Raw genomic sequence first — 144179 nt, forward strand, 5'->3', positions numbered from 1 at the left:
CTAGGCATGTGTCTCCAAAGAAGATAGTCATAAAACCTGTATCTGTAGATAAAACTACACTACTCTCTGTGGAGCCTGGATATGATTTAGCTCCAAAGGAAGACAAACTGAAGCCATTTCTTCAACTCTTTGCATAATCCTTTTGAGCTTTGTGAGCTCAACTAAAAGCACTAAATCTAAGCCATTATTGGTTTGGATTTTAGAACCCAAACCTCACTTAATGAGGTATATTAAGCCTAGTTCTGCTTCTCATATCTCCTGTTACAGGGGTATAATTAATGCTGAGGGGAAACCTGGTTTCTTGCCCTGCAAAAGATTTTCCACTGTCAAAAATGTTAAGACAAATCCAATATCTTTCAGAGAAAGAGTTTCAACTTCACTCCTTTTGTTATATTGGTATCATTTCATCTAAGTAGTTACTCATTAAGAAGAAGAGTGAGGAAGGTGTTCACTGAGCTTATAATATTCTCATGGGATATGGAGGAACCATATCCCTGTCTCCATTAATATGATTTGTTTGAAGGAAATTGAGTGTTTTCAGTGGAGGAGCCCAAAGGACTCTCCCTGCATATAGGCAATAGACAGGTAAGGTTCTTGTCTCAAATGTGGGAATTACAAGGACTTGAATCCAAGCTTTCCATACCTTGCAGCAATGAACTGTAAAGATTTCATTCATTCACTGAGGACTGAATGCTCTCTTAAATTTGACCAACAGTCCCCTCTGGGGTTTAAAAATATTTCCTGCTGGAAATGGTACACACGTTTTCCACTACCTTAGAAAATTTGTTTCATTTAATTGGTGTTTTCCAAGAAGAAACATACTAACCATACAGTGCCCTGTCACCTCTAGATTTACCTGAATCTCACTGATTTTACTGGTTATGAAAGTGAGACAGTACTTTCTCTCTCCTTCCCCCAGTATGGCTACTGTTACCTGTAAGCACTTTTCTTGTTTTAGCCACAGGTGACGTAAAAGAAACAGAGTCAGTCTGGCCTCCATGGCAGTTTTTGCTAATGAGTGCAACAGAACGAGCTGGGAACAGTAATGGTTTAAGCCCCACTGAATTAAAGTAACTTAGCAATGGGGAATTGTTCAGCTCACAGATAGGATCTAGGTTTCAGTGGAGCCAGTACCATTAGTTCGCTGGAGGTTTGGTGCAAGTCGAGCATTAATTAGACTGTTCTCTTGGTCTCTTGGCACTTGATATCACAGCCCAGGATGCAAGGAGCAGCTGATACAACCCCTGATGAATGACAAGTCCAGCCATCAGAGAGGTAAGGTTGCTGCAGTGCCATAGATTCTGTACCACTGGGCTTCACAGGCATGAAAGACAACTTCTCTCCCTGAGGGAGCTACTCTAAGCAGTGCGTTGTCTCCCTCCATATGATTACACACAGACAGGCGTGTATGACTATATGTATAATTCTTCAAGGGAAAAAAAGGGGGTGAGAATTTGCTGTTTTTTCCATTACATTTGCTTTCAGGCTTTTGTGCCAAGCTGAGGAAGGAAGAAAGTGAGAGCAACTTCAGAGAGGAACCAGCACACACCCTTCTCAGCACCAAAAAAGGTATCTGGTTGTGTTGTCGCCCCTGCACCACACCATACACAACAAAGAAATCTTGGCAGATAATAAGAACACTATCCTATTAATTTGGGTGGTTTGTGGGTGCTAGGCACAGCAGAAGCAGCCTGTTCTGGAAGAAATCAGGGAAATGTATCAGGCAGCAGCAGTAAAAGCCCAATTTCCCCCAAGGCAATATGTCTGACACAATTGGCAGCTCATTTCTCCTGCCCTTGGATGTGAGCTGCTTCTGAATGCCTCCCTTGTGCTAGGGCTGGTACTGAGCTAAATGTGGGCCTGATGCCAACGATTACAATTCCCATTAGCTGGAATATACATTAACTTCAGACGTTGTGGACCTCTCCAGCAAGGGAATTGCCTGCTGTATGCATCCATTATTTATCTGGAAGAGAAGGAACTCTGTTTCATGTCCATTATTCACTCACACAATCTGTTTGTTTTGGTTTATTTGGGGTATTTTTAGGAAGCCGGCACTGTTGAAAACAGTTTTATAAAGGCCCCATGACAGTTTTGTCACCACACTGTAGCATTTTATGTTGTCACGCTACGTGGCACTGGGCAGCTGCAGCCTGCTGGGGATGAGGACAAGCCCCAGCAACAGACAGCTCCTGGAGCCCAGCAGGATGGCTGGGAGCTTTGAATCTCCCTCTGCCCCACCACCTATGTACACACAAGGCAATGGGATGCTCTGGGAGCCTGAGCAGAGAGAGAGGGAAGAAAGAGAGAGCTGGGAAGAAAGTCTTTTGAAAGCTGCAGTGATTTAAAGCAGTTGTGAGAGCTCTTTTAAACCCAAGGTATTACCTGTGCTTTACACTCACCTTTGCTCCTTTATCCTTGATCAAATCTCCCATCCAGGACAGATTTTAGCTATAAGCCTGAGTTGTTAGATCAATGAGCTGTCCCTTCTCCTGAAGCCTAAGATACAGTCTAGGTTTTTAACATGCTATTCACTTTACAGCTCTTTATCAAGAAAAATCCTGGTTCACAGGTCTGAAAAAATGTGTTTTGAACGACCATCCAACATTTAATGTGTTCAGATTATTGATTGTTACTTTAGTCTGTGCAGCCTAGGAGATTTAATTGGCTCTGACCTCCTTTTCCTTTTCAACCTCTGTGTTATTTTCTGTACTGTGAGTTAAAACTCTGGGTCTCAGCTCTTATCATTATGATCAAGTTGCTGTTTCACTAAATGGAGCCAAACGAAGTCCTGCAGAAGTGAGTAGCTAATATCTGCTGTCGATCTTGTGTGTCCTCACACCTCCCTACAACTGAAGCAGGTGTCTTGATTTTTAATTTAGAGGAGCTGTTCACTTTTTTCATCTCCTAAGGCTGCTAAACAAAGCCTGTAGTGTGCTAAATATCCCAGTTGGCTATGTCAGTCAGGAATGATTCAGGATGTGACCTGTTTGAATGAAATTCTTTCCTCTCTTCCTTCATCTCTGTGGCTCACTACAATCATAGGCACAGTATGGTGGGTTGATGGGTTACCTAAAGCACCCCAGGGCTTCAGCAGAGGTGAAGGCTCCTGTGTGCTTAGTATGGCAGAGACAGTCTCTGGCCAAAAGATTTTAGAGTCTAAAGAGATAAACAGATGAAGAACAAGGGCAACATTGTCCTTCCTTTCCTGCACACAGCAAAACAAGGCAAGAAAAAAGTCAATGTTTTACTCAAAGTTTGCCTTTTTCCTGAAGCCAGTGTTTGCCAGCATCACATAAAGAAAGAAATGGAAGGCTCCCTGAATTACTCTTGAAGACTTTTGCCACAAAGTTTTTCTCATATTTCAAAAGTTTGCTGCTTCAGAAAATGATGTATTGGTTCTCTCGAGGTCTGACAGCCAAGTATACTGGTAGCATGGAAAACTAACTCTTACATTTCTGAAAATCTACACATTCTCAGCTTATCTGAGGTGTCAGGCACACATCAGACCTCCATTTTTTTAAGGATGTTTTGACTCCCTGCATCCTATGTACCTGCAAAGTGGTTAAAGTGGCTTATTTAGGCAACCAGGAACTATCAAGATTTAATTTTGCAGGAGAAATGCAATTGGTTTGTGAATCCTCAGTGTAAAAAAGCTTGATGGGGCAGGGAATGCTCATTTCTCCCAAGGGCAATGTTTAGTATCTGAAGGTTCAGGCTTTGTTTTGCAAGCCAGCAGCTGCACATCTGGTTGTTTTGCTCTCATGGCTGCCCAAGAGGAAAAGAAAAGCTGGACCACCCTTCTTCTGACTGGAGGGAATGGGTTGATTTGTCCTCTCATAACACTCCTATGTTAAGTCACTCACACTCCCCTGAAGAGTCACCAGTGCTACACTGGAGGAAACAAGTGGGAATGTCAGTGTGTTAACTGGCAGAAGCAGTAGATGGAAGTTTTCAAATCAGGAATCTGACTTTCAACATTGCACTTCCCATTGACTCAGGTTTTATCTCAGGTCTTTTACAAAAGAGTTTGGCTCAGTTCAGCTGCTGTGTCTGTACGCTGATGTCACAACCTCACCTGCATCTGGTGCTCATTCTTAACCTCACCCCTCCTCTGTAATCCTCTTTGCATGATCCAATCTCATCCCACTCCCATTTGAGTCTTCACATAATGCCACTGCATCACCCCACACCTCTAATACTATCACCAAAAAAAATCCATCTTTACTGTGTTTCTACTATCTTAGTTTTATAATTATTAGCCAAATATTTTGTCTCTCTGTTTACCCCAGAACAATTTCATCCACAATTTCAACAAGCTGATGAATCTCTGGTTATACTCTAACAAAACTTAAAATCTGAAGAAAGATCTGGTCTGGCTATTCTTGATAATGACTTCTGGTAATGAGCTTATGTTTAGCGTTTGGTGTTTCTCTCTGCTTCAGAGGTGGTATCAGTTTTTCTTGATTTTGTAGTGTTAAGCTCTGGTTTTGTTTTGGTTTGGATTTAACATTTCATAATATTTATTGAAGAGACTTTTTTCTTTTCTGCAGTTCTGAGGGTTTAATCATAAAACTCCCTCTGTGAATGTTCAATGCTGTCACTACTGGCTTTGCAGACTGAAAAGCAGGAAATGCTCTGCATAGCTGACCTTCCTTTATGATATTAGCAGTGATTTGTGACAGATATTTCTTGTCTGCTGCATTCCAGACTTCATTTTACAGTAGCACTGCTAACAGCAATTTCTGTTGCTTAACTGCAAGTCATGGCCTCGGTGTTTACATTGGCTTTGTGCCACTGGAGCTTACACTGGCGGCCAACAGGTTGTAACAAAGCAGAACCAAGGGAGTCTTTGGAAAGTTAAATTATCCAAAAGGGTTGTGCTGCATTACCCAGCAGGGTCTACATGCTTATAAGCTGGTATAAATCAGCAGAGATTCTCTAAGGGAGGTGAAGCTGTAGTGATTTACATCAGCAAGTGCCCTAGCAGCCACAAGGAAAATTAACAGTCTGTATTTTATAAGGTGCAGCGAGAGAAAGGAATCAGGCTCCCATCACTGACTTTCCTTGTGGTAGCTCCTGCTGCCTACTGACTGTATCTCCATGCTCCTTCCTCTGTGGATTGTTGTAAGCAGCAGCACCTTGACTGAACAAACAACAACAACAACAAAGTCCTTGCACATTTTCTTGAAAATTTTTTGGGAAAAAAGTGGCATCCTTAATTTCTGTGTAGTCCAACACACATTTGACCAAAGCAGCCTTACTAACACATCATTTTTATGAAGTCTTGGTGTAGGAAAGACCCTGGCTTGGCACTGCTGGGCTTAAACTGTGAGCATTCTTAACTTCATTCTGAGCTGTATTCACAGCCTCTGTTTCAGTAATCTGGGCTCTCTGTACAGTACCTGGGGAGAAAGCCTGATTTCTGAGAATAATTCACATAATCCGAGCTGAAACACAGAGACTATCTAAGCTAGTCAAGAGGAAATATCAAGGAGAAAGGGGGTCTATTAGATTTTGTGTCTCTTTAAAGCTTAAAGCTAGTGGGACTTAATTTGTCTGTGCTCAGGTTTTCATTGTAAACATGAATCCTCTCCTGATTTTTTATGTCTAAAGCAGGAGAGTGAGTCTTCTTAGATAGTTATCATACTCAACTAGGAACCAAGAACCTGGATTCAAATATGTCTTCTACTTGGGGCAACTTGAGCTTTCGCCTTTTATATGATCTTGGTGATTAATGAAACGTGAATGGAATGTATACTGCTTCCAAATAAAAAAAAGATGGGTAGGTAGTAAGACCTGCATCTTATGTATGAGTGCTGTGATCATGGCAAGAGTCATCCTCATATTCCTTCTCTCTGCCACAATGAATATTTAATTACCTCCCATAGATAGTAACAGATTCAGAAACAGAGTTGAAAAGCTCCATCCCAGAAGATCCTGTAATTCAGGTCTTAGACTATCTCTTATGGTATGTATTCTCATCTCCTTGGGCAGAGAAAGGGTCTGAGCAGGATACATTATAAAGCAGACAACTTCTCAAGCAAACAAGTCACATAGTAAAATATATGTCCCATCTGCTTCCTGAATATGTGGAAAAAACCTGAAGTGTGCAACACAGGGACTTGAGCAGGGGCCTTTCGAGTCATATGTTTTTGTAAGTGTTAAGGCAAGTCTTGATATTTTGTTTGAAATATGAAATAGGACGTGAGAAGCTCAATATTTTAAACGTAGATACAGTGATACAAGCATTTAAGGAGCCTCACAGGGGAAGCTTAGGCACACAAGGAATTCAGATATCTGCAAAGCTGCATGTGCAGAATTTAAATTTCAGTTATTTAAATGTAAATCTGTTAAGTATCAGCTCAGCATCTAAGCGCTCTTGTGAATGTGAGCTCAGGCAGCTCGGTGAAGGCATCAAGGGAACCCTGGGGCACAAGGACAACTAAAAGTTGCCTCAAAGTCTCTTCCAGCTTCCAAATCCATTGCACATATGGCTATGTAAGGTTATTCATGGTTGTGGCTGCTCCGAGGCCTTGGTGAGATTCTGGCATTCAAATAGTTGCTGCAGGAAATTGCAACCTCATCTGAGGGGCTGGCAATAGTAATTATGGACTATACAGCAGAAATGCCAGGAGTCTAGTTTCAAAAAAACTTCTTTTCTTCTAGGAGCTTGTGCACAGTTGTTTCTTTTCCATTCTGTGCTCCTTGGTATGAGGGTATTTCTTGGCCTCTTGTGGAAGCTACTTTCTCTTTTTGCTGGAAGGCACTGATGCTGTATGAGCTCTTGCAGTGTCACAGCAGGTTCTGGGCAGAGGAATGGATCAGCTTTTGGTGTCTACCCTCAGCCCTGCCATCAGTTCATTCAGTGAGTGAGTCACTTTGTGTGTATGTCTCCATTTATCCTTCTCTGTGGTGGGAAGGAGATCAGTGTCTGTGTCAGGCAGATTGTTCCCCTGTGCTGGCACTAGCGGGCAGATACTGCAATGCCTATGGTGCACGACAGGGCTCTGGCTGCAGAGCAGAGTTTCTTGTTCAGAGGAGCTTCCTGCACACACTCTATTTTCCAACTGAAACAGGGTAAGTCTTAAAAAATAAAAAAAGGCTGTCTGTTTGATAGAAGATTTGCAAGGGACTCTCACAGTGACTGAGGTGTCAGTGCAGACTGAGACTTTGCCTTGGGTTTGGCAGAAGATTCTCAAGGCCAGAGCTGAACTGGCATCATGAGCTGGTATTCCGCAGATTATTTTCCTTGAAAGTTCCACAGTCTTCTGATCTTGGATCACGCTTTGCCTTGTTTCCCCTACCATTCTCTTTTTAGATTATGTTATTTCACACAATGAGATACTGAAAAAGAACACAAGGGGCACCTCACCTGGTGCACTGATCACTGCAGAGCATCCCCTGGGAAATACAGAATTTCTACATATCCAGCCTGCTGAAGTTGTCCTTTCACCATGACAACATCTGTGATGAGAAGGAAGACAGTTTTGGTCCTGCTCTCACTCTGTCTGGGCTGCAAAAAACACAACTGGCAGCTTCCCTGTTTGGTCTTCATGCACTTCTTTCCACTCTGCCCTATTTCCAGGTTCCTTAAAAAGACTTTGTGGGAGTAGCAGCATAAAGACACTCACTGACAGCATCAGGATGAGAATCAAATGGAAAAGCTGCTCCATTGGTATCTAGTCATTGAGAGTTGCATAAATGTCCATTTTCACCTCAAACAGCCTGCCAGAGGCAGCAGTCACACCTTTCCTGTGCCTGAGAGGTCTCTCAGGTACTGGGAGCACTGGAGGACTTGCAGCTCCAACACCTAAATTTATGAGACCTGGTAAAACATAAACACTCACCTTAACATAGCTGTGACAGTTAAGTCTAGCACCACACTGATTTTAAGTCCTGAATATCAACCAGCTGGCAGAGCAGCCCTCAGCCTCCTCGCTTCAGCAGCATGGTGCCCTCTCCCTCTGGGTGCATCTTCAGGATGAGTTCTTCACTGTAAAGCTCCTTTGCTTGATGCTTCCAAAGCAATGTAGGGAATGTTTAATATTTATAAATAGTGAGGATTTCTACCCTGCTTCAACAGTCATTACAGTTGCAGTGATTCAAACCTCCAGCACAGACAGAAAGTGCCTTGAGCTGAAACTGAGAAACTATCTAATAAAATAAAGTCACGAGATGAATAGAAGCTATACACTTGAAGTGGCTTGAGCATGCTTGAAAGATTTATTTCCTGGCTTCCTCTGGAGGGCTTTTTAATAGGGAGGATTTGACTCTCATATGTATGTATATACATCCATATGAGAGAGAAAAAGATTTCACAGTTTTAAGGGGGGAAGGGGATATTTACGCTTTCTGAGGAGGTGCTACAGCAAAAGCATTCTCTGTTTTACATGGGCCTGTTATATTTACAGCTGCATTTCCTGTAAGAAAACAGATGTGAGTATATCATTCACAGTCTTAAAGGCAAATCTACCACACGTTTGGGGTACATGCAGAGAGACAGTCAAAGCTGGAATGCTTGAAGACTGCACTGTGGACTGGGACACTGAAGCATAGATGGGGAGAGTTTGTATTTGAGCTCAGATGAGGAGAAGGCTGCATAGAGAGGATTCTGTAGCCATACTCAGATTAGGTAGAAATAAATAGTAATTCAAAAAAATGTCATGTATTATGTAACTCCAGGGCAACACTTCTAGGATCTGAAAAAATAGAGCTCAGTAATCATTTCATACTCTCATTCCTTTTGATTTGTATGCCTGTCCTATGACACATCACTTCTGTCTGAGCTGCAACTCTTCCCTTGCTCTTAGGGTGCTTGCTCCAGAGCCTAGAGGGGAGATTAGGCAGGAAAATTCCTAGGATTTTGCTCCTCAACCTGTCTGGGCTGGATATATAAAGTAGTAACAATTAACGAGCAAAGGAAGTGTCCCATTGTTGCCAGCCAGGAGACAGAGTCATTCTGCAGGGCTCTTTCTGCAAAATGGTTCTGATTCTGGCTTAGAGGGGCATAGAGCCCACCTGGCCTCCTTAATCCTCTCTTGTCAGCTGTTATTTCCTTAGATGTGAGCAAAGACATGATAGGGCACCTCAGAAGTTTCCACTCATCCTCCCCAAATACCACTGTAAAGATGTTCCTTTGTTACTGCACAGGATTTGAAGTTTTCTCATAATTTTCTTTTGTTTCTCAGGCCTGCAATGTGCGTCCCAAGTGCTACTTCTCCCATGTTTACCTGACTTTGAAAAATCTAGATCACAGACCCTGCTGACACTAAGATCACCATGTCAGGGTACTTAGTCTGATGCAGTTAAGATAATGAAGCCATCTTTACCCATGCTGTTTAGCTTGCTAGAGGACTTTCACTAGGGTGATTTACTAAATTAAAGTGTATTTCCTCAAGCCCTCCCTACTGGCTGAAACCTTTCCAGTAGGAATTATACCACAAGGTTTTCTCCTCAATAGTTGACTGTCCCCGTGCCACGGTGTAGCTTGCACCTTCACGATGCAAATCATCTTGATGAACAACATCCCAGAATTAGCCCAGCTGATGACTGGATCTACCTCCTTCAAGAGCAACTCACCCTGTCCTAAGTGACCTGAGCAAAGTAGGAATAATCATCCTCTTGTGGCATCTTTCTCTCTCCCCCTCTCTAGGGAGCACAGAATTCAGTTTACTACAGCTCCGTCATTTCTGGGCAGATACACATTAGTGAGCCCATGCCTCACTATGGCTTTAACCCCGCATTCAGACCCATCCCTAAAATGTTATGGCAACAAGAATATATATAGACAGAGCTGGTTAGCCACCCTCTACTTGAATTGCACCTTTTGTCATCTCCTTGGCACATAAAATACTGTCTCACATTCATGTGCTATTCATGCGGGAGTAACCTGAGGCAGTCTGAGCATAGGAAAATCTGTACATGTAGGAAAAGAAGTGAAGTTGCCTTCAGCAAGACAACCTTATTTGACCCTCCTCCTTCCTTTACAGCTGGTGTTTCAGCTGGGACAGGGAAGAATGAGGGAACTGAGGCTAAGGCCAGATGTTGGCATGAGGCATACAGAAGCTGAACAGATTTTCTCCATGCTGTCCTGCCAGTGCACATTAATCCTGAGCCACAGTGCCCTCTGTCTTTCCAGCTCCTGATCCTTTCCCTTAATCCTTCTATTTATACCTCCTGAGCTGGAGCCTCCTTCCTTATGTGCCAGTTTTACACCAGTATAGATTCATGGCTGTCTGTGGATTTCTTCCTGGCTTACTCTCACCTACAAAAGAAAATAACTAGATTTATCACTTTTAGGTACCAAATGCAGTATCCCCTATCCCTTTGTTCTGTAAATAGTCCCTATATTCCTACTTTTCATCGGTTTGTTCCAACACACAGCAACCTCTTGTTATCCTGGTTCTATATTCCCACAGAGCACTCCTTGATGCTGCTGCTGAAACTGTGCCAGGTAAAGCAGCTTCCTCCATACTGAGTCAGTCTGGGATAAACTCTTCCAATGTTGTCTTCCTTGGCACCAGCATTAGCAAGGAGATGTCTACCAGTAGCCTTTTTTTTTTTCAGTATCACCCCTCCACATTCAGCCTGGCTGTTGGAGATTGTCCTTAGGATAGTTAAGTGTTCCTCTTAGTGCCATTGAAGAGAGCCAGTTAAGGATTTGGATCTTCCTGTTATCTGCACTGGCCAAATGGAGGAAAAGGCCAGAGCTTCTCTTGCAGAACTGAAGTCCAAGAGCGGCATGATATGTTCTTAATAAAGGAGTGATTATATGAATCACAGTAGCAAAATGTTCTTGCAGAGCACATGCCCCACTCCCTGACTGATGCATCCAAAGGCGGCTGTACATCATTCCAGAGGAGGGATTTGCCTCAGACAGGGGTTAGCATATAGCCCCCTGTGTTACAGAGGAGTAGCTACAGAGCTAGACTTCAGGAGTGTCTTTTAATGAAGGTACTTGTGGCTGTTTATTGGACAAAAATTAATTCCAACTGGCCCATATAACAAATGAAACTCAACTACAAAAATGTAATGATATTTATTCACCCAGCTGCCAGCAAACTCACATGCACTATGAGTCATTCCAGATGTGGATAAAAACAAAGTCTGTCTGTGAAAGTAAGTTTCCTGATCCCGAGGAGACTTGGTTTGGGAAAGGAGCTGCACACTGACTTCAGCTGTACTCAGAAGTACAGACAGGTTCTTCTTCAAAGGGGGAGGGGGAGAGGAAAAGCCATTATTTATTCCTGAAAAGAAAGGAGGTGGGAAATTAAAAAGCTACTATACAGCTAGACACACGTATTTTAAAGAGAAGGATGCTTTGGAAGACTTTGCTGCTGCTGCTGTTCTATTACAGTGCTCATGCCACTGTGACCCACAGATGGAGCAGAGGTAAGATTTAAACATGTAAAACTATTTAAGACAAAAATTTGGCTTTGTAGATTTGGTCTGAAATTATGCTGCATTATGCATGTGTATATATATATTTATGCACATACATATATATATGTGTATATATATATATATATATATGCACATACATATATATGTCCCTCCCAGCTCTGGAATTCTTTTTCTCCATTAAACAGGTCAGCTAAAAATTATATACATAAATAGAAAAATACACATGATTAAGAGCAAAAAGGTAAAATGATATATGTATTCTATTATAATAAAATATCCCAAGAACCAAAATTACATTTTTCACTTTTTCCTTTCTCTCTTCCTTCTCATTTTTCTCCTGCATTTACAAAAATAAATTATGAAACCTTAAAATAAAAGCTTTTGCAGTCACAGGTGGCATAATCTTCTGCTCTAGCAGGCAGATACCTGGTAATAGTAAAGACATGAATGTCTAGATTGTGTAAAGTACCTGGAATGCCTGCTACCCTACCCTGACAGACTAGCACACACAACACAAGGAAAGCCACCTCATGTGCTATCAGGCTTCAGCTGACAATATTTAGTTGTGACATATTTGTATTCAACTGTGTGACAGTAACATATGGAATGTTTTGGGACTATTAGATTGCATAGAAGATGCTCGCTTAAAAGCTAGTGATGATGTCCTTTCCCTTTTTTGGTTTTATTCTCTCCTCTGGTATTTGGCATGGGCTCAGTAGCTGCTGGAATTGGAGAAAGGAAACACCTCCCAGAAGATTTCTTTGGTTCTGATGTTGAGACTCACTGATATTTAAAGGAACCAGAGTCTGCTAAAAAAAAAATAGAGCATTCAGATGCTTCCCTCCCCACTTTGATCTCCCCTCTCTTCCTCATTGCAGCTGTTACCTTTCTAATCTGCTATTTGGGTTTGATTTTGATTATGTAAGAGAGAGAATGGCTGAGTGAATTCATGAAGAGCTGCACAATTCTGCTCAGGCTGTATGAATTAATTAATTGTTCCTTGCAGTTAGGGGGAGCTCACTGACAGGGCATTGACCTGGGACTCACAATGGCAGGTTCTTTCCCCAACTTTTCCACCAGTTTCTTGGATGATATGAGCCATCATACCTTCATGCACCTAACTTTTGCATTCCTGTGTAATAGAGAAAATAACCCAAATTGTCATCATAAGATTCCTTAATTCTGTAGGTAAGAATTTGATGTTCCAGGGATGACATATAAAAAGGTGAGGAAATCTGAACTAGATCCCCACACCCCGACCTTTTAGTCAAATGATGTCACCTTACTTAAGGAAAAAAAAAGAAGGGTTCATTTTCATGAAATAATCCCTGTGCAATTTAAGGATGTCCTTCACTTTTGCTAACACATTTATTTTAATTAAACAACAACATCACAACCCTAAAAGAAATCCATACAACTATTAAAGCCCGATTTTAATCACCAGTGAATATTTAAAGAAAAACATCCGAACTCTATTGTGCCTTTTGAGAAAGAAGATTATTTTCAAGCTGGAAGCTCTGGAGCTTGTTTTTGGAGACTTCACAGAGCAGAGAAAATTCATTCTCCGTTGTGATAAGGAGTTCAGTTGTCACAAATATTGTATGCAGATATTTGCTGGGGAGGAAACCAAATTTCTTTTCCCCAGCTACTGGGACTGTTCAGCTCCAAATATGTTTTAGAGGCATGACTCCTTCAGCAATAACTACTTCAGAGAACCTCCACTCCCCTGAACTATCTACGTGTCAGCCCAACCAATCCCAGCCTAATCTGCAGTATCTAGAGAGGGCCAAAGCACTGTCCTAATTTTTGAACTGCTTAGGAACCTAAGATAAAATCTGAGTACTGAGATATAACATACCCTTTCACACACTCAGAGCTCTTCCCTCCCTCCACAAATGGCAACTGAGTCTTGTTTAGGTTAAACCTCAGTAGTTTAAGTCTTATCCAACTCCCAATCTGAGTTTTGCAATGAAAAAGCAAAGACAGATCAACATCTGGACTGATGAAAATTAAAGACAAATCTGTGTATCATCTTCATATTGAATAGTAGTCCTAATTGTTTACAAAACAATAGGCAAAGGGTCTTGCTGTAATTGCCAACAGTTGTTGTTTGCAATAGAAATGAACAGTCAACACTGGATATAACAAGATCCAGCTTTTACCATTTTTTCACTCAGAGGTACTGGGGAAGCCTTAGATCCTCTGCCCAATCATTTAAGCTTTGGCTCAAGAAAATGTCAAACATGAGAAAAGATGGACATACTTGTGCTGACTAGTGACTGGGAACTCCAGACTGCCACCTCCCTTTTTCCCTTTGCTTAGAAGCATCAATGAATGGAAAAAAAACCCCACCAACATTTTTGGCAGGAAAACAGAGAATGCTTTATTCTTTTCTTTTTCTTTTCTTTTTTTTTCCCCCTTTTATTCCTTCAGCCATTTGCATTAAAAATCTCACACACTCCTCAGCCTGCCTAGATTGAGCTATGGACATTGGTCCGGAAGTCACAGGCAAAGCCTGGCCTTTAGGATGGACATGTTCAGAATAAAAAAGAAAAGGTCCTGAACGATGATGAAACAATTTTCTTGTCATCATCTCAAGTTTCCTTGAGCCCCTTGTAGGCTTAGCTGTATGGAAGTACCCACTCGTGTTTTGTGAAGCCCCTGCTGAGGGAGAACAGGTAGCGTTAAGTTTCTACTGTGTTATTCCCTATGCAGTGGCAGAGGCGAGGTCATATTAATTTCTTAAGGTTCCAAATAAGAATTCCAGATCTTAAGAGATGTTTTTGCTGGAGAAAAAAAGAAATAAATCTTGGTTTTTGACTACAAAAATGAACAAATTAAAAAAAAATTCCACACATGCAGTTGTGGTAACCAGAGACAGTGTCACTGCTTTCCACCAAGTTGCTTTCATTAAACTTCTTTGACAAGTACCAGTCCATTGGAGAGCAGAACTTAGCTTTATGAGCATTATAAGAATTGTCTGTTCCCTGAGGAGAAACCCTAAGGCAATCCCTATTAACACATTTCATCTCAGCTGGCTGTAGTTTATTTGCTTTAAGGGCTGCCTGATTGTAATAAATGGCACACGAACAGTAGTATGCTTGCTATGTGATTACTCAGGGAGTGAAGATGCAGATTTATTATGGTTGTGGCTTTTAGACAGTGGAGAAACAGCTGCAAGGGTGAACCCTTCAGTGGAGGCTGGAAAAACAGATGTTGAAAAACACAAAAAAAGCAGGTAAAACACTTTTCACCCGTCAGTGAGAAAAGGATGCATTAGCACCACTGAGGTTTCATGCTTTTGGGGAGTATCTGTGTTGTTCCTTCCAGACCTCAAAAGTGGCATTACAGTCCTATCAAGATCTTTATGGTCTGCATGCATTATTTTTTAGCCAGTCTGTAGTGGCTGGCGAATGTCAAATGGCTGTTCCACAGCACCAGGGGGAATAGTTTGTTCTCCTTAAAGTATTTCTGCAGAAGGAGTTACTTGGAAGAACAGAAGGTCCATCCTCCTTAATTTTCCCACAACAGTGCAAACTTTTAGTACTTGGTCTAGGTTTGTGGTAACTTAGCTTGAGAGTTTGATGGAGCAGTTACTACTACATGAGCACCTTTTGCCCATTGCTTCTGCCTGTGGGCTTTGCTACCGCAGGCTGGCAGCTCTCCGGTGCCAGGAGAGGGAAGAATGTTTAGAACAGAAAGAGAATGGCTGTTTCTGAAAAGTCAGACAGTATTTTTATAAGGAAGCAGTGTGTAGTATATTCTAATCTCTGTGATCATCTGCTGTGTACCAGGTTGCTGATCTTTGCTGTGTGTGCAAAGATTGAGTGCCTTGGAGTTTAGGGTATGCACTTCATCCCCACAGCTTTTCATCTTATTTGCCTCTCTTCCCACTACATCCCATATTGCATCCTTACAGCCAGGCACTCCCTGCTCAAGCAACTTCTGGGATTCCACCACTGACAGTAACACATTTTTGGCTTGGCTTGGACAGCACGAGCAAAGGGAATGTGGGCTGAACTCAGCATGTAATTGCAACACAAATGATCAAACACATATACATGTGTGCCCAGCAGTCCCTAAGTATACCAGATTATGATCTGGGCTTATTTAGGACATGACAAGGTTTCCAGAATTCTGATCCAAGTGTAAAACAAAATTACACCAGAACTTTTTAAAATGCAACAACTATTCAACTTCCTTTCGTTTCTATAAAGTCATTGTTATTCAATTCTTAAAATATTCAGTGCAAATGAAAGATGTGACATGCTATGAAACAGAGCCAATTCTATCTAAGCCTGGCTGTGTAAAGAATGTTACTTCTTATAGAGAAAATGCAATATTTCCCCTTTCTCTGGCTGTCACGTGATCACTTGGAAAATTGCCTTAACTGCCCCAACTTCCCTGCTTGTTGTGTCCATTCCAATGACCTCACTGAAGCTGCAAAATGATTGATCGATCTGCCACAGAGATTTTTCCCACCTACCCCGAATCTGTTCCATTTAGGTCATCCAGTTCCTGGGAATGAGTGTTTGTAGCCTGGAGTCCCTTGATGCAAATTCTTACTGCACTAAGTATCTCAACTCTACCTGTAAAGAAAGGAAGGTACTTCCTGAAGGGCTGCCTGGGATTGAAATTCAGAGGAATCAGCTTTGCATCTGGATGACTTGAAGAAGACAAATTATATACCCATGCTTTTACTTCCTAAATTCTTTTACAAAGAGTTGTGTAAGAGATGAGCATAATTTTAAGTCACAGACCTAAAATTAGATCCATAAAAACCAAACCTTCCTACGCTGTAAGTAGTAGGAAGGAGGCATTAGGAGAATATTTTCTGCCTTTTAAGAAATTAGAAGAAAAGAAAGACAAAAATATGTTTTCAAGAAGGTCTGGAAAATATTTTGGAATTAATGAGCTAAGGAAGCAGCTAAGTTATCTGCTTGGCACAATGGTGTGTGGAGCAGAGAGCACAGACCCAGAAATGAGGTGAGCTGCCTGCCATGCACATCACAGGACAGTGCAGGGACTCCAGCTGGTGTCACAGCAGGATGATAGCCATGTGCATGGCATATGCCCAAGGGAATGAGCTCTTCCTTTCAATGGGGATCACCTGGCTGGACCCAGTGCCACACTGATATGATCATAATGCGTCTGGCTCTGACATCTCTGCCCTGTGCTTTGTTGTGCAGCACAGACAGAGACTTTCCAGTCCCTGTGGCAGGTCCCTTGGGCATCAGCTGTGGTTACAGTCTGGAACTATCAAACAAAGTGATATTGGAGGAGGAGCAGGGAAAAGACTGAAGAAAGGCCTGCAAATGGATTAGTTATTAGTGCCTAGTAAAGCTGCTTGGTGTTGCAAAAGGTAGCTGGAATATAACAGTCACTGAATGGATTTAACCTCTGTAGGATAAATGTCCTATAGGATAGGGCTGTGACTGTAATTGCAGTCCTTTCTAGCATGTCCTGATTCCTCAAATACTCCTTTAGGGGCAGGATTAATTTAACCTGCATGGAGGATGATCCCTGAATCAGAATTCACAGTGGATACCTGAAAGACATACAAAGGATACCTAAAAAAAAATAAAAGTTTCTAATCTCTTATAGGGCAATGATGCTAAACTGTGATGAGATTAGAGGGAGGATAGATTATTTCCACACTTTAGTTTAGATCATAGATGGATATTGTACTCTATAAAAGCAGTCATGCTGTTAGGAAGGAAGGATCTAAGTGATTCTGAGGCTTTATTCACCACAGGAAGCAGCGAAAAAATGGCTAAAGCTTGCAGCTCATACAGTCATAAACTGGTTGGCAGAAGCAAAATTTAAAAAGAGAGAGGAACTAGACAATTTTGAGGAAATCTGGGTAAGCAACAGGAGGAAAACACATGAGGTAAGGCTGTTTTCTCTTTGATATGTACTAGGCTAAATGAGAATTATTTACTGAAAGAGATGCCATTAGAAACTTCTAATTGATCCCAGTTCCATCCCAGTACTGAGCACTGGCAAGTCAGTAAAACATGTGCTGCTACTTTGGTAAATTTTTTTTAGGATTCCTGTATGCTGTAATGTCACATCTATTTACCTCAGTTCCAGGTATTGAACTGTCATGGAATCTGGGTTAGTTCGCACAAAGGTCCTCACGTCCCATCTAAAGTCCAGCTCAGAAGAACCTCCTGCCATTCAAATCCCTCCTTACACTTCCACATGGAAATAGCTTCCTTCACCTTTCCTTTAACAACTACCTCACTGCTGTTAATGCATGCTAAGCAGCCAGTGTTTTCTTCCAAAGGCAAATCAGCTCTGTGATGAATGAAATAACCCATGTACTCATTCACAGACTGTGAGTCCCCTCCTGATTATCTTATACTCAACTGCTGGGCCCAGAGACCTCACTAGTACCTGGCATTATGCAAACACACAGAACAAAAAATAATCTTTCCTTCTCCAAAGAACTTTCAGTGTAATTTCAGTGTAATTAAGGAGAGGAAATGTTACCATCCCTTTTCAATTGTGAGGCATGGAGTAATTAAATCACTTGCCCCAGATCTCTTCAGGATGACTGTGTGCATGTAGTCCTGTGTATTGTTAATACTTGTGATTTTTATTTTTTTTTTAATTCTGTTTCTGAAGCATAAAGTGCTTTTCTCGGAGTAGATTGTGCCAAATTCAGCAGGAGTGTAATGACTTCTCAGGCAGAAAGAAATCCTGTCAGAAGCACTGAATAGTACAATCTAATTGAAAGGAAAGTCAGCAGGTCTTAATGAACATCATCAAGCTGCAGAGGCTCTGATTACCCAAATAGTGACAGGCAAGATGTAAATTGCTGAGGTAAAGCACTGAGTGTTGCAGCAATTAACTTTGCACGCAGTGCCTCTGCTCAGGTTCAAGGCAGGGCAGGATCCACAGGGCCAGCCTGGGGTGCTGGAGGCAAACACTGGTGCTTGTCCTCAGGCACAGCCTGCACCCAATTTGAACTGAGGCTCTGTGAAACTCTCCCTCTGCACCCTGGTGGCTCTGCTGAGGGGAACTGACTCCTTCCAAACTGAAGAGAAGGCAACTGGGTTCATGGACCTGCCTGCAGCAAAACAGGGAGCTGTGAGAGTGTCTTGGTTTGAAATGGGCAAACCAGCCTGTTCCTTCCTTTAACTTTAGAAGCACTTAAGTGTTCAAACCAGCGTGGCAAAAGTCAATAGAAGCTTTTATGCCCTCAGGAGTGAGGCCACAATCTCATTCATTATCTGAATTTTGGTTTCCTGTGGTAACCCCAATTGTTAAAAACTTTCAGCCCAAACAAGTTATTTGTTGGCTACAGGGCTTTTCATTAAAATGGCACTGTCATGGGTGAAGCTCATACTGGTTGCCTATACAGATAGCTGATGCAGCAAAGCAGAGGGGAAAATATATCAAGGCATCATGAAAAGAAAAAGTAGCTTGAGGATATGCTGCAAATAACGCTTGTTATTTAACACAAACAAAAATCCCCAATGGCACCATCATCTGTGAGATTTTTTTCTCCCACAGAGAAGAAAGCTAAGGAAGGGATCTTGTATGTCTCTATTGTCCCTGTGTCTCTCATGATACCAAAATCCTGTTCAATTTGGCTGTTGCTATGGCAGCTCTGTGATATATCCCCCACAGCATATTTGCTCATTCAGAGACACTAAACTAGCCCAACTCTGCACCACAAGTTGTGGGGCTACCTTGCCTACTTAGTGACCAACCCTCAGCCAGTAATTCTTTTTATCCTTTCAGAGGTGCTCTAGGCTGTTTATGGCAGCATGAGCTCGGTGCTGGGCTTGAGACTAAGAAGAATGTAAGGAGAGAAGCAGAGTTAAATAAGCTCCACTACTCCCAGTTTCCACAAACATTCCTTTCCTGTGGTGAAAGCGTATGTGGGGCCTTTCCTGGCCCAGTTTGCTGGTTAGGTTTGGCAGTCTCCCAGTTCCCCTGAGAGCGGCACGCATACCGCTCGTCCTCTGGAAATTCCTCCCAAGCCACAGGGAAACAGGTCACCAGCCAGGAGCCGGGCTCCAAACCACTGAGTCTCTCTCTGCTCGGGAGGAGCCAGGTGGGTAGCTGAAAAAAAGTTGCTGAGAAAGGGAAAAACAAGTTGTTCAAAGGTCAGAGGTTATTTGGGAAGAAATGGGACAAGTGAAGGGTGATGTTACTCTGCAGTCTCATGTTGGAGACCCAAAAGCCTCCTGTGACGTCTGCAGACCCATCCAACACCTGGCATGGCACTAGGGAAGCAGAACATTTCAGTTAGGTTTTGCCTAATTGCAAAGAGAGTAAACTGCACTGGACTGGATGTGGATATCTGCTCCAAGCCAGAACATCAGGATTTGATCTCTGTCTGTTTGGCAGGCAATGGCATGCCACAAAAGGAGTGGATGCTTCTAATCTCTTCTCTGTCTTGGGAAGAATACAGACTTTCTTATCTGGCAGGGCTAATTTAAGCAGCAAAGAGAGAGACGGAGGCAAAGGCGAAAGACAGAGATGCCAAGAAAGGGTAGAGAAAAAGCTGGAGGTAAAAATGGCAAATGGAAGAAAGTAGTATGAATGACAGGAAAAAGGAAGAGAAAGGAAGTGTGGAGAGAGAGAAAATGTGATAAATGTGGATGGGAACTATTAAACCACACATACCTTCTAAATTAGTGTTGTCAGAACAGTATGCATCCCCATTTGAACCCACCCTTCAGCAGATGCCCATCTGTCACAGCTGGTCTTCATCTGCCTCTCAGGCTCATGGAATGGTTGCTTTTCTTTGGAGCTGCCGCTGCCTTTTTCTCACGTAAGCAGGACTTGAGTTTGCTTCTGGTCCCCACCAGCCTCACAGCCCACCAGGACAGTGAGGGACAGTAATCTGGGCAATTCACCTCCAGTCATGTTATAAAGTTCAAGCTTCTACTACATACATCAGTATGTCAAGACCTCTTCTTTTCCCCCCTTCCCTTTGATCTTCTAAACTCTGTGGGTATGCAAAACGACTCTTGCCAATGCCCAAGAAATAGCCTGTTTTATTCCACAGAAGCTGCAAGAATCTTGCTGTTTTACAGGATTAGGGGGCTGCAGCATTTCCCATTTACATCAATCATAGTAAACAGTGCCACAGCTGCACAAGTCCATGTTTCTCCCTATCAGTCCCTGGAGGAATGGAACAAGTTCTGAAAGCCCTCAGTTTCCTCCCTGGTTTTCATAATGCTCACAACCATGATATTACATTTTTGTTTATGCCTGGCTCTGAAGAAACACAAAGTTAAGTGTTTATTGAATTTATTTATTAAACACAGATTTTATGTCTGAGGGAACCGTTCGTGTTCTTAAGCCCCCTTTTAAAATAAATGACACTTAAGGCATGCTTCATTTTTTATTTGCTGCAATTATTCATGGCTTGGCACTGAACAAACTCCATTTCCAGTCAAACACTACTTGTGTTTAATATAGTACAGCATGTGTTGAGTGAAACCATTCATTTGTCATAGTTGCAGCAACTTCTGGTTTTCTGGATTGCTGTGCCAATTTGGCAGAAAGTTTTGGAAGGTAATCAGTCTATTGATATAAATGTATACACTGCTTGTTCTGTTGCTTTCTACCACCAGGGTTTTCAATAAATAGAGCTCAAAGGGGCTGACCTACCTTTCCACGTACTTAGCAAATGTAAAACTCAGTTGTGTCCTAACAAAGATACAAGGATAGAAATGCATCCAAAGATTTTTCCACACTGGGCTTTCCCATAACAGGAATCAGATAAAATCAACAAAAATCAGATACGGTCAGACCCAGTTAGGCCCAGGTGGCAGAGGGTGTTGTGTGACTGCTATGTTGGGCTCTCCAGCAGAAGGAGGATGATGAGGTGGCTCTGTTTACACAGGGGATGCCTGGGAGAAGCCAGGGTGGAATGAATGGGCAGGAAGGTGTCCAAGCTCAGCTCAGAGGATCCCAGTTTGGATGAACAGACTGCAGATATCAGGTGTCCTCTGTCAGCCATCAAAACCTACCTGCTTTCAGACTCAGGTTTGGAGTTTTTAGCTGTTATCTAACCTTCCTGCCTTACTATACCAGGTCACCGTTCCTCACTGTGCCCCTTCTCTCCCTAAAACCAGTCCTATGGCTCAGAGGGAAGGCAGCAGACACTTGGCTGAGGCCTGGGCAATGCTGCATGCTGAGGATGGAGGAAATCCTTCAGGAGTGCAGAGAGCAGGATTCACATGTTTAGCAATGGGACTGAGAAAGACGGGGCAGTCACAAGCTGGCAGCCACACAGACTGGGGACTACTCTTGCCATGGTGCTCTAGTTCCCACGTTCACAGTAGGGAAATGCTGTGGGCTCCAGCTGATGAAGTTTGTCTTCAAACGGTCTGCCTGGTACATAGTTCAGTGTAAGGGATACCGTAAGAAATTGTATTTCCCTAGAAAGACACTCCTTTACTAACCATAAATTGCATTTAGAGAGCAGGCTGCTTGGTCATTTGCTGTGAATTTCTGGATGCTCTTCAAACCCTAAATGACTAACTGCATGTGCCATAGATCATCCATCCAGCACACACCCAGTTATGTCAACCCTAATCTCTGTGCATGCTACTCACAGTCAGTGTGGTCCAGCCAAAGTGAACACCAAAGCTGAACAACGTGCACTTATATTCTCCAAAGGAACATATGGGGACTCTTAAGTAAAATATCACCATCGAGGCAAAGCGCTCAGTTTCTCCATGCACAAATTTGGCAGTGAGGGAAATGGAACCAACTTGTCACATGCCTTAAATACTCCATACACCTCCCTTTCTATTTACATGTTCAAGGATGGAAATGTATATCGTGTCCAGCTGGATTTTCACACCTATCTATGATGTCTCCCAGGAGCTTTTCCCTCCTGGTTGAATTCATGCTGCCAACAAAGATGCAAGCTGTCAGAGAAGCAAATGTATCACCCCTGATGCCTCTGAATGCTGCTGAACCCCAGATTGGACCAGAGCACCCCCTTATCATTGAGTCCTTCTCATTGCAATTCAGCTGGAAGCAACTGCTTGAACCTATTGTGAGTTTGCTTGTTTTCAAAGCCCAGTGCATTTCCCCTTGGGTGCTTTTGCTGACAAAGTAGTGCATGCATTATTTAGCAAAGTTATAAATCACCTTCTGAGTGTCCCTCTCGCAGCAAATTAGAGCACTCACACCAGCCTGTCTCTGTAAGCCAATGCAATGGTTAGCAGCTACTAATCCAAGGAACTCAGCCATGACAAGCTAGTTTGCATTCTGCTACATCCTTAATCCTCAGCACTCAGAGGTCAAAACAGAACTTAAAGATTACTTAGCATTTAGAAGTATAAATTGGGAGATAATTAGTCCCTTGCCTTATTTTGTGGTGGTGCTAAACATCAATCTACCCCTAAAAATGATTGTTTGTTATATTATTGTGTTCCAGTATCTCAGACAATGGTTACCCTAATATGACAAAAGGAAGTCATATGAGGATGATGTAAGATGAAAATCAACAACATTCATAACCAGGTGATTTCTATAAGCTTACCCAGGATGCCATCATCACCAACAAGCTGAGGAAGATCTGTCATGCAGAATTTTCCCATGATGAAGTCCAGTTTTTGCAAGGAGTGCTTCTGTAGGCACAACACAACAGACATCAGACTGACCAAAAAAATTTTCTCTAGCAGCCTATACTGACAACCCATGGAGTGTACATGGGCTGGCAAAAACTTTCTAAATAAGCCCTTTTCAGTACTCAAACTTCAGAGTGTTTGGATTAGTAAGAAAAAAGCCCAAATCTATAAAAAACCAGGATAAAATTTACAATGACTACCACAGCTTCTTATCTGAAGTGCTTTTCCACAGTAATAACATGTTCTTTACCAATCGTCACGCAAAGAGGAGTTAAATCAAAGAATGAACTCCTCAGCTGGTTTCAGTCAATAGCATGCTAGAGGATTTCACTGGAAATCAAGCCTTCCTCCCCTTCTCCAAATTTATTCTTCCTAAGTTTAGAGCATGAGGTCGCTAACATTTTTTCCTTAAACATTTACTTATTTTCCTATAAGCCAAATTCTGTTTCACAAATTCATCTCAAATGGCTCCAGAAGAAGAGAAAGTATGCTAAGGAAGAAAAGCACAGAATCAAGTACATGGGACAAATTGGCAGGGCCCTCTTGGGCTGGGAGCCACTGAGAGATGGCACCTGTAGACGCAGGAACTGCAGCAGTGAAAGAGGTTGAGTTTTAAATTTCCATCAGTTTCAGGAAAAGTTGTCAGCATTTTGTGCCCTTCGGATCCCAGAAAACCAGGATATTTCAGTTATTTTGTTAGCTGGAAGATTTCTGTCACCCTGAATCTAACTTTCTTTTCATCCTGTGATCCCAAGCGTGCTGCTTTCACAGCACAGGGCTCTCTGTGACCTGGCTGCCTGCAGAGCAGCATCACAGGGCTGCTGGTGCCAGCTCAGGTCATCTGAGGACCTCATCTGCAGTGTCCAGCAGCCTTTAGCAATTTGTGACGTTCAAAGTTTTGGCAAGACTCTCTGCGTTTAATGGTGAATCCAGTTGTACATCAGTTTCAGCTTTATTTCAGCAGATTGTGAAACCTGGAAGATCTAGGAATAGTCAGGTTTTAGAAGAGTATGAAATAACAATGAACAGTGGAAAAATGTGGGCTTGGTAAAATGGAAATCCCATACGTGTTTGTGTGGAGCAGGGAAGGAGCTATAAATAGAATCCATTTTACCATTCACCATTCATATTTCTTTGCTATGTTTATGGCAATATCACAAAGACTGTCTTGGCCCACCATTGCATCTGCACACATTGAAATCCACTGATTGGATTCTGAGGATGGTTATATTTGAGTTCCATTAATATTTTAGCATTATTTTCTTAGAGATGTAGAAAAATTACCATAATAGGGCCCAACCATTCATGCAAGTATTTTCCTGACAGAATACATGCCTTCTCATGCTGATCTTCACTCACCTCTCCAGGAGAACCATGTGGTTCCCCTGATTCTCACCCAGGGATGGAAATGTTTCCACCCTTTATGTTCTGCTTAGGTGGTAAAGCAGCTGTACCAGCCCAGTTCAGAGACATATCTGAATCCACCTTCAGCTCTCAGTCACTTTCTCAGGCTTCTTGTCTTTATCATGACTACTAGAAATCATACAATGTTTTGAAAAGGTATTGCTTCCAAAAGTAACACACTTCCTTACAAAAAGGACCAAGTATCCTTATACTTTTTGTTTACTGGGTAAGGCTGATTTATATACTTCCTCATTTAACACATATTCATGTTATTAAGAAAACCAGCTGCAGGTGCACTGACATTTGGAACTCAGTGAACAGCTGGAAATGCAGCTGGGGTTTCCCTGCTTTTGAAGAACAAGTAAAATCCCAGAAGAGAGGAAGCACAAAACTGGGATTTATTTCACCTTGGATGGGGATTTGAAGAAAAAGAGAAGACATTTCTGGTTGTTTCTAGATGGGAAGGAAAATTAAATGGTCAATATAATGTTTATTCCTCCTCAGTTTTGAGCTGTGATATTCATATTTAGTGAGTATGAGGGATAGCTTGCTGTTTTGTGTATGTGCTACTCTATGTGGGTGAGCACTTTATACATGAGTAAAATAATAATAGTCAGCTCTCAGTTCAATGGCTGCTCCTAGATGCACCATCAGACACTTGCTAATTGAAACCATTCATAGATGGCTTAACTGAATGAGTCCCCATCATTTCTGAGCTGTCATGTGGTAATGAAATAAATTTCCTACTGCTCTCAGATAAGTGTGTTCAAACTTGATCTTTGATTTCCTTTCTCACCACCCAGTCTGGGAATAAATCTTGCATGTTCCTTGTGCCAGTTGAATGTATTCTGGTAAAAGTTTGGTGGGATGTAATGACAGAAGGGAAAGAAGTGTTTGGCTGCTGGTGTCCTGCAGCTGACCCTCGCTGCTGGCAGAAGCAATGACTACCCTAGTTGAGGTGGCCATTCACAGAAAGGAGCTTTTGAGCCTGGTGGTTAGACAAAGGACGTGTAGGTATGAGGAAGGTCTTCTGCTTTTCCTAACCATGGCTGATTTTTATCCTTATGTCATCCGAGAACTGGAATCATCACCAGATATGCTAAGAACAGTCAGACCACACTTGCACTGTGAGTTTCTCACATGTAAAAGTGCTGCTGGCATCACAGATGTGATGTGAAGTGAGGCTGATAAAATCTACCACTCTTTTTTTGATTTGCTTTTTTCCCGAGTTAATGACCAGACAGATTCCTGGCTTAGCTTACTGTATGGCCACACAAAGCAAGTCAGCACAAAGGGAAGGAGGGAAAACCTCCCTGCAGGCAGGCGTGCTGGACTGCCCCTTGCAGCTACAGCTGCGATTAGGTCAGAGTCAGCAAAACCCTAGCTACGCAGTCATCTCTCTCTGCCAGGAAACACAACCCTTCTTAACTACTGGACACCTCTGCTCTGTGCTCAGTGACTCTGCTCTGAGGAAATATGTACCTTGAAGGTGATTCAAGGCACAAGCCTGCTCCTTTGGGATCTGTGTTGCTAATATAAAAAGGGCAGAGTACTGGAGAGAGTGATTTGGTTTTGAAGGGCTTTCCTGTCAGAGCAGCAATAGCACAATGTAGAAACCTCTTGGAGCTGCTGTAGCTCTGTCTTTTCCCATGAAGCAGAGCTCTGTTTTTCATTGCTCTTGCTCCATTGTTCAACAGTAGAGTCATCCACTTCACTCTGCTCCTAGGGCCCTTTCCCACAGCTTAGAACCAAAACACAAGCACACCACTGTAATTCCTTCCTTCACTCCCTCCCTCCCTTCTCTGCTGCTTCCTGGGAGAAATGGAAGTAGATTGAATCATTGTTATATCCCTTCACTTGTTCATTTGTACAAAAAAAATTCAAATGTATCTAATTAAGACTGCTTTGTGCCTTCCCCTTGTGTGAGGGCTGTTGTGAGCAACACAGGTAGGAAAGGAGAGGTGGCTCTGCAATGAAGACAGGGATATAAAGCACTGGTCCATTTCCCAACTCTGCCTGAAATGTACTGTGTTACCGAAATTATTTATAGCCTATGTGTTAAACCTGTGGAACAGAGTTGATATTTCCTTTCTTTATTGCTGCCTTTCACTCATACAGTTTGCGTCACAGTCTATCCCCAGTTTGTGGTAATGTGGCAGCAGACTGAAGGGCAACAATATATTTCACTTACTCCTTCTTTCCCTCAGTTTCTCTGTGTGCATTTTTATTTTCCACACCTTCTGCAGCAACTTTACTCCAGCATGTTAAAGGCCTGTCCTGGCTAACTGGAACATTTTTTTATATTTTATAAATAATTCTAAGTAGAGACTTCTTCTTATGACCAAGGGAAGAATAAATAACACAATATACATTGCTCCAGGATGGGAACAGGTGAAAATGCTGCATAATGGAAATTCTATATGAGGGAATAAATTCTAAGACCATTTTAGTTAGTTGATGCTAGTAATATCTTTGAAACCATTTTACTTAAATCATAAATGAAAATACCCTCTGCCTCTCATAAACACAGGCTCAAGTACACCATTTTCATCTCTAATAATATCCATTTCTGTAAACATAAGGGCTTTTTGGTCTTTCTAATACACCTTTTAAATTTCTACTTGTGCCAAGTAACTAGAAAAGTTATTACCACTCTAGTTTTTTATATGGAAATTCTGTAATCTAATCTCACACATCTCAGGACATTTATGAAGTCAGAAGTGTATGTTGGAGTGGATTCTGTCTTATGCAACTGAGACACTCTTTCAGAATATGTGTATGTCTTAAAAAGGAGATAAATTAGTAAAAACTAACTTACTTTGAAAAAATGGATTATATCTTGCACAGTGGAATTGAATACAATATGCTATTGGTTCTAAATGTTTAAAACTGATTTTTTTTTCCAAGAACAGTATTACTTGCTGCCAAGTTTTTAGGGAGATCTACTTCCTACATCCTTATTGACAAAGCTTAGGTTTTCAAGACATAGCTTTACTTTTCTTTTAAACATTTTTTTTTAATAACTAAAGAAGACACTAATGTCTATTTGCACTTTTAGCCAGCAGTGAGGAATAAAAAGAGGCCATTGTCACTGTAAGTTTAGTCTTAGGAGCTAAGATAGCAAGGATATGAAGCTGAAAGTAAAAAGGGGCAAATTCTCTTGGTAACTACTTTTAAACGTGTGCTAGTTCATGTTGGTTTGTAATTAAAACGTTTTCTCCACCTCGCTGCTGTGTTCTCCTAAGGGGCATTGGGATTTAATCTCCCAATAATGGAGATTTAAATGTATTAAAGTTGGAATGCACAAGTCTTCGCATTGCACTTGTTGTCATGGGAGTGATTTATGTGAGTAACCGCAATTCCAGATACAAGTTTCAGATGCCGGGCTATTGCACTGCAGTACTTTTCCTTGCCTTTCTAGGCTTTTGTGTGTGTTTGTCCTATTTATTCCTCTTATTCTTCCTCCAGCTTCCCACTCTTCCAATTTCCCCTGTGATAGGGCAAGGTTTGTTCAATCATTTCTAAATATAGTGGTTTTGATACAGAAAAGCAAAAACTTGTTCTGCCCTGGCAATTGCAGGTCCAGGACAGCATAAACACATTGCAGATGGTGAAGATGCACCCTCCTGGGGAGGAGACAAGTGCAGGGCAAGGAAAATGCATAAAACACATTATCATTTCATAATAGGGTCCTTTTGTGGTCTGCATTACTACTTTCACTGCCCACCACACACCTTTCATAGGTCAACATCCCTTCACTCTGGCAGAAAGTGATGCTTCTGGTACCACTGCAGAATGGTAAGGACAGGTATTTCCCAGTTAGCCTGAGGCAGTAGATAGGGAATAGTGAGTTGCTCTAGCAATGAAGCAACTCAGCACAGACCCACCAAAGAGTCATCTGACAGAAATGTATAAAATGTATAAAATACACTTCTGGTCTGTACGTAAGCCCTCGTAAGCAAGATTATCAAAGAAGAACATGAAACGAAAGATTTTTTCAGGCGTATGCAAACTTTAACACTCATGTCCTCTTCTCTTCTGTGGTGTGAGGTCAAGGAGAGTTCCAAACAACACTTTCTGTACAGTGTTATAGAATCACAGAATCACAGAGTGGGCCAGGTTGGAAGGGACCACAGCGGGTCACCTGATCCAACCTCCCTGCTTAAGAAGGGTCATCTGAGAACACATTGCACAGACTTGCATCCAGAAGGTTCTTAAATATCTCCAGTGAGGCAGATTCCACAACCTCTCTAATCAATATGTTCCAGTGCACAGTCACTCACACAGTAAAGAATCCCTTTGAGCATTTCAGGCATTTGCCATAAGATCCAGACCAACGATGACTCCTAGGAACTGCCCAGCAGTTTCTGCAGCAAAATAGCTTCAGCCAGCCTAGATCACTCATAATTTTTGCATGGCATTAATTATAGTGGCTGCTGTGTCTGCCTATACAATCACTTCGTGGACAGTGCTGATTTTGTTTTCTTTGGTAAAAATTTGGATTCACCTTGAATCATCTTCATCTTTCAAAGAAGTCAGTGCTAGTGAGAAAATCTGTCGCCAAGTTATCAACAAATGTTTTTTCTTGACAAGAGCCTCTGTGTGTGCTGAGATCAGTTTAGTGCAAACTCCAGGCAGATTAGAGAAAAATGTTGTGACACAAGGAAAATCTTCAGCTCATTAGTAGAACCAGGATATGCTCTAGGCTGACCAGTATCAAGCTTAAAATGGTTGTGCATATGGCCCAGGAGGTGGATTTTTTGACTCTTGTAGAAGCTGGCACAAAAAAAGAAAATAAAAAAAGGCTAAGCATTGTCACGGATGTTTTGTGTTTTGTATTTGCTTTTCTAGGCATGTGATGTTCAGGCTAAGGAAAAAGAAAAATCACACCACTGGAGTATAATTCAAATGCTCTGTTTTTCTGGGCTTGTTATGGGACAGAACAAAACAACAATAGACAATGAATTTATACTAAAATGTTTTGCATATCTTACCATGCCTTCATGAACAATAACCTGTAAAGTTTATGTTTTCCTTTCATTTAGGGTGAGGATGCATATTTATTTCCATGCATAAATGCACTCACAGCACTGAAAGTAAACAGTTTTGTTCCCTGCTTTACCAGTAAGATAAAAACAAATAGGGAGAAATTGCTGCTATTATAATTTGGGATGCACTAGCTTCTTTCTATTGAGGTCAAGGACTCCTGTCTTCAGAAGCTTTGAGCGGGAAAGGAAGCCCTTTGCTGTGTTGGACCAAGCTGGATGTACTGCTAAGCTTGTAGCAGTTTCTCACTTCTAAGAGGTGGTTGGGAGCTTGTAGTAAAAAAGTCAGTTGTGGTGGTCTATGAGGACATCGTTTTGCAGACCCCTCTTAATTCCTGTAACAACTGCTGGAGAACACATAAAGGAGTTTCAGAGATCACTGATCCTTTTTAGGTCCATCACTGAACAGGAACTGCTGCTGCTTGTGCGGCCACTCCCTTCTTGCACTCCCAGAAAAAGGGGGCTGGTCCAGAAAAGCCAGTGATGACAAAAGAAATTTTTTTCATAAGTTTCTTTAGAATCAAGCCTTAGTAATCTAAGACATGAGCTGCAACTACAGCCTGCTGACAGAATTTGGCTTATAGGACAACTCCAGCTCGACCACTGCCCTTCCCTATGCCAATAAGGGACTCTCATTTTTTTGCTTGCAATCAGAAGTTTTGGTCCACAAGTCCTTCTTGTTCCTCTCCTCTTTCTGTCCTTCATGAAAGGGGTCCCTCTGAAGCAATGAGATAGCCCTTTTCCATGCCCCTCATGGCAATCAAAAAGTTCTTTCTGAGTCATAACCCCAATTAAACTGTGTTCATGTCCGAGAGCCCCAGGGAGCTATATGAGCTTTGGAGCAAGGGTCTGCAGAGGGCCCAGTTCACATTTCATACTTTTTCAGAGGCTTCATACCTTTTCACAGGGGAAGAAAAGGGCATTGATGATGCACAAATAACTGAGCACTCCTACAGCTATGCTCTGTACTTATTGAGCAAACACATCACAGGCAGGAACTGGGAAATCATGAGCAGGTGCACGAACTGGAAAGCAAAACTAAACATCTGTACCCTCACCAATGAAACTGCGTGGGAATCTTGGGAGAGGATCATAAATATTTACCACATGGCTAATGACATCCAGAAAATTCTGTCAGAGTTCTTAAGAAAGATGAAAATATCTCTCAAGTAAAGCTACTGTCAGCCTCAAAGGTGATGTTGTATTTAAACCATATAGATGCTTTATCTTAATAGTTAGAAGCAAGTCAATGAGTTGGGAAACGTGGCTGGAGCTTTTGTTTAAAAACATGGGTAGTCTTGAAGGAGACTGGAATTGAGTCAACAGAGCTGTAGGAGGCTGGACGGGCTCCTGCAATAAGCGGTTCAGAAAACAGGAACTTCTGAGCCATATTTTGACAGGTACTTTTAACTACCCTTAGGACTAGACTTGTGGGCTGCCCACCATCCTCAGGCAGAGGCAGTGCTGCACTCCAAGGCACAGGATGAGGCCATTCCAGGTCAGGCAGGTAGGCTTGGAGTGGGTGGTTGCCCCCAGGCACACTGCTCTCTCTCATCCACCTCCAGCCCTGAGGCCTCAGTGGGCAGCAAGCAAGGTCAGATCAGGGAAAACTCTCAAGGTCCCAGTGAAGAAGAGATTTGGAAGAGGACGAGCCTGGCAGTACACAGATATAGAATAGAAAAGATTTTCAGTGAGGATAGTCAAAGCCTTACTTTTTCTACTTCATCTGTGTGAATCATAAGCTTTTTGTTACGTAACTGATCAGCCCTGACAGAAGCATTTACATTGGAGATGTCTTGACATATTTGTAAGAGAAGTATAAACAATAAATCAGTAGGAGACGCTCCACTGACTTCAGAGATCACTGGGTTGGGCTTTCTCTATCAATATTAATTAGGGATCTCCACTGCTTAGATATTCATGGCTACTGCCATTGAAACAAATTGGCTGCAACATCAACATAAAATGATACACATTGCTCTGCATCTTCCTACAAAATAATTGTTTGATAGATTCACAGGGAACTCCCTTGGGGAAGAATATAGTAAAGATTTGGTAAATGCAGTAATACTCCCCTGCTGTTCTTTGATGCTGCCCAGACAACTCATGTCAGAGATGGAAATAAATGCAAGAAAGTGTAAAAGTCAGCAGAGATGTCTCAAATGGAATTTGTAATCACTAAAAGGAGAAACTGGCTGCAAAGCTTTCTATTTCTCAGCTTTTGTGCTTAACTTACATGTGTGTTAAGTCAGTGAGTGCTTGCTTTAAATGCTCATACAGTTTTTAAAGTACTCATGAATTCATGGAGATTGTTATGGAGAGGGTGACGGTGGAAGGATTTGACTACTGTGCAGGAAGAGAGAGAAAGGGTAGGTCTGAAATAAAATGCAGATCAGGAAAATCAGATTACCATGACAAACATAAATGAGCTCTGAAAGACTTTCTGAGTGGTGTCTCTAAGAACTGTAACAAAGTTTAATATGTTTTGGGAACAAGATAATGAGATGAGGGAGCCAGTGCTAGCCTGGTCCCTACAGAGGATGGCATGATTCTGATGCACATACAGTCCTTTCTCACAATAGAGAAGCTCAAACTCTTATCCCTTTGAATCTCTTAACCTAACCCATGTTATCCTGGGAACAATGGGGTAGAAAACCCCTGCTGCTTTCTAAGGCACTACCTGTGATTCAGCAAGTGAGTCAGTACTAAATCAATAATATGGCATTCATTTTTGTTAGAGTCCTTCACTGAGGCTTTTCTGGGTGAATGATGATGTACTGAATCTGGTAAATCCCAGCTCAGCTCCATGGTGGGAATCTGTGCTTGGACTGAAATTTAAAAGCAATCAGTGTGATGACAATAATCACAACAGCACTGAAGGAGGATGCCACAGACACTTTTTTTCATGGCTCAGAGGATATTTGAGATGTAAACCATCTGCATATGTAGAGGTACTCTGTACTCTGAGTCTGTTTTCACTGAAAGGGCATCTAAAAGAGATAAAAATGAATAGTCATCATTATGGACTGGATATCTTCCAGATGCTTAGTAATTAGAGTTTTAATTGCCCAGTAATACAAGTTTTAATTACTCAGCAATTAGTGCTTGAAGTTTCAAGTGCTTCACATGCACTCAATTGCTTTCATGAGTTGTCAAGATGGAGCAGCTCCAGCGTGTCTCAGCAAAGCTCTGAGCAAGAGGGGTAAACATCAGATGTGGAGCAGCAGGAGCAGCAGGTGGGCATAGCCCCAGTGACCAGTCAGGCAAACACTCTCACGGAGCAGAGCCTGCAGGCAGCTTGTGACCTTTCCCAAACCCACCCCTGCCTCGGCTGGGCCAGACGAGAGGATGGTAAAGGCATCCTGCTGGCTGGGGAAAGGCTACTGCAGAGACCAAGTCCTTTCTGTCTCTGTTCGTTCTTTTGATGCATTCATTCCTTCAGGCTTTTAGTCACATACCCTGCATGTACTATTCACTTACTGTAAATAAGTTTTAAACTAAACTCGCATGGATCAAATAGGAAGCAACCAGCTCTGTAGGGGTCCTATCAAAATGCAGAATCTAGAAGGAACTGCATATTTGTGATCTGCTTGGGTAACCAAAGAGGAAAATTGTCTGACAAGCCATGTAGTCACGGAACAGGGACAACTTTTCCACAAAATAATTACAGTTGCTCCAGCTTTCCTTTTCATGCCCAGCAGAGAGAGTTTTAAATGATGTTCAGGTTTTCTACAGGCAGCATGCAAAATCCATCACAAGAACTTTGGCAAAATGGTACTAAATTGATCCAGTAAAAATATTTCATAAAAAAAAAAATCTGGTAGAGGAAGGGCTGCATGAAACTTTTCAGAAATTCAAGGGAAACTGCATATTCTATTAGATGTTACTCATAATTGTAGAAATCTAATTTTTGAGGAGGAAATCATAATGCATTTCAAAAGGTGGAGGGGTTGTTTCCTTTTTTCTTGGACTAGCTTCCAAATTTATCTATTGGTAAACAAGAGTTAAAGTGGAGACATGAAGTTTATGGGGAAACGTACTAATAGTTAACATAGGCACAAATTTGAAAAAGCCTTTCCTATTCCTAAGTATTAGAAAAAAATCGAACAAATTCAAATTATGATTGCCTAAACATCAACATCTAAATAATATACACATAGCATTAAACAAAACAGAGTTTTCCCCCTCTTCTCTGAAAGGAAAGAGCTTAGATCTTTTAATAGCACTTGGTTACATGGTTCAGCAACCTGGTTAGTAACTCAAAGCATTTAGGTCATCCCTAATGTAGCATCAGATGTTTTCTATACTCCAGGCTGTACAGGTCATTGATTCCACAAATGCTGTACTTCACTGGGGTGCTGATTTCAGGGACTACACATATGTTTTCTGTCTCATTTCCCTGAGACAATACCTGTAGTACACTTCACAATGGTGAATAAATAAATACCTGATCATAGCAGACTCTGTTGTTTCTAGCAACAGAACACTGTGAAGTATTAAAGTCATAATAAGCTGGGATTCACCTTATTGAATGCAGCTGTCTTGTCTAAGCTGGTAACAGGTTCAGTAAATAGACACAGACATCTGGGTGAATCATTCCTTCCAAATTTAAATGCCCAGGACAGACGAGGTGATTATTCTCTGATTATTCTCTGGTGGCGCTTTCAGTATTAAATAAGGAAGGACAATTCTTAGACAACTGAAACCAGAGAAATGTAGAGTCTCAGAAGGAGAATGGGCTGAAGAAAATAGGCTTTTTTGAGTGTCAGTATTGATTTCCCCTTGCACATCCAGGAAAAGGACATGTATTTCAGATAACGTTTATGTTGTAGTTACCATTATTCCTTTCAACTCTGAGGCTGCAACTCAGAGTCCCAAGCTTGGATAGTAAACCATCTTATGTTGGACACTGTATAGATATAGGACAAACAACTAACCTCCATCCCTAGTAGATTAGAGTCAAAGCAGTCCATGCCACACATTTTATTTACAGTGAGAAATCATACTGTACAGTAAGTCTTTGCAACAGGCAATTCTTTAGTTGACTCCTCTATTGAAAAGTGCTTCCTCTTTTCAGTGTTTGGCACCTGATGAAACATCTCTTTTCTATTATTATTTTCCAGCTATGCTTTTTCCAGCTGCTCAGCGATTCAAGAGGTCCTCAGCTGCCTTCCTTAACCCAGTGTTACAAAACTCCCTGGAAGATGTGGTCCTGCTTTACGAGGTTCAGTATACGGGAGCAGATGGTACCTTAAGCCTTAACCAAGACTGGGGTTACTTTCCACACTGGGGTTACTTTCCATGCTGAGGTTATCCATTATCTTGTTTTCATGTCACTTTTACTCATCTCAGAAGTAAACCCATTACTGACTGTGTGATAGATCACCAGAGGGAGAGAATAGACATATATATGTATATATATGTCACAATCTCAGTTCTTTGAGCACTTAAGCAGGCAGCAGTTGTCTGCTGCACCTCAAATGTGGGTTCTAGCTCACCAACAGGCAAAGTGAAAACCAGAGCAAAAGGCTTTTCACTGAAATGTACATATTAACAACACATTTAAATTCTTTGGTCTAGGTCTCAGTCCCAAATTATTAAGGCTGCAAGTATCAGTCATTGCAAAGTTATCCCAAGGGCATGACTGTATTCACTTCAAAACAATTCAGGTCCCCCCCACTGACAGCAGTGGAGACTGCAATCTGTAAATCATAGTCTGGTCATACAGTTACCTAAGGGAAGTGGCCCACCTGAAGAAGGTGCATGGGTCAAATCTTTCTATTCCACAGCCTGAGAAACTGGGGTTGGATGTCCAAAGAGGGGAGATGGGCTGGAAAGCTACAGATGTGCTTTCTCACACAGAACTAGGCTATCCCCAGCAGGGTGCCAGCAGCAGCCCATGCCTGTTTTGGTCTGCAGAAGAGAATCTGCTTTTTCCTTTTCCTTTCTTCTTTTCCCCATAGCCTATCTCTAATTTTCCCAGGTAGGTAACACAGGAGTCCAATTTTCACATAGAAACTTTCCGGTCTGCCCCACCTCCAACCAGTGCAGTTGTCTCCATTTGGCATAAACTAAAGACCTGAGGACATGTTGTTAATGCACATTTACTGTGCCTAGAGTCTCTTGGAGGAAATAAATAGCTTTCTGTGTTCTGATTTTGTACCAGTTTCTTTTAGCTGAGCTTGACATTGACAAAGGTCAGAGGATCTCCATCAAAGATGAGGAGCTCGCTTCACTGAGGAAGGCTGCTGAGTTTGACACCATCTGCAATGAGATTATCCCCAAGAGCATCACAGAGATCCGCAGGCTGAGTAGCAGGCTCTCTTCCTACCCAAGGGTTCTCAAGAAAGAAGACTTTGAAAGGACAGTGCTGACCATGGTCTACACAGCCTACAGAGCTGCTCAGTCCCAGGGGCACCAGAAGGACATTTGGGCTCAATCCTTTGTCAACCTTTACAAAGCCCTGAAGCACGACTTGATGTTCCCATACAACAAACAGCCATCATAGTGGGAGACTAAATGCAACAGCAACTCAGCCACCTCTTTTGGTTGATAATGGACACATGTAGCACGTCCACCACTTTTTTCTGTAACGAGTTTAATAGCCCACTTTGTGAAAGATTATTTGTTTTCTAGCTCCCTCTTGTGGAATCCACTTTATAGTTCCATTTTAAATGGTGCAAAATGTCCAGTCCTGAGAATCAAATTTTTGTGCTGGCTTGGAGGCACACAAGCAAAGTAGTGAGTCTAGGGTACACCCAGACAAACCCTGGATTTGTCTTCTGGGTTTCCTATAAACAATAAATAAGTATACTATGCTTATACTCACATCCTTATGTGTAACTGCTGGAGAGTGTTACTTTCATAGATAGGGAAACAAGTTCGTGTTTTAACTGGCCAGTAAAAGAATATTATAAATAGATGCAAAGGCCCTCTGTAAAAGGAAGAAGTTTCATAACTGTCAGCCTTCAGAAATTATGCCATATATTATTCATTCCAAATGTTCTTGTGAAAAAGCACTCTCTGATTCACTTCGTTTGGCTGAGCCAGTTTTCAATTGCAATAACATTTGCAGAAAACAAAGGGCATTGTGAACACCAGCAAGAAACAATGCCTGTGAACATATTCCCTGCTTCCTAGATCTGCCCTCCCAAACAATCTGCAATGATTCTTTCATTATTTGCACACGGCTTTGCTTCTGCTGTTTTTAATTTTTTTTGAAAGGAACATATATTTGTTCGCAGTGGAATCAAAGGCAAGACAAAGGCCCTATTTAATTTAATAATGACACAGTTTTCCTGGTTCTGTCACTTGAACATAGGTCATCTAAACCCATGCTTCAGAATCCCCCTGAGGCAAGGGAGGAAAGTGCATTAAAATATACCTGGTGCTGAATCTAGCACTGGAGCTCGTGGGAGTTTTTTGTTTGTTTGTTTTGTTTGTTTGTTTGTTTTTAAATAGAAAATTGTATATTCATTTGAGTATACATGTTTGTGTATGTCTGTGTATGTTCATGCATGTGTGTGCACGTAAGTGCTGAGTACAGAGAAGAATCCTAAATTGTTCAGTCAGGGAAAAATTGCATCTGACCACTTAGCAGAAATGCTATTTATCAATCCAGGGGTGCGAATTATGAATTTGGGAGCAGCAAAAGCAAAAATTGTAGAAATAGTGCAACTAATTTTAATAAACTCCCAAATGAATCATGGACAGAAAACAGACATAAAAAGAAGATATATGTTGTCAGACAGATGGCGAGCTATCAAAAATCCAAATTCTTCTAAATCAAATCCCCTAATTTTTGTGCAGAAGTGATACAAACTCTGTTTTTCTATTGAAATTAGTGGGGCTTCTACTTCCAGAACCATGGGAAAAGAGTTAAACTTTTATTTCATCCTTTAATACCATCCTTCTTTATCTCTCAGCTGGCATCATATTTTAAGGATACAGGCCCAAACCACAAATCCCGGAGACTGTAGAGGAGACCTGTGGATTTCAGCCCAAGTTCTGAATCACGTTTAACTGCTTTTGCATCACTTGAGCAAACAGAATTAATTCCAGCATGTCCCTTTACAGGGATACTTCCAGGACTGGAGCCGAAAAATGTCTATCCAGCACCACCTTGTTGCAGCAAACAGCAAATAGCACAAGCAGTCAGAGTGCACTGGGTTTGACAGTCACATGTGGGAATGTGGAACCACGGGAGCCTTAGGGGCAGTCTGACCGTGGCATTAGCAGCTGGACAAAGGGCTTATGAAAGACAGTCTTTCATAAGTCTTGTTTCTCCCAGGAGTTTCTGTATTTGTCTGTATGGGTGTACATGTCCACATTTAGCCTCACATAGGTGTGGGTGCACTTTTATACCTGAAGAATTTTGTTGGTCATCTTCAAAGTCTGCCTGGCACATGGCAAGGGAAACCAAAAACCTCAGCCACAAAGCTATGGGCCACAAATATCTCCATCTCCTCTACTTGCACACAGCTCTCACAAAGCAGCCTTGCACTACAGCCCTCATGCCCTTTAAGCCCCGAGCTGTAACACTGATGATCTCTTGGTGTTTTCTTCCCCCACCATGCTTTATAAACACATGGAGGGGAAATGGCACGGAGTGTGCTACTGCTTTTCCAGCTCTGCTTGGCTCCCTGAAGCACCACTTGCCAGAAACAGTTCCACCTGCCTGGAACTAGGGCAATTCATAAATCCCTTACAGCCAGTTACTCCAAGTCTGCAAAATTAATAAGAAAGAAAACTAAAGGAAATATTAATTGCTAGCAGTCACCATTCAGAGAAATGAATGGTGACCATACCCAGCCATGCTCCTCAGCCCACAACAGGACTGTCCAGCAGTCAGTTTACTCATCATACAATATCACATACAAAAAAATTACAGGTAATTTTTACTATCTTATAATTCCCTATGGCATACATAGTAAGGTTCCTGTACCTTACACATTGGTAACTGAAACCTTTATCCCTCAATAGAGAATAAAGGTTTTATGAATTTATTTCCCTCCTCCCTTTCCTGTGTGTAATGTAAGAAAAAGATTTATTCCTTGGGAATGTGCTTGGACTGCCCAGGTTAATTTAACAGAGACTCTCAATGTAATAATAAAAACATTCTACATAAAATACTTGTCTTTGCATTGTATTGATTTAGCAGCAGATTTACTATTTAGCAACTTCAGCTTGAGTAATTGCTCACCTTGAAATGCAAAACTCTTCATGGGAGCAACAGCACAGTAGAGAAAAGGGAACAACCCTTCCCTCTGTGCAGCAGGAGTTGGTAATAAATAGGAACAAGAGTGCCTCCTTTTCCGGAGTTCTGGCAGGAATGAGCATTCTGCCTTCAGGGCAGTTCTTTGGGTTTAGGGCAGTTCCCTCCCTCAATACTCCTTAAGGTGTAGGAGTAGGTTGCCTGCTCCCAGCCTGAGTTTGCATCTTATCACTTCAGACTGAGCCTTCTTTATAGGCCATTCTTCCCTCAGAGGTTGAAAAATCATTGCCCCTAAATGGCACCTTTTATCCACCCTTTGACCTTACAGATCATAAAAATGTGAACTAAAGGTTAGATCTTTTTTCATTTAAAATAAAACTATTTTTAATTTTTTTAGGTATTTTAGACTTTTTTTTTTTTTTGTCTCTCTGAAACAACCGATAGAATGGGTATTAATTCCCTGGCTGCACTGGCCAACCCAAAATCTTAACATTAAATATATTTTTACTTCCAGAACTAGTTGCTAAATTTGCCAGAAGGGTCTCAAAGTTTTTTTTGCTTGATAGAAGTTCCAAGGCATGTAGAAGCATTTCACAGTCTGAGATACAATTACAAATTTCAGGAAGAATTCAACCTGCACATCAAACCCCTCTGCAGGTCTGCCTTTGCTGGCTCCCCAGGAGTCATGGTCACAGAGGCATTACAATCCAGTCCTGGGGAGCTCAGTTTGTTGTTGATCAGTAGAGGGTGGGGAGAGGAAAGGGAAGCACCTTTTGGGGGCGTGGAAATTCCTAAATGTGTGGCTTCCTATGAATGGATGTCCACAGATTGTGCCTGTAACCAGCCAGTGGATTCAGCCCTAAATCTATGGTACTTTTGGCCCCACAAAAAGCATTAATTACAGGAGTGTTGGAGAAATGTTTTTCCACTGGAAGAGTAGAGGGGAAAGTCTAAAAATTTCCAGTTTGATTTTGAATGCTAAGGTTACTTAGGGCTCTTTAATCAGTGGAGAGATTGTGACATTCAAGGATCTCAATGGAAGAAACATGAAGACAAAAGATACTGTTTAGAAAACAATGATTATTTATTTATCATCAGTACTGGGACCTTGAAACAATAACAAACTGTTCAGCAACTTAGAAAAGGTCTTTTTGTATATTTGTGTAAATGTCAGAATGAGGAGGCTGTTGATGTTCTCAAATGTTCTCACTGGGTTTTGGACAATGGGTGGAGCAACTTTTACCTTCTGCAGTCCTCATTGGTGAATTAGAGCTGCACGTAGCTTTTTAACAAATGTTTGTCTTGAGATCAAGTATAATCTGTACTGGAATTGCTGCCCTTTGAATTCCAGGCTCAGGGCAAAAGTAGGGTAAAGGTAGATACAAAGTAGAAGCAAAGAAATAAAGTCTGAAGGAGTTGCAGATGGGTTTTTTTGTGTTTTGTTTTTTTTAAAGAAGGAGTACCTGAACATTTACTTCTATGCATTGAACCATAAATTGTTTGGTTTAATAATTTTGCAGCAGAAAAGAAACTGTATTTGAGGCATTCAGACTATCAAACAGAAGGAAAAGCAGCAGCTCAAAACATATCCCGCCTGGTTTATGAAAACAGGAGTCACATTTCTAGATGATGGAAGGAAAAAAATTTATAAAACATGAGAATAAGGATACAACACAGCTACAACTGTGAGTCTGAATTAAAAATAAGAATTGTAAAAAGATCACTATGTTCCAGCTTGCAAACCTCTGCATGCTATGGTGTGATAATAATTTGGATGTGCTGGTGAGCCCTACATAAACTGAATGTCTTTTTAACTGAAAAACCTTACCAAAACAAAAGATTGAAGAACAAATAAATTAAGGAAGATATTTTAGGTGACTGTAAGGAAATGAGGTGGTGAGAGACCTTTTGGGGAAATCCAGGCACAGGTGAAGGAAAGTTGAAGTCGATTGGAAGTTGGAGTATCTGAGGCGTCAAAGTTGGAAAAAGTGAAGGCGTGGAAGTTGGAGAATCTGAGGAACTGGAAAAGTATCTGAAGGAGAAGAAAGCCACCAGAAAGTAGAAGAGTATGGCAGTGATGAAGGAGATTCTCCGATCCAGAAACCTCCTGCTTGTTGTTCTCATTCCACTTCTGCTGCTTCCTCTGCCACTCGTATACCCCAGCAGCGTAAGTACATTTTAATTTTCTTTTTAACAAAACCCTCTGAGTGCAGTAGGTAGTACTGCTGGATAAGTTTGCAGTGTGCAAAAACAGAAGCCAAAGACCTAAAAAAGCATAGATCTTAGAAAAATCAGAGACTCAAATCTGAAGGACTGTGAGGTTCACTTAAAAGTCATCACAGTAAGAACTGGAGCTACCTTGAGTCATGTCACAAGCAAAGCTGAAGAGTGAGGTGAAGCTAGCAAAGCAATACTTTAAAGCAAAATATTGAATCTCCTCATTTTCTAAAATAATGTCTACGTAGAAGAGGGAACAGAAGAAACATATACATGAAATTTTCTTTAATGAGAGGTCTTTAAAAGGAATACTTATAGTATTCCTTTATTAAAAAACTCTTTAGTTTTTAAGTAATGAATATGCGTGGAGGGACTTCCAATTTAACGTGGCTTTGTAAGATGGCAATTCAGGTGAGGCAAGGGCTAGGACACAGTGACAGACATGTAGGACCCTATGTGGCATTGGCTACTCCAGAGCAGGTGTAGGTATCTCTGCAGCTCTGATAGTGGTTAATAAATGCTGGCTCAGAGACAAAAACAGCAATTCAAAGGAGGGAATAGTCTGTGCCTAACACACAGACCAGAGAATGGGAATGAATTCAGCTGTGTTCCTCACACTGCTTTGGACCTACTGAATACCTCTGGCCACACGGTGAACTCCTCTCTGTGCACATCTCTGCCGTTGTAACCCATAAAATAGCAATGATTTCCTACCTTGTGGAGATGGTGATATGTAACTTATCAAAATTTGCAATGTATTTAAAATTCTGCAGCTTGTCCTTCCACATAGTCCTAGAAATAAATCTGGCCAAATGGTGCAGCAATTTCCATTCCATCTTCTACGCTGCTAAAGTTTAATTCTTCCTTACAGTATCGGAGGATTTTGGAATACAACTACTTTACTGAAATCAAAATGCACAAGATTAGAAATTGTATAGCTGTTTTCAAAAATAAAACAGCAATATGTTTTTTGAAAGAAAGCTAGGATTCATAAAAAGGAGATGTTCCTACACCACTGAACTGTATGTTGCACTTCAAGTATTCCTGCTCTGAACTTCAATGTATATCTCGTCTGTTCTCTTGTAGTAGTTTTTCATCTCTTCTATCTGGAGAGAGGCAGTGACTGACAGACAATTGTGGTCTTCTTCAGAGAACAGAAAGGCTCACCCTTTCACAGAGGCTTGTTTTGCAAAATGGTTTAATCTCCCCCATGTCACTGGAAGGGCAACATAAAAAGATACAGTCCCTGACATGCCCATATGGTCCTGTAACTGCAGCGTGCTCTGTGTCCCTTGAGACCCTTCCCTAGGAAACATGAGACTCATTGCATTAAAATTTGTCCCTCTTCTTTGCTCCTTACTGGGTTCAGAAGCATAGGATGCAATAAGGAGACTTTAATAACCAAGGGAATTGTAACAGAACCATATTGGTGCTGAAGCAGAAGTTCGTCGAAAGTGTTACTGCAAGAATTACTATTACACAGTACAAGTCCTTGTGATGTTGCTTTACTATGAAGTGACATGAAAATCCATCAGGTGATGTTGTACATCCACTTTGTATATATGTGAAGGATCACAGATGGTAAAGTACTGCTGAGAATCTGACCAGGTTGGACAGATGTTTATAGCACTATTAAGAAAACATCTTCACCAGATAAACTCAGCTGACAGTACTCTATTCAAGTGCTTTTGTGTAGGATTTACTTTGCTACAACCCATTGATTATGATTTCTTCTTAAACCTGAAAATTAATTTTATGCCTGCTCACTTATTTATGTTTTTATTTATCAGACAAGTATGCTAGTTTCCTGTCTTTCTTATAGAGATCAGAATTACGAGGTCACTTATATTTGCATTTCTACACGGAGCCGGGGTGCAGTTTCTTTGGTGATATCAGCACATCTCTGGAAACGTCAAAGGAGCATTATATATGTAGTGACAAGACTCATCAAAGGGAGCACAAGGATTCAGAACTGTTAGTAGATATGGCTAGTGGGAATAAAGTCCACAGTTTGTTTTCTATTATTTTGTGACAAAAAATTATTGGGTAAAAAATAAATTTGAGAAAACTTACTTGAATTCTTTTTCCCTTTTCAGAGTTATAGCTGAACTTGTTCCCCAGGTTTGGATGCACAAAAGTGCCTTTCAGGCACATTTAGGAAAAAAAACATGCCTGCATGCAAAATATGCAATGCACACTTTCAAGTGGACAAATTTCCAACACAGAGTTTATTCTTCCTTTTAGTCACTCTGAGATCCTTGTATATTTTAGTTACAAAAGCTTTATGCATGAGCCTTAGTACAGAAGTTTTAGCCATGGTTTCCTTATAGGTCCTCTTTTCTTTTCACCTAAGGGACTGACTGAAGCCAGATAATTAGATCATAGTCCCTTCAACCATCGCATTCTTTCCTATTACCTGTTTCAAGCCCTGAGGTGGGCTTGAAAGTAATTTTCAGCTGTAAAACAACAAGTGAGAGGGGTGAAACAGTTAAAATTACGCTGCCACTACTTCAGTCTAGTACTTAGTAGCTCTGGTAACCATTAATTAAATATATAAATTCAGTTCAATTAAATAGAAGAGAATTATATGGTTTCTCTGGAAACAAGCTGGTTTAAAGCACTCAGAAAATAAAGAAAGAAAGTTGCTAGACAAGCTGATTAAGTTTTTAGTAAAGATTATCAAGCTTGGCTTTCCTAGTACATGTAAAACAGTTTTATACCATTTAAAAATGAGCTTTATTTTAGGCTGGTTTATTTTTGTAAAATGATTACAGCCTCGTGTATGAGAAACACAGAGACTCAGTGCCCTTCCCAGTTAGGTTTTGACAGAGATGCAATTTCCCTTTGTCCTATTCCATCTTCACTATCAGCCTACTTTTTTGCCACATAGAGAAGGGTAATAGAAAATAACAACAATCAATGCTCAGAGAAATTAAACAGAAGTAAATTTTTGGAGTGAGAAAATGGTTGTATTTCAGCTTAGGATGAAATTAATTTTATTAATTTTGGCAAAACATATTCTTTGTAGCTTACATCTTCACTTCTTTAAAACAAAAATCAATGCTTTTTCATAAGAAGTTATTTTTCTCCTTAGATAACTGCTGGATGTCATACAGAGCCCACACAAACGTTGTAGTTTGTTAGCAGAAATTTTAAAAATTAAAAATGTATCAAATAGTCAGTAGGTCACAAAAATGGTCCTATGCTGTGCTCTCTGTGGAATATTAATCATGACGTATAACGTAGTTAAAGGTGACTAAGCAGTAAATTGGCTAATGTTTATGAGCCATTTCATCAGTTCCGTGACTCATCTAAACCAGTTTTGTCTTCCTAGTAGAGATTACCAAAAATCTCTAATGCCTATCATCTCACTTGTTAAATGTCCATTTTTAAGTCAAAATTATTTGTTTGGGTTTTTTTTCCAAGTGGCCACTTGAAATTGCTACAAACTGAACACCAGACTTTGGAGTTTCAAACAGCATAGCAATTACATTTTATAAAATAATCATAATCCATGAATATTAACAAAAGTCCTCTGACCTTATCCATTCCAATCCAACCTCCTCTCACCTCTCTTAGAATTTTTTTCTTGGAAGCAATGAAGATACAACTGCAAGATACTCTTTTCTTGTAATATATTGCTGAAGGATCTTACCATAGAGGACTAGTGAAACCTCTACTGCAGAGCTTAAAGCCCAAACCACTCTCCTAAGTTAAGGAAGAGAAACAAATACGCATCCTTCTGTGTAGTTCAGAGTACCAATCCATCCACAAAGGAAGAATTCAGAGCTAAATTTCTCAAATAGCCTTTCAGATGCCCTTTATAATCTCTAAAGTAATTGTAATTTATCTGCTTCAAGGAGGTTAAGTTTTCTTATAAATTTATTTCAGTTATTTTGGTGGCCCTACTTAATAGAATCACGGAATCATTAAGGCTGGAAATTCCTCTAAGGCCATTGAGTCAAACCATTAACTCAGCACTACCATGCTCACCATTAAACCATATTCCCAACTGTCATAGCCACACACTCTTTAAAAAGTTCCAGGGATGGTGGATCTACCACTTCTCTAAGCAGCCTGATCCAATGCCCTGCCACCCAATCAGTAAAGAAATTTGCCCTGATATCCAATAGAAACTTACCCTGGCTTAGATGAATTACACCTCTTCAATGTCACACTTCTCTGAAATAAGAATCAGAGCAAGACCTGGCAGATAATTTAAACACAATCTTCTGAGTAACCTTGGCTGAAATCCTTATGCAAATAAAGGAAATAGTACATATCAATATATCTTCTTCACTGGGATGCATTCTGCCTGTTATTAATGTAAGCTATACTTTAAAAAAAAGAGACAGTTGGTTGTGGCTCTTTGTAAATATGACATGTATAAACGTGAATTTAGATATAAGCTATTGATTCATTCCACTGAACACACATCCCTATATAATTTCACTAGACTTTCCCACTTTATTCACAAAAGAGACTGAAAAAAATGAAATGTGTGCTAACTGATTGAAAAAAAATGAATGCTCATTGATTTACACAAGGATCTGTGAGACTTGCTTGTATGACTTCTTGAAAGCTGCTTTATTTAGAAGTCATCCAGTAAGGAAACAAAAGTAATGGAATTATGTTTTAAGACACTCAAATAGCATCTGTGAACTGTGAATTTTCTAAACAATAACCATTTGTGAGCTGTGAATCCACATGACTCAATAAGTTCATATGGAACACCCAGTGCGTAATGAGGAATAGATAGACTCACAGATGCTGTAAATCAGTGCAGACCTACCAGCTTCTATAGAACAGCAGGTTAGCCCCAGTACAGAAGTTGGCTTCAAATTTGAGAAAACAAAAGGAAAAACCTTTTCCTGAGAACAGTTTCTGTAATTATTACCAGGAGATATCCCTGGGTTTCTAAGTATAACAAACTGAACCTAAGGAGAACTCCAAAGAGTGACATAAATAAAGATATATCTACTTAAGAAATGGACCAGAAGGATTTCATGGATTAGCTGTGTTTTCCTATGGAAACATGCAGCAGATATCTCCATCACATCCCAGCTCTCTGTGAGTGCTCAGCATGATATTGTCATTACTTTTTCTACCGGAACCTTGGACAGCAGCAAATTTATTTGAATAACTCCATTAAGCCATTGCCTCTAAGCCTGCAGGTCTATGATCTTCTTCCAAGGACCTATGTAAATTATGTGAGCAAATAAAACCAGCTAACAAAAATCTTTGCACCTTGTTTAAAAAAAACCAACAAAACATTCCTGAACATTTCCCAAAATAAATACTAGGCAGTTTTATCCATGCTATGGCAAATGTGAATGCTCCCATCTGGTCCTGAACACTACCAGTTCCTGTTCTTGTCCAGCATTGGAGAGAAAAACATGCAGAAATAACATATTCACGGGCCCAATCTGAGTAGTCATGGTTGAATGCATGGCAAATATTGGATTATGGAAATCAAACAAATTTGTAAATGCACTTGAAACCATTATTTTGCTGATAAATAGGCTTATTACAATGTTTTGCCCTGGCTTATGTGTGAAAACTTTCATTAGCATCATCTTCTGAGACTGATCTTTCAGACGGTAACCGAGATTTCACACCCAAAGAGCTGCACTTCAGGAGGTCGTAATACAGTCCTTTTTGATATTTTTATTAAATCCATGCACCTGTAGTCTGATGAATCCTACGAACAAGTTCACAAAAGCTTTGTTCACAAAATCTCCACAGCTGCTGGTGGGGCAGTAACACGTAACTTCTGTGTTTTGTCCCTGCAGGAAGCCTCATGTGCCTACGTGCTGATCGTGACGGCCGTGTACTGGGTCTCCGAAGCTGTACCTCTTGGTGCAGCAGCCTTAGTTCCTGCTTTTCTGTACCCACTTTTTGGAGTCATGAAGTCCAGTGAGGTCAGACCATTGTGAACTTTTTGTTATCTGGTGTTCTTACTCTCAGATAATTATTTGAATAAGACTTATCTTAGTGCAGTGGCAAGACTTAGAGGTATGGGAGGAAGAAGTGTACATCTTGTAATGTGAAACTTGGTCTGAACAGCTCTTTCTTCTGCTGAAGATAGATATAAGATATAATATAGACTATATTAACCAGGAAGGATGTCCATCCTTTCAGCTACTGCAGCACCAACAATTTGCAAAACACACTGCATCAAAGGACCCCACCTTTCTCCTCCTTCAAAAACCTGTAAAGAGCAGTATGGAATACACTCTGAAGTTTCTTTCCAGTTATGTTTGTTATAGAAGACACTTAAGACAAAAGGAGGCTACATATGCTAAAAATAATTACCATTTAGTGTAAAAGACTAGATAATTTTGTTGTCTCTGTGTTGTCTGGGTGAACGTTTAATCCTTTATCGAAGCTGTGACCTAATGCTGCATTGTAGCCACGAATTCTCAGGCAAAAAAGGAGCTGCACAAAAAAGTCTACATGATCAGTTCTGAACGTGGTTACCTGAGGGTTTTCTTGAATGTTACCTTTTTCATGATATGCCAAGATTTTATTTTATTTCATCTACAATTTTTTTCCCTGCTTTTTTCTCTCTCTTTTTTTTTGGGGGGGGAGGGAAAGGGAGCCTCACACTTGATTAAAGGACTAGAAATACAGATAAGAACACAGAATAATATATAGCAACCATAAATTTTTGAATTTCTATCACAATATAGCACTGGGGATCCCAATAAATGGATAGAGAAAAGCACAAACCAAAAATTTTATGACCTGCCTTATTTCTCCCAGTGATGTAATATAATCATTTCCATGCCAACACAATTCAGTATTTTCAAAATATTTTTTCCTATCATAAAGGTAAAGTAGTTAGGAATTTACATTAAATTTAATGGCAGCCTGACAGGAATTCAATATAACATCAAATAAAATGACAGTGGGACTACTGCAGAGATTGTATTATTTGCTTTAGGAAGAGAAATAACCCCCCTCCTATTTAAAAAATAAACAAGTCTGATGATGCTGCAGTATTTCCAGTCTGCTGTTCTAGAGTGACCCAGGGCTCTCTTGCCTAGCACTTTAAGCTACAAATAACTCACAGGGGCTTAAGAACATGGGTGCATATATATGTATGTGGGTATTAAAAACACTATTAACATTCATTGGTTTCTCTAAAATGACTGTGAAAGGAATAAAGGAGAACAAGAGAGTCTTTGTTCTGCTGGCTTGATGGATTTCTTTCATTCACCTCAAGACCTTTTTATAACAGCGTAGCAGGAAAAAAAAAAAAAGAAAGTTAATGAGAAAAAAAACAGTGGAAGAAAGCCAAAAAAGCGATATTTAAAAGTTCTGGCACACAGCTATGTTGACCAAGTCTGTTTAGATCACTATGGGTATTTATTAAATAAAAGTAATTCAACACATAACTTGTTGTAGATTTCACAGAATAACATCAGTGTCATTCTTGCACTCTTATGGAGGAGTGTCAGTCTTGCTGAGGACAATGTTTCCTCTGATCTTAATTGTTTTAAAATGCTGGCACCTACATTTGGTTAGAGGAGTAGTTTTAAACTGAAGAAATTATGGTTTTGGAAAATTATTCCAGCAACAGCTTAAGAAGGATTGCATCAGAATGAAATTAAAAGTTTAGTTAGGTTTCAAGCACTTGTTTTTAACTTTTCTCCCATTTTGATGGTTTTTGCTCACCCTCTTTAAACTGAAGTTCTGTTTCTTGAAACTTTTCCCTATTTTCCTGATAAAACAGAGATAGATTTCCAATGTGAAAAGTTTTGGCACAGGATTTGTGAATCACTGCAGCAGTATAAAAACCTTTCTTAATTGCATTCAAAGAGCATGTCCCACAGGATTCTTTTTCTGAAGCTGTAAGTTCTAGGGATGCCACATTTCACCCAGAAGTTGAACAAGACAGAATAAATATAAACAAGATAGACAACTATCTCTCTAGAATGAAAAAACAGTTGAAACACATGAATAAGCTGCCTTCAGTGCAGAGTTTTGTCTGTGGCTGTTTCCGTGTGAGCCTAGCTGAGTATGACAGATTAACTGCAGGCACTGAACATCCTGCCCAAAAAAGTAACATTTCTCTTGACCCCTTCAAAACCAAGAAGCCTAAAAACAATTGGGTATAGAGCCTTGTTATTCATAAACACAACACGAAATAGATTAAAGAGGATATTTTGACTTATGAATTCCTCATGTTCTCCAGCTCCCTGTCATTCTTACTCTCTGGGGAGCAAAAGCATGCGATACCACATTACTTCTCATTCAGCGTGCTTTCTGTGTAGCGCAGTTACTGCTTTTTTAACTGACTGCTTCCCCTTGGCCCTTAATGCAGGTGGCTGCTGAATATTTCAAGAACACAACTTTGCTCCTCGTGGGTGTGATTTGTGTGGCAGCTTCTGTAGAAAAGTGGAATCTCCACAAGCGAATTGCCCTGCGCATGGTCATGATGGCTGGAGCCAAGCCAGGCATGTGAGTGAACCTCCGACTTCGGGGTAATCTGAGCATGACAGCAGCAGCTCTAAACTACTCTGATTTTCCCATCCATAGGCACAAACTAGCTTGGTTTGAGGTTCTTTTTCCATATCCATCTTTCCTTTCAAAGTTTGAAAACTTACAGATTTTTTCATCCTCTTTCTGCTACCTCTAACTCCTCGGATTTCCCTGTGTTGCACTCCAGGTTGCTTCTTTGCTTTATGTGTTGCACTACGATGCTCTCCATGTGGCTTTCTAACACATCCACCACAGCCATGGTGATGCCAATTGTGGAGGCAGTGCTCCAGGAGCTGGTGAATGCTGAGGAGGAGTGTGAGGTCATCAGTACTGCAGGCAGCACCGTTACTGAAGAAAGGAAGCCAATAGGTATTTGTCAATGCTGGTCATTCTTCACTCATTTGTGTAGTAGTAACCAAACTTGTTGATACATATTATTCAAATTCTATCAAGGTCAGATCTGTCTGACTTATACTGTCAAAGACACTGATCTGTACTCTTTGCTTTTGTACTCTGACATTCCTTTCAAAAAATGAAAGAAAGTTTTAAGATGTGATGGAAGAATTGGATTTGGGAAACTATTTATACTGAATTAAGGCATCTATTGGAGTTTGTGTGTCATAAACTCTTAGGTCTTGTGATTTTACAGAGTTGGAAGGAAACCCCTGAGGACAAAGTTCAGGAAATTTAGAAGAGGTCAAAAAGTGTTCCTTTGACAATCCCAAAGTAAAAAATTGATAAGGGCTCTTAAGTTCATTTTGTTCATTCCTTCCCAGAAAGAAAGAATTTATAAAGAAAAAAAAATATCTCCTTTCTTTCAGTTTACAGTTTCCAGGTTGAAAATTATTTCATCCAACCTTGTCTGTTATATGTAGGGCATGATAGATTTGTAATTGCCAGAGGCACACGATCAGTACAATACAAAATAATAAAATGCTGCATAAAGAGAGCACTTGAGACAGTTTGGACATGCTTTTTGTTTGCAGCAGCCTCTCCAGGCCCAGTGGTGTGACCCAGGGGCTCAGCTCAGTTCTTACCCCAAGGGCTGCTTTCTCTTCCTTTGTTGCAGGTCTCAGCGAAAATCGTGGCCAACCTTCACTGGAGCTTATCTTCATCAATGAGGAGTAAGAATGAACCCTGTACATCAGGACTGGAGATTTGAGCCCTACACAGGTTGCAATGAGAGGAGCCCAGGAGTAGAGCCAGGAAGGGCAAGCAGAAGCTTACAAGGGAATGTTTCACATGTGACTGACAAGGAAGGCTTACATGATAAATGGGATTAATGTAATGGTCTGGATCTCAGTAAAGCTTCAGAGTATTCATTACTTTTTTTAACATCATGAACATTTTAGGGAGAAGGAAAATGTTTCTCGGGATTTGAAAGCTCTTTTGAAGTCTGTGTTTTTTGCTGTGGAAGAGAGTGCTGTCCACAGACTTTTATTTCTGTTCCCCTTAAGGAACAGTGATGGAGAGGATCCAAATACATATGGAGTGACCACAGGACATATCCTGAGGGAATCACTTACAGAGCATTCCTGAAGGAAGTCTGAACTGTCTGCATTTAAGAGAGATATGAGAGTGGGAGGGGAGGGAGGTGGGGCGATGGTGGGAGGGAGAACCAACAGAAGAACAATCTTCCTTCCCCAAAAAATTTGTAAAAGATTTCTTTAAATATAGACAAATTTTTTTTTGAGGTTTGAAACACTGACAGTTTCAACCAGGTCTCTATTTCAGGTAGCATCTAGTAAGATGAAAAGGGTAAACCAAGCAATAAACTAATTTCTTTGCCAAATTATCAAATTAATCATCAGTTCAAGATACACAAGGGAATACACAAAGCTGATATCCTAGAACTGAATTACAGGGTAAATCCTGAGGAGCATCTTCTTATGAAGTGTGAGAAAAAAATTGCTCGGTCCCTCCTGGAGCTCCTTTTATATCGTTCACAACTTTTCCTAATAAAAGAGAAACAAGTTCTTGTTTCTCTTACTTTAAATTTTAATTTATTTTAAAACAAACATTATCATTCAAACAGCATAGGTTGATGACTTTAAGTTAACTTGCAAGATCTGAACAGTTATCTCATTAGTCTAGAGACTACTGGGTTCTCCAGTATTCCCTCTGTTGTCTCTTTTATATCCCAGCCACATTTTGTGCACAACATAGAACTAAATTTTCAGTTTGGCATTGTACCATTAATCCCTTTAAGCCCTGTTGAAGAGTATATGTTGGATATTTCATACAGAACTATTGTTAAAATAGTATTACTTGAAAAAGAGCTTAAAATTTGGCAGGAAAAGTAGCACATCTTCTGGAATTAAGTTCAGTGGATTGTTTTCATGGTCCACGTGCCAAAAAGTTGGCAGAGGAAGAACTTGACTAGAATAGACAGCAGTAGTGCTGGATTACCTGGTGATTAACTCCACTGTGGATGGAGTCCTCTCCTAGAATGGGGTATATATAGTACAAAGAACACAAATGTTTTCTTTCATGGAAGTGGAACACCATTGCTACACAGCTAGAGATAGAGCTGTGAAACACAATGTGACATATGGGGCCAAGAGACCACATAAGAGGTTCTAATAAATGGTATTCACCATTAAATAGGCACTAGTTCTCCTGCAGAGGTTGCCCCTCCTACCCATGATGTGTGCCTTTTGAAGGAGCTGGGTGAACAGGCATTTATAAAGTATATTTTCCTTTCTTTGTTTTTAGTGCTACTACTACTGACTTCAGCTCCTTGATGCACTCAAAGGTATTGTGATAGGTAGTATCTTCTGAGCTACATTGTCTTCTAATCCAGGAACCATCAGAGCAGAATCCACACAGCTCTGAAAAAAACCTGTTTTTTCCTTTATTTCAAATAAAAGTTGGTTGTTGGCAGAGAGTATATATTGCAGAACGTCCTGCTTTGTATTTAACCCAGCAGCCTGCTTGCACTGATCAAGCTGGGGAACATTAGCTCATAACAATAACAACATAAGTACATAACAATACAAGTTTATTGTACTTATTGCTGGAGATACCGAGATCCAGTCAGTAAACTAACAATTCCATATGTTTTCCAATAAATTCAGATATGATCTTTTATTGTCCAGGTGTTTCCAGCTTCAACAGCTGAGACATCTCAGTTACTAGAACAGACTACACATATGTCAAAGTCACAGCCTCTAGCAAGGGACCTGTTAGATTCTCCTACATGACAGAAGAAGAAAACCCAATCTCATTCTAATCTGACTCTAGGATCAGTTTAAAATAAAAAGGGTTGTGGGTTTTTTTTTTTACTTGCTTTTACTTTTCCAGTGTAAAATTTACAGTTGATCTTTTAGTGGGTTGGATTTTGTTGTTTTAGTTTCAAATTAATTTTTTTTTTTTTTTCTCCAAAGTGTACTACCAATGACCTTTAGGAGGCATCATAAATTCTTTTCTGAATGCCCCATGGAACATAAGAAAGGCTAATCCAAAGGTATTTGTCTCCTTACAGAGTATGAATGGTGTGCCCATGATAGCCAACCCTATTGGCACAATGAATTCTCAGAGCAATGGGCAGCACCTACCCCAGGTAAGGAAGTGTTAGACCTGGGGTGTGAGGCAAAACCCAGATGTGAATATCACCTGCTCTCCACTGTTTCATATTTATTCCTTGTAAGTTGTGTTACATGGAATCATTCTCCATCATCTTTCCTCAGCCCTGGCTTGGTGCTTTGCTAGTTCTTGCTCCCATTTAGATATGCTGAGCACAGATATGTTAAGAAGACCCTCCCCCAATAGCTGGGACAATTAATTTAGCTTTACATTCATTAATGTGATCCTGAGTTTCCCTTATTATTTGAGTGTACTAGCCACTTTGTTTCTGCAAATCCTCCTTGTAAAATAGCCCAACTCAAAAATAACAATTCCCGACACATACAATTCTACTCAGAACAAAAACAGCAGCAGGCATGGACCATTAATCTGTTCAGTCAGTTTGTTAGGTAGTCTTAGTATCCACCTGCTTTTTGTCTTCCAAAATATCCACCCTCAAAATCCTTCATCAAATTAGTCCATTACAGTATTTCTACTTCTCTTGAGTGGATCCAAGAAGAGATTGCTGTTTGGATGATAATCTGTATCTTAATCTTATTAGTATCTTAATGGCATAAATTGATGTGCAAGAATGAATAGGCTAAAACCAATACATGGATTTGTATTCACAGTTCAAAAGAATCTAAGTATATGTTTCCAAAATGCACTGGTCCCAATACTTAATTTTCTCTTACACCCATATTAATAAATGTCCAATTGTTATTTTTAACTAACATACTCATTTCACTTTTAACCTAACAGGGTTTTAGTAATTTTTATCCTCACAATGATGATGAACCTATAGCATGACTGATTTTACTAGTTAAACCAAAATAAAAATCTATCTGAACCACTTTCTGCCTTTTTCCTCATCCCTAAATTACAGCCCTGGCTTGCACGTGACATGCCTTGAAGTACTGTACCTTTCTTCCCACTACAACAACTTGATTTACCAAAATAGATAGTTTCCTGTTACTGATGAGAAAGTTTCTTCTGCAGTAAGATTTTTTGGCATCTTTTTCTTCCATATCCTCATTGTCCAGCCTTTTTCATGCCTAGGGTTGAGACCCCTAGCACTCCATTCCTAATTAGAAGCCCTGAGCTCTTAAGTGCAAAAAGTTCACCAAGCCTTTGTCTCATAAGCCTCAAGGATTATGGATTCCTACTCCTGCAGTGCTGGCATCCCATCCCTGCAGCCTTTAAAGGCTTTTTGTATCCCACTGGTATTCCAGCCAGAGCCGGAGTTGGCCCAAATCTTAGCCAGAAGTCCGATTACTGTTTGTCCAACATTTCTGCCACTGACGAGGCAATTTCAGGCCCCTGGACAGGTTTCCAGGTCTGATCCCAGTTAAGCCTTGTGAAGAAAAAAACTGCCTTCTCTTATACAAACCTGTTGTTTCTCTGGGATGTGTATCACTATGGCATTAGAGCAAGTTGTGCTGCTGTTCTGATCTTCTACTGTCTGTATCTACTATCCCCTCACAGGCTCAGATACTGGTCCTTCCTCCTGAACCCTCAGATCTAGGCCTGACTACCAAGTACCGGTATCAAACCAGACATGACCACATGGTCTGTAAATGCCTCTCACTGAGCATCTCCTATGCAGCAACCATTGGGGGACTGACAACCATCATAGGGACCTCCACCAGCCTCATATTCTTAGAGCACTTCAATAAGTAAGTGATACTGTGATTTCGTGAGAATGGTGGGTGGTGTTCCCCATGGGTTTTTACTAGCCTCAAGGAACCCTCCTAAGACACTCTCTCTCAAGAAAAATTTGCTGCCTCCTCTAATGTTATTACTAATGGTTAATGTTTGAAAGGGGAAGTTTAAGTTAACACATATCTGTATCTTTCTCTCATGCAAAATAAAAATCCCTTAGCATGTGGTAACATTTAGGTTTTTTCCTGCAACTTCTTTTGATTTGAAAAGCTGATCACCGTGAAGGCAGCAGGCCCTCTGGAAAAGCAAACACTGAAACCATGAAGACATAGAAAGGAAGACAAAGGAATACTCACACAAGAAGAAATGTCATACAATCAGCTTTGAGTTGTTCTCTGAGTTCTCAGAAAGTGAGTTCTTACAGTGAATTTAAAGGCATCACTAGTGGTACTTCGGCTGCTCAACATATAGTGCAAAAATAAATAAACTTTGAAATTTGGCCTTATACATTTACTTCAGAGAAGAAGAGAAGCAGCTCTTTGAGTATCTAAACATTTCCTCTGTCATATGCCCAGGACTCTCAAAGACATGAATGTTTCATTGGCAAAGACATTAATGTTTTTCTCTCAGAAGACTGCTGGTACTTCTACCCATGGACTGATCTGCATCCAAGCTCAGACCGATTCTGATTGTCTACTGCTGCCTCTACTGCCATGATATCCTTCATGTCTCTCTCTGAAGTGGTGGTAGCAAAGTTCAGAAGTCCTGCTCGATGCAAGGATTAGGATTTTACAGAATTTCCAAAGATCTTGCTTTTATGACAGTTGCATCAAATGCACACATCAAACACCTTTGCCAGAGCCCAGCAGAATGCAATCATCATTTGTGTGGTCCATGAGGAGCCATACACAGAGATTCTGAGTGTAATCATTCTAAAGTCTGCCAACACTAAAATGAGCTTTGATATAAACCATAAGTAGGGACAGAATTTCACTGCTGTTAGTAGTACTAGACAATCCAGGTCATCTGGTATTAAAAGTCTGAAGTGCTCTGTGGTTCATCTGTTGGTCAGGGGAGGTCAATGATTGACATTTTTTGGCAATTAGTTTCACTATGCATATGTAATGCAGCTGTTGCAAATGCATACTGATGGAATCTTTCTATCATGCCATGACTAGACACATATATGTGTGTGTGTAAGTATGCACATTTGAGATCCTTTTAGTGCTCTAACTTCTTATGCATCCTCTTTTTTTCTCTACAGTCAATACCCCAATGCTGAAGTGGTGAATTTTGGAACCTGGTTTTTATTCAGTTTCCCCATCTCCCTCATCATGTTGGTGCTGACTTGGTTCTGGATGCATTGGCTGTTCTTGGGTTGCAAGTGAGTGAAGTTTGTTCAAGGTGCAAGGACTGTGAAAGCAGGACATCTGCAGTCCTCTAGAACATGTCTCATAAAGTTACTTTTGATTAGCAAATGACAAAATTTAAGGCACGATTTCCTTCTTCTTGCCAGAACAATTATCAGAGGAAATCTTACTGCTTAGCTGTGCTGCATAGACAGCTCTATACAGTATTGTTGCTCGAGAGTGAAGTGCCTAGGTATTGCTGATAGAAATCTCTATTAAGCATTCAACTGTTCTGGTTTTTTTTTTTTACTCTTATTACAACAAGGATTCCCTTATGGACCAAAAATCTTCTGAAGTGTTCTTTTGGAAAAGCACAGCTTAAAAGATGAATAGAAAAACAACTGCAACTGAGCAAGCTACTTTTCAGATCTGTCCCCAGATCAATGAAATTAATGTAAGACCAGTTTAAATTAAATTTAAATATACTCCATATATATTTATCTTTAAAGCAGAAAAGACTCACAGCCTAAGAGACAAAAACATTTAAAACTAGGAAGTCCTGAATCCCTAGAACAAGAAAAAGGCTCAGTCTTCTAGTTCATTTGTACCATGTATTGTCTTTACAGAGGTACTCAGCAAAGTTAATGAAAATTACCTAAATGTGTGCATTTAAAGTGGATTAGTTAATCAGCATTAAATTGTGATGCAGATACACTTACTCAGAATTAAAGTGGCCTTAATTTGATTTAGTTTATTCTTAAAAGTAAACTGAACTGACATCACTATTTAACCTAAGACAATGAATAAATTGATAATGACTTCTGTTTGTTGCTGACCTTGACTAGATTTGAAGAAGTAATTTAGAGGTGAATGGCTCCATGCCCCTTTCAGTCAGTCTCCTGAGTCCTGTAGTTCCAAATTAAAAGGCTAATAATAGTTCCTCCCCCCTTTTTTTTTTAATCTTGAGAAGAAACAGGTCCTAACATGACCCTCAATTACATTTTTTATTTTAAAGTATAATTGAAATTCCACATTGCATCCAAGACCTCATGCTGATTAATGTTGTTCTAAATAATACCAGAGACTGAAGCATTATCGACTTTTTGAGAAGTACTAGTTGATTCCAAGCCTCCTTAATCTCTGACTGCTATTCACTGCAGTTCATTAAAGAACATATTGTGTTCAGAGCTGGGCTACAATACTCTACCTTCACATCCTCCTAAGCCTGGAAACACTTGAAACATGTTGAAACAGCTGCCTAATGCTTGTGCGTAAACGTTTAATCAATTCCTGTAATTTTCATGTTGTTTTCTTAGGAAGTTAAGTGTCATCAATCTATTCTTACTTGATCCAGCTGGAATAACATGTCAGGCTTGGTTTTAACATGTAGGCTAGGTCAAAAGTGGAAGAGAATGGACCCATCAAGTGATTTTTACCAACAAAGCAGAGCTAAGGGTAGAATCATTACTATGGAACTGGCCACTATAAACCACATAGCCCTTCTCTTTCAACCACTGCATTACTGTTGGTGGATTTTACTGGAGTCTAACAGCAAGGCTTGTAAGGAAATTTAAAGTACTTATAGGTGCGGGGCAGTGCTAAATGAGCTTAAAAAAAAGTGCCCACGTGAAACAAAAAGCTTGGTTAAGTCTTTTTGTTAAACAGGCCTGTCTGGAGCTTGAGCTATGCAAATTCCTTTAAGAATCTGGCCTTAACCAGATACATGGATAGAGATTGCAGTCCACGATTTGTCCACTGCTACCGCTTGGGTCTCTAGTGCAATAGAGACCAAACAAGATATTAAAATAGCAGGAACTATAAAAGCACCCATTAAGATCTAAAAGAGTTATAAAAGTTCCTACTGCTGTTGCTTCTTTTAGACTGTCCTAGACCACCCCCACACCCACACACCATGTGACCAAAGATTTGTGGCTCAAAGCACAGCAAAGTAATGCTATTGGAATGAATAAAAGGAAAGTGTTAAAGTGAGCTTGCAAGTGTCTTAATTTCAATTAGGAATGTCCATGCTTTGTTATAGGAGGAAGGCAAACTGAATAAACTAACCTTCATACAAACGTATAGCAGGATGAATATATCCAGCTATGAAATGTGCTTGTGTTTTCATGTCTCTGTGAGAACTCCAAGTGTTTTTTCCAGGACAAAATGCCAGCCTGACTGCCTTAGCCTTGTGGCAGAGGCAATATGATCCTGATCTGGCTGTGCCTGGTTTAGAAACAGCTAGTATTAGCAGAAGCAGACAGTCGTGGAAGGTAATGGGATCCTAAAGCACAGCTTTCCCTCATTACTTTCTGTGAATCCTGAACATTCAAGTCAAATATGGTCTCAAAATCCAGACCAGACCCCAAATATGTCGGATACCCGTGATCCAACTGGAAAGCACAGTTACCCCGTGAAAAATTTCTGTTGATAGCTGGCCTCTGCCACAATCTTTCAATGTGATGATAGAAATCAGCCATGGCTTGGAGGTTTCTGGCACCAGAAACATCTGGCCACCACCAGCTCTTTGAGGAAGCCTCCACAAAGGGAGCTCAGCCATGGCTCAAGAAGGCTCAATGACACCAGTCAGTATGAGTCAGAGCACCCTGGGGACCTTCCAACTATGTGTAGAATTGAATCTCAGAAGAACTTGAAACCAGAATAATCAAAGATCACATACAGTAAATTCCCTTCACCTTGGCATCAGGCCTTGACCCACTCTTGACTCCCAACCATCTTTGGTATCAGAATTTTCAGTTTACCTCATTGCTGGTTTTTTTGTTTGTTTGTTTTTTGGTGTTTTTTTTTAATTACTTTTTTTTTTGTGCCACTTTATGCCCTTGTCTAATTTTATTGTGCAATGTGTTTCAGTTTTAAGGAGACCTGTTCTGTGAGCAAAAAGAAGAAGACCAAACGGGAAGAAATGTCAGAGAGAAGAATTCAAGAAGAATATAAGAAACTGGGAAATGTTAGGTAAATCAGACCTGCCTTCCTCAGGAATTTGCCTCTCTAGGCAGAACCATCCTTACCTACATGTTGCACCCTTACCTACCTTAGCTCCATGTTGCATTTGGCTCGTGTAACTTAGTCTAAAACTATCAACCAGTTTTCTTTACTTCCAGGAAAGGAACTAAATGCAAAAATGAATAAAATCAAATACTTTGTTACAAGCATGGGTGTATTTAATAATTTATTTATGTCTGATGAAAAAGGACATAAAAGATTCACGTTTATACCAGGGTTCAAAGGTCACCTCAGTCAAGGTTTGTCTCTGCTTTTGAACAAAGTCATTAAAGGACCCCCCCTTCTCAATTCAGGCACATACTTATTTTGAGCCTTGAAGTTCAGCAAAGGCTTTACCCCATGCCATGACTTGTCCAGCCCTCACATCTGCCAGTAATGTTTATGCATGACGGCAAGAAATGTCTCTTGAAAAGATTATTTCACAAGAGTTTCATTTTTCAAAAGGGATAATCCATCATAAAATCCCTTCTTCCCAAAACATTTCTGTGCTGTTCAGTTGAAATATTGGCAGGTAAATTGGCTGAATACATGGACTCTGAAACTAGACTGTTGTTCAGACTGTTTCCAAATATGAAATAATACTTAATTTAAATCTATGCTAAATTAAAAATCCTCAAGTATCCTTAAGTCACCTTGTGTGCACCATCTGTGCTAATTTACATTTCTTTTACTCTTAGGCTTTCTACACGTGTAAAAAATGTCGAGAATGTGTTTACAGTGGAATGCTAATATGAGCTTTACCTTGTGAACACATTTAATCAGATAATAATGCAAACACAGAACAAGCATTTAGGAATATTTTCCTCCAGGTCTTGCCCATGAATGATTGAATTGCAAATATAGATGGATATTTTTAGCCTGTTTTTTACTGCGTTTAAATGGTTCCCAGTTGGGAGCCAAATCTAGAATTCTTTAATGCAAACTAATCTTCCTTATTATTTTCCATATGTTTTTTATCCCCTTTTGAAGCCAGTTTCTACTTTCCTACTTCTTCTCGAACTTGTCCTAGGGTTTTCAGACAGACCTTGGATTTCATTCCTAGTTTGTTTGTTGAGTTTTTTTTTCTTTTATTTCTAGCTATCCTGAGATGGTGACTGGATTCTTCTTCATTCTGATGACCTTGCTTTGGTTTACTCGTGAGCCTGGCTTTGTACCAGGATGGTCATCTTTCTTTGAGAAGTAAGTAAAATTCCCTAAACAACTGCACGGGAATATGGCTTTGCTTCTGACTTTCTACAATAATTTTTGGCCTCAAGACATCATCAGCCAATTAGGATTTTTACTTTTTAAACTATATCTGTTCATATAGAGGCAAATTCTATTCTTTCTTGCTATAGAGACTGAATTAAATAGAGGAAGTAAATTAAACACATTTCAAGTGTAAAAGAATAAGAGGGTTGGATTTTGAGCTTTAAGCATTTTAGTGCATTCATAGAGAAGTTTCACTGCAATAGATTCAACTATAATTAAAATTAAAATATTTGGAAAAAAGTGTTTATCAAGAAAATGTCAATGTACAAATAGTACAGAGAATGGTGACTAAGCAAATAATTTTTCTTTTATTTTAAATAATATTGAAACAATTTACATTAAAAGTTACTATAACACACATTGCATATGAAGGAACAAGTGATTTGAACTTAAATTTTCTTTATATTTTTACTGTATAAAACTCATTCTAATTTTGACAAAAAACCAATTTCTAATACTGGTGTTTTTTGAAGATCACTAGAGTTTGGCACTCTGCAAAATACTTTTTCAGAAAGAATTGTAGACATTTAATTTCAAATCCATCTATAGTCCATTTCTAAAAGATCACTTGGATTTGGCTTTTCCCCAGAATGTGTTTACTGTTTCTTGCTTCTAGTAATCACACCATTTTTCTTCACCTCCAAGTTAATAGATTTGTAAACCAAAAGGAATTTCTTTTTTTTTCCTACTTGAATTTTAAAAATTGTTTATGACTGAAGTTGGCTACAAGAGTCAGTTTTTAATAAGCAGGGAAAAAAGTCCGATTTGTATCCTTAATATGCAGACATATTTTTCTGGGCTGTTAGTATGACTTCAGATGTGGAAATTAAACTGAACCTGCAAAAAATTTGCTTGGAGCTTTTATCTTGTTTAGAAATGTTTCTGTTAATGTGTTTTCATGACAATCTCACTGTTTCTTTCCTAGGAAAGGTTACCGGACTGATGCCACTGTCTCTCTATTTCTTGGTTTTCTCCTTTTCCTGATTCCAGCAAAAAAGCCGTGCTTTGGAAAAAGTGAAAAAGGTGAGGAGGATCCAGCAAGAAAGAAAGCTGGTACATTTTCCAGTGTCTTTAATGACACTTCATGTTTTCTGCAAAGATTTCTAAGAAAAGACTTTTAAGTTGGCAAGTCAGGGTTCAGTTTCTCCTCTGATAGCAGCCCTTCCTACATCAGACCTCCTTTTCCTTTGCTATAATTCATATTGTCTCATTCAGAGGATGACAAATAGGCTTTATATCTGAGACTGCCACCTGTTCTGTGCTAGTAGAATTATTAAAATTTAGGACTGAGCTTTAGGATTGGTTCAGATAGAGTTTTATATTAAAGAACTGTAACGCAAAATCAGCTGAAGATAAAGCACCAGTAAAGAAATTGGTTATCACTTATACATCAGAAATCACTGATAAAGTCCTCAGATAAACACAAAAGACATCAGAAAGTGCCATACAATGTTCCAACTTTGTCCAACACTTCTCTCATAGTCTTCTTGATAATAATAATGATTGTGATTTCACATTCACATTTGGGTAGCACTCAGTGGTAGTGATCAGCTTGATGTGCCAGGTTTTCAGCAGTGCTGAAGCACTATTTTTCTATGGAAATAGAATTATCTGTTAGAGTCTTATATAGACATTACAAATGTGTATATATATATATATATATATATATATATATAGTGTCATATATAATACAGGTTTTAGGGAAAAAAAATGGCACTTTAACTCCTCCTTCAAGAAAATACTCAGGCATCTAAAAAAAAAATGTCCTAGGGCATAAATGCACTTTATTGGGCTTCAGGACCTACTTCGTAGCCCTTCTTTGGTAACATAATCCCATTGTAACACCACCTTTGTAGTCTACAGATATTTGTACATATATATGTACAACAGAGCCCAGAGTCCCTCAAAAATCTATTAACTGAAACTCACGGGTTTACAACTATTCACATCAAAAGAGCAGCCAAGGGGAAGTCAGGACATTTGGAGTTAATATGTTGTGTTTTCTGAGGCCAGGCTAACCAGAGAAACAGGCTATGCTCTGCTTCTTTGCCTTTCTCTCAGATAGTTCTCAAGATAATTCCCATGCACATTCAGTTAATCCTAGGAGTGTGAAAAATGTGACGATCTTAGAAAAGGGACAGTGTAATACTGTTCACACATTTGTTTTATTTGATATAGGAGGTGGTGAAAAGTCAACAGACATTAACACAATGGATCCCATCATTACCTGGAAGGACTTCCAGAAGACCATGCCCTGGGAGATTGTAGTGCTGGTTGGAGGAGGTTATGCCTTAGCAGCTGGATGCAAGGTCTTGATTTAGATTTTTATCCTCCTTCCTAAAAGAATCATTAGCCTGCACTTTTACCCCTTTGCATGCTCCCTAGTTTGGATTTACGATGTGGATACTTCCCAGTTTGTATTTAACCTAGTGCCTCCTCCCTGCACTGGGTGGACAGCTTGTATCTAACAAAAAGATGGCTAGAGCTCAAGACATTTGTGTAAGCATCTGCTATTTCAAGTGCTTCAGAACATCTAGGTATTCATGGCATGTCTGCAGGGCCAGCAGGCACGACAGAATCTGAGGGACATCTCACACTTTCTCAACTAACAGCTAACCAACACAGGGGAAACAGTTCTCACTGGATGCTCCTCTTTAGGCAACTGAGGGAAACTCCTCGTGCTGAATGGACAAATCATACTCGAGGCCCTGCTGACTATATCTACACTGAGTATAATTCAGAAATACACATTCAGCTCTCCTACAGACTCCTACATGTAGACAACTACAACTGTGCATCTTAATCTCAAAATTAATTCTACCCGGAAGGTGCAATCCTTTATCACCAATTTCCTATACTCCAGTTCACATGCTGAAGAAAGAGGGAAGATCAGCCTTGGTACGTTTTTAATGTTATTAACTGCCAAATGTACCTCTTCCTTACTATTTATTAGGCACTGCAGTGAAATCCAGTTTACTGAACAAAAGTAAATACAGAAAGCATTGACCTTAACTTTGTTTATTTGTTGGAGGGACTCTGTCGTAAACTGCCACAAAGAGAAGAATCTGTTTTACAAACATACCAAGTATTTAGCAATTCTTGTGCCTCTGTCCTTTCCCCAGACCTCTGGCCTCTCTACGTGGATTGGACGTCAAATGCTCTCCCTGAGCAGCCTTCCCTACTGGGCTGTAACCCTGCTGGCTTGCATTTTGGTATCCCTGGTAACAGAGTTTGTTAGTAACCCAGCAACTATAACCATCTTTCTGCCTATTTTATGCAGCATGGTGAGTTAAAACAATGACATTTTTAGTCTGTTCTTCCTGAGAGGCTTGTGGGAATGTTTCAGGATGTCAGGGTATTGGCACTCTGTTCACATGAAACTCAGCCCCAGTTCCCAAGCTACTGCTCTGTAGTCTATGGATTAGGAAAAATAATAAACTTGGGCAGCCAAAAGCACATTTTAGCACCAAGGAATTTATTTAATACCTCTCAGACAAAGTGAAAACTTAGCTCCTGCACTAAGTACAAGGAAAGGTTCAGTCTAAGTACAAAAAAGGTTATGATACAATCAAGAATTTCACATAAAACTTGAGATACTTTTATCAAGATTATTTTAAATGTCTTGTTCATTAGTTAGAAGTCACTCCCTACTTTTAAGAAAAGACTAAAGTACTGAATTTTATTTCATATTTAAAATTGTTCAAGGGGGTGAACTGGTAAGCATACTGTCTTCCAACATGAAAACTAGAAATGTTTGTAAGGAACAGAAAAAAAGTCAGGATACTGTTGACTAAAGCAGAGGAAAGAGATAATAATTTCATTTTATACTGGAATAGCAGTTACAGAAAAACGTCCTGTTTCTTTTCATTTATGTAATGTGAAGCTTTTCTTACAAAGAAGGCAGGTTATTAATCATCTTTCCACATCATAACAAGTTTAGTGGACTGTTCCAAAGCATGTGAATGGCTCTGAGATAATATGAAGATATGGTCAGATGAAAATAAGTAATTATGTTTGTGTAGCTTAGGAGTTCGGATTTACTTCTGCTCCATGCAGAAAGAGACTCTCCTAAAGAAAAGTTTATACCAGTAATCTACTTATAGTAGTCTGAACTGCCAAATTAAGGCAGTCTCTCTTTTTTGATTGCAAAAGTAACCTAGAAACACTTCCCTCCCTCAAATGATGTTGGCTTTGGAAATACCCTTCCCTTTTCCTCAGACATAAAACTAGGCCAAATCAGTGTAAATGAAAATGCAAAACTGCATCACTGCTGAAGACTGGAGCAGCAGAACAATTCTTTTAGCCCACTGTATAGAACCTTCCATCATCACTGCCTTCTCATCATGCAAGTTTGGGCCATGAACAACAGGAGGACTTTATAGAATTGTCCCAGCATATTCAGCAACTGAAAGAAGTTCTTCATGTTAAATGAAGACTGAAGTGTTAGATCCATAAGATACAATACAGAATGACACAGAGAGCAAGTGGAAGAACAAAGGTTGCTTAATAGTAGCAAACCCCATCCCTACCTCAGTGTGAAATATCCCAGGAGAGATCCCTGGACCATGACCAGCTCCAAATTACAGCATTTCTCTAAAAAAAAGAAAAGCAACCAAGCAAAAATTGTTTCACACTTAAATTTAGAAACTAGGGAGATGAGATTCCCAGAATCTTGACAGAGAGGGTCCTTTCATCTGAGTTGTCAGGAGAGGATTTTATTGATTAGACAAAACACCTGTCTCCCTCTCTTCTTTCAGTCAGAAACCCTGCTTATCAACCCTTTATACACTCTGATTCCTGTCACCATGTGTATCTCCTTTGCGGTGACGCTGCCAGTGGGTAATCCTCCAAATGCCATTGTCTTCAGTTATGGGCACTGCCAGATTAAAGATATGGTGAGTCTTGAGACTGGGTATATCGTCCCATGCTTCATGCAACTTCAACACCAGCTAATAACAGTAATGATTATACTGGTGCTAATATAAAATTATATTGATCTGCCATGCAACTGAGCTGTCAGGTTAAGTACATCCACAAATCTGCTGTAGAATACATGCATTTATCATCTTTATTTTTTTAACGAATGTAATGATCTAAAGAGCTTTAGGAGTACCCAATCCTTTGCATTGACATGTTAAGATAAGCAAAGAAAGCATGAGAAATTAGATTATCACATAGCTCCACAGTAAGTCATGTATCACCCTGCTGTGTGTAACTCCCCACTCTGATTATCTGATTGAGAAGTTCAAGAGACAAACTGAGCAGTTTTCCAATGAGCTTTCTAACAGTCCATCTCTGATGATCACTCCTGAATACTTCCACAATCTTATACTTTGATACATAGTACTCACCGTGCCTTTTTTGGCTCTAGATATCACTGTAGAGAACTTACCAGACCAGATATGTCAGTATGGACCCTACTGATTTTTTTTTTTCCTATGGTAACTGGTTTTGATTAAGTTATTGTGCTCTGATGCATTTTACTTTTGCAGGTGAAAGCTGGTCTGGGTGTAAATCTGATTGGCCTGGCTGTTGTCATGGTGGCAATTAACACCTGGGGAATTCGACTCTTCCAGCTGAATTCCTTCCCAGAATGGGCAGTGGTCAGTAACATCACTAGCCAAATATAATGTTCACTTAAAAAAAAAAAAAAAAAAAAAGAAAAGAAAAAAAAAAAAAGTGCAAGACCAAAGTGAGTTGGGACAAAATATTAAACGTCCATTGTGCATATGAAAGAAAGAAGAAAACTTGTGTAAACATAGAACCTGGATCCATAGCAAAACCATGAAGAAAATCCACAGGGACGGCTTCTGCAAAAGCTTTTCAGTTCTGAAAATCAGTGTGAGTTAAAAGGAGAGATTAGCTTTGCTCTGTCGTTGCTTTCCCTGGGATACCATAACTCGGAAAAAATCCTCTCCTTCAAATTATCTGCCCACAGCTTTTTCATACCTTTGAAGGATTACACAGGACTTGTGTAAAGGACTCAAATAGTGGAAGACAAGTACACATACTCTGGTGTACTCAGCAGTGGGATATTCAGTCCTACCATTGACTTCTACAGTGAATCCAGGGGGAGTCTTATTCCCAAACCCAGGGTTTTATAAGCCTACTTCTTTAAAGGCAAATTATTCTTCTTCTTCTGAGGTGACCTGTCACTGTGGTGTAAAAATCCACTTTCCCACCTAACCCATATGACCTGGACCGAAATACAACTACCAGCTACAGCTCTTCAAAGGGATAACAGAAACCTCCAGAGAGGAAGGCAAAGTCTCCTTGGAAGGAGATTTTTTTTTTTTTTTCCCCACAGCACTAGTATAAATTTCCAATATTGCAGTACTTGCAACCTCTGCTTTGGAAGGAAGAGTTTCAGAAAGAGAAAGCTTTGTTCAATACCTTTTTTTATCATTGTTGAAGTGGGAGTTCTTTCAGCAGGGGAAGCTATAACCAGCAAAACCTTACCAGGCCAAGACACCCACAGCTCTCCTCTCTCTTTGTCATGCAGTTACAATTCCCCTGACAGAGAAAGTACAGTCTCATCCAAGATGGCACTTAGTGCTGCTCCATGAGTAAGAAGGGAGAGGGCTGAAGTGGAGTGGTGCTGGTGTATCTCCTCATCCTGTGCATTCACTTAAACATCACGCCCACCTGCTCTCTACCAGCCCAGAGAACAGGAACTTCAAATGTAGGAAAATCTGACACAGAACAGATAACTACCAGACCAAAATCCCTGCTTTTCTGACTGGATCCCTGTGATATTCAGAAAATTTCATGTATTATGTCCTCTTTTTAATAATTGCTTTAATGTCAATACATTTATGCTGTATATTCGGATGACTGGATCTCATATAATCACACTCTTCAGACATACACTTTAATGGATGTTCATGCTTTCCACTTATAATCTAGGCTCTCTAGTTGCTAGTGTGAATGTCTATTCTGCAAAATAAAATGTCAATAAAATAAATTATTCACTACTGCACATTCTGGTGCTCTGTGAGAATATAAATAGACTATGTTTCACCTTATAACCCACCAAGCCCTTAGGGAAGTAGTGTTGAGACAGCAAGAGGTGTTGGTTTACTGCTTCTGTCAAAACAGAGGGATCCCACAGACTTGTCTTGGAAATAAACAGATACACTAAGAGGTCATAGGATGACAGAGGGGGAGCAAAGTGGGGAAATCACAAAAGCATGTCTTAGCCCCTCTACCAAAAGCAGGAGGCAGCATCCGTTAGCAAAACAACTGCTGTTCCTCGTGACTCCTGCATATTTCATTTTGAAAAGCAAGGTCTTTGTGCATCAGTGGCTCAGTGCATCCCCACGCCCTCCTAATCTGTGAAACAAAACCTCAGCCTCGCTTTTTCAACTCTTCTTAACTCACCAGTTCCTGTGTTCCCTCTCTCCTGAGCCTGCTGCTCTGCTGTGCTCCAGCATACAAAGCCCACACGTGCCTCTGGGATCCAGATCCTCCTCACCACTTCAGCAGCACTCCCTTGGTGTTTTCCTGATCCCCAGCAAAAGGCAGAACCCAACACGGAGCTCAAAGCAGAGGCACGCAGGCCTCCCCTAGCACAAGCTCCACCCTAAAGCCACTGGAACAGGAGCTAGAGGGTGCGATGCCTGCTCACCAACATGGGCATGTTTCTCCATGAACAAGCACTTCAGTAGCTGGGGCAATACCAACAGTCCTGTCCCCACACACAACAAGCAGAACATCTCTCTGTTCACAGTGCCTAATGGTTACTTTCATCATTCTCCCCATGCCAAGAAACTCTTTCTGTCTTGCTTTCTTCCTAAGGCTTTAGCTGCTCTGCACCTTTTACTGTGTACTCATCTTCCAATCCTTTTCACTTCACGCTTCATCCACCAGCACCTTCAGATTGCCTCACTGCTCAGCAACAAATCACTTTCTACCCTCCTAATACTAATTTTTCGGCTCTGCTCAGCTCCCATCACACCGTGCTATCCCAGACCTTTCCCAGGGGATAAGAAGACAAGATATTCTCATCTGTCAGAGATGAGCAGCTGGCATGCCAGTCAGCTTTAGGGAGATCTGGAATTACTCACAAATCAAACAGGGTGTCCTGCAACACTGTTCAGTAATAACAGCAATAACAGTAGGTAAATGGAAACTGCTTGGTGCTGTGTTGCACATCACAAGCAATATTTCTTCAGAATCATTTCCAGGAGGCGCTGGCATAGTTTGTGTCTCACGAGACTGGTGCAGAGAATTTGGAGTGGACTCAGGCAATGAATTTCCCCAACAGACTGTTTCTCTTGTGGTGCTCTTGGCACATTTCCGTCTTCACAGCTGCTGGCACTCGTCATTGCCGTGTCCCATTAGGCAGCTGCAGGAAGGCAGTGTGCTGTGTTGGCCCTTTTTCCATATCAGATCAGTCAGTGCATGCCCCATGGCCAGATTCCACCTTAGATACACAAGTATACATAGCAGCAGGTGAAGAAGCTTAGGACTGGGCAAGCTGCATGGCTCATAGTGTGACAGCAATGGTTGCTGATTGCTTTTTTGTTTGGTTGGTTTTGTGTTTTTTGTTTTGTTTTGGTTTTGGTTTTGGTTTTTTGTGGTGTTTTTTTTTTTTTTTTTAATTATAGTAAATGGCAAATGCACAAAAAAGTGGGAAATTTTCAGAGGTAATTTATAGTACACTGTCACTCGACTTCAAATTTGCCTCTACCAATAACCAAAGCAGAAGTATTTTCTTAAGAAGGGATGCAAGCCTGATTTCAAATTCAGTAATTTCTAAATGCTTTCAAGATTCATTTTTCAAGATTCAGCACATACACTGAGTCTTAAAAACAAAAGTTCTGCTGTCAGCTCAGAATTTAAGATTCCTATCTAAAGAGTAGAGCCACATTAACTAGTAGCAGTACACTATTTTTATATTTTTATATTCCCTTTTACTAGAATCCTAATAAGGCTATATATATTTTTTTTTTCATGGTGATATAAAACCTGAACAATTTAACTGAAGTAAATTGAGGTGATTTATACTGAGGAATTATTCATTCTGTAGCCAATAATGTTTTATTTCTCAGGGAAAAAAGCAGAGCATGATAGCTGTACTTAATACCTATACATGGGCTGTTCAGTTCTCTCTGGTTTGCAGAAAATGTGAATAATAAATAGAATTTAAAACACGCCCTTATACTGGTTTTATATATATATATGTGTGTGTGTATATGTATATATATATATAAGTTGATTAATATCTTATGCCTTAGATTGTGTCTTTTGGCCCAAAAGGTGCATATGACAAAGAAAGGCTCTAAACTGTATAACTAAATGTTGCAGCATCCCTGTTTTCGCACAGAAAACCAACAGAATGTTCCACTCCAGCATTTGGGCTCACAGGGTAGGAAAGTTACTAATATAGTTATGGTTTGAGCCAGTGATTTACAGGACTGAGGTATTTAGGTATGTTCCAGATGTATTAAAGGCAAGCCAGAACTGACTTTGGAAGGCAATTTATGAGGTTTGTTTTTATTTTCCAAGAAAGTAAAATTGATCAACTGTGATTAATGCAGATTTCAGGTTAAAAAGGCAGATAACCTCCACAATTATTTTATGTCAGTGCAAATTCAATAAAAATTTCCTTGGCTTGGGATTTTTTAAAATAAATGTTAACTTATACCACCAAGAAGTTTAACAAATAAAACTACATATCTCTTCTTTTGTCCCTCTGAGGTAAAAATAAAAAGAACTGTACAGGAAACTTTCCCTGGATTTTACCAGCAACATACACCCTCCCATATCCACCATCACTTCTTAATATTCAAAGTAATTCTGTACCCTATACAGAATATTGATACTGATTTTTACATACAAATATCAATGCACAATCTTGTTTCTGCAAACACAGGTATAACCTAGGCACTATGAAATCAACACCTTATTACTTCTGAAAATTCCAGTTTCTTTCTTCTCAATGTTTCAGTTTCACCAGGGATGGAGCAGACATCATGAAACAAAGGGGCTGTGGTTCTGTGACATAAAACAGAACCACTGAACATTACTGAAGTTCTGTGAGGTATATCCACCATCTTCATTTGAATTCTGGTACCCAGTAAACTAATAATTAGCTTTGCTATCTGGAATTTTGTACATTTTCAGTTCTAATCTTTTATGTGTTCAATGGAAGATGGTCTTAGAAGAGCCTTAGGGCAGCATTTTCCATCACAGGATAATAGTCTCAATCCACAGTAAATATTTTATAAGTCTGTTAGTAGCTCATATATTCCTTTCCTCCCGTTTTGCCTTGAACCTTCAGCTCATAGGACACATCTCAAAAGAATCAATAAATGAAAACGAATACAACTGGTTTTAGCAAAGGAAGGAGGACTACATATTTTAGCTGGCAATCCCAGCTATCCACACAGACATTTGAAATGGGCAGAAACTCAGAGGATCCTTATTAAATGTGAAACTTGCTCCTATGTTTGTTCACAGCACATCCATCCTTTGCACCCTGCTATGACACCACCGCATCCAAAGCACTCTGAGCCCCCAGATGCAAGATCTGCATCAAGCAGTCATTATTTGTGCATACCCTCTGCCCTCTGAAAGATTAGGTTAAAGTGTAGTATCACCTAGGATAACCTGAGGTGAGGTAAAATGTTATAGGGTAGTTGCAAAGCCGACAGGAACTGTGTTATAACGTTATCCAGATTTGCAGCTGACTATGTGAGAGACACAAACCCAGCTTGAGCTAAAATGGAAAGTGTTGCAAACAGTGTGAAACACTTCAGAAGTCCTGTCTTTAATATTAATGAGCATATATTGTTTCTACAGCATTACAGCTGTAGCTCATTCCCTTCCTAATATGATGGAAAAAACCCCCAAACCCTAACATCTGCTTGGAATGCTCAGCTGAAAAGAGCTCCAAATTACACTTTTAAGAGTAACACTGGACTGTTTGGCAACAAATACAGATATTTTGAATATTATTTCCCTTCTCATTCTCATGTAAAGAAAGGGAAGAACATAAAGCATGTTTGAGGAAAGAAATAATCCAATTTTAAACAGTAACATGATTTTATATGGCAAGCAAAGAAATGCAAATGGGTTAGAGCCAGTATTTTTCAATGCTCTGCTCAAGAATAGGAAAGAAAAATGTGTGAGGGTGGGGAGGAAGTTTAGGGAAACTAAGTTCATCATATCCAGGAAAGCATCAAAACAGCTGTGCAGTGCTAACTCACTCTGTGGAAAAGCTTTTGTGCATGGAAGAAAATTCAGTCAGTAAAAGCTAAACCTTACTGCACTTTGTTTGTGAACTGCCTTCACCAAGCACATTCTGGGTATCTTCAACACATACTACTACCACAAGGTTTCTGATAGTTAATGTTAGTCAGTAAAACCACTTCTCCTTGTCTGAGTTTTTTTGAGTGTTTACCCAAGGAAGAGTTGGTAGCATCATACTATGATTGTCTGTCTTGGAGGTGGCTTTTAAACTTGTCAAATAACCCTTTGCAAAGACCGAAAGTTTTTATGTGAGCTACACCTATCATGGTAGAGGTGAAAGGAAGGATGAAAAATTGCAGATGAAATATTCTTTATATATATTTGTACTCCTGAAGGAGAATCCTTACATGAGGAATACTTTACTTTGTTGCATGACTGCATCGTGGAAGGACTCTGTCATCACCAAACTTTGGCAAAAGGTGCAAAAGTTTGATGTATAGTATTTTGCAAATTTGCCTTTAATGATTCAGTGAGAACTCCTGAACTTGGAATCCACTCAGATATATCCAAATTAAAGGCTTTGGGGTTGAGGCTGAAAATCATAATTGGTACATAGAGAGTCCTGTACTTAAAAGCGACCATGCTATGTTTATATCAAACAGTGCACTCCACTGGGTCCACTAATAGAGCAAAACAGTTAGAGTCCAAAGCTTGGGATATTTTCCTTCTGAATTTCTCCAGGCCTATCTAATGGACTAAACACCCATTTAGAGATCAAAGCACACCTTCTGATTTAGACTCTTCTAAGAGGAATCCAGTCCGTGCGCTCTACAGATTTCCTGTGATGAGAAATCAAAGCATGCTAAAAGGACAATTCACTCTGAAGGCACAGTCTTTATCCTACCTAAAATACTAATGGAGAAACACCCCAGGTATGCTTTAATCAAGAGCCTGAACTAACAGAGGTCATTCACTGTGCTTGTTCCTCCTACTTGTCCATACCAGCCTATCACCAGGTATTCCTAATAAAAGCAAGGAGAATGTCTTTCTGGCTCTTTTCTTTGTCCTTCATATACTGCAAAAGACTGTCAAGTGGACTCAGTGATTTAAGCCACCTTACAGAGCTGATAGAACTCTTCTCTTTTACAAGGAAAAATAAATAAATAAATTTCATTTGGCAGATTGTTACATTAATAAGATTTACATATATTCAAATTACTACCATTTTTTATTCAGAATTTACAACAGAATTTGTGCAAAGTTATGCTTTCAAACAGAAGTGCTACAATAAGATGTGTATTTTCTCACACACCAGAGCTTTTAGTGGCTGCAGTGGGTGAAGAGTAGCATACTAGACAAACAATAATGGGGACAGTAGATAACCAGTTCTAATCCTAAGAAAATACATTGTAGGCAACTGAACCAAAGGCAATGGGCTAAAGACCATACACATGAATGAGGAATTAATGAGAATACCAGACATGCCTGAGAGAAATACTGAGCTCTGGCCCTTGTTCCACACCAAGATGTAGTAAAAAAAGCATAGTTAGAACAACTACACACAAACTGCATCATTAAGTACATAAAATTCACAGCATAACTGCTCATCTCCACCTGCCCATCATTTTTTGGAAGATAGGTCTTTGCTCTCCCATCCTCCACAGCAATCCAGAGACATCCTCAAGCAACCAAGCAGAAAGAAAAGAAGGGGAAGAGACAGCAAAAGAAGCAAGAGACAACTGAAGAAACAGTGCATTTGAAATGTAAGCTAAAGTCAAATGTGTGACGAACTGACTGAAGCTGCCATTTGCCATCCCCCTGAACTGCTCTGGGGTAGGATGCAGAGAACTCAGGAAAGAAGGAAAGGGTGAGTTGAAGGTGTTTTAAGAGATGGTTTTATTTTTCATTATCCTACTCTGATTTGATTGGTAATCAATTCAATTCATTTCTCCATGTCAAGCCAGTTTTACCCATGACAGTAATTGATGAGTGATTTCTCCCTGTCCTCATCTCGACCCACGAGCCTCTCCTTCTCTTCTTTTCCCTGTCCAGCTGAAGATAAGAGTGACACAGCAGCTTTAGTGGGCACCTGGTACCCAGCCAGGGTCAACCCATGACCTGTAGGGATGGAGAGTGTGCTGGTGCTGCTGTTGGCTGGGGCAGAGTTAATCTTCTTCACAATAGCTGGTATGGGGTTATGTTTTGGGTTTGTGCTGGGAACAGTGTGGATAATTCAGGGATGTTTTGGTTCTTGCTTACCCAGAGTCAAGGCCTTTTCTGCCTCTCACCCCACCCCACCATCCAGGCCTGAAGAGGCTGGAGGGGCACAAGAAGTTGGGAAGGGACACAGCTGGGACAGCTGCTCCCAGCTGACCCCAGTGATACTCCATGGTGACATGCTCAGCATCTAAAGCTGGGGAAGAAGGAAGGGGGAGATGTTCACAGTGATGGCGTTTGCCTTCCCAAGTCACCATTACACGTGTTGGAGCCCTGCTTTTCCAGGCATGGCTGAATATCTGCCTGCCAATGGGAAGTGGTGAATAAATTCCCTTTTTTACTTTACTAGCATGTGGCTTTTGCTTTACCTGTTGAGCTGTCTTTATCTCAGCCTGTGAGTTTTCTCACTTTTACTCTTCCAATTCTCTCCCGGCCCCACTGGCAGCAGCGAGTCAGCGGCTCCATGGGCCTGAGTTGCCAACTGGGGCTGAGCCACAACAGTTGTGGGACAAGCAGAGAACGTGGGATCTGCAGTTTTCTTCCCTCACCACAGGGTCTAATGCAGACCAGAGCTCAACAGCACATGGGAATGAGACTGGCACCACTTACACCTGGAAAGTGCTGGAGGCTGGCACCAATCTGCAAGGTGTGTTTTGTTTCCTTTACCTGGATAACAGAATACTCCTTGCAAGTATCACCCAGATCTGTTCCCTTTGACATGACCCGTAACTTTTGATCCAGAGCCATGACCTGAGACCCAGATCTGTGACCTTTTATGTAGATCCACACCGGAGCAGGGAAAGAGTATGAGGAGCCCTCCCTCTGAGAAGGAAGGGGCAGCAGAGACTTTTTGAAAGTCATGTTTTTTGAAACCAGTCATGTTTGTGCAAAGTCTGTGCTGCTGGAAGTGATCATTTAACACAACGGAGAAAGTAGGAGCTCCCACACACACACACAGATTCATACCTTGAACAAATGAAGTTTGCCATCTCCAACAATGGAATGTGGATCTTAAAGACAGTGAAGTACTGCTGCTCACAACAAATGACAAGAAACATGAAAGTTCCTTCTTGATGCATTTAATTTCTTTCGTGAAGTTCTAAGGACTAGGGCATTACAAAGCGTGAGGTACACATAGTAACAGGGATAACGACTCCAGTTGGATCAGGTAAAAATGGGTTACAAAATATTAGGAAAAGAAATAATGAAAAATACAAACAATCTTATCCAGTCACACATCAGCTGCAAATCGAAATTCTGAAACCCTTGAAAATCAGTCCCAGGAAAAGTTCACGGCTGCTCTCTCAAAGAAGGACATTCCAGTTCTAGGAGACTAAGAGTGGAGGAACCTCCCATGCCAACCCTCTACTTGATCCTTGTTGCCTGAAAGGTAAATTGCATCCCTGATGCACACACAGAGGTGACCTGGGGAACACTGCTCTTTCAGGACTTGTCACTAGGAGGTTTCTTCTTAGCCTCCACATCCTTCTTAAATTCTTCAAGCTTCTTCGCAATGTTAGGAATCTTTAAAGACAAAAGAAGAAACATCCATCAAAACCTACATAAATTAACAAAAAGTCCTGAGCTACACAAGTCTCATCAGGAAAGACAATACCACAGACACAGCAAGAAATTCTATGAAGTTTAAACTGGTTTCTAAAAGATACTTCCAGTATCTGTTACTTTGCATAGAGGTTAAAATCAAAGCAGTATCAAGCAAAGAGCAGATGAAAGTACCTCACATGAGTCTTCAGGAAATATCTAAGTTGTTAATGCTAGAAGTCAGCCAGTGGTGATGGGAACAGGAGAAAGAAAAAGGACCACTTTACAGGAAATTTAGTAAGACAAGTCTGCTTTCCTCACTGAGAGAGAAGGAACTGCCAAGAACAAGCAGATTTAAACACTGATGCACAGACTTTTGAAGGGGAAATTAGATTGTACTATAGTGGTCACAACCCGAGAGAAAAGAGATATTCAAGAGCATCAAATATGTTCTCAAGAAATTTATTAAGAAATACTCCTGGTTTGTCTTGTGGGAAACAAAATCCCACACTGTGGGGAACAAAATCCCACAGTAGAACAAAATTCTACTGCATTGCAAATTGGCAACCTTTTGCAGTTTCACACTTGAATGAAAATTCAATTTACTGCTTGTAAGCTTCAAAACTTCAGCTTTCTCTTGAAAATAAGACAATTTTGATAAAATAATCCAATAGTAAATTTTGGTAACTTGAAAAAATGCTGCAACTTTTAAGAGCAAGGAATAGATTATCTCATGACTCTGGTTAAAACTGGGAAGTGACAATACAGGATTTTACAAGCTAGCTGATTAAAATGAAATTAAGCCAAGTTTCCCCAAGTAGTTGTGAAAAAGACATGGGTATTTACTTCATATGTAACCTGACCACAGAGCAGAAGTTAATCCAAACAGACTGGGGTTCTGTTGGATGGTATGAGGCTGATAGTACCAGTAACGTAAGATTCTCTTACCTTCCTTTCCAAAATTAAGCTCTGTTGGAGCAAACAAAATTAAGAGCCCAGCATTTAACACACCTGCCATTTAAACTAAACCAAGAGAACTCCACTGCTGTCACCAGAACCCTCCATGCACTTACAAATGAGCACACGTGTGTACAGCTGCAGAATCTGGACCTCATTATACCAAGTTTATCTCAGATGCCATCTAAAACAAATCATCTTCAGTACCAGCAATAAAATTACCACATTCATCCTGCAAGTCAGTGTTACATTCCCAGGGAACCATTTCCTGCAAACTAAAAGCCTGAGTCCCCCTCTTGTGGTAATACTTTATTTGTGCTGCCTGAAAAGCACTATACCATGTTTATGATACATATTGATACATCCATATTCTTATGACTACATTTTTGTAACACTGTAAAACACATATCAGAAAGAAACATTAGTCTTTCATTAGTATTCTCACTGGAGTGACTGCCAGGAGATATCACAAAAGTTTGTGCATAAACAAGGTGCAAAATGTATCAATTTTTTTAAGCAAGATGACTTCAATACTGAAGATGAGAAGAAAGCAAAATATAAATGCCATCAGAGCCTCAACGACTTCTTTTTGTTTTGTATTTTTCTTTAATTAGGCTAATATAGATCGCATAAGAATTAAAAAAAGAAAAAAGGATGTTAAATGTTATTCACTCCTCTAGCCCGTCAGCTTAGTGGCACTGCTCTTCCAAAGAATTCGGCTGATTCTACAGAATTGTAAAAGCATATATTGAGGACTCAGCTTGAAATCTTCTGCCCTTTCACACTGAAAACTCTGTTAACTCTGAGAACCGAAGAAAGAAAGTTCCCTTTCTTTTCTCACCGTGAGAAAAGAAGGAAAGATGTATTTCGGGCCAATACACTTTTTGAAGTAGGAGCAGGTGCTGAATTTTCAAAAAAAAGCTGACAGAATTTATTTCATTATTTGTACAGAAGACAGACATTTCACATGCTCTGAGGATTTTTAGTTAGTAAATAGACAGGCTATCGGAGTCAGGAGACCAGTATTTTAGTGCAGGTAAAATCCATGAGCAATTGCTAAATCTTTTCCATTTCTCCTGTCTCTAGCTATGTAGATGCCTGGGCTCTGCAACTGAACAGTAGTAAAGGTTTTAAGAACTACACTGTCACAGAGAAGATGCCAGAGAGGTAAGATCACCTCCAAGATCACCAAGTCCAACCTTTGATCAAACACCACCTTGTCAACTGGACCAAAGCACTAAGTGCCACACCCAGTCATTTCTTGAACACCCCCAGGGATGGTGGTTCCACCACTTCCCCAGACAGTCCATTCCCATGCCTGACTACCCCTTCAGTGAAGAAATTCTTCCTGAAAACGTTTGAGTTTCTCTGTAACTGATTTAGTTCCAAATGAGGGAAAACAGTCTTATATTTCCAGTTCAGAATAGGTTTAACTCTGAGAATACAAGGATACTCACATCATAGTTCTGAGCCAGATACATCCCAACCACATTGCCAAGAGTAAAACCAAGCTAAAAAGGAAGAAAAGGAGAAGAGTTAATATTCTTTCATTAAAAGCATATTTTATTAAAATAAAGAGAAAGGAATACTGCAAGTCATGTGAAGACTAGAGGGTTTCAACTCCACTCCTACTTAATTTCTCATCTTTTATCCCAAGAGGCCCAGTTTTACCCATCTCCCTCACCAGCAAAACCTTGCCATCATTTCCCAAACACTGTGGACAGTTGTGTTTTTTAATACACATCTCTAAGACTATTTGAGTGAAGCTATGATCCCCTTTTAAGGTTCTCTACATACCCACAAAGGCACTGTCTCCTACAAAAATGGGGGAGATAGCAGCAGGGACCTACATATCACAAAACTTTTGGTCCATGCTGGGAAAGCTTAAAGCAAAACCCCACTAAAATAATGCTCAGTGCTGGAAAATGACATATATTACTGTGTTATGTGTAAAGTAAAAAAAAGGTTCACAAGCTTGAAGGTCAAACCAGAGGCTCTGATTGCACAATCATCACAGTCTCAAGAGGTTTAAGGGTACATCAGCTTAAACTGATGTAAACCTGCTGCTTCTCTTCTGCAATAACAGCTGCCCATCTTCCAGACAGACCCTTCTGATCCTAAGCGATTAGTTTGCAGCCAAATCCACTCTGAGGAGGGGTTCCTCCAAGGTAGGAAAGTACTGCTGGTTGGAAGCACAGCACAACCTCTTTTGACAATTGTGCAAACCTGTAGTTGATTGAAGAGTGTCCATAAAAACGCACCTGGGAAGAGGGGCAAAAGCAAAACAGAAGCAGTTTCTGGCCTAAAACCTGTTTGCCAGCTGAGGAAAATCCTCAAGCGTAAGAACACTTCTGCAGTGACAAAAATTCCTCTCTTCAAAGACAGGTGATAAGATTTTCATTCAGCAACTCCCCAGTATCCTACATTTTTTATTGTTACACTTCAAAATAAGTATGTCCTATGCTATGAAAGCTCATTTAACTGTTTTGAAAGGGGACACTACTAACACTGTGCTTTTGTTCACTGTCAGCAGACAAATCACTCTCTATGACAGCTGAGACCAGTTCTATTTAAGAAAATTGCTATTGCTCATGGTCACTGCTGTCAAATTAAGACTATTTTAAGAAAAATAAAACCACTGTCCATAAAACAACTTTGCCATCTCCTACTGACCAGACATTTTTTCCATGCCAAAAGCAGGATAGAGCACAGCTCATCTTTCCAGTGACTCCGACTTCGTAACCATCACTGGTGAAAATCTGTCTATAGAAAACTAAAATTGGCTAAGAGGTGCCAAATGAATTATGACTGCAAATTACCTCAATATTTTCTTAAACTGACTTTTGGTCTTATTCCTTGTTTATTATTACTTTTTAAGGAGCTTGACTTTAACAATTCAAGAACAAGTAGAGTGTTTGGGGAGTGTGTGTGTAGTGAACTGGTTATCAAATGCTCTTGTAGTTCCAATTATCAGCTAAAGAGGTACTCTGAGAGATACTAACAAATACTGCACTGATGCAAACCAGACTTCTGATTCCTTTTAATGCAGGACATCACTCTAGCAGAGGACAATTTCTTGTATCTTTAGCAGTGTCTGGGAAGCCACTTGAAAACACAAACCAAGTTCTTGTTTATTAGCAGTTTTCTAGGCTTATACCCTTGAACATTTTCAATACGTCTCATTCTTTTGTGAGATAAACCTTATTCAGTACAGACAGTACTGAGGTCAGTATTCCCTTTAAGTATCTCCTTATTTGAAAAGTCTAGCACTGCATTCACTGTAACATTTATTTTTAGAGTTGACTATTCAAGCAATGGGAAAAAGATACACTGCTTGGATGGACTTCAATTACATGGAAAGCAAAACATATAGCCAATTAAAATGTGCATGTTGACAACAAATAACAGGGCTGATGAGAGTTCAGGGTCTTCCAATTTCTACCCAGCATTTCAAGTTGCACCTCTGGCAAATGCTTCTCTAACGATTAACTCTGGACAGCAAAAACACAAGGTTTGTGAGATTATCCCTTTATCTCCCTGCTACAGCCCTTACAAGGGAGAGCAAGAGTCAAACATCCAATTTACACCCAAGCAGGGAAAGAAAAACAGAATAAGTATATCTTTTTTCTAACTCTTACACACTAATCAAAAAGTCATACGATATTTTTATCTAGCAACAAAAGAACCCATTAGCAGCAAGCAGTAGAGTTGATAGACACAAAAACTTTGAGAGTGGTTAACCGTATTTAGCCTTACTGTTTTCACTGGAGTGGAGAGGGATTATAAACAGCTACAGAAATGACTGAGGCTTTCATATTTTTTATTATGAATCTGGTATAAGAAATAGGCCTTATTTATTCATTATAAAAACCAGGCAAGGCTCTCCCAACTTACAACAGGCCATCTCTTCTTTCTCTGTATGAACACCTGGTATGAAACTTATTAGCCAGCTGAATTACCTTTCCCCAACAAAAGATGAAAGAATATCGCTTAATGTTTGTACTTACTGGGACATATCAGAACACAACTAAAACCCCAGGGCACCCCTCACATCCCCAGAATAAAAACTGGGAAGCTGTTTCCATGCTTTGCAACAGCACAAACAAGCACGTTATTGGTCAGGTAATTTATTTCCACATCTGGCAGTAAATACCAGCATCGATCAAGTATTGAATGAAGAGCAGTCAGGCATCTAACTTCAGGCACCCAGAGGAGTTTGGGGGATCAGGGGTGTTGAAATGAGAAAGATAAAAAAACATTCAGTCTATTAGTTCTGCTGTTCTTAAGGGGGTGTAATGAACGGCAGCAATGAAACACGATCCCTTGCCCTAACTTCTATATATAAAAATCCACATCTCCAGGGATAACTTTTTAAGGGTGCACAAAATGGCAAAGGGCCGACAGCCCTGCTCTCTCACCAAAGGAGGGAGTTACTATGCTTACACAAAGAAATACGAGCTGCAAGTGGAGCATCACCGTGAGCAAGCAGAATCTGCTGAATCTCCAAGGCAAATTAAGGGCACGGCTTGGAGTTAAAACAAGGCAGGGGCTCCATTTTCAGAGCAGTTCTGGGAGAACCAGGGGGTCCAGCCCGGCTGCGAACGGCGGGCACCGAACGCCGCGGCGGGCGGGAAGGACCCGGAGCAGGGAAAACGCCCAAGGATGCTGCGCTGCCGGGAAGCCAAAACTGGGCGCGGCCGCCCCGCTGACACGGAGCCGGGTCACAGCACGGTGACCGAGCACAGCGCTTTCCTCCCCCCCGCGCCGGGCAGCGGCCCCGCCGCCGCCGCCGCCTTCGCCCCGCCCCGCCGCGAAATGGCGGCGGCGCCGCCGCCCCGCGGAGCCTTACCAAGAACTGCAGCATGGCGCCCTCCTGCCCGTGCTCCCTCCCCGCCCGACAGCCGGGGAACTCAGGCGGGCGGCGGCGGCGGTGCTGGCGGCTCCCCTTCCGGGCGCCGGCCCGCCCTCGCCGCCATGGCCGGGGGAAGGGCCGCGCCGAGCGCCGCCCGCCCGCGCCCCCGGGGCGGCCCCGCCGCCTCCGCCACAGCAGGGCCGGGGCTGGGGCTGGGACCCAGCCGGGCAGGGCGCGCCCGCCGCTGCCTGGCCCTGAAGGGATAAGGGACCGAGCAAGGTGGGAGGGTGGCGGTGTCCGCAGAGTGCCGAGCATCGTGGGGGCCAGAGCTGTCACTCCACGTGCGATTTCAAGATGGGGTCCTCAAGGAGCGGGCGAAATCCCGTATAATCCTCTGTAGTTTGAGTGTCCCTGCCTCAATGCTTGGAAGATCTCAGCCTCCCGTGCCAGTTTTGTTGTTGTTGTTCCGTCCCTACTCAGCACTCGCTGGACCGAATCTAGTGTAACACACGGCCCCAGGTTTGGGTCCCCAGGGTAGGAAAGACTTGGAGAAGCTGGAGCAGGCTCAGCAGAGGGCTCCAGGACGGATCAGGCTGGAGACATCCCTGAGAAGAGGCACAAGGAGCAGGACAAGTGCAGCCATGGCAGGGATAAAAGAACACCCTCGGGCTGCAAGGGATATTGGTCTGCTGGGGCCATGGTCTCCATTCCTGTGCACGGCAGGAGGGTGAGATGGCAGGACAGGATGGAACGAGAGGACTGGACTGGGTTTACAGACTGTTTTGTCACCTAGGGAGGCAGGCACAGATTGCCTAGAGAGACTGTGCCATCTTCACTTTCAGATGCTTTCCAAACTCATCTGGGTTAAACCCTGAGCAACCCACTCTAAGCTCAGAGCTGACCCAGCCCTGAGGACGAGGTTGGACAAGAGACTTCCTGAGGTGCCCTCTTGCCTGAATCATCCTGTGATTGATTACACAACAACTTTTAAAAAAACCTGGGCCCCCTGTTTGTTTGTTTTGTTTGGTTGTTTTTTTTAATTATCGTTTTTGGGGGTTGTTTGTTTTTGTTTGTTTGTTTTTGTTTTTTAATTTGTAAGTTTAGAAAATGAGTATTTGTTCTTTGTAAAACACCCTGGGTTTAGCTTCTTTTAAAGGCTACAGTTAACTGAGCTTTGGGCAGTAAATGTCATTTATGAAGATTTCTCCTGCTGAAAGTCAGTAAGATATTGGGGACTTTATTGCAACGCATTGCAGATCTTTTTTTCCACATAGTATTTCAGATTAAAAAAGAAATAAATTAAGAAAATACAAGATGTGTCTTTTGTGTTGTCTATTTGTGCAACTCTCCCTTGAAAGCAAGTTAACTCAAATTAAGTCTCAGTTCCCAGGAAGCCAAAATGCTCCACCTAATAGAAAACATGTAGCTTCCTGCCTTTCTGGGACAGGCACCTTGTGAGGTAAAGAAGTATCTCCTACCCATCTTAGGAAAGGAAGCACAGAAAGATACTAAGTAACACCTTTTGTTGTTCTGGTGATACTGTAGTAAGATCCCAACTTGAGACAACTTTCTCCTGAATTTAGGGCAATCCTAAAGCTTCTACATTGTGCTTCCCTCCCTGGGCCTGAGCTGACATCTGAAAATGACACAGAGGTTTGGATGGATGTGTCACACGAATGGTGCCTTGCCCTCTGGAATGACTGACTCTCCCAGGAGTTTCAGACATGAGCTTGGTTCTGGAAACAGCAACAAATCAGCTGCTAATAACTGTTTTCCTGATGCTGAGGCCTTCTACATGTGTGCAGGATCAGAGCACTGAGATAATATTACAGACTCCAGTCTGAGCATATGTCAGAAATCAGACGGAGGAAGCAAATCTTTTAGCAATAATAATGCCTCCACATTCACAGGCAGATAAGGCTTTCCCTGTTTTCTGCTCATTTAAAATGCTGTTATTATGCTTAGACTATAATAAATACAACATGTGTTAGGCAGTCTTGGCTCAATGGTACTGTACACAGTTATTTTCCTACATGCCATGAATTTCCTGTGACATTTAATGGACAGCCAAAAAAAATTTTTCCTTTAAAGTAAAACCATTCCATTTACATCAGCCAGTGCTGAGTCACTTTGGATTAGAGACTTTAGAGGGTGGGTATGGTGGATGGCATGTGTTATTGGAAGGAAGAGCTCAGTCTGTTAGTTATAAATGAAAATATTGTGCTTTTATAGTTGGGGGAGGAGGGAAAAAGCCAAAAGCCCCAAACCTTTTTCTGAGCTCTCTCAAATATGCCTTTACTTCAATGCCTTCATTTACAGCATCTTTGCATTAGCTCCTCTCACCTTGCCATCACACACAAATATCTTTGGAAATAGAGTCTTTTTCTTTGTGAGAAATCAGCAGTTCTGAATCCAGAAGTGTGAATATCTTCAGTGTAAAGAGTGTAAAAGTCATGGAGTGCCAGTGAGATCCCAGGAACTACTGCGTGCATTTAGTCAAAACCAAACCTGAAATAACAAGTCCAGTGAGTTCTTCAGTGACATGAAGATGAGACATAGAGATGTTCTGATAATTTTGAACAATAAATATGTATAGGCAATTTGTACAGGCCACAATAATATCCATACATATGATGAAAAACATCTTTGAAAACAAAATTGTCCCATGTAACCAAGAACCTGGAAGAGTAAGCTACTTAAAATGAGAAGGGTTGGAAAACTTATTTTTCCAACTGAGACAGGGACAAAAAAAAGGTATATTTTTTAATATTTTGCTGGTAAGACTTTCTCTGGAAAAGAGAAAGTTGGTAAAGACTTTTGCTGGTAAAGACTTTCTTCATATTGCCTACTGTACTCTGGTGCTCTACAAGTGTAGTCAAGCCCATGAGGTATGCAGAAAGCTTGTTTGTCAGGAAGTACTGGCTCTTCTACATTATTTTCATTTTCTAAATCATATTTGAAAATGGTTTCATGTTTACCTGATTTTTTTTTTTTAATTTTGTGTGTGCAGTATATGTGTAGCCCACTCTAAGGAAAGTGAGAATCCCTTTTTAAATAATAGTATTTAATTTGTCAGCTTTTTTACAATAAGTTAGCTGGGTTATGAATGTACCAGGACAAGACAGTTTTGTATGTCGAGCCCAGTAGAAAAAGAAGGGTGTTATGCCACAATATTTTGAGAAATGCTAACAAAGAAGAGCTTATATTCTTATACCCACATGAATCTATGGGCCTGGATGAAATCCACCCCAGTGTGAGAGAAGTGGCTGACATGGCTGCAGCGGGCACTGTCTATAATATTTGAAAAGTTATGGAGATCAAGGCATATCCTTAATGACTGGAAAAGAGCAGATATCATACACAAGGGCCCAAAGGAGGGCCCAGAAAACCAAAGACCCATTAGTCTTACTTCAATCCCTGGGACAGTGATGGAACAAGTCCTCATAGAAGCTATTAAAAACCAAGTGAAGTGGGTGATTGGGAAAAGCCAGCAAGGATTTACCAAAGGCAAATTCATGCCTGACAAACCTGACCAGCTTCTACAACAAAATAATATTTTCTGTCAACACGGGGAGAGCAATGGATGCTGTTTACCTGGACTTTGGCAAAGCATTTGATATATTTTCCCACATCCTTCTCCTGGACAAACTGGCAAGACACAGATTGGATGGGTGGGCTGTGATATGGGTAGGAAATTGGCTCACAGGCCTCACTCAGAGGGTGATAATCAATGGTTTTTGCAGGAAAGACTGGACGAGTTAGTTCTTTCCTCTCTGGAGAAAACAAGGCTTAGGGGGTACCTCATCTCTGTATTCTGGCACTTAATGGGCAGCAACAAAGAGGACAGAGATTCTCTCTTCACAAGGAGCCACATGGAAAAGACAAGGGACAATGGGTACAAGTTGCACTGGGAGAGTTTTCATCTCACTATATTTTATACACTGAGAATAATCACTAGCCCTTCCCAGGAATGTGATATAGATGCCCTGTCACCAGAGGTTTTAAAAATGCGTTTGGACAGGGTAATAGATAATCTCATAAGCTCCCTTTGCCACGAAATATAGAACCACATGGTCTTTTGAGGTCCCTTCCAACCTTATTCTGTGGTTTTGTGATCCTAAAAGGGAAACACGTTGCAGACTGTATGTCCACAAATATTTGAGCCAGTAAGCACTCAAGCAATGATCTTCTCACTCTTTCTTCCAACTTGCTTTTTCTGTGCAGTCAGTAAATATGTTATTCTCTGACTTGAAAGCAGTACCAGTAAAAGGTTTGATGTGGAAACTTTCAATAGTTGTATTGCAAATGTTTGAGGGTTGATTTGAATAAAGAAGTAGTATTTGAACAAAGCAGTGGTAGTGATTATTTAGCCATCATGAAAATGTAAGCAAGGCAAGGTTAGTAGGGAGGAATAGTATTTTAGCGTTCTAACTTATATCCTAAGCACAGTTGATAACTGATTCTTTGCCATAGAAGCCTTTTCTCAGATCTGAGTATGATTTAAGTCACAAGATATAAAAACTGATTAAAAAAAGTGTTCTTCTTTTAACTTCACAATGATTAATGCACAGCTTTGAATGTAAGTCCTCAGGATACATAAATTTAAACGTCCTTTTAATACCACTCCTCATTTCCAATGTTTGGAAAGGGGAGTGGAAATTAGATTTCCCTAAGCTAGAAATTCTGTAAAATAAACACCAGATGGAGCCAGAAAACCACATATTAGAATTTCTGTTAAGTTTTATTATGTTTAATCCCTATTTTTTGATTTTAGTTCTGCCAATTTGCTTTACTTTGCTTTAGTAAAATGTCTTTTATATAATCTGTGATGTGGTTTCAAGGTTTCTGAGGAGCTGTAATTATCCAGGCCTTTTTTGTCTTGCCGTGGAGACATGCACTATTATAATATACAATGGATACAGAATGAAATCAGAATTGCAGGACAGTCATCTTATAAAACAATTAGCAGAACTTACTGCCTTTAAATATACCAACTGTAATTGCCCACCTGAAAAAACCCTAATCTCAAATCTCTTCCGGTAGATGTGCAGTTTATTGTTATTTAAACCAGTTGAAAACATCTTCTCCAAAATAACTTCCACTCCTTTCTCTCTCCTCTTAGATGCTGTATCCCAAAGACCCCCTGGAGTTCTCAGATCAATAGCCTAGTACATTTTTCACAACAGAACACGTGGCATCACTGACTCTCATGTGAGACTGAAGTTGTTTAAGGCCAGGATTTCAAATGCAGTTGTGAACAGAAGAGGTAGTGGTTTATGGTGTTTATATTAATTCCTTTAAAGTAAATTTTTTTGCTCAGAGAACTGAGAGCAAAGATAATTCTTGACACCAAACACACAGGCAGTTTGCCTAGTTTAATGCAGGAAAAAAAAAAAAGGTAAAAAGCTAATGTTATTTACTTTATTTAAAAAGAGGTTGTTTGGTTTGTGGTTTTGTTTGTTTGGTTGGTTTTGTTTTGTTTTGTTTTTAGAAAAAAGAAATTAGATTTTCCTCATAAAGTATGTGAAAGTATTAAAGTCTCCCTTGTGTTAGCTGTACACTTGAGTCTGCCCAGCTCTCTGTGAATAATTTGGCAGGGGCAGAGAGAGCAGCTCAGTTCTTCCTGCCAGCCCTCAGACAACCTGCAAGTATGTGCTTCTCTCTGCTGCCCTGGAAGCAATGGATTCCAGAGTGAAATCCAGAGCATTCCCTTGTCCTAGAAGTACTTTTTACCAGAAAGACAGAAACTTTAGAGCATGAGGAACATGAGCTGCTGGAGGAACAGAAGAGGGAACCTACAGAAGCTCTCTGAGCAGCAGGGCTGAAGAGCAGCATGAATCACAAGTTGGAGTTGAAGGCTCTGTCACGCACCTGGGGTGAGTGACACAAAAATACAGGAACATGGCCTACCTTCAGTGAATATTATTTGTTCATTTTCCAGTAAAATGAGAAATTGGTCCTTATTCTCATGACAATAAGGACATTGGTCCTTATTCTCTGATGGTGAATGTCCTAATTCAGTCTGTAAATCTAAATATCTAAGGCTTATTCCTTTTTCGAATAGTACCAAAAGTTGTTTATCACAAAGGGAGGGACTCAAAGGGACTTGAGAAATAGCCAAAAACCCCACAAAATACCAGCATAATTCTCTTTATGTGCAAAGTAATAATAATGGGATGCTTCTAAAAGAAACCAGCCATGTGAATTTTAAATACTTTGAATGAAAAAAAAAGGTAATTCAACCACACTTTTTTTTCTATAGGTGCATGAAACTGCATTCCCTGACCTGGTGAGCCATTCTTTCCACCCTAGAATTGAGACTTAATTCTACATTTCCACAAAAAGATATCTGCCATCTCTATCTAATAATTTATCATATACATAGCCTACAGATGGCTCTAACTTACCTGCTTAATATCTGACTACACACCTCGGTGTCTCTGGTTTCCCCTATGTAAATGTCTCTACTTTACCCTTTCCTCTGCATTCCTTCAGTATATTTATATGTAAAGGCAAGTTATATTTAACTTGGACTCAGCTTTCAACTGTTACACCATGAGGTCAGTCAGGCAGTGGTGCAGGTTGGCCAGAGAGGCTGTGCCATTTCCATCTCTAGATGTTTTCAAGACTCAGCTTCATAAAGCCCTGATCAACCTGGTCTAAGCTCAGAGCTGCTGCTTGGAAGTGGAGGTTGGACTAACGACCTTCTGAGGTCACTTCCGACTTGAATTATTCTTATTTATAGTTTTACTATTATTTTTGTTTGTATCCAGTCATTCATTTCTTCTTTCTTTTGATGGAGGAAAGAAATTTTTTAGTCTTACCAATCCTAGCATACAAAAATAAGGAAATAACTGACTACTCTGCCAGAAGTAGAAACCTCTCCAGTAAAAGTTCCATTGTATAAAGAAAGAAAAACCTCAAACCCAGAAGAATGATAATTTTATATGTAGACAGGGTAATGGAGGATCTTGAATGCAAATGAATCATGATTTTAAATTTTTACTCTTGAACCTACAAGATCAGAAATGTTCTCTGAACAGCAACTCCCCCAGCCAACTGAGATGTTCCTATGATCAGATGCCCCTGGGACAAGGAATTTAAGAACTGAAGGCTGAGTCAAGCAAGAAATTACTGAGTAATGATACCTTTCAGCTCTAGCTACTGGGCTGTAGCCTGACAAGGGCTACATGAGAAGGTCCTTAATTCTCCTGAGGTTCACAGAGAGGCATAATTTCATGAGAAGATAATAGATATGTAATGAATTCTGCTGAGCCAGACCTGCAGAGGGCATGAGTGCCAGTCATGTAGATTTAGCTGACAGTTTCGAGCCGTGGCTGTGCATGCAGCTGGGGGAGCTCCTGTTTCGGCTCCTCACATTCTGGTTTAGAGGCAATAATCACAGTCACATCAGATGTGAGACACTGGAAAAATAGTCTCATCACTCATAAGATGACAGCAATCACCAGCACACCAATTTTCTGAAATTGTTTTTCAGAGCAGCACTAGAACCTTTTAAGAATTCAAGTCCTATCAAATGTGCAGGGAAATGAGTAAAGAGAAAAACCTATTTATAGCTAAGCTTTCTTGCTGTTGTTAGGGCCCTGAGTGCACCAGCAGGCTCCATGGTCTCAGCTGTTGCATCTGGGTTGTGAGACAGAGCCGGGAGAAACCTCACTAGGGGCCTTCATGCTTTGGGTGTGAAACTGCTTGGGTGCTTCTGTCTTCGTTTTTGTCCAAAGCAAGGCCGCATCTGTCCCGGTCCCTCTCACAGTCTGTCTGTCTTGTGAACCAGATCTCTGACCCTCTAGGGCCTGCTGGATCAGCCACCCTCAATACCCAGCATCCTCCTCACACATGCCAGGCAGCTCACCCCGCTGCTCCTGGAGCACTTACTTTGTTCTCACCAGCCACAGTGCAGTCACTTGTTCCTAAGAGAGTTCAAAAATAAAGGAACTTGACTGAGCAACCTTTATGGAAGATAAAATCAGTGCCTTCAGAACAGCTATAAAAAGACCTATGTGATATAATTAAAAGAATATAATTAGAATGTGACTGGTAGAACATCTGAGTAATGACCTGAGACTGCAGTATAGCTACATCTTCTGAGTGTGAGTGGGGAGGCTGTTTATGGCATTGGATAAATATTGCTCTCTCTGGTAAATACTTCTTGGTGTGATCTTGTGTGTCACAGCTGGGTCTCTGGCAAAAAAGCAAGCTCAAAAAAAGCTTTAGAGGTGAGCTCAAGAACTTGCTTTAGTGCAGAAGAGCTGCATGTTTTTTAAGGCAATGGCCAACAATGCTGTAATTAGGCATAAATCTGTGCTGGGATTGGAAAGGGCAGTCCTTGTCCTCTCTCCCTTAGTGGGGCTGAAAAACAGGTCCTACTTAGATAAAACCCAGCAACCTTTTCCCTGCTTAGGTTAGTTCTTCACATGACTGAAAAGCGCTATCAAGAAGCAGGTATCTGTAAAAAGTGACTGTATTAGGACAGCATGTACAATTCTTTCAGTGATAATGTGGGTTTATTTAATATCACTGTAGGTCCTGAAGTTCTTGAGCATGCTTCTGCTACCAAGGTGCTGCTGGGTACTAAAACAATAAAGCATCCCAGTGGTATTAGCTGATAGCTGAAGATACATGAGCTTTCTTTCACATGTTCAGGAGTCATCCAAAGCTTCTGTAGTTAAGTTAATGATGTTGTGTACAAGTAAAACATATGTAAGTGAAAGAACACTCTGAAATTTCAGACTGATGATCAGTAGGTGGTGCTCTTTTCCCAAGTAAGAATGTAAGAAATATTTTTAAATAATCAAAAATATTATTAATCTCGTTCAATCTTTTTATTCCAGAATTAAATGATGGTTATTAAAAAATGTTTCAAACACCTTTTTGCTTTCAAAAGTCACGCCAACTTTTCACTATATTTCATAAGAGACAGAAAGACACTGGTTTAACTGATTCACTTCATTAAACTTGGTGGAATAATCTAATTGTGGTGTTGCACTTTAACAAGCGGCCCTTCAAAAAGAATAAACTTATCTGTCCAGATTTAATTAGCTCTCCGCTTTCTGTCATGAGATTGTTCTGCTTTTTATGGAAACCAAACTAAACAAAACCAACTCCCAAACAAAAAAATCTTGTACTATCTGGTGTTATTTTCTTTCTTCAGTTAATTAAAATAATCTGAATGAACATAGTGATCAACTGAAGAGTTAGAATATTTTGCCACCTGTTCTTCTTAGAGTAGTAATGTCAAAAAGAAATTTTTTTTTTTTTTTTAAAAGAGCCCCAGAACTCTTTTCTTGGAGAGACTTCCAGGTTTGCACTAGGAGAAGTTCAGGTGACTTCATGGAACAAGTCCCAGAAGCCATGCCTTTGCAGGACGTAACTCTAAATATTCAATTAATCTCTGATACAAGACAATCCACACTGATGCTTTCTGCTGATCCCCACTCATACTTTTTTTCAGTCTTCAGTGCAAATGATAAACCTTCACACATCACAAATAATTGAGAGACCCCACTTACTTGATTACAGTTATTTGCTTTTCACGTACTTTCTGTTTTTCTTTGATGACTGTCATACTCACCGGCAAGCAATCAGAGAAAACAATGCTCCCAGTTACCAAGTAATTTCGTGCTGGTGCTCCTGAAGTATCCATCACTGCACAAGACAACCCATTAAACTAAGTCTGGGAAGCACAACTTCTCTTTGGCAGCCCTACCCCTGTCTGCTGTGCCTGGAAACTTCAGAATCCTGCTGAGGAGTTACAGCCCCAGAGCATCTCAAGCCTTCTCCTGGCTTCAGGGTTTGGGCTAAGTAATTTAAAGGGCCCATTGAGGATTTAGAGTTTCAAATGCTAATAAAATCCAAGACTTCAGGTGTCTTTCTGAGGTGCTGGTCTTAACTATAAAAAGGCTTGGGTTTTTAGTGTAAGGGCTAATCTCATTCTCATCACCATAGTATCTGAGAGAGCCATATCTGAGCCTAGCAAAAGGAAGAAAAGTGAAAAATACTTCACATGAAAAACTCAGGCACTTCAGAAATGTCTGTAAGAAATGCTTTTTTCCTCATAGATTTTAATATTTGATTGATAATCATTATTTTTATCCCATGGGATCTTCAAAAGTATCCTAACTGTGTTCTCCTTTCTGTAGATGTCCAATGTGTACCAGATTTCATGTGACAGCTGCCCCTACAAAATGGAAAATTTACAAGAATTTAATAAAAGTGAAACAAAAAGTCTGGAACCCATACTATGCACATAGTTTTTCCTACAATAATTTTTTTAATCCTTTGAATAATTCTTCTGGTTAGGCCAGTGTAGTATTATAGGGAGTATACAAATCACTGTGATTTCATACAGCTGAATAGTGGATATTATAGGATGTGAGACTCTAGCTTAGGCAAATTTTTTTTTCTAGATTGATGAATGTAAGATAAAATCCGTGCTCTGTACGTGTCTGCAATATGTCATATAGAACAGGCAATTTAGTTCTGTTTCAGTAACTGAGTGCTCCGTCTTTAATAGACTCATTTAGATGTGAAGAATGAGATCCTTCACTTCAATAGCATATTTTTTTAAAATTAACTGAGAGATATGTCCTTGTTATGTTTGGGAGCATTGCAGCATAGGTTTTAAACTCCATGGATGATGAATTGTCATTGATTTAAAGGCCTAACTCCAAATCATGAAAAGCATTGGGCATTTAGGGCCAAATTTACAAAAGGACTAATGTAATACCTTGCCTTCTGAAAGGTTATCGAAGTAACAAACTGACATAATCCAGTTGACCCTAACTTCTCTTTGGTAGTGTTTCAAGAAACAACAGGGCAAGTTCATGCTTTTCATGAACAGACAATGTTAATCAGACTTTCATATTTGTATGCTGTTAAAATAACACACTGTGTTATGTGTAAGTGCCGTGCAAGCTTTGTAGAATATTGCATTTATATTAACATGGTATGAAAATCTAAATTAAATTAAATAACATGCCCTGATGATTCTGAATGAGAAGAATTTTCACTCTCAAGAAAACATTTTAATTTTTTTTTTTTTTTAGTTCAGATTGAAACATCTGCTGCTGTTGATATTTAACTTCTGAATGGGAGAGGATTGAATAAGTTTAGGGATGAAGTGCTATGTGCATTTGATTCTGTGATCCTGTAGGAGGCTACACAAAGGTGTCTTAAGAGCTTTGTGAAGTGCTATTGTGTTGTGCAATGTGTACTAGTTCTTGCAAGTCCTTACCATAATGTCCCTGACCTCTGCGAACTGTCATAGGCTCAAACTAGCATATATTTTCTCATTCTCATAACATTTTCTCATAATGAACATATTATTCTTGTTTATCACTGGAGAAAAGAGTAGGGAGACAAAAGTGCTTCAATTTTTACCTAAAACACTCCACATTGGTCGTGGTCTTCAACAACAAATACAGACAGATGTTCTTAATCTGCTCCTGCATAGCAGTTCTTGTTTGTCAGTGCTTAGTAACAATGTGGGTATTTTAGGCCTTTTTTTGTTTTGCTGATTTTGTACTGCTTTTTTCAGGAGATCCTGATAGCTCCAGCTGTTTTTCAGTCAGAACTCCTTCAGAACTGTGTTTACAAATCCTTTTTAAAATTATTTTATTATTATTATTTATTTTTTATTTTTTATTAAATTGGAGGAAAAGTTGCTCTTCAGATACAAAGATCTGTGCTTCCCGAGAAGCATCCTAATATACTCATAGTGGTTGCAAGTTCTTTTCATATTAGTTTGTGTCTCGCTACTTACGTTGAAGTAAAGAGGTTCTGGCAACATCCATTTTAGAGTGAATATTAATAAACAATGTGATAGCTAATGAGTGTGAGGATACAGACTTGAATAACAGGTATTGAATGCATTCTCCTGTTGCCTTAGTAACCATTCATTCTCCACTGAGAATTTAACCCACTCTTCAGTGTAAATTTAACCCTCAATTATTCATATATTTCCCTATTATAGTAATGGGAAATATTTCCTAAAGCCTGAATAAAATTGCTGGAAGAAATAGTAGCTAATTTGTAACATTATAGCAAATTTTTGGCTCAATTCCTTGATCACCTGTTACATAATCTAAGTACAGGACACTTTCCCCTATCCTTTTTGTTTAAGAAACATGTACATAAGAATCAAAAGCCTCATAAAAATCCACTTTATATCTGAGGATGTGTTTCTGTAGAAACCCACATATAAATAAATAAGGTTATTGATACCTCTTTAGCAAAGTGGTTAGCAAACACAGGAAGATAATATTATTTTCCCCTTCCTGTCCCTCATTTCACAAGATATCTACTTGCACATAGAATCCACTTAATCATCATGAAGAAAGATGGTTTGATATATCCCTCTTTCACTTTTTAGCATTTTTCTTTGGTGTAACATTCAACATACCAGCTATCTGCAGAAGTGCAGAAAACTGCAGGTGATTAGTGGCAAAAACCGAAGACAGTTTTAGTGTCACAGTGAAAAAGTAACTTATGGATCTCCTTCTCCTTTTTGATATTTTCATGTGATGACTCTGGAACCAGGAACCACTTTTCGATTTATGCGGCAACCCTTTCTTCTCTTATTGTTCTCAGAGGGATTTCAAGAGAAAGCAAAATCACAGCTTGCAGGTCAAAAGAGGTCAGGCCAGGTGTGGCAGACCAGGATCCGCACCCTAGAGCACACCAGCCTCTCTAGCAGGCACAGCCTAAGATAACTTAATGGTCCCTCTGCCCTGTCTCTGTACACAGGGTGCCCGGGCAATTATCCTTGCAGCTCGTTCCAGAAGCTGGCTCTAATTATTATGGTTACCTCTGCTGAGGCATGAAAAGAATTAAGACAAAGCTTAAAGTAAAAAAATAAACAAAACAAAACAAAACAAAGAAAGAACCAAAGTGTTAAGCTGCAGTTGGAGCTGCTTCTATGCTCAGGGAATTTTGCACAATAAGTCATATCTTACAGATACAAAAGGAGAAAGGGAATTTAACTGCTCTCCCTTCATGTCTTCGGGGATTAGCCCCTAAAAGACATGATATCAGATGAGCTCCATAGAAGTCAAACCTACACTAAAAGTTTGTTCTGGCATTGCTCAGGGACATGAGGAGGTGTGATCCCAGAGTGACAGACCTGTGCTAGCAGAGAAACCTTGGCAAGAAGCAGTTATAGAAAGGAAAACCACACTTCAATATGTCGCAGGGTGCACTGCTTGAAGTGCAATCATAGCCCTTTACATTTACTCTACTCTGGGGCCAGTGAAGCTTCACTTGTCCTCTTATTTAGATTTTTTCTTGTCAGAATCTTTGGTGTTTCAAAAGTTTCATTTTCCTTCTGTCTAAAACACTCGGAAGAGCACAGCTGTGTCATGCCATGTGGCCCTGTTAAGGCTCTTGATGTGCAGCAACAAATAAAACAAGTTCATTTTGAAAGGTCTGTTGAGTTGATGGCCTGGACCTCAGGCAGGAATGCTTAAACACAATCTCCAGAGAGCCTTGAGACTTATTTATAGGGGGAAGGGTGCCTGCTGAGACAAACTGTATGTAAGCATGAAATGAAAACTTACAGGCTTATGCAGAAGCAGAATTGCACAAAGGGAAGAAGCACAATTGAAAGGGTTTCTTTAAACCTAGTAGTCCCAAATTTTATATTTCTCTGTGTGTGTAATATATAATTATTTTGCATGCAGTATGTTCTTTATGATGTGAATGCCTCAGGGTGAGCTAAATGATTTTCAAAGTCCCATACCACCTCAAATCAAAAGACCCATAGAAACAGCAGAAAAAGAAGTGAATTATGTGAGGAATCTTGCTGTAGGCTTGTATTTGCACACTCTGCTTCGCATTAGTGTCACCATCCCCTTCTTCCTGCAGTGAACTGGTTCAAAAATTAAACCAGGCAAAACCAAATCAGACTTTCCTTCTAGGCCTAGTTTTCACTTGGTTTCATTCCCTGAGCAATTTGTTTTCATTTCCTGAACCAGGTCATAGGATCAGAAAGGTGGGAGAATGCAGAATGCAGAAGGAAGAGGGAGATAGTGTCACATTAGAATAGTTTTAAAGTGTTGCACTGTTACATATAGTTGCTCTCACCCTGAACAGAAAACCAATTTATGTCCTGTTTCTTTGATTCTCTGGTAAAATAATGGGATGAAGGGAGTGCAAAAGCTACAAAATCCTAATTTCTTAGAAAATTTGAGTACTGGAAAAAAGGTCCATATCACGCACATGTTTTCCTCTCACTACTTTTGCATTTCCTGTCTTGCAACCAAGAAAAGTTATTGGCTATTGTTATGTTGTTAGTAACAGAATTTGAAAATGTTTTTGTGTCTACAGACTACGCATGTGTTGGCTCTCAGGTGTTACTCAGATTCTTTTTTGCTTTGAGTGAAATGTATGGCAACATTGAGAAAAGTACCAAATAACCATCCTGCAATATAGTTTTGGATGAGCGTGAAGATCATGAGGCCAGACCGTCAGGGAGCTGTTCGGGGCCTGCTAGGGTGAGAGCGAGAAAAGGAATCAGTGAATAGGCACTAAAATCTAGAGGGAGAGTTTCTCTTTCCCTTCTTTCCCCTTATATCTCCGAGGCTCACAGGGAAAAACATTAACAGCATGAAAGTTAGCAATATTGGAAATTGTGGAGAAAGCAATGCTGAAGGGTACAAATGCAGCTGACACAAAGGCACTGAAAAGTCCCATTATGGATCCCTGAGCTCTCTGGAGTAATGAAACCTTTCCACGTTCTCTGTGCAAGTGCTGTGACCTGATAAGACTTCTAAATTGTAACACAATGCCAATGGAAAGATAAGTGCAGTGAAAAGCAGCATGCTGACTAGGAGGTAAAAACACTGACACTGACACAGGCTTTTCTTTTGGAATCAAGCTCATGGCTATTATTTTAACTAACTCGTGCTAGTGAGAAAGAGCTGCAAGCGATTTTCAGTCCATTGACATGAAATATTTTTCATTGGCAGATGTCAATACAGTTCATGACAAAGTCAGTATGACTGGCATCATTTTGCAGATGGGTAAACTGAGGCATGGAGAAGTAAGAGTTTGATTCAAGGTCACTCATCTCTCTGACAGTACCACAGTCAGTACAAACCAGGAATCTGTAGACTGAATCAGACATTTTCTGCAATGTTATCTTATTTAAAGTATGAATGTGTGGGGGCGGGTGGTACTTGACATGTACATGCACACACATCTGTACATAAACACTTAAACTAGAAGATATTCCAGAAATATCTGAAGGTCTAATTCTGTACCCTTCCATACTAGTAATCACCTTGTCAGGAAGGCATTGAGCATATCTTATCAAAAAGAGTTCAGAATAATCTCACCTCTAATCACTTTCACCTTTGCAATCCCTTAAAAGGCACATCTCTGTTGTGCCTTCCATCTAATTTTTTTAAAGACATCCTACTGATCTGACATTTATTGATCTGAGCTTGTCTTCTGAATTGCTAATTTGTTTATATGCTCTAAGTGGCTCTAACCCTGTTTTTCTCCTGGATTCTGATAGAATCTGAAATAGACTTTCTTTAATAAACAAACTATCGACTTGTGTAGTTTTTAAAATAATATTTGGTTACTGTTCATCATGTTTTTACGAAATACTTCAATATAGTAAAAGACAACACTAGCCTTTGGCTACAATGGATACTTTTGTAAATGCTGTAACTTATCATTTCAGTGAACCCATTTAAGTACGCTGAAGTTAGCCTGCCTAAAATTGTCCCAAGGGAACAATGGGATCTAATTTTTTTTTCTTTTTTTGAAAGGTACCTTTTCATTATCACAGACTCTGAAAATTAAAGTCATATTGGCTATTATAAAGACATAATAACTTAATAGTACAGAATGCAAGCCACAAATAGGAAAAAATCAGATTTTTAAAAATTTTTCTTATCATATTAGTCATGTACTTAATTTGTTATGATGCTGTTCTGATCCTCTGTTATTTTAAGAGTCAGAACTGATTAGAAATTTGCTAGCAGTACTTCTACTTGAAATCCCTTTTCTATCCATTTTCTTTGAATTTTTTTTTTTTTAGGTTTTCATTAGAAATGACAGTGTAATGGTTCCATATTGCTGTAGGAGTCAATCTCAGTGTAACATCTCAGAAACTTTCTTCTTGAAGAGATCACTGTTAATCTTCAAGAGACTTTTCTAGATGACATGTTACAAAAAGATCATAAAATCAGAGAATAGCTTGGGTTGGAAGGTACCTTAAAGATCACCTGGTTCTAAAACCCTGCCGTGGACAGGGGCACCTTTCATGGGACAAGGTTGCTCAGATCTCTGTCCAGCCTGGCCTTAAACGTTTCCAGGGAAGGAATATCCACAACATCTCTGGGCAACCTGTTCCACTGCACTGAAATGACATGCTTGGAGACTAAATTTGATCCTAACATCTGCCAGGGATATTACTAAATTAGATCACCAGAAACTCTCATTTCTAAAGCCACTATTGGGCTATCAGGGGAAGATTGAGGACTTTCAGCCAAGTGAAGTCTGTAGGTTCCTGGTGGTGGAGGTGGCACTCTTCCTTTTGCAGCAGACACCTTAAGTAAGCCTGGGGTAGGATGTGGGTGCAAACCAGGTAGTAAGAGGTTGAGCCCACCAGAAGCCACACAGTTTGTCCTCCTTGGCAGGCTGTTTTCCTTAGGGATCTACTAAATTCCAGCTCAGTTCACTGCACTTTGCCTATCTGTACTCTCAATACAAAAACAACCTCTTCATTTTCATTCTGAACCAGTAAGTTTTGCACACTCGCTGTCTGTCTGCAATCCATCTCACTGGGCTTATTACCATCTAGTGGCCAACACAAAAGATTTTGCATCTAAGTGTCATGTTTTCAACTCAGAAAACCCAGGAGAAAAGGTCTAGTTCCAGAGAAGAGTGTATTACCAGCAACTTAAATGGACCAGATTTTCCTCGCTCTTCCATGCCATCTTTGGGTCTGTTTGATCACTTCTACGTTTTATCGCTCTGTAACACCCTGTGATGTTCCTCCCTGGCATGTGTTTTAGATGCTTCAAAGGCAGAGGGAAGAGATGGAAAATTTGTTAACCACATAAGAAATTCTTCTCTTACTGTGGACGCACCAAGTCAGTCAAGAAAGCTCTTGAGAAGCTAAAAACACCAAGGGACACAAATGTTCTCCTGTTTCATGCATAGAGTAAGAGCTGCACTTCTGAGAACTGAAGAAGTACAAAGCCTCTATGCAGACCCTGGGCACAGTAGGAAAGGTTCACATGTGCCTCTATTCTGCAGCACTGGCTTTGTGAAATTAAAGCACACAGTGTAAGCTGACACCTAAGATATATTTATGGCATTTTTGAAAATATATTTTTAAAATAATTTAAATGCTTTCTCTCCCACTGTAGTGTTGCAGTTATTGATTATGAGCTAGAAAATTAATTTTGTAACTCTCAGCATACAGAGAAATGTGGAAACGTGGATACATCTGTGAAGCTTCTTCTCATTTGAACATAATGCCCCCAGGAATTGTAATAAATACAGAGGACAGCTTGATCTCAGAAAACCAGAGGACATGAAAATATCACCTTCTGTGTACACAGTATTTATTAAGCCTTTGAATGTGAGAGACTGCTGTTTTACCAGATTTCATTGTGGTCAAAATTTACGTGGACAATGCTTCATTTGTTCTTATGGATAATCTCAGTATTTAGTGAGGCTCCTGAGGGTCCAGCTGAGTGCACATGTACTTGCCTACTGTGTGCCAATAATGGTTCATCTGAACACACACTGCCAGTAAATAGATAAAAACAACCAGAGTCAAGAGCCTTGACCATGGAAGACTTCTCCTCATTACAACAAACTGGCTGAAGGCCCTGACTATTTCTTTCATTACAAGTCTTGCCCATGCAGATAGACTTTATTCTATCAACGATCCACTCAGAACAGGATCTGTGGAGTAGTAGCATGATGGCATTGCACTTTTCATTTAGAGTTGTTTTTCTTTCATGCTTTTCCTCCAGGTTTTCTCTTAAGACAAATTTAAAAGGCACATTTCAATCAAGTAAGCTGATGTTGTCGAGCTCATGCACTTAATTCCCATGGGGGGAAAAAAAACCAACAAAACTTTCTACTGAAAAGGGAAAAATGAAACTCTCCACTCCAGTTATGTTAATCAGGAATCTGTCTGCAGGAAGGGAGTAAAGGGATGAGTAGAATTAATAGAGTAGAAAAAAAAAATTAATTATTCATATTTAAGTCAATGCACCTGACAGCTTGCACTCCAGGGTCTTTGCTTTCAATAAAAATATACCACCAAATATTGTTAAAGAAACTGTACAGCAGCATTTCCTCTTTCATAGGAGGTAGGCATGTATTAAAATATACATCAGAATTATACAGTCATGGAAAATACAGCTGGAAGGGACATCATTTAATCATCAGGCTTGTACTGGCACCTCATGCTTAAAATATATTTGACAGGCACCTGGAAAACCTTGAGCAGTGGACATCCCACAGCTTTTTTGGACTACCAATTCCCTGTCCCTAGTCTCTTGTGAGGAAGCACACATGTTTCACTGAAACCATGTCCCAGTCTACCAAAACCCAGCCTTTTACAGTACTACTGGAAGCTACTGTAGAGCACTGGAGTCAGTCCTGCCAGTCTCTGTTTCCTTTATATGAAAGGTTACCCCAGTCAAATATGCCTGATGAAAGCTGTTGCTAAGCAGGACCTAAAGAATAAGATGTTTTCTCAGATATTTGTCTCAAGTAGGTCTAGATTCTACCCATTCACACGTGTAGGCACAAATAGGAGGAACATATAATGAAGCTGAAAGAGGAGCAAATACAACACCTGTAAGATATTAGTATGGCCTAGTATTGGCTGCTTAAGTTCTGCCAATTTTCCTCTGAGTTACATGACAGGAGTAATGAGAAGTGATGGCATGAGGGTAAATACAGCAGATCAAGAGTGATAGGCCATGAAGCTTTCAAACACTGTTAATCAGAAATTTGGTTAAATTCATGTCTCCCCTTCCTTTTTAGTATAGCAGTTGCCATCATGTGCCATTGCCACCAGAAGGACAGGGATGCCTCCTAGGCGTTTTTCAGTTGTGTTCTGAAAAATGTGTTTTCAAACACAATCAGAAATACCTGTAATTGTGGTGTTTAGGTTGTTTTGGTTTCTATTTTTTCTTCTTTTTTTTTAAATTCTGTTTTCCATTACCTGTCGAGTACCCTGTTAAGTAGCAGCAAATGCTTCATAACCCCTTGTTTCCTTCATTTCCTGGAAGCTTTTTACATGGAGCTTTGTGGCTGTGTGCTGCACAAATCCAGACACTCTCCTTGTGATGTTTACCTTCATATCATCTAGTTTATATTGAAGTTTAATGTCTAGCAGCATCTGTTATTTGAGTGTGATTTTTACAAAAAATGAAGTTACTTCCATAATTGCATTCTTGGCTCTTGAAAATGTATCTGCTGCGTATTATTAGCAGAAATTTACTTTCTATCAAAAACAGTCTAAAATATTTTACTACTGAATTAGGATAATGATATGTTGTATTTTTTAGCAGAAAGTGAACCTATTTCTAGTTTAAATGTTGTAGACTTTTAAAAGAACTGATCTCCTTACATTATGCTGGGAAAACCTACCATTTTACGGAACAGAAAATTCAACCACAACTGGTAAAATAATTAAGAATTCCATTTCTGCATAGTGTGCAGCAGGAAACAAGCTACTCCAACGAGTTTGTTTGCTTGACTGAGTAGACAGTTTTAAAAATGACACTGGCGCCTATGAGCACAGAGCTCACACAATCTCTTCTCAGCAAACATGCCCCATGATGGACCCATCTCATATCAAGATCGCCAGGCAAGTCACAGTGCATCCCTAGCATCGTGATAAGGGCTCTGTTTTGTTCTCTTTGTTTACACAAAATTTCCATGGGAGCAGAAGTGTTTTGGTTGTGTTTTCTGCTTTGCACAGTAGGCAGGTTTGCTGAGGGAGAAGGGATTAAGCCTGCTGCGAGCTCTGTGCTGCTCTGTACAGGATGAAGGCAAAGAGTTTGGCTGTGCCCTTGTACATCACCCTCCTCCCCTCTGCCCCCACCCTTTACAGGCCAGCTGCAGCCAAGTTTTATTATCCAGTGAGGCTCATTGCCCAGGATGGTGATGCTAACCCCATATAAACACGGTAATAATAGGCAAAATCAGCAGGTTGAGGGAGGGAGGATGTGCCCCTCCCTTTAAAGAGCATCCACAGCTCTCACCTTGTTCTCAGCCAGCAGGAAAACATCTCCCCTCCTGTTTCAATATACTTCTAAACGCACTTTATCAGTCAGAGGGAGCTTGGCCTCTTTAAGGGACAAAGAATTGGCAGAGCAGTGCCCATTCCAAAATCAATGTTTCACTGTCGGAGGGTGAAGGATGCGATCTGAGGCAAACTGGAGAGGCAGGAGGATTACTTTAGACAGCAGGCTCGCTGGGTAATATATTTATCTATTTATCATTTTAGGCTTTGTTTATAAAGAAACATGTTGGCTTTATCTGTAAATATTTTAAATACTTCAGTTGGTGGGAGGCGTAGGAAGGGGATCCAACCAGAGATTCTGGACATTTTCCTTGCTGTTCCTTCTGACATGTCAGTTCAGAGCAGTTGGTAACATAGCGACAGGCTGCAGCACTTCATTATCATCACAATCTGCTACCTTTTTAATATAGTATCTGACATTTCAGTCAGACAGAGATCTGTGTCCTTAAGCTGGCAGGAACTTTATGCCTTGCACTCAAGAACATTGCCTTGCTGAGTGTAGGGACCAGGCAGGACACACGCTGCCAGTCTTTATCTAGATATGTCGAAGCATGGCATTCAGGTGAAAGGAAAAAACATATAAATGTTAACAGAAAATATCAAACAAGGACCAAGCCATCCTCTGTGGCCTGGCAAAAACTTCTCCCTGTTATGCAGTTTCCACCAAGAGCTTCCACAAGTGTCTTATTTGAGAGGAGAAAACCCAGAGGTCGCTTGAACTTTGGTGGCAGAGCTGAGGAACCCACTGGGGCAGGTGCTTGTGTTGCCTGTGCCATGAGTTTGTGGGGAGTGTGCTGACACCAAAAGCCACAGAGGGACACAGGGTTGCAACTGTGCCAACCAGGCAGGAAGCACAGGCAGGACTGTATTTTTGGTATTGCACGGCAGGGAAAAATTTGAGCTTGGAAAGTTCTGATTTAAAAGAAGTAACCCCACACCTAAGTCTTTTCCTTAGTTATATTAGAGATTTATTATTCTAGACCTGTCTTCTTTGCCTGACTTTGTGTGGCTCATTTTGACTATTCTGTTTTGCTCTTTTGTTCTTATTGGGAACCAGCTATAAGAAAACATAAATAAATGGTAGAAGTGGAAATGTGTAATAATTCCTATTGTTTATTTGAATCTCTGCATCTCAAGATCTGTAGTGTAAAATCTTTAATAAAATCAGACCTGGAATGTAAATACTACTAATATTAATTTTCCATATGGGAAAACTGAGGCACAAGCAGGTCTTCCTACCTCTACTGGGTAGCAGAGTGTCTCCCAGGAAGCTTGTGAAATTTATGTATTAAATGGACTAGATGTCATTTCACATGCATGAAAATGATAGGATTTGGCTCCAAATAAGTCATCTAATTTTGAGATCAAAAAGGTCTGGTTTTGTTGGATTTTTGTTTTACCACCTTAATGCCACTGACAAAACCAGATGTTTCCTGTTACAGTCAGTTGAGATTTTGGTCTGGGGTACCATTATGACTGAGAAGTTTAGATGCTGTGGTAGATGCTGATCAAGAGAAGGGCTGCTGTGTTTTACCCCAGAAGCAGCTACACAGGAGTAATGTGTGAAATCCTCACTGTTTGTGTTGCTCTCTGTGTTATTCAGCTTGAAAGACTAGATAGGCTTTTGTTAATATTTCAGCAAAGATTATATCTTAAAAGAAACAAATCTTTGATCAAAGCCTAGAATCACCTTGTTTGATCTAAGCTGACTTAACAGATAGAAATAAAATAAGAGGATGATTTTCAGCACTCTCAGTTTTACCTTGGAATAAAAAACTGGAATAGTTTTTCTCAATAATTCATGTGCTACAACATCCATAATCTTTCTTTTATCAAGACTAGACTATTTGATTTAATATTAGGTTTAAAATGTCACAGTAGAGTAACTATAGGGGTTCTGTGAACTGCATTGTTGACAGCACTTTTCTGCTTTCCAATTCTCTTAAATCACAGGCTGATTATGGAAATAAAAGCCTGTAGCCTTTAAATGATACTAACACATGATGTTTACTGCTGTGAAAAGAAAGGTAAAGTCTTTTTCTTATCAAAGAGAAACAAGCATGTAAATCATAATCCTGATTTGATTTGTGATGAATATTTAGCTCAATGATTTAGCAGAAACTTTCCAAAAATGCTCCAGTAGTTTAAGAATATTTATCTTAATTTTTCAAAACATTCATGACCTGGGAAAGCATAATTTTCATTGCAAGTTAAGGAGACTTGGACTCCAAATCTCTAAAGCCTTTTGGAAAATGATTATTAAATTCTCAGGAGCCTATTTTCCCCTCTAAAACTCTCAGTTGAAATTTAGATGTTTCTTTAATGCTTTAAACTGCCTTAATACCAATACAAGTTTTCCTCCAAGAGTCTTTCACACTGAGCGAGTATATGTGTGAAATGAGTAGCATTCCATGTTAGACCAAAATGCTTTCAAATTATTGGAACTTTTATTACCTTTAAAAGCAAGGCAGTGGGGTTGCTATTTGCTGTTAAGAAGTGTTTGTCACACGCAGCTAAACAAACCTCTCTGTTTGGAGATCTGTTTAGAGTAGTGGAGATCTGGCAGATCTGTTAGACCTCCACTACTGCACAAGACTGTGTCTATCTTCAGGTGTGCTGATGCATGTGAGAAACTGTGCCTTGTGTGCCACACTGTGGTGCTGTGCAGCTGAGACTTAGAGAAATCAGAGGGGATTTAGTCAGTTCTATGAAGTTATTCTATAGGTTTGTGAGCACTATTAAAAATCCACATAAATGTTTCAAAATAGCCCAAAAGAGCGAGTCAGGCAGTTAATCCCCTCTACTTCTTTCGTCCAATATTGTTTCTGGAGTAGAAAAAAAAAATTATAAATCTGGTTACAGAAGCAGGATACTTGGCTAAGGAATTGGTCACTTTTTCAAAGAACAAACAAAGTGTTTCATGAGGAGATAATCTTTTCCCAAAAAAAACTTTGTTGCAGTCCAATAAGATGTCTGATTACCACTTTAAAGAGTCACCACTTTTGAAAAACAATTTAAGCAATAGCTGTGGAAGTGGGAATTGACCTTAGTTCTTGTCCTTAGGAAATACCCACCATTGCAGGTACCCACCACAGGTGTGTGTGTGTTGCCAGCATCCTGACTGATCACTGGAGTACATTAAAGCATACGATACAGGCCAAGGCCAAGCAGTACTCTGAAGGTTAATGCTTGCTTTTAACATAGCACAATAGTTTTAATGGCTTACAAAATGGTAAGTTTTCTAAAACATGGGGCACCATGCTGCTCTGGCTGCTTAACATGGGTGAGACTGAACTTGCCCACTGAGGTTCACTGTCTGTGAATTATGGAGTAACAAGATACCAAAAAATGATGCTGATCATGCATTAATTGATTCAACACACTTCTTGCCCAGTAGAGGGCTAGCAAGCACCAATAGACAGCACTTGTAGTCAAAGAAGGACATCACACAATTAGAATGTATCTGGCAATCATCCTATTGCTGTTTCCAGGTATGTTTAGCATGCTTCTCTTAGTGCTTGGAAGTCACCAGTGTGTTGGTGGTGTGATAAAGCCAGCAGTCAGCTAGGAAATGTCAGTAGATATCAGATGGCAGGCACGTGAAGAGCCATTGAACTCCAACTCACAGTCATGAGAGCTGCAAGACTGCTGTGCAAAGTCAGGTTCCTACTATTTTTTACATTGTGTAACAGAAGTTGGTTGACAAATATCATCAAAGGATATGAAACAAACACTTAGTGCTTAAGAAGCTAAGTAGCTTCAGTGCTGAGGCTGTTTTCCATTATTCTGCTTATTCAGTATGAGGGAAAGGGATTCATCACCAGTATAGCATTAGATTGTGCAGTTCTTTGCTAAGACCACTCTAAATGTTGTATCTCGCTTTGCAGCAGCTATTTCCATGACAATAAGTGCTTGCTGAGTGTCGTGGTTTAACCCCAACTGGCACATAAGCCCCACACAGCTGCTCACTCACTCCTTCTGGTAGGATGGGAGAGAGAATCAGAAGAGTAACGGAGACAACTCGACAATTTAAGTGGTAAAGCAAAAGCCATGCACAAAAGCCAAGAAAAGCAAGGAATTAATTCACCAGTTCCCATGGGCAGGCAAGTGTTCAGCCATCCTCAGGAAAGCAGGAGTTCATCATGCATAACGGTGACTTGGGAAGACAAACCCCATCCCTCCAAATGTCTCCCCACGTCCTCCTTCTTCCCCAGCTTTGTGTGGTGAACATGACAACATGTGGTATGGAATATCCCTTTGGTCAGTTGGGATCAGCTGTCCCGGCTGTGTCTCCCCCCCAGCTTCTTGTGCACCCCCAGCCCACTCTCTGGTGGGGTGGTGTGAGAGGCAGAAAAGGCTTTGACTCTGGGTAAGCCCTGCTCAGCACTAGCTATCAATACTGTTGTTGTGGCATCAACAGTGTTTCCAACACAAATCCAAAATATCGCCAATGCCAACTACTGTGAAGAAAATTAACTCTGTCCCAGACAAAAACACCACATCAAGGCAGTCTGGATCTAAAAATAGTGCTGATGTTAATGGAAGAAAAGAATAAGATCTGAATGAAAAATTGAATACATTATATTGATGTTTCAACTAAAGAGAGATTTCTGACAGTACTTCTCCTGCAGTTCTGTAAAACAGCACTTCCATTTTATTAACAATGACTGAAAGAAATAAGCAATTACCTACATCTTTTTCTGAGGCAGCAGTTTCTCCTTCTGAAATCCTTATAATGAATCGTCATTCTCTCTTCATCTCTCAAACCAATTCGTTCATAATTACTATCTTTGAAGAAAAACATGTTTGAAGATTTCAATTTTCAGCTTCCAGCCCAGGTCTTTAAAGTAGGGAGGCAAAACAAATGAGCTCAAGCTCAAAATTTCTCCTGTTTTCTTGGGGGGAATTCTTGTGTTGATGGGGTTTTTGTTTGTTTGTTCGTTTGTTTTAAATTTGTTTATTTGCTTATTTGTTTTTACAAAAATAAGAGCCGAAACAACAGCATAGGCCTATGCTTCATGATGCTCTAAATCTTTGCAGAACCACAAGAAACAGAAGTTTTCCATCAGAAAACTGTCTAATTGTGAAACAATATACAGCTTCATTACAAAAAAAAAAAAAAATAGAATGTCTGCCTAACTCCAAGTACAGATCGTTTGTATTCTGTGGGGAAAAGCAAAGGTGTGTGCATCTCATAATTCATTATCTGAGAAAATACAGTCTGTCAGTTAAAGGAAAGGAACCTGCCGTGGGTCATTTTGGGTACATTGCAGAGTCTATCACTGATTCACAGCACAGCATTGAGCAAGGAACTTGATCTCTTTGCAGTCCAGTTTATATAACTATTTAAAAGATGTATTGAAATCTACCCCACAAGGGTTTTTCAAATCTTGTTGTTTATGAGATACCAGGAAAGGACCAGTCACTAGAGACATTTCAAAGTATAATTAGCATCCTAGGATTACTAGAGTGTTTCGTGCTTAGGTGGTATGCAATTAACTCCGTAGGCTGTTTTAAAGTGCCTAAATCTCCAAATTCAGTCTATGAAACACTGAGAGTCCTGATTTACAGTAGCACAAAAACTGGATAAAGAAAGGATATAGATAAATAAATTAATATAAGGATAAAGATAAGATAAAGAGAAAACCTGAAAGCTCCCTTGGTTGGTTCTTCAAGCTATGCAGTGAGCAGCAAGTAAATGCCATATCAATTAAATTAGCAGTGATGAATCTGTTTCTCCTCTCAATTGTATACTGAGATATTCCTTAATTTGTTCCATGATGTTGATATCAGGAGTCTTGGATGTAAGGCAGGCATTTTGACAGTGTATCTGAATTAATTGTTTTCTGTGCTACTTAACCAAAATTGTACTATACTGGAATATATTCATCATTGCTGCTAATTGCTGACCTGAGTAAAGCCAATGGATAAACTGGATACTCTCCTTCTGGAGTAAATAGAAGGAGCAGTTAAACATTTGGATAGCCAAGGGATAGATGCAGCTCACTGCCATTGGGAGGCCCTGAGCAGTTCTCCCATACGAGAGAGCAGATGCCAGAGCAGATGTCACAAGCAAGTCCAGGGAGCCCAAATTCACCCAGTCCCATGTAAATATGCATTTAGTGCTTCAGCTGATGTGGTGTTGCTGCTGACAGAAGAGCTGGGAAGCATAAGGCTGAGCAGAAGATGAACAATATGGATGAGTGGGTTCTTGGGGGGTTGGCTGCCAGGACAGCCACCGGGGCACAAGCAGATTATGGAAGGTTGTGTGCGTATCTGTGTGTGGCAAAAGTGAGAGCAGCAAGTGCTAACAACACTTTGAGAAAAAGCCAAGAGCTCTTTTTTCATTTTGTAGAAACAGAGTCTTCTTTCTCAGCAAAGACATTTTTTTCCTGCTTGCTTTCTGGAAAGTTTGGCTTAAAGTGTGTCATAGGACACAAGTAATGAATTCAGCTTTAACCAGTTTCTCCTTCTGTCAGTACTTACTTCTCACAGTTTTAAAGTTCTGCACTTATATCTTGGAACAAGGGTTTCTTGCCCTTTCTGAGAAGATTTATTTTTTTAAAATTTAATTGGAAAGAGATTCAGCTACTGTTCATATGAGTAATAGAGAAGCTGAATATTTATAATATTTTTCTCGTTTGCAATTAAGTCTTCTAGATAAACTGAAGCATTCAAAGAAGAATTGTAGCTTCATCATGAAAATTTTTGCTTTTCAAAAGTAAAAAATTTGTACATACTTCAAAATCAAATTATCTTGACAACCCAGGCCATGTCTTCAAATTTTCCCATTACAAAGCATCTAAAACTAGTTTTCAAATAAAAATAATACAGTGGATATGTGTAATAAGAAGAAAAAAAAGGAAAATGCTCAAAAATACTGGAAGATGAATGCAAAAATCAGCCTCTGTTACTGTGTGTCTTAGGCTTACTTTATATTCCTGTAACCTCTTTCCTTCCTCTTCTTATGTGTATATATTTTTTCTTAGGAATGTCATTGCATTTTATGCTGAGGCTTATGTTCTGCAAAATAAACCTGTTTCAATGCATGTTTGATTCTGTTCTATCAGAACAAGGATTTATGTTCCCATGTTATTTAACAGTCACCTAGACTTGCAGCATCACTTGTGTTTATTCCCTTCAGATGTCTACCTGTTCTCCTCCAGCAAGAGGTAAATCTAATTTCTCCTGCATTTTTTAAAAAGTTCTACAGTTCCTGTATCACATGGATCATCTTTGATACTTCTTCTTATGCATAAGGCTGCTAGAAGTACCTTTCTTTATTAAAGATGTATTTTTTGCCCTTTTTTTCCTCTTTTCTCTCCTTCATGGCCAACAGTGAATAATCTACATGTGACGTCATTGTACTGCCAGTACTAAAGTAGTAGTTTTGAATGTTCAGAACCCCACTACTTATCCTGGATTGTTCAACAACTGTGAATCTATATGAAGATTCAATAACTAAGTTTCTGTGCATATATTAACAAAAGAGCCAATATCAGAAAAAATGAGTAAACATAGAAAAGAAATTAAACCAGAATAGTTTAAGCTAGTAACAAACCTTGCAGTTTCATCAGGTAGAGTACTGTTGAGTACAATCTCTTTGATGAAACGGAACTATCTGATCTGTGTAAAAAAGGAAGACAGTTTTATTGTATCTCATACAAGCCTGACTACAGGAAGGAACTTTGACTGCAAAAGGAAAATGCACCAGAGAGGAATCTGATTTCAATGGGTGCCTTTCAAAGGGTCTGAATCTCTCAGCAGCTCTAGTCACCTGCAGCTCAGTTTGTAAAACTTTTTTAGATACTTCCTTAAATGTGAGAGTCATTATTTAAAAATGGATTTGTCAGATATTATAGAAAGAGTCAGAGCACAGCAGTGTTATCAGAAGAACAGCTGGTAATCTTTCTGAACTCTCTATAATCCTAATTAACCTTCTTGATCACTTAACATCATGCTTAGGTCCCACACTACCCAATGCCATAGAATAAAGGGTGGAGATTTTTGCTGGGATAGGATTAATTTTCTTTATGGCAGCTCACGTGGTGTTGTGGTTTGGATTTGTGGCCAAAACAGTGTCAGTAACACATGTATACTTCAGCTATTGCTGAGCAGTTCTTACACAGCACCAAGAACCTCTGCTTCTCGCACTGCCCTTCCAGCAAGAGGGCTGGGGGTGGGCAAGAGCTTAGGAGGGGACACAGCCAGGGCAGCTGACCCCAAGTGGCCAAAGGGTTTTGTCTGTGTGTGCCCCTTTACTTCACTTATTAAACTGTCCTTATCTCGACCCGTGAGTTTTCTCACTTTTGCTCTTCCTCTTCTCTCCCCCATCCCACTGGGTGGAGGGCACGAGTGAGTGGCAGTGTGGTGCTGAGCTGCCTGACAGGGTTAAATCACCACAGGATGCCTTTACTACTTTAACTGGTTTCTAAGCCAAAGGAATAGTTTTCCACATGACACCTTCCCCTGGCCGTTTCCCAGGACATGTCCCAGACAACAGTTCATCGGCTGGTAGGATATTTGGCCATGTTAACAGCATGACCTGTGTTTTGCAGTGATTACAGAACAGCCATCAGTCTCTGCAGATGGCATTTCCAGTCTTCATCATAGATAGCTGGTATCACCGAAGCAGGCAGCTTTGTATTGAGTGTTCCAATCTGGAGGTGATCCATCAGCCTTGGAAAGGTGGCCATGACCTCATACTGCTGTGATTTGCATCAACCTGAGAGAATCAGTAAACAGGGAGGGAAGTGAATGTCTTTGTTGCACAAGCTGTTTGCATGCTCTGCAAATTCCACTGAAGAAAGAGGATATGACCTGTGAATTTCTCAGAACACACATTTGAAGAGTTTTGTGTAACTGGGGAAAAAAAAACATCCATGAAATTAGGAAAAAGGCAGTGCAATAATAGAATTGCCCCTAAGTGAACTAAAATGTCAACTGATTCGATTTCTATCAATTCCACATACAGCTAGGTTTAAATATATTTTACAAATTGAGTAAAACACAAATGTCTTAGAAATATGAAGCTCTATGCTGGCATTTTATTAGATACCGAATACATGATGTTGAAAACCGTAAAAAGAGTGAAATTTCAGGAAGCCCTGGAGGTGGATGACAGGATTTGTTTTTTACTTGACTTTGGTCTCTGGTCTTTGTATTTGTGCACGAGTACAAATACAAGAGGTAAAAGAAATTAAACTGAAAAGGGGAAGATTCAGCAGTGAAAAGTAAACTGAAAAGACCATGACTAGGTTGGACAGGATCCATGTAGTGTCTGCTGGGATAAGTCTGAAGAGTCAAGAGGAACCTTTCCCCATCCTGTTTTTAGGTCTATTCCTTCAACTGTTGCTGTGCTCAGATGAAGTTGTTTCAGTGATTACCACTGCTTGACTAATTCATACCCATTTCATACTGTTCATCTCCAAAAAATATCACCCACAAAACCCACTCCTCATGAAAAAGGCAGAAAATTTAGTAACAAATGTGACTGTCAGTTTAATGGAGACTTTTATATGCTTTCTTTAAGGATTGCATTCTAATCCATGAATTTAGAAGGTGACATTTTAGGCAAATGTCACTCAGCAGCTCATATTTCATGCAGTATTTAATATCTCTACTCAAAGGTTACACACACTGTTTAAAACAAATTATATTTCCCAATGTGTTGAAGCCCTGGGAATGGTGTGGAGTTGTATTATTTCAGGGGTGGCAGTTGCCCCCAAGGGAAAGTACTTTTTCTTCAGAGGACTCTGTCTCCCAAACTTCCCTACTTTTTCTATGAAGAGATTTCTTCCAAGAGTCACAGTGTAGTGTAGTACCTTCATCATATGGCTAGACAACGGTTGATTCAGAGGAAAAATAAGTATTTGTGTTCCCTCTGTTGTCCAAATAAGAAATATACAAAAAGAACAGAAAGCAGCACACAACACATAGAATGGCAGTGAGGCAGGTCAGTGATGTCCTTGGTAAGAAACTTGCTAAAAGCAGAAAAAAACCTTAATAATAATCTTTTAAAATGCCTCAAAGCAGACAGTCAACCAAAGAGTCAATCAAGATAGGAAATTATCCTGGTGTAAAAGGAGGGGGAAAAAAAAAAAAAGGAAAAGATTAAATTTTGATGTTATGCCCCAGTTTTCACTGTGGAGAGGTTTAAAAAAGGGTCCTGCATTCAAGTACAAGTCAGAGAACCTTTTACAGAATAAAAGATCAGCAGAAGAGATGTTTATACCAATCTTATAGAACTGATAATAGCAATTAAAATTGTTTATTAAAGCATATATCTAACATTTAAAGTAAAACTTTGATCAGAAGACAGAGAATAGTAAGACAGTTTTTAAGAGTGATTTCACAAAAATATATTTCAGTAAATCCGATTTCTGCAGTAGGAAAATCATCAGACATTGTTATAGAACAGGAATAGTTTCCTGTTAAGTACAAAACATTGGGGGAAAATCGACATTTTTGTCATGCATCACAGATCTGTTAGATCCTTTGGAACAGCTAAAGAGCAAGTGATAAAAGGGCCTTGGTTAATACAGCATTATTGAATTTCAATTCAATTACTGCATTTTTGAAAAGCTACTGCAAATGTAAATAAATGGCTTACCATTGATATTTTCACTCAAGAGTCTGTTCTAGAGCTTGTGTTATTCCTTGTATTCATAAATTATCTGAAAGAAGTGGAAATTAGTGAGATGATAACATTTGCTGCTGACACAAAATTAGTCATAATAGTAAAAATTAAATCTGACTAAAGTTTTTCTGGATGGTCTATGACACGGAGATGTAGAGACATGAAATAAGAAATGAAATTCAGTGTTAACAAACAAAAGGTAATTTGCACAGAAAAAGCAAATACATAAATACCAATTTAAGGGTAAGTTTAGGAAAAAAATTATCATCAAAGAGAATGCTTGGAAAATATCGTAGTGCCATGTAATGCCAGGCATTCCATAAACTGAACATTTAGTTTAGTTATTCAAGAAGGCTAAAGTAGGTCTAAAAAAGGTGAATAGAAGGACAACATATATGGTGAGATATGAAGAGAGGCTAAATAGATTAGGAATTTTCAGCTTGGAAAGAAACAGTTGAAGGGAGATGTGAAACCCAAAGCAGAAGAACTAGAGGTTCTCTGATCTATCTCAAAACTTATGAACAAGGAACTTCTTTTTCAATGGTAAACTGGCAATTTTAGAATGTTTTCTGTAGAACATCATGGGTATAGAAAGTGTTAGCCCATTCAAAAGTTAGACAAATTCATGTAAATCCTGTAACTACTCATTTCCCCAAACAAAACCTATATTCAGGAATAACTACTCTCTCCTTGGTTTTATGCCATGTTCTTCCCTATACAACGTCCAGCCATGGTTAGAGACAGTGGGGAAGAAGAGTTGTGTCTGAATCTCATTTCTATCTCCACCTGTCTCTGAATCCTTCTTGTGGGAACTGGGTTCTGAGGAGGCTAAAGAAATTCTACAGGGTTAGGGACTGTAAATTGGAACAACGTCCCTGTGACACGTGTGAGAAGTATGGGGTGATTCACAGTCCTGTCTTGTGGGTGCATGACAGTGGAACTCAGAAGATCTTGCTGGATGCTGCAGAATTCTTGTTCAACACAGCAGGACACTGTAGAATATAAGCCCTGAAAAAAGGATACCAAATCACCCCCACCCAAGTTCTTTCCCATATCATAATACAAAGAAGAATTTGTTTTTTCAGTATTGCATTATGGACACAGTGATACTTGATACTGATGAGAAGTTTATCGATGCCAATTGTGGGGGAATAAAATTTATTGTCTCAGTTAAACTACTAATTATTATTTATTAAAACAGTTCCCTGGTTAAAAAACTATGACAGTTCTGAAAATTTTCTACCAGGAAAAACCTTTTATTTCACAGCCTAACACCTTAGGGAGCTTAGAATGGTGCTGAAGGCCTCCAATAATCCACCCCAGATCTCATTTCTCTTTGTCACCTTTGTGTGCTTGATCCTATCATGCTCCAGCTACTCATAATTAAACCTGTCAGTCAGGCAAATATCCTGACACATCCTGAGTGAGAGAAAAGGTAACAGACATTGTGCTGAGGTGTTGCTAGTGCGGGAACCTGGGAAATTCATGCAGTGAAATTTTGACAAGAAGAGGAGAAAAAAGGATGCCAAACTGTTAGAAGAACTGGCTAGAGCAACAAACTACCTTTTGCATTATTAGTTGAAACTGGTGTCAATATAGCACTACCATTGGTGGTGGTAACTTAAATTGCTACTAAGAACCTCAAGCACTGTATCAGGAGTAAAATTAAGTTTAAACATAAGAGGAAAGGGGTAATGAGGATAGAGTGGGCAACAAAGGCCTAATAAAGCTTGTGTTGTTTCTTCCCATGCCATTTTTTTTCTGCACAGAAAGATATGACAGCCCTCACTTGTTTCATTCTGGCATCTTTTCATTACTGCTAAATTTGCCTTTTAAAAATCAGGCACCAGAAAAGTTGTCTTTGATTAGAGCAATTTTAAAGCTGAGCTCATTCTTAAGTACCTTGCTGAATCAGTGCCCAAGTTTTCAGCTGCAATTCTGGGCCTTCAAAAATATGTAGAATTGTACTATTAGTTTGGCAAACCAAACAGATCTCTCAGGAAAGGGTGTATTTCTAGACCTGTGCTTTCACTCTTTCCCTTCAGAAAAACAAAACAAACTGTGTGTTACATATCTATCTAGATTACCAGGGTGGGTTTTTTTCCCTTTCTAAACAACTGAATAGATTTTAAGCCATAAGCATTATCCATCCTGACTTACCACTTCATCTGACTCACTGAATTTCATCCAGTCATTTCTGTTTTGAACCTAATAGCCTGTAAATGAACTAGAACTTTTCTCCTGGGTAGATATGCAATCAAGGAAAACATTGATTTTAGATTTGTAGTGTATTGCTTTCAAAAAGTGTTTTCTCTGTACATCTCTATTTAAAAATCTAACAAGAAACCATCTTAAAACAGTCTCAGGATATTGCACTGTCTGGAGAAGGAAATTTCTACAAAATACTCATCTGACAATAAGGAGTGATGCAGAATACTATACTACTGGAAAAAACCCTACAACTTCATATTCAATTCTTGCTACAAAATCCCTAGAATCATTTGTAAGGGAAGCAAACTTATTACAGGCCTACTTTAAATCTCAAAATTACGTAACTCTGCCTTATTTGCAAGTGACATGAGAATGCTGTTGTGTTGATACCCTTAGCTTCATGAAACAGTCTGAATTGGATTCCTTTGCATGCAAGGAACAGCTTGCTCATGTGATTCACCAGAGTTATTTCTGAGGAGGAATAGATAGACCCAAGCCCAGGAATGGAGCTAAAATTGAGTTCTCCATTTTTAAAAGACTTTTACTTCAGAAATGTTTGTGTTAAAGTATATAAAACCTACAGCACTAAAGTCATGCAAAAAAAAGAAGTCTTTGCAGGACCAAAGTGGTTTTTTTGGCATTGAAAAAGACATTGTACCAGTGAGAGGGTATTGAAAAAAATCATGTAAAGTTCTTCTGTTACTGAGATGTTGTCTGTGAGATTGGGTTACCCTAGCTACAAACAGAATGAATGCACTGAAATTACTTTTGGGCATCAGCCAAATATAAAGAAACTCCTTTAAATCTTGTCATACCCTGTCACCCAGACAGGAGAGAGAGTGAAATCTAGGGGCTACTATGCTCTCTCCATACTGTCATGGGCTTCTGAGAGAGGTGACTGTTTCTGTATCTATATTTTATCCATTGCATTGTTCAAAGTGATCATGTCAGACCCTGCATCGACCCTATAGCATGCCTCTAGCTGTGAGTTGAAAGAAATCATGGTGGAGTTAAACTGCTAGGTACCTTTTTATTTCATAGTTCACAAAGATGCATTTGCTCTTCTGACCAGCTCTAACACATGCAGACGTTTCATCATAGTTCTAGAACTGAAAAGGCTCCTGGGCATGGAGGATTCATGAAGGAGGAAACAAGAGGTGCTGAGGTGAGATGAGGAACCTGTTATCAGAGGTGAGGAAGTTTCAACTATGCCCGGCATATCAGAGGTGTTAAAATCAAAGATGTGAGTGCATTGTTTACAGTGTGAAAGCTGAAACATAGGAGTGCACGGAGTATTTCACATCTGTTTAAAGGAAGCCAACATGGTGTCAGATTCTTCTTTCTTCTCTGTCTAGGCTGTAGAGGGATCTTAGCAAAGGTCTCTGTTTCAGGCCAGAAATGTTAAGAAGCTTTTCCCCACGGCTCAGCTCTATAGGAGAGCAATCTTTGTTAGTGTAGCTCCCAAAGTGGTGCAGCTGCTTCCTGCTAGTCTGGCTAGAAATGTCAGACCACATAAAGACCCGAGAACAAAATAGCTGCAGACAGGTCTTCTCTCATCTGACTTTTCAACAGAGGCATTATTAGATTTTAATATTTCCATTTGCATTGCCTGCACTCGGAGCAGACAGTGTACAATTTTATCCTCAAGCACATCTGCTCCACCATACATTCTACTCCAGTAAACTGAAGGATGCAGAGTCTGCTTTACATTTTCTACACTATACATTTTATGAGGCAGCATTTTCTATTGTCTTCCACAATCCAGCCTAGGAACTTTCAAAAGGTTTACCCAAACAAGACGGGTTTTTTTGGTCTCCCACCTCTATCTACCTCTGCCATATTTCTCCTTTCTAAGTAAAAATATAAATAAACCAAATGCTTTTATAATGAAGGTAGTCTGAATGTTAAGTAAGTTTCTCAGAGCTCAGCTGCCTTCTTTCTTGATGGGCTTCCGATGGTTAAATAAGATTTGGCTTTGTTCAAGTCACAGTTCTTTAAAGTAAATAAAGATAAAAATTATGCACAAAATAATTTTATTTTCTTTTAAATTTCGTATAATTTTCAAGGATAATTTCAAAGATTGATTGATTCACGTATTTCCCTCCACTGTCTGGAAGAACACCTTTGTAGGTATAATTTCATTGTATTTTTCCTATTTTTCCATAGAGTATACACTTCCACATTAGAATCTTTGTTCCCATCCATGAACTCTACATCAACTTTAAGAGTTTTAGATCCAGATAAAGACAGTGAAGAATATGCCAGAAATATAGAAGGCTACAAATACAGTGAAAGAGGAGTTTTCAATTCTTTTTTTGGACACATTGTAGAAAATAAACCAAACCAAATTACTATAGTGAAGTCTGTTAGCTGATAGGGTTATTTTTTTTTTTCTCTGTTGGTTTCTATTCCAATCTAAACAGTTGGAGACTACTGTAGAAAACAGAAGATGACAGTGATTTTCCAAATGGAAAAACAAACTAAAAGTGACAAAATTCTTTTCAATATAGTTGTTTTAACTCTCCCTGGATCAATTTTTTCAGGCAGATTTTACTATGTGTTCAAGTGCTTCACACATGACTTAAGAGACTAAAGAACTAATTTGTTAGCTAATAAATGCAACAAACAACTACACTTACCAAACATTTAGTCTGAGCATTCATGTGCTCACAGCCCCTAATAAGAAGCCCATGAGTGTTTGTAGGTCGGGGTAGTGGTGAAGGCAGGGGCAACAACCCTTGATATTGCCATTTTGTTGTTTTATGGCTCCCCATTTTTTCTTTTGTGGTTTTATGCACCAAGTATCCATGTTAACATTTTTCCTCTTAGACTTTCAAGCTGCTATGAGTTCACAGTTTGAACTTCTTTACCTTGCATGACTCCATGCACTTCCTCAGATCCCTTTCTCACAAGAAAACATTGTACTGACATTTATCCCCCAGATTTTGTAGCTGGACTGCATTGGAGCTAAGCCTTGGGCCACAGAGAGCTGCATCCCTTGTCAGAGGAATACAGGGAGAGGGTTAGAGCTAAAAATGTGCTTGTATTGTCTATGTTTATATATTTTTAAATAGAGATAAGTGCAGTGGTTTATCCCACCCTGAGATATTTTTCCAAGGCATCTGTAGGTGCTAGAAGATCTTACATATGTGGTTAAAATTACCAGCCTGCTTGAGTCCTTATTCCTCCTCTGGTTCAATTTGTCTTTACCTTTGGATGACATTTCTGTTGAAACAGTGGGAGTAGAAATGATAATTGTGTGCACATCCTCATTTCCCTTTTGTTGGCACAGGGGTTTAGCTTCCTGCCCTACGGGGAACTTTGGATAACTCATTGCCAAGATAACTCTCAGTGGGATCAAGGCCTTATATGAAAAACTACATTTGCTGCAATGCTTTAAAACAAAGCACAAACACACCGGGCAGTAGGTGGCAGCTCAGGATGGTATTTGCTGCCAGAACATTTCCACAGAAAAAGAAACTGAACTACAATTAATCTTTTCTGTGGAAATCATTAAATGTCTTTGCTTCACAACAGTTGCCTTTCTTCATCTCTTTTTCATTGTATTGAAATAATTGATGCAAATTAAAAGACAAAATTAGAAAAAACTAGGAGGGAAGAACCTATACAAAAGAAAATATGCCAGTGTCTTCTGAACAGAGGAAGGGGTTTGAAGATGCTGAATAGAGCAAAAAGGAAACCCATGTCATGAATTATGTTGGATTTGGAACACAGAGCATGCTTAATCCTGTGAGAGTGCAATATGTGCAGGATGTACAAGTGCCTCACAGGTAGAAATTATTGTCACCATTTATAATATAAATGATCCTATATGTGTAAAAGGGTTCATTATTAGATAATACCTTATCTGGACTGAAAAATGGAATTGTATAACAATAGTAGTGCAATTGTTCCCTTGACAATAGAGCTGCACAGCTGCTAAACTTAAAAAAATTTCTGCAAGTTCATTTGGAGCCCTCCAAAATTCAGCATATCCCGTGTTCCTCTGTTAGACCATGACACTCACAAACCCAATGATCTGTAGAAACAGTTGTTTACTCTTTGTATGTAAGAAAATATTTTTTATCATTCATAATGCTACAGCTATTCTTATATGGGGTTTCACGAGAAATATACTTTAGAACACAAACTCTGGGCTTTGTGAGCAATACAGCTGCCAGAGGATTCACAAACACTCTTAGGGGGATGACGAACTGGATTTACCTGTTAAAGAAGAGAGCATCTGAGAAGCCACTGTCTTTAGTCATTTCAGACTGTTCTGAGAGCGCCTTGAGGGGCCTCTGAGAAGCTTTGCTGACTCTTTCTCATGCTAAGCCCATAAGCCATATTCTATTGGCTGAAGCTTTTCCAGTTTGTGGATGTCTTTGGCCATATTAAGAGGAATTTGAGAAGAGCTTATTGGAGAATTAGAAATCCTTATTTAGAACCCAGTAGCTTAGCTGCTGGTTTTTCTAATACCAATTCCAATGATTTTCATTTCAGAAAAATTATCTTAATAACAAACTGGGAACAGGAATAATACATGAAACTGTTTGGAGACTACTTTCTTAATAAATGTAATTTTTGTGGAGCCTACCTATTCTGCCTGATTTTTTTTATAGCTATTCATCTTTCTTTTCTCTCTTTTTTTTTTTTTTTTTTAAGAAAAGGAAAAATATATAAAGTTGAATATTACTTTGTACTGAGGAAAAGTCATAGCTTTCTCAAAGAGATTTAAAAATTCTTGATGCTTAGTATTTACTGAAGCTGGAAACCTACCATAACACCACTATTGGTATTCTAAGCGTAGCTCAACTTCATTTAGGAACTGAAGGACAACAACAGCTGATCCTTTAAAATATCAACCAATAAGTTCAACTAAGATCACTCTTTAGACCGTAATCCTCTTGTTTTCCCCATACTAAGTGAATGCCTGTGTTTGCACTTCCCTTTTCTTTTCCACCTCTTCAGATTTGCATCAGATTCTTTCTTCATTCAACAGACCTGAATTTATGGTGCGAAAAATGGTCATTCACATGGACCTATGTTAATAGCAGTGAATCTGTGACATCCTGATGACAGAAAAGCCTAAAGTGATAAATAGCAGAGGGCTGGTTTGGGATTTGGCCTCTGCTTGTGTGTATTAATTCTAGTGAACCCTTTTGCAGGTACTATTTTAGCTGGCTTCCTTAGATGGGGGATTTTCTTTCTCTTGTCAGATCCACTATTTTGCAAGATATGAAAAATCTTTGGTTCAAATACAGTAGTATCCACCCTTTCTCACACAATTCTAAAAGGACTGCCTTAAAGTTCTATTGGTGTCTATATACAAAATTAATTCCATGGTACCATCTGAATTTCAAAGCATTAAGCATTTCAGTAAGCACAGTTGGTCACGTTGAACATATTTACACACACAGGAGATAATTTCATTCAGTGAAATATCTTGTTACACAGGAGATCAATTAAGGAGACTGTGTCTGCTGGAAACTCAATTAGAACTAATCAGTTTTATCCTACTAATCTCAGAAAGGAGTTTACTTATACTGTCAATGGGAGCATTTGGACAGGTAATTTCAACCCCTTACCTTAATAAGAAGAGATCTCATCTTCCTATTTCCTTAGGTGTACCTTAAATATTTTGTTTTGTCACATCCCATCTGAAAGTTCACAGGGTAAACAGTCATTTAGTTAGGGAATCAAAATTTATTTTTATTTAATGTAAACCCTCCTACTTTCTAGCATCCAGCTCTGTAGCAAAGGAAACAGAAACAGTGTAAGATACGAAATCATGGAATTACAGAATCATAGAATGGTTTTGGTTGGAAGAGACCTTAAAGATCATTTCGTTCCAATCCCTGTGCCATGGGCAGTGACACTTTCCACTAGACCAGGTTGTTCAGAGCCCCATCCAACCTGGTCTTGAACATTTCCAGGGATGCAGCATCCACAACTCCGCTGCACAACCTATTTCTGTGTCTCATCACCCTCACAGTAAAGAATTTCTTGCTAATATCTAATTTAACCTACTCTTTTTCAGTTTGAAGCCATTTCCACTTGTTCTATCACTACTTACCCTCATAAAAAGCCTCTCTCTATCTTTCTTGTAGACTCCCTTCATGTGTGTCTAAAACTAACGCTTAAATCCTCTTTCAGAACTTTCAAACCCAGGATTTTGTTAGCTGCCCTTCCAAGTCATATCTGACCGTCTTCACCCAATCAGTTCAGATTGATCTTTGAGAAACAATCTGTCCTGGAGTTAGTCTGAGGGATATTTGATGTTCAACAGAGCTTTAGCAGTTTTTGGTTCTGAGGCTGTTTCCTAGGAATTTGCTGCTGAGCTAGCCACGGCCAGTTGCCCTGACCCAATACTTGCTGAACCTGTCAGAGTAGCAGCTATGGTTCCTTTCTCCTCTGCATGCAGAGGATATTCAATCAGATGGTGGCCACTTTGTCTTCCCTTTCCACTCTGGTCAGGCTGGTCTCTAAATGTGTCATCCCTAGCTAACCTGAGATCTTCCAAAGCCTCAACTGGGCAGAACTTCTCCTTGTCCCCAGTATTTGGCAATTGCACAAATTCCTGTCCTCTCTGTGGGTGAGGAGTTAAATGGTTCAGAGACTACTGAGCTTTATCAAGAAGATATCCTAATATAATGTTCCCTTTTTTTGTCTTTATGAAGAATCTCATTCCTCTGTAGGTCCCAGCAGTGTGATGGGGAAGAAGGTCTCCTGTGTTTGCATTCCAGACCACCTGTGCAGAGGTGGTCCTAGAAATAGTCTCTCAGATGCCATCAAAAGTAGGATATGTCTTTCATTGGAGTCAATGTTTATATAACTTCCAGCTGATTAGTGGAATTCTTTAAAATACAAAAAATGAAATGCGAACATCAGAGCAGAGGTGAAGCCAAAAGAAAGCAAACAAAAGAAAACAACTTTTAAAGGTATAGAAATGGCACCACAGTTTGTGATAATCACTTCCTAAGAGAAATGGCAAAGCATGTGAAGAAGCCCTGCATTGTTGCTATAAATAAATTAAATATTTCTCTGAGAAGGAAATTACAGGTGTTTTCTGTCTAATGTCAGTGCAGGTTGTTGAAAATATATTGATGCTTTATTAACAATTTGCACTGAATTGCCGTTGATGCAATTCTAATGGAGTTATTTCTGGACTTACTTCTAATTAGACTGATAATCTTATTTCCTGTCTCTTCCCATTCTAGAATAAGTGCAAACCAGTCAAAAACTATTGTGTCCTATGGAAACTTGTATGTCTTACTGAGTCATTGTTTAAAAATAGAGTTTCTGTAATGCTAATGAGAGTCTATGTGCAGTTCTAACTGTGACAGCCCCCAAAAGAATCAGGGTTCACACAAATGTCTGGATTCAAAGAGTCACCTAAATAAACATTCTGGAAGCTGCATCAACCCTGAAACAGTTTATACAAAATTTAAAGTAAATTATACCTACAGCTGAAAATACAGATGTATTAGACCATTGTCCAGGTTTGAAACATCTCCATTTAGTGATAGCTGTAAGAGCAGGGTTTAGCCCTTCATTCATTTATTTAGCTGCACAGTAGTAGCATCCAATTATATCAGTGAAGAGTCAGTGCTCTGTTCTACAAAGACAGGGAAAGGAAGGCCTTGTTTATATGGTATAATATAATATGTGGATGCCATTGCAGTTTGGAAGAAAGAAAAGGGGATTTTTATGTAGTTCAAATATTATCTTTGTATCATACACTGGTTGTGTCTGTTGGCCACCTGCAACACAGTTGTAAGCTTTCTGGTAGAAGGCCTGGATTTAAACAGAAATAGTATTAAACTCCTCATTCATTAATATGAGGTAAAAAGGGGAAGTAGTCTGTGTTTCTGTGTCATCCTGGCAGACTTGTTGAGACTGCCATGGGAGCATGAGAATAGAGTGTACTTATTGGGATAGTGATGAAGCTCTCAGCTTTGACTGTTAGAAAGTCAGGACTTCATTACTGACTGTGGTCCTTCATTTAGGAATAGTCCCATGCAAGGGGCATGAAATATAAAACAAGCAGAAAATTCTGCAGGGACAAGTATATCCCTAAACATGAGGTTTTACCTCCAGGTAAGAACAGAAATAGTTCAACATAAACAACTTTATTAGGAAATATCTTCAATCAGTTCCTCACACAGCTTCTCATTTGCTGCTCAGGCTTGACTCTTCCTCAGAACCAATTAAGGTGAGTGAGGGGTGGGTCAGGCTCGTTAGCAAGTGCTGGGGGAGGCTATATAAGAACCTCCAGGAGCGTGAGCGAAGATCGCTCATGCACCCCCACAGGAGTAGACTAACAGGGTGTGGCACAACAATTTCAAGGCATTTCAAGCCTGCAGGGCACAACCAGCTCCCTTTTCTTGTAGGTGTGTGTGCTTTTTAAAGCTAACAATGGTTTCCAGAAAAACAAAAACTGTTACTGCTGTTAATACTAGGAGTGTGTTTGCTCAGACACTCCCCTCGAAGAAGGATGCAGCCACCCAGAGACCTGGGTGTGCTGAGTGTCTGAGCCTGACGTTGGTACCGGAGGACGGTGTAGGAGGTAGCTGTGTACGATGCGAGCAGGTGAGTGATTTGCTGTGCCTTGTAGCAGAACTTAAGGAAGAGGTAGAGAGATTAAGGTGCATTAGGGAGAGTGAAAAGAAATTGACTGGTGGAGTCAAACCCTTTTAAACCCTAAGGAAGTCCAACAGGAGGCGGCGAAGCCCTGCCTCCCCTGCCATAAGACAGATGGAGCAGACCAAAATGATGGGGGGGAATGGAAACAGGTCCCTAATGGGAGAGGTAGAAGAATTCTTTCTAGACCCCCATCACCCCTCAGGGTGCCCTTGAAGAATAGATACAAGACTCTGGACCCAGACAGTCAGGTAGAGGACAGCCAAGATGATCCTCTAGAGAGCCTCCTTGTTTGGCCCTCGTCCAAAAGACGGATTACAACCACAGGTATAAAAAAAAAAGAAGGGTAGTTGTAGTCGGTGACTCCCTTTGAGGGGAACTGAGGGCCCTATATGTCGCCCAGACCCATCCCAGAGAGAAGTATGCTGCCTTCCTGGGGCCAGGGTGAGGGATATTAGTAGGAGACTTCCTGAGTTAATTCAGCCCTCAGACTATTATCCTCTGGTGGTAGTCCAGGCTGGCAGTGAGGACATTAATCAAAGAAGTGCCAAGATAATTAAAAATACTTTAAAGCACTGGGTCGGTCAGTTCAGGGACAGGAGCACAGGTGATATTTGCCTCAGTTCCTGTACTATCTGGGATGGATGAGGAGTTAAATAAAGAGAGGAGTAAAAAGCCCAACTCCTCAACAGATGGCTAAAGAATTGGTGCCACCATCAAAATTTTGGTTTCTTTGACCATGGGGCAAACTCCATGGTACCTAGTTTCTTAAAATCAGATGGGATTCATCTTTCTAGGAAGAATAAGAGGACTGTAGCCCATAAGTTAGCGAGGCTGATTAGGAGGGCTTTAAACTAGGTTTGAAGGGGGAAGGGGCTGAAACCGGCTCTCCAGTGATCAACCTAAGGATGGAAAGCCTGAGTTAAGAATTAAATCAACAGCCCACCTGAAGTGCATGTACACTAATGCACGCAGTATGGGCAACAAACAAGAGGAGCTGGAGGCAATTGTGCAGCAGGAAGGCTATGATGTAGTCGCCATCACAGAAACATGGTGGGATGACTCGCATGTCTGGAGTGCTGCTATGGAAGGCTATAAGCTCTTCAGGAAGAACAGGCAGGGGAGGAGAGGTGGAGGGGTGGCTTTATATGTTAGAGACTCTCTGGACCCTGTTGAACTTGGAGGTCAGCAACAATAAGGTTGGAGTGCCTGTGGATCAAAATCAGGGGAAGACCAACAAGACTGACATCATCATGGGTGTCTGTTACAGACCGCCCTACCAGGATGATGAAGGGGATGAATTATTCTACAAGCAGCTGGCAGATGTCTCAAAATTGTCAGCCCTTGTCCTTGTAGGTGACTTTAACCTGCCGGTATCTGCTGGGAGCTCAATACTGCAGAGAAGAGGCAGTCTAGGAATTTCCTGGAGTGTATAGAGGACAATTTCCTTCATCAACTGGTAAATGAACCTACTAGGGGTAAGGCCCCGCTAGACCTGCTGTTTACAAACAGAGAGGAGCTGGTGGGAGATATAGTGGTTGAAGGCCGCCTAGGAAATAGTGATCATGAAATAATAGAATTTTCAATACTCAGAGATTCAAGGAGAAACAACAATAAAACCTCTACGCTGGACTTTCGGAGGGCAGATTTTGACCTATTCAGAAGTCTAGTCCAGAGCATACCCTGGGAAACAACCCTTGAAAACAAGGGAGTCCAGGAGGGATGGATGTGCTTCAAACAGGAAGTTTTGAGTGCACAGGAACAGGCCATACCGGTGTGCCGAAAGGCAAGCCGGCGGGAAGACAACCAGCCTGGTTAAACAGGGAGATTCTGAAGGAAATCAGGATAAAAAGAGAGTTTATCGACTATGGAAGAGAGGGCTGGCTACTTACGAAGAATTCAGGAAGACAGCTAGATCATGCAGAAAGAAAATCAGGGATACAAAAGCGCAATTTGAAGTTAAATTGGCCACTTCTGTTAGGGATAACAAAAAGTCCTTCTATAAATACATTAATAACAAAAGGAGGGGCAAAGAAAACCTCCATTCTTTGATGGACTCAGAGGGAAACATAGTTAATAGAGATGAGGAGAAGGCTGAGGTACTTAACACCTACTTTGCCTCAGTTTTTACCAGTAAGACAGGTGGCCCTCAAGGCAACTGGCCTCTGGAGCTGGTAGACAGAGAGAGGAAACTAAATAGCCCCCTGTATTCCAGGAGGAAATAGTTAGTGACTTACTGAGCCACCTGGATCCTCACAAGTCTATGGGACCAGATGGGATCCATCCTAGGGTAATGAGGGAGCTGGCAGAAGAGCTTGCCAAGCCGCTCTCCATTATCTTCCAACAGTCCTGGCTCACTGGGGAGGTCCCACATGATTGGAAGTTGGCAAATATCACCCCAATCCATAAAAAGGCTGCAAGGCTGACCCTGGTAACTACAGGCCTGTCAGCCTGACCTCGGTGCCTGGCAGAGTTATGGAACAGATCATCCTGTGTGCAATCACACAGCACCTACAAGATGGACAAGGAATCAGACCCAGCCAGCACGGGTTTAGGAGAGGCAGATCCTGCTTGACCAACCTGATCTCCTTTTACGATCAGGTGACTCACCTGGTGGACGAGGGGAAGGCTGTGGATGTGGTCTATCTGGACTTCAGCAAAGCCTTTGACACTGTCTCCCATAATATACTCCTGGAAAAGCTGGCAGCCCATGGCTTGGACAGGGGCACTCTGTGCTGGGTTAGGAACTGGCTGGAGGGCCGGGCCCAAAGAGTGCTGGTGAACGGGGCTGCATCCAGCTGGCGGCCGGTCACCAGTGGTGTCCCCCAGGGATCAGTGCTGGGCCCAGTCCTGTTTAACATCTTTATCGATGACCTAGATGAGGGATTGAGTCCATCATCAGCAAATTTGCTGATGACACCAAGTTGGGAGGGAGTGTCAACCTACCAGAAGGCAGGAGGGCTCTGCAGAGGGACCTGGATAGACTGGAGAGATGGGCTGACTCCAATGGGATGAAGTTCAACAAGGCCAAGTGCCGGGTCCTGCACTTTGGCCACAACAACCCCTGCAGCGCTACAGGCTGGGGACAGAGTGGTTGGAGAGCAGCCAGGTGGAAAGGGACCTGGGGTGCTGATTGACAGGAAGCTGAACATGAGCCAGCAGTGTGCCCAGGTGGCCAAGAAGGCCAATGGCATCCTGGCCTGCATCAAGAACAGTGTGGCCAGCAGGAGCAGGGAAGTGATCCTTCCCCTGTACTCTGCGTTGGTGAGGCCGCACCTTGAGTATTGTGTTCAGCTCTGGGCCCCTCAGTTCAGGAAGGATATTGAGGTGCTGGAGCGGGTCCAGAGAAGAGCAACCAGACTGGTGAAGGGACTTGAGCACAAGTCCTATGAGGAGAGGCTGAGGGAGCTGGGATTGTTTAGTCTAGAGAAGAGAAGGCTTAGAGGTGACCTCATCACTCTCTTCAACTACCTGAAGGGAAGTTATAGCCAGGTGGGGGTTGGTCTCTTCTCCCAGGCAACCAACAACAGGACAAGGGGACATGGGCTCAAGCTCTGCCAGGGGAAGTTTAGGTTAGATGTTAGGAAGAAATTCTTTACAGAGAGGGTGATCAGGCATTGGAACGGCCTGCCCAGAGAGGTGGTGGATTCACCATCCCTGGAAGTTTTTAAAAAGACATTGGACATGGCCCTTAGTGCCATGATATAGTAATTAGAGTTGGATCAGGGGTTGGACTTGATGATCTTGGAGGTCTTTTCCAACCCAATCTATTCTATGATTCTATGATTCTGCTCACTCTTAGACTGTTCCACAAGCAAAAAACTGAGCATGCATGAGAGGCAAACAGATCAGAGGTCTGGAGGAAGAACAGAACCAAGAACATCTCCCAGTGTACTTCCTGCAACCAGCTATCTCCTATTTTAATTAATCAAACACAATGTGGTTTCTAACATTCATGAAGAGAATAAAATCCCTCAGTTTCAGTTGCTGCTTTAATTGCACCACAGGATCACTGCCTTGGAGACTGTAGGACATTAACATAAGTACAGTCAGTGAGAAAAGCAGCTTTAGGCTCAGTTATCAGCACACAAAAGTAGAATTCAGGTCAAAGTCAGATCCCAGTTTAGCTAGGAAGGGTGAATGTCCAGAGTGGAGTGACTATTTTTTTGAAATCAGTCAGAGGAACTCCCAGAGCACAGTGAAAGTTTGTGAGCTCTGAGCGCAATCACAGAGCAAGAATTGCATCCTTCCTTTTTCTCCTGCCTCTTTTAGTTCTGCTGTCTTTCAAGGTCAGGGATATATGTTTTTGCTGTTCTTTGGGATTTGTCATCATCCAGTCTTTGGATTTAACATCTACTTTACTTTAGTTCATCTGATCTCCATAGTACCAGAGAAAGCATTATGGGGCACTATATTTCATATGATTTATGAACATATTTCTCTCATGCAACTAGTACTTCTTTGAAATGTTAGCATTCACTTTTACCATTAGAGGGCTGTATTGTTTGTTACTTTTTTATCTGTTATCTATTGCATACTTGTTCATATCTGCCAAAAGCCATCTCTAATAACAGTCAGGACACAATCAAGTGCCGTGCCTTTCACCCAATAAGTGGCATGTCTTGTTCACCATGAATATCAGGAGTCTAATAGCAAGAGTTAGAGCAGGAAGCGTTCTGTAAAATTCCTTGGGTAACCTTAGAGGTCATTTCTTCTATTGTTGATCACTAAACAGATTACTGGCCTGCTTTCTCAAAGGGAAACAGGTAGAGCAGACTTTTATGGTGATGTCTCAGAGGAAGGTCCCCGGGAGAAAGTCTGTCCTCAGTGAATTCAAGGGGAAATTTGCCACTGAACTGGGTTCAGGGTCCCTCTTACTTCTATCCTAATGCTTTAAAAGTCAACAAGGAGAACTGCTACCACTGACAGAGGAGGTTAAGATGAAACTTTGTACATAATCACATCTGTTGGTAACTTCCCAGTTCAGAATTTATTACAGCTTCCTCTGATACATTTGAAGTGCTGGTCATCAGTGTCAGATATAGTCACAGTTTGAATGGGGAAGAGGGATTGCAATAGTTTGTGCTTTCTATTAAGAGCAAATCATACTTAGGTCCAAGGAAGCCTGTAGAGAATTCATAGAGAAAGATAGAATTTTTTTTTACATTAAAATGTAAAATTCTTTTTCATGCAAACCAAGAAGTGGTCTGACTAATTTCATTCAGATTTTGCTTGTGTGGCTTTTTTTTGTTTGTCTGCTTTGTTTTGTTTTGTTTTGTTTGGGGGGGGGTCGTGTTTTTCTGGTTTTGTTTGGGTTTGTTTTGTTTTATGGCAATGGCTGTGCTCTATTTTGTGACCATTAGGAAGCACAAATGCTTAAACACTGTGACTGAATTAGCACTTAGAGTGAAACTTTTTTACACAGTGGCGTTAACAGAGAGAGTTCATTAGTTAGAGCCTTCTCTAGATACGCATTAAGGTGAAACAGAGAGCGGTTTCCAAAGTTACCTAGGTAATGCAATGCCAAATCCAACCCTGTGCAACACGTGGTTGTATCAAAAGACAAAATTATTTGATATTTGCCATTATACTGAGCTCACTGGGCTCTCTTTAATGACTTATCTCATGCATACAGATTAGAAAATGTCAAACCATTAACTGACTGCTCTTCTGAGCACTGAGTATCCAAACAGCACTCCATTGTAATACTGGGCTTCAGGGGACATTTTCAAAGACTCAAATGGCATGCAGACATTGACTTTCATTATCCAGACTACAAATTGTTTCAGAGGTTAGGGACATTAGGGGTTCTGACGTTATACATCAGGAGAAAATTCTGTCAAAATGCCTTGTTAACCAGGGCACACACAGGAGCAATGATGATAACTCGTCATGAATAAAGCTATGCTCTCAATTCAGCAAATCTTTCAAAGACATGATTATATCCCTTGAAATTCAGAAAGGTATTTTAGGAGAACACAGTAGCCACCTAGAGAGACAGAAATTCCAGAAAAACTAGAAATTCAAATCTTGACTTTACAAATAAAAATAAAATAAAATAAAAATTTAAAAAACCACACCAAAACAGTAGGTTTTATATAGCCAGTATGAATGTTTTGTCTCTTAAAAGTGCTGCTCTACGTGTTTTACATTTTAGTCAGGGCCCCTAAGACATCTCTGCCCCTGACCTTTGAGCTGGAAAAGTAACTGTGTATTGAAATGGTATAGTAGGTGTATGAATCTCCACTTAAGGCTTTGGGGAAGTGGCAGAAGGACACCAAGTTCACTGGTGTTGTTTCTGCTTCCTAATATTAGATTATACAATAACAAAAACTGCTTTTAGAGAAAGAGAAAGAAATTTAATTTACCTGTTTAACACAAAGACAACAACATGTCTACCATGAGCCACGGTATTTATTTTTATGCAACCTAGCCACAGAAAGTCATGGGGGAGGACAACAGCAAAACAAACAAACAAAACAAAAAATCAAGGAATGTTCCTTTTATTTTTTTCCTAAATAGAGATTTATTTCTCAGTTTGCTTTTGACTGACAGAATATCAACATATGGATTAACTCCCTCTTGTCATTATTGGCAGAAATGTTAATGTGTCCTATTAACACTTGTTGTGTCACCACATTACAGACTGTTCATGAACAGTTGATGGCAAAATTCTGCCAGAATTCACTCACAGAAATTAATGTTGATTAGTTTGTTGTGACAAAAGCCCCAACACCGACATTTCTAAACTCCTATAAAAATGACAATAAAAATAAAAATTATGAACACTGGTATCATTAGTAAAATATTGTTAAAATTATTCTAATAATTACATCTATTTTTTTTTATTAGTTAGCATTATCTTATGTCCTTCATATTTGAATATTAGCCATGGTTCAGGATCCCAGCGTGTCAAATGCTGTAGGTTTGGTGCTGTGAAAATACAAATCTGTTTTCTGTTCAGAGAGACTAGATTTAAACTTTATGACAAAACAGATGGACAGAAACAGATGGGAGGAGTAAAGGAAAATAATGAGGCAACATTTGTGGGTGTGCTTGGCTTCTGATCTCAGAATACACCAAAATCTCAGCAATCCCCACTTTTGTGAACACCTCATCAAAGAAGAATGGTGGTTTAAGCAGTGGTTTTGAAGGGAATAACACAGAGTTCTAGGGGAAGATTGTAAGAATTAAAAGATAGGTGGAGATGTCACTTGATACCTGAATGTATGCAGCTCAGAATTTAACATGGATGTGATTAAAGTTGGCCTCACAGGACACCTGCAGGAGGGAAACGACAACTTGATACTGCAATAACACTTGAAGAGCTTAGAAACTTTAAAAAAAAAGTGGTTACTTTGATAAAACACAGAAGGTGAGAGCAGTTGCAGAGTGTGAAAGTCAAAGTGATGGACTAGGAGAATGACCTTAGCAGCAAACTTTTACGTGAACACTGGCAGTGTAAAACTGCCTCTGACAGGGACAGCCTGATGCCACAGAACCTGAACTGTAAGGTGGCAAAGCTTCAAGAATTTAAATGGACAATGAAATTGTATCTCTGTAGTGCTCTTCAAGCTTCCACCACCCCGAAAAAGAATCTGTCACATTTAAAAATAGGTCTTACATGTCAATGTTAAAAAGCACTCTAAATTAAAGATTAAACCTAGATTACAAACTCAAGAGATAGATCACTCACATTTGTAATGATGTAGAAAAGGGATGTCTCAGAGGTAAAAGACAAAAATGCATTTGTGAGGAGAAACAAGCACTGCTCTGTAGTGATAGCAGTAAAAAGGGAAGACAAAAAGAGTGCAAGGAAGACACACTACTCAGTGAGGTCATTGGAACAATTAAAGGAGTTAGGCAATGGGCAGTCAAGAAACATCTGTTTTTAACAGATAAATGTAATAGTTTTAGAATAGGCAGACAAAAGCAATGTAAAGGCACTCTGATCAGGTTCATCTTGGGAGGCTGAGAGGGCTATTTAAGGAATAAGTAGAACTCTGGCTGTAGTGGGAAGAGTCTTGAAGACAGTGACAAGGTGATTGACGGTTGGGGTGAGAAAATTTGCTAAATGAGAGAAGAGTTATTAACTGGAGAACAAAGATAGAAAAGATGTAGTAAATGTTTTTTGGCACTTATTCCACAAATACCCCAAGTCCAGAAAGAAGACACAGAGGAAAAGGCAATGGGAATGAACTAGGGTTTGATTCCATCACAGACCACAATTGTGCAGGAAAGAAAATATTTATGTATGAGCGAAAGCAGAATCCTGACAACTAACTATATTGACAGAGGAAGGAGAATAAAAGGGAAATCAGGAAGAAGAGTGAACCTGTACAAAGCTAAACCATAAAGAGTGGACCTCAGGTGAGCTACTTGCTGAAGAGCATTTTTAGTAAAAAGTACTTAAAAAGAAATTCACTTAGTGATTGCCAATAGCAAATGTCAAGAGGTCGCTGAACAGAAGACATCTTCGAAACCAAGGTCCTCTTTCTGACAGGACAGTAAGCGAATATCACATAGTACGTTTTTGCCTGCAGGACAAGAGGGACTTGGTATGATATGAAAGTCATGAGCCCAGAACTTCTCTAAAGGTCAAAAGTTAAGTTTAGAAAAATATTGAAAAATCCATCAGGAAGCCAGCATTAAGAAAAACCAGCACTGGGGAAAGGAATAAAAACATATGACTGTCCTGTTCTATTGCAGTTCCCATATAACACACAGGGAAGGAATATTTTAAGATTAAATATCTAATCTAGACTGCACTAGCAAGTGTTTGTCATCTTAGTATTTCTGGATCTCACATTCATTGCTCAAGAGTCTATATTTGGAATGAAATGTGACTCAGAATAAATTAATGGCATCTGGGGTAGGTACAAAAGTGACTCAAAAGGGAGAAGACAAAGAAGGAAAACAATAGTTCTCAGAATCCTTGAGGTGAGAATGTGTTTTCCTGTGTATAAGGACAGGCTCTCACCTGTTGTGTGCAAAATGAGCTGGCAATCAGTACTTTCAGAAGTGAGCTGTACATCTTCTCTAGCCTCCACAATTTTGGCCACCACGCTTCACTGCTTGCATATTTTCAGAAAAATAAATTTCTGTGGTTATTTCAGGTTATTCTCATATGTTCTCCGTTGGTACTTGCCTGCTTTCAGGGTCACTTGCCATTACTGTCCACTATCCCTTCCTCTTTTCTAGTCCTGTGTAACATATTTCACATCATTTTCTTGAAGCATCAAATGGAATTTGTGCAGAGCTCATAGATACTAGAAGTAAAGGGAAAACAGACGTGAAAACAGGGCAAAAAGATCTCAGTCTAACTGAAAATACTTCATAAATAGACATTTTGTTACAAGGTTCTTTAGACAGCAGTTAAGAACTAATTTCTGGGCATATCCAAAGACAAAGAGCACAGGAGAGGCTGATGTTTATTTCTGAGATTTTAGTTTTCAGACATTTGGCTAAAATTCCAGTGGCATCTGTATCTCTAAATAGCGCTGGAAAAATCTCATCCTCAATACCAATATCAATTCTGCAGCCACACTTCACAGTCTGTCACCTAGGAAGATTCTGTCTTCCCTGATGTTAGCCATCCACAGTTAAAAGTTCAGTTTTTAAGATGGTTTTCTAGACTCCTTCTACAGTTTCTAGAAATAGAAAGATAAATTCCACCCCCTGCTATGGCACAGAAACTGTATCCAGGGACTTCCAGAGTATTAAGATAATCTTGCATGTTTAGTTTGATGAATCAATACCAGAAGTTTTGATCTAGGACTTCTGTAATCTGTAGACAATGTCAGAGTGGTACAACGAGAGAAAAATGTCACAAAAAGAGCAGATATAGGTTTTGAGTTTATTTTTCATTGTCTTGTGAATAGTCCTGCACATCTAGGAGCTGGACTCAATGATCCTTCTGGGTCCCTTCTAACTTGGCATAATCTCTGATTCTGTAATAATTAGAAGCATTTTATGAAAGCATGAAATTACTATAAACTAAGAGTTATCCTGATTAAACAAAAAAATTCTTAAAACAACAAAAGAAAGAATTTTAGTGTTACAGTCTACTTAAAATTAAAAAAATAGAAAGAGATTGATCTGCAAATGACTGTAAAAACACTCAAAAAAGCTCTTACAAACTAACTTTGGTTCAGCCTTTCTGTCAGTTCTGTGGGAATTAATTTTGTCTCTAATTTCTTATCATGAAAGTACAAAAAGTAATAGCTTTCACCCCTCAGAATCAGCATACAAAGAAATTAATGAGTAGTTAATAGTCACTTGTATTCTAAAAACATAAGGACTACACAAAAGAAAACGTTTATTTGTAGGTCATAGAACATTTTTAGTGCAACCAGTAGAGCAAAAGATGTGAAAACTAGACAAAAGAGAAGTTTGGATTTCTTCTAAACTAACCATCAAGCCCCAGAAAATAAAAGTCAACATTGATTAATAAATAATTAGAATTAAAAAAATTAGTTTATTATTAAAAATGTGTCCCCCAAGCTCATGAACCTTAATTCAAGTTTTTCTTTACAAATAAATAGTATGAAAACCCATCTCAATTTACTGTCTAGTAGAGGTTGTTAAGAAGTGAATCAAGGCTCAGTTTTGTGTCTGAAGGGACCTTTAAGCGGCATTAGAAGTACTGCATGAATCTTCAGTACTGCTTTCTTCAGTAACTTTTCCCCTCTTAATCAAACAAACAAGAAGCACTACAATCAATAGAAGGAGAAAGAAATAACGACGTGTACTGATCTGGCAATCACAAGACGGATAGCAGAGAATATGAACTGCAGTGAGGATCCCAAGTCATCTGGCATTCTGCAAGTTTTACCTGCAGGCCCAGACTTAAAAGCTGGAAATGCAAAGTTAGGTTTTTGGTCTGTAGTTACACGGCTCCTGGATTTTCCAAAGCACTCAAAATCCAGCAGGTGCTGGTGGGATGCATCCCTACAAAAGCAACATTTGCATATTTGTTATCTGGACATGCCCACACCCTGTCCCAGGGCCAAGTTGTCAGCTACACTGGGAGTGACTTTGAAGTCAACAGTAGCAGTTGGCATTCAGAAATTCCATAAATCATATCGGTGTTTAAATACGGTCTTCAGAGTCAAAACTAAAGCTGCAGGCTCAAATGCATGTTGTGCAACAATACAGAGAGGGAAAATGCCCAGCACTGAAGAAATATTCATATTTCAGCCTGTGCTGACTCCAGCTGTAGAGCTGCTGTGCCAATCAATGGAACCATAAATCCTGGGGAGGAAGGAAGGTGGAGATGTGACTAGGGTATAACTACAGAAAAAAGGTTAGGAGGAAGGACGAAAAGAAGATGTATTAATACATCTTAAATACCTAATTAGATATTTTTCAAGCACAGGAGTAACAATAGGTCAAGGAGAAAGAGTGCAAAGCCTCTGCCAAGAGTCAGAGGGAATTTATTGACTTAAGGAGACATTTCCAAAATGTTAAATGTCTAGGCTTGCATTTCCAAGGAAAGAATAAGAGATAGATTTTTAATTCTTTTAAGAAAAAATGAAAATCAAGTGAATCCAAACATCTTGGAACACAGAACTATTAGAAAATAGCAGAGAAGACGGGAATATATTACACATAACATAAAACTCCTATGAAATTTGAGACTAGAGAACACAAATCCATTACATTAATGAGGGAAAAGCCAGCTGGGTGAGAATGGAGAAAACACAGTAGGGAACGAAAATTATTTGTATATAATATATATACAAATATATATATTATTTGTATATTAATTGTATATGCAATACTGATCTTTAGTACACAGGAGAACCAGTTTGAACAATAATAAAGTGTTTTAAAAGAAAGATTATAAAGAGGAGGGATTTTCAAGGCTCAGCATTGATTTAATTTGTAATTAAATGAAGATCTTCTCAAGAATCCAACATATGATTGAACTGCATAGGTAAAGAATTTGAAGTTCAAGCCATACCTTGAAACACCAAATTTATAGCCAGTAAAGATATATTCTCTGCAAGAAGTTTTGTAATTGACCTTTAAATACTTTTAATTAAAACTCAACAACATTTTTTTTCATTTTTAACATAGAAATTGTTTTAAAATGCAACCAGCTCTTCTAATTTGAGGTACAGTATAGTCTTCTATGTATTACATTCAATGTAAACCAAAGGTTGAATTCTATGCTTTTGGATTGAACAAGATATTTGGCTGGTAGACTGGACTCTAATTAAGCAAGATGTGCTATCTTTGCTTTTCTACCCTTTACAAAGTGATAGGAGATGAAATGTTAATGGGAAAGCTCTTTTTTACCTTCAGAAGAGACAGAGGGCAGCCATTTACCATGTTTTGAGATAATCTGTTTATTCATCTCCATGCCTTAGAACACTGCAACTATCCAAGGAATGCAAAAGGTCAGGTCCATATTGATTATGCTGTACGACGAGGACAACCTGAATGTAATGCTTTCTGATGTCCTGTGCTGAAAGCATTGGTTCTGTGAAGACAAATGCCCTCTGTATTCATTTCATGTTGCTTTCCTGCTTTCCACTTCAAGCAGTTCCTGGCTGCAGAAGTGACATAGATCTCAATCTATTACTAACTTGAAAATCGGATCTAAAGCTCTGTGAACCTGGAGGCAGTGCTCAGTAAATTGGTATTAAAACCCATACGAAGAATTGCATAATCCTCTAAAGAACATTTCATTTGCCAGTGACCTTTTCAGCACTGGAACTAGTTGCTTGTTTGGCAATGATTTTTGCTAGAATAATTTTCAGTACTTGCATTCACCCTTTATCTAGCGTGAACCCTGAACCCTTTTTCCATAGCCTTGACATATTTTGCTGTGGTTCTCCAGCTAGATGGCTTTAATACAACTAATATCATCAAGAGATATTGGATGTATTGTTAGTCAACTATGAAAGGTGGACTGTAGGTGCAGCTGATGATACAGTAGCAGCAGTGTGCAGTGACCATAAAATTATTTACTTATGAAACAATTCCAGAAGCAATATGTTGGACAGCAGCTTTAAACCCTCGAAATTGCAGTCCCATCAATACTAAACCCGGCTTAAAAAGAGTATATGCAACAAGTCTGGGTGAGTGTGGGAAACACTGACCAGTGCCAGGAGGTTTCAGTGCTTTAAAAGTGATTCTGCAGTTTGTTTGTTTTGTTTTGTTGTATTTTTTTTTTCTCCTAGCCATGTCAAGTAAGCAGCCAGAGGAAATTAAGTCAGCACTAGAGTAAGCAGTGGTGCTGAGCTATGTCCTCATCCTCCACTGATGGTTCCTCACCTCTGTCACCAAAAGAGTAAAAAGCTTATTAAATAATTGCTGACTCTTTTTTTTTTTTTTTTTTTTTCACCTGAGATGCAGCAACATCAGCAAGGCATACTTTCTTCTTTCTGAGATTTTTTGAAGGTCCCTGGCTGTGGTACTGTCCTTGACAGAGGTGTCAGAATGAATCAAAACCCCAGATATACTTTGAGTTCAGATCAAGACCTTTCTTTTTACAGGAACTTTTGAGAGATACTGAAAGATAAAGTGAAAGGGGGGAAAAACAGAGTCCAGATACATTTCATTATTTCTGGTCAATTTTGAGATCTTTATGACTGAAATTACTGGCACACCACAATGCATTTACATGGTGAGAAAGACCCAATAACACAGAGTTTTTCAGACAGCATTATGAAAGACAGCAGATATCATATTGCAGTTATATTAACAAAGTTAGCAATTCAAAGTAGACAAGAATAATTGTTATGTATGTTTCTAGTAGTCAAAAAAGAGAACCAGTCTACTTATTCTCTCAGACATGCTATGAGCTCCTTTGAAAAAAGGGCCACAGATGCCCACTTTCAAACACTGTGAATAAATATGTAATACTGCATTCAAAGTGTGGAAGTCCAATTTCTCTTGATAAAATCTTCTTAGCAAGAGGTTGTCCTCAGCAGAGATTTGGGTAAGGAAATCTTTTATGTGGCTGTTATTACTCTAATATGAATTTTTAGAAGGTCTTCAGCCTTGGACTCAAAATAATATTAATACAACACTTTCAGACTTAAAAAAGCTTTGCTGACATTATCTTATGGATTCTTTCACTACTTTTTCTTGGAAAGTCAAGAAAGAATATTCTTTCTGTGTGGAAAGGTAGTGTGAATTGGGAAGGAGAACAAGAGAAGAACCAGGAGAAGGCACTTTTGAAATACAATTTGAGAGTGGCTCCTAGACTACTTTGCTCCATCAGCCTTTCAGTTAGATTAAAATTAGTTAAATGAATAACATCTAGTCCACAGGTAGCGTGTACAGCTTTAAATCCCCTGATTCCCCTAAGGCTACATTACATACATGTTGCAAACATATCTGTAATGGTTTTTATGAAATCCTTCATCCTAGACTTGAGCTCAGTTCTAACAATAAACTATGCACTTGCAATATGAGAACCAATTAGCTATGAAGAGGAGCTATTGTTACTAGATTGTAAAACCACATTATACTGTTAGCAGAACTTAAACTTTCTGCAGTCATTTGGTAATATTCAATTTGTTTGTAAGATTGTTGGTGTCCCCCCCTGTTTTACAATCCATGCCTTTATCTCATGAGAATTAGGTTGGGATTTACTTCAGAAAAATCCCTTTATCAGGAGATAGGTAAGTACTTTTTTACCATATCACAACTGCACCGCAGAGGAATTATGAACTCAATTCCAATTGTTTACAATAGCCTCCAAAGTGTAACTGGCTTCAGTCAGATGAAATAATATCTTGACACATCACAGTCAGTACTGGTGAGTGATATAATGTCGTTTGCACAAGTACCATGCTTGGAAACTCTTTCTATAGAAGAACCACAAAAATGTCCATTACATGCAGCAGTAAGGACATTTTTTGGGGTGTTTTTTTTGGTTAGAGTGATCAAGGGAAAGATTGTGTACCTTCACATCCAGAGGAACAAGGAGGCCACGGCATTATTGCAGCCCCAGACAATTTGAGATTAAGCCAGTAAAAGACTGCTAAATGCTGTTCTTGTTATTAGACAGTTCAGTGTGATAAAGATGTCTTGGTGTTTTCATTTAGCAATACCAAGAATTTTTTTTTCACATAAATGGTACTGCAAACAGGAAATTGAAGGTTTGGAATAATGGGAGTAATAGGATTTGGCCCTTCATTTTTACATGAAATAACCAAGGAGCAGAAGTTCAGGGGAAAAAAAGGAACCAAACAAACTAGCAACAATATTGTAGCAATGCAGTAAGTGAACTGGAAAATATATGAAGCAGGAAAACTCATTTTCATAACAGAAGAACAAAAAGCAGGCAAAAAGAAAAGGAAGTGAATCTGCTCCCATACAAAACACTGCTGTTTGACTGTAACTGTTCTGTACTTGAATGTGGCAACAGAACCTCTGCTCTAACAATAAACAGAATAAAAAAGAACATTGGAGACAAGTAAGTCACTTAGAAAATTAGTTCTCACCCATTCTAAAATGTTTTGCATTCTGCTTGGAATTCATTATGTGCAGTGTTACTCCTTTACAAGACAAAACCCATTTATTTCCATGTTCATGAAACGCTCTTTTAATTTATTCTATTGCTCTGTTACCAGCTTTTTATTTTCTTATGCCTGGAAAATTTCCTTTTCTCATTGATCTCTTTCTGCTACCTATTTCACACACTGTTCCTTTTTTTCCAGTTAAACAGAGCAATAAGATTTACCAGGAAACAGAGGTGAGGTAGTCTTGGGGTAATAATTCCACATATGTCTAACTGGAACTACAGGGGACAAGACAAAATGTTTTCTGTCAATATCCAATCTTTTTCTTAGTTGGTCTCATTCAGTTCTGACTTCAGGACTCGATCTTGAAATAAGGTAGCTCAACAAATCTGGAAACTAGGTTGTTTTAATATCTGCTGTCTCTAGTGCACCAGCATAGGACACTGAGATGGAAAAAGAAACTGTTAGCACCACTTATTCATCTTGAACACCTGCAAACCTAATATTTTTTTTCTTCCTTTTTATAGTTCAGTGACTTCATAGTTCTTTTCCTCATCCATTTTTACTGTAATCATTCAATCTGTTACTCTCATCTGTATTATCTTCTGATGATTTCCAATGGTTTTGGTGTTATTTACTTCACTTACAGCTGACAATCAGTTTCTGCCAGGTGTTCTTGGAATGAAAGCAGGAAGATGAGCTGAAACTGCAACAGACAGTTGGGAAAAACACCGTCTGGGCTTTATTGCATATATTTTTTTATTTTATATATATATATGAATATATATAGATATTCAAAACCATAGTCTGACACCATGTGGTGGAAAACAATGAGCCAATCAATCACACAATACATGAAAGACAAACTATTTACTACGTGATTTTAGAACTCATCACCAACACATGCCTTGAACCAAGCTGTTGTAAGGTTTTCTGGGCTTTACTGTTCATGCTTATGCTAATGAGATTCCCACAGTCTGCACTACTAATTCTCCAAGGCCAGATTCCTGTCACCCAGCAAAGTGAGACCACAGTCACAATTCTTAGGCATTTGCCACTTCATCAAACCACTGGATGGTCTGGACATGGCAAATTTTATGTTCTATACCAATTATCCGCTTTTAAATCTCAGGTGATTTTAGATTGTTAATGAGGCTATTGATCTGGGGAGAAAAATCAGAAAGCTGACAATCACACAGTCATAGAATGGTTTGGGTTGGAAGGGACCTCAAAGATCCTCCAGTTCCAACCCCCCTGCCAAGGGCAGGAACACCTTTCACTAGACCAGGTTGCTCAAAGCCCCATCTAACCCAGCCTTGAGCACTTCCAGGGATGAGGCATCCACAGCTTCTCTAAGCAGTCTGTTCCAGGGCTTCACCACCCTTACAGTAAAGAATTTCTTCCTAATGTCTAATGTAAACCTACCCTCTTTCATTTTAAAACCATTCTTCCTTGTCCTATCTTGTACGTTCTCTCTCATCTTTCCTGTAGGTCCCCTTTAAGTACTGGAAGGTCCCCCTGGACACTTCTACCCAAGCTGAAAAACCTCAACTCTCTCAGCCTGCCATAAATATGAAGAAATAGAAAACACACGGACATTTAAACTGAAGACAGACAATTAATCTACGAACCAGTTCTATTAATTACTATTCAAATCAGTGGTGTTCATTAGTATTTGCTAGCCAAAAAGGGGTTAACATAGGAATACTCAGTTTCTCAGCTGCAAGAGATTTAGTTAAACAGCTACAACTGAGCTAAAGCCTTCAGTATACATAGGATCAGTTTGAAGCCTGGAGGTTTTTTTTAGTTGAAAAGCTCCTACTGAGCAACCTGTTAGGAAGCTGCTTTAAGTCCAGTGCTGGAAACCTTGGAAAGAAAAAGTAAAGGGTGGGCAGCCTGTGCATGTTGGAGAGAAATAAGCCCAGGCACTTGAGAGAAAGGAAATAAAATCATAGCATAGTAAACAGTATATAAAAAGCTGAAGAAGAAGAAAAGAAAACATGTATGGTCCTTGCCATGTAAGATTTTGGGAATACAAAGCAGGAAAAGTAAAAGGGAGCTTTACCATGGGAAGGTTGAGAGGGTATTCTGTAAAGGGAGGGAGAGGGACATGAAGGGACTGCAAGAGCCTAGCTGTGCAATAAATTAAAGCAGCTGAAATGCCATGACATAATCTAAACTGGCACTGAGGGGAAGTACAGAGTATCTGTGGGACTAAGCAACTGCACAAGGAAAATTGTCCAGATTATCTAGGTTGCCCTTAAATCTGGGATGTCGTTCTGGGAGATGCCTTTTCACTGAGAACAGCAAGCAATCTCAAATGGTGAGCACAATAGACCTTGATTGATGTTCACTTATTAGTTCTATTGTTATCATTCAAACTAATAGCTGAAACGTGAGGTTGCAAAATGGTAGATTCTAGTAAAATATAAGCCCAAGACAAGTGAAAGGTTTAGAAGCACATAACATTGTTTGTTGTTCATTAAGTCCTTCTTATAGGAAAGAGTTTAAAAAAATACACCCAACAGAGAATGAGGAAATTGTTTTGTCATGTTCTGGAGTATTTCTGTTGAAAAATAAGGTTTCTGAATAGAATATTGTTACTCTGAATGTTTTGTATTTAAGACACTGGAATTATACTCAAGATAATAGAGGAAAATAATCAATATCTCTTGCATATTTTCTCAGAACTGTAGATATATAGTAAGGGCCACCTGCTTTGCAAGAAGGTAGACATTAGTGAATCTGGATAGGCAGATATAGCTGGCTGGTTTCAGCCATGACACAGTTAAATGGTAATGCTACCTCAGGAAGCAGTAGATTGGTGTTTAAACTGAGGTGATCTCTCGAGAGGAGGAGGTAAAGGCAAGCATTCTGATTTTTTTTCTTTCTGGCCATGTGACTCTTCCCATGTCACTTTAAGTTTGTTTTACCACAGTGAAGTAGGTCCAACTGCTCGTAACAGCAATAGTCTTGATTTGCAAACTATTCATGTTTACTGACCCAGTGTAAACAACAACAGGAGGACTTTAAGTTTTCCTAACAAGTTGTAGGCTATGGTCCATAATTTATTAACTAGATTGTTGGTAGAAAACATGATTTTAAAGAGGTCATCCAACCAAACAGTGAGCAAGACCAAAGCTGCATCAAGCATGGTTTAAGAAATGTGGAAACATGCCTAGAATTTCATATTTTTCAAGTTAGAATGATTTCTGTTCATACACTCACACTGACTTTTTAGTATTATAGCTCAGGAGGGGAAAAACATCAAACCATTCAGAACTGTTGTCCTTACAATAGAAACTAAATGTCAAGATCTGTCTGCGATCAAAGTAAATGAATTTCTATTGTATCCCGGTTCTTCATGCTTTGCTAAGTGAATTTAGTGCTTGTAAAAGGTAACAGACTGACTGCCTAGTGAACAGAGGTCTTCTGTTGATCCTCTGAACAGATTTGACAGTGTGAGGAGGCAGACTTTGTCTCGCTAATGTGCCGCCTTTCTGGCCAGAGGGAGCACCTTGAGGATCCAAGAGAAGTTCCGTTGCAGTTCCCGGTTTGTCTGCGCGGGCACCCGGTGATCCCAGAGCCACTGCGGGTGCTTTAATTGCACCACTGATCTGCCCCAGGAACTGAACCACTCAACAGAAATGGAAAATATATGTATATGGTTACATTTGTACACGTACATTTAGCTGTTAATTATTTTGTTTCTAGGCATTCGTTTTCTCTTAGCCCCACTTTTAAAAGTGAGGAACTATGGGATGTATCTGCCCTCATAAAGTAAACACCACATTTTCAGATTAAAATGAGCCTGTGAAGCCTCTAAATTACCACAATAGTAACGTGCAGATGAAAGTTCTAACAGGAATATTTGAAGAGTAAATGTAGTTGAATTTACAACACATTTCCCTGATTTGTTTCAATTCTTTTAAACAAATATTTTTTCTAGTGAGTATTGCAGAATTTGTGGTTTGCCTGTGTAATAAAGCTGCACAGATACAAACTTCTATTTAGTTTTAAATGGAAGAGGAGTTCTTAGCAATAAGCTGGTATTCTCCTTGAAACTTATTAAGGCTCTTCATTATTCAAACTGTTAAGAATTTGAGACAATCTTAGGTATTATGATTTTCTGAATTTATGCTACTGAGAGCTCCTAGAGCAAAACCCAGGGTCTTTTGTCAAAGCAAGACTTAATCTCGCTTCTTTCCTCACTACTTATAAGGGCGAAAGTCACTGAGGCTGAGAAATGCACTGGAAGAGAGAGATGGTTTGCAAGGGAATTGGTGGAGTTCCTCAATTAAAAAACAAAACAAAGCAATTAAACAAAACAAACAAAACCCAGACCAAAAGCAAAACCAAAAACCAACCAAAAAAACCCCAAACAATAAACCCCCTCAGTTTCCCAGTGTTGTGACGTCTTTGTGAGTTGTACAAAGCCAAATCTGGGTTTATAATTAATTTCAGTTGCACACATTACATGTTCTAAATTTATTTTCTCTAACAGTAACCTTTCTAGATCAAGTTGTGGAAGATGGCTCAGGTTACGTAGTTTGCAGCAAAGACACTAAAAAATTAGTCTTCTACGAACTGCTCTTCCTTGAGAGCCCCGTTCTGCTCTTACCAGGCAACTCTGTTCCTCACATTGCATCCTTCTCAAGGAGTCCTGCAATTACAGAATAAAATTACAGGCTGAAGTAATATTGAAATTGGTTTCACAAGGTTCATTGAGTTAAATTGTTATGAATCGTTTCTCTTCACCTTTGCTGGAAAATTTACTTTAAAGACAAAAGAGTGACTTTCACCAAACCACAGTATACACCAGACAGTTAGATGCTGAATGTCCCTTTAACATAAGAGTAATAAACAAAAATATGAAACTCCTGCACTGTGATAAAGGACAAAGACCTCTCTTTTTTCTCTTGATTTAGCATTTACTAGCAAGTTGCACCTAAGTAAAGCCCCATAGGACCTGATTAGTTGTGATGAATTAGCATCAGACACTAATGGTTTTTACCTGTCTGATTGGCATCAAAAGCATCAGTCCCTGAGCTTATCAGAAATGCTGTGTGCAAGTTTCTGGCCTTCCTGATATTTCCATGATGCTAATTGCTACCATTAGCAACTTGCCTCCTCACCAGAGGTGCTTCTAAAGGACAAAGTTGTTGGATTGGTTTTTGGGTGATAAGTGTGCCATCTGCTTTCCTTTTACAGCCCCTAGTCAGATAGATTCATCAGTGCCATTTTAAATAAGTGCCAGAGGGGAGAAGAAAAAGGGTTCTTTGCCAGATGTTACCCAATACTTTATGATAGGCCAGATAAATTGATGGTGATTAGAAAACTGTTGCATTTTCACTCTTCTTTTGGTTACTTTTCAAAAGAATGTCTTCAATAATAGCTACAGGCATCAAAAAGCAGACTGTCAGGCTAATTGTGTCAGCCTTATGTTACAGCAAGGACAGAGTTATGCATTCTTAATCCATTTCAGCTTGTGGAGATTACGAGTCTACCTTTGTGGTGGGAAGGGCTCAGCAGAGTCTTCAAACACATCAGAGAAATAGCTGTGACTCAGCTGTACTTCTCCTTTCAGTCCCATTTCCTTTACACTGTTTTAATTTCTTTTCTCTGCACTCTCCCAGCTAATCCAAGCCACAGGGACGATGGTTTTAGAGGGTTTCCCATTTCTCATCATCTCCCTCCTCAGGTGGCTGCATGAAGGAGAGGCAGATAAGCAGACTCTCCTTGAGTAGGGCCTGAGTGTGGATGAGTGGGAAAGAGGAGGGAGAAATGTTGCTTCTAAGCACTCTCATGCAGCCCAGAGTATCATTTGAGGTCACACCAGACAAATCAAACCTCATATCACAAAGTAGATGAAATTTTAATCCGATATTCTCCATAGGACT

At 39.9% G+C, this 144179-nt stretch overlaps 3 protein-coding genes across 3 annotated transcripts; 2 read left to right on the forward strand and 1 right to left on the reverse strand.

Annotated features, from left to right (window-relative positions):
* Positions 1–11219: 11219 nt before the first annotated feature.
* Positions 11220–36159, forward strand: FAM180A (family with sequence similarity 180 member A). Its single transcript, XM_050324783.1, has 3 exons — positions 11220–11394; positions 34591–34691; positions 35634–36159. Exons 1-3 carry the CDS (start codon positions 11319–11321, stop codon positions 35973–35975), a joined length of 519 nt encoding a protein of 172 aa, XP_050180740.1. The 5' UTR covers positions 11220–11318; the 3' UTR covers positions 35976–36159.
* Positions 36160–40013: 3854 nt separating this feature from the next.
* SLC13A4 (solute carrier family 13 member 4) lies at positions 40014–67196 on the forward strand. Its single transcript, XM_050324146.1, has 16 exons — positions 40014–40848; positions 46691–46819; positions 49228–49364; positions 49573–49754; positions 50455–50509; positions 52101–52140; positions 52870–52947; positions 54435–54625; positions 55876–55995; positions 58829–58930; positions 60059–60160; positions 61158–61255; positions 62411–62541; positions 63355–63516; positions 64990–65127; positions 65725–67196. Exons 1-16 carry the CDS (start codon positions 40750–40752, stop codon positions 65860–65862), a joined length of 1902 nt encoding a protein of 633 aa, XP_050180103.1. The 5' UTR covers positions 40014–40749; the 3' UTR covers positions 65863–67196.
* Positions 67197–74708: 7512 nt separating this feature from the next.
* STMP1 (short transmembrane mitochondrial protein 1) lies at positions 74709–81121 on the reverse strand. The gene is made up of 3 exons (XM_050324147.1): positions 80994–81121; positions 77602–77655; positions 74709–75169 (listed from the first exon to the last, which is right to left on the reverse strand). Exons 1-3 carry the CDS (start codon positions 81006–81008, stop codon positions 75089–75091), a joined length of 150 nt encoding a protein of 49 aa, XP_050180104.1. The 5' UTR covers positions 81009–81121; the 3' UTR covers positions 74709–75088.
* Between the last annotated feature and the right edge of the window lie 63058 nt (positions 81122–144179).

The sequence above is a fragment of the Myiozetetes cayanensis genome, unplaced genomic scaffold, assembly GCF_022539395.1.
Source record: "Myiozetetes cayanensis isolate MyiCay16 unplaced genomic scaffold, myiCay2020 scf3, whole genome shotgun sequence".
NCBI lineage: Eukaryota > Metazoa > Chordata > Aves > Passeriformes > Tyrannidae > Myiozetetes > Myiozetetes cayanensis.

Excerpts from the sequence above, each read along its gene's own strand:
- FAM180A (XM_050324783.1), top strand. The coding sequence starts at position 11,319 with ATGCTTTGGAAGACTTTGCTGCTGCTGCTGTTCTATTACAGTGCTCAT. Across the intron at positions 11,395-34,590 it reads GACCCACAGATGGAGCAGAG|CTATGCTTTTTCCAGCTGCT; the intron begins GTAAGATTTAAA and ends ATTATTTTCCAG. Across the intron at positions 34,692-35,633 it reads ATGTGGTCCTGCTTTACGAG|TTTCTTTTAGCTGAGCTTGA; the intron begins GTTCAGTATACG and ends ATTTTGTACCAG.
- SLC13A4 (XM_050324146.1), top strand. The coding sequence starts at position 40,750 with ATGGCAGTGATGAAGGAGATTCTCCGATCCAGAAACCTCCTGCTTGTT. Across the intron at positions 46,820-49,227 it reads GAGTCATGAAGTCCAGTGAG|GTGGCTGCTGAATATTTCAA; the intron begins GTCAGACCATTG and ends CCCTTAATGCAG. Across the intron at positions 52,141-52,869 it reads GCTCCTTGATGCACTCAAAG|AGTATGAATGGTGTGCCCAT; the intron begins GTATTGTGATAG and ends GTCTCCTTACAG.
- STMP1 (XM_050324147.1), bottom strand. Across the intron at positions 75,170-77,601 it reads ATCTGGCTCAGAACTATGAT|ATTCCTAACATTGCGAAGAA; the intron begins GTGAGTATCCTT and ends TTGTCTTTAAAG.